Consider the following 143,209-nt stretch of genomic DNA (forward strand, 5'->3'; position numbering starts at 1 on the left):
GGCAGCTGAATTATCACCTGGGTCACCCGGTTGCTGTTGGAAATGCACAATAAGCTCCCAGCTATGAAAGAGAGAAAAAGAAAAGCCAAACAAAACCCCCAGCAGCTGCAAGCCCTCTGTGCACGCTGGGAGGCGAAAAGCGTGGCCAGAACAATGCCCTGACCCTTGTGCTGGGACTGCTCCAGCGCATATCCCCCCTTGTTTGGTGCAGGGACCCCCTCCATGAGGGCTGTTTGCAGGGGCCAGTACCATGTGAGTGCTGCACCCCTGAGAGGTGCCTGTGGCTCCCTGGCTGCCCCTCTGGGATGGATTTCCCTGCTTGGGAAACTGGCTGTGGCACTGCTCTCCTCCTCCTCCTCCTCATTCTCCTCCTCCCTGCAGCTCTGCTCTTGTTAAGCAGCTTAATGCAATTCCCCTCCAGCCCGGCTCTGCAACAGGTACCATTTCTAGTGAGGATAACTCGAGGGAGCCTGTGCTGGCTTATGAGCAGAGACTCTGAATTCCTGGTGTGGTGGAAGGTGTCCCTGCACATGGCAGAGGATTGAAACTGGGTAATTTTATGATCCCTTCTAACCCAAACCATTCTAGGAGTCTATGATTCTGCTGCTTCCCAGCGCAACAGCTTCCCTGGCAAGGTTTGTGCAGGACAGGGTTTGCTGTTTGCAGGTGAAGGCGTCCTTGTACACGTGTATTGCAATCAGTGAAATTCCATCCTGCCCAGACATGGAGGGGAGCAGAATGAGGCCATTGGTGCTGGCTCTGTTTGTGCAAATGCCTGTCTGTGATGTGTGTGGCCAGCCATGTACATAAATATATATATATGTGTGTGTGTGTGTGTGTATATCTGTGCTTTATACTGTGTGTGTGCTGAGGGCACGGAGCAGCAGCAGCTTCCCCTCTCGGGCTGTTGGATCCAGCACAGTGTCTTTTCCTCTAACATGTCAGGACTGTGCCAGGTGCTTAAAACCATATAGTGTGCACCACAAATAACAATAGTGATCTAAGAATTGGCATTCTCTAATAATAATCATTGCTGCTTCATTTCTTTTGTGCTGTGGTCATTGAGGCTGTGTGTGGACCAGGTTTTTTGGGACAACTTGGAGAAGCACAAGAGGACTCTCTACATGACAGCAACAGTCCCACAACTGCTGGAGATGAAGTTTGGTGCAAATTGGGTATTTCCCAATCATTTCCCAATCAGCTAATGAGAGACAGTGTTGCTAGTGCCCTTGCATTGCTAACACAGCTGGTCAGAGCCAGGTCTAGTGGTTCTGATGTTAGCCAAGCCTGAGTGACCAGAAGGGCTCAGCACACATAAGTACAGCTGGAATCTCGCTTTTTGAGCACAAGGATGATCTGGCAGCAATCCAGAGCACCCAGCCTTTGGATGCTGTGCACCTCTCAAACTCACTAAGGCACCCACAAAGTGCTAGGAAATTCACCCCTTGAACAAACTGGATTCAATGGGAGTTCCTTGTACACCTCCAGGGGCAAAAATGAGCACCGAAGTAGCAAAGCATGTTATTCCAGCACAGCCGAAACTGTCAGGAGTGCCCCTGCTAAGGCTGGAGAGGCAGGTTTAATGACTCTTTTGATACACAGCAGAAGCATTAATAGAAAGCAAGGAGCATTTATCAGACACCTGAAGCATTCACCTCTGTGTGGCTGATGGGAGCCAGCTGCAAATGTTTATATATGTGCCCTTCTGCTGCAAGGAAGTGCTGTGTAAGCTGCAAGTAAGTGCATTTGGGCTGCGGCTGTTGGGTTCTGGCCTGTGTCACTGCTGGGCTGTGAATAAGTGGCCAAAGGAAGCTCAGTGTAGGCCAGTTCCAGAGCCCCATCAGGCAGAAAGCAGCTCTCCTCAGGCATCACACCAGGCTGACTCCATCACTTGGGCAGCAAAGGGAAATCCCAAATCAAGGATGAATTTTCTCTGCAGCAGCTGGACTGCTTGGGTATGTTGCTGTACCCAGTTCTCACATGCCTTGCTCTTTCCTTTCTATTTTCCTGTGGGAAACAGCAGCAAAAGCCTTCATCTTGTGCTGTGTGTCACCAGGGAGCTCACAATTTCCCTGTGCAGCTGGGAACATCTCTCAGCAGTGCCAGCCATCTCACCCCCACAGCGTGGCCCCTGGGTACTTGTGTTGTGGGAGACAGAAGCTGCAGGGCCCTTGGGAACAGCTTCTCACAGATGTCATGATACCAGCCTGATCTACACTGCCAGCTGTCATGTCCCCAGGTACCTTGCCTGTCAGAGGACGTGGAGGGACAAGTGCCACAGGAGCAGCAGCACCCATGAGCGCTGGAGATGGTCACCACGTTTGTTTTCTTGCTGCTCAGCCAAGCATCGAGTTCCACAGCTGCTCCCTAGATGTGGTTTAAAATCCTGTGCACACATTATTGCCATTCACCAAAAGGTATTTTGACAGGGCTCTGTGATACACTAATTAGAAACAGTCACTTAAAATCCACATCTGAAATGCGTTGTGGAATTGAGGTTCAAGGAGTGCAGGTTTGCTACAGATACTGGATTCCTAAAGAACAATTTCCCACACCTAAATAATGATGTTTTCCATCATGTTACATCCATTAGCTATAACTTGGCAGTTGCATCCATCATAATATGGTATTTCAGAGAAATAAATGAGTGTATTTTTCTCTGTGAGAACCAAGGCAAAAATATCTCACTGCTGAAATATCGAGCAGGTTTATGCAGTTAGACCAAGTGCAGCTCTTGCTCTAATACACTGATTCAGCCATTAATATGGAGCATAGACCAGTCTGCCTTCTCCTAACCCTGTAACTTCAGAACTAACATTTTCATAGGCACTACTTATTAAGCATGCTTTTAAACTGAGCAATTAGCTTTTCAGCAATGTTATTAAACAATATCATGACTCTGCCAGAACCAGCCTTCCTGTATTTGTAGCTGTTCCCAGATAGCCGAGACACATTCTAGTCTCCTTGTCTTGGGAGGGTGTTGGCTTTCTTTTTGCCTTTAAAAAGCATTGCAATTACATTTCCCAAGGTGTTTCCCACCATGTGCCAGCAGGTCTCTGATTTTCTGTTTCCAGAACAGGGACTTGAGTAGTGCATTTCAGAAGGAAGAGTGGCACAGCTCCATACACATATGCTTTCCCTGGTTTCCCTGTGCTGTTGATGGGAAGAGCGCTGACATTCCCGTCGTACTCCGTCAGCATCACTTCTGCTTTGCGTCGGAGAGGGATGTGCTGCTCTGGTGGGATGAGCCAAGGAGGAGGAGCAGAGGAGTGTTGTGCTGTGCCCCAAGCAGCACCCCTCACGTGTGCTGCCCGGGTGTCCCTGAGGGCCTGTCCTCTCTTGTTTTTCCATCTGTAAACTGGGAATGAGTGCAGACCATCATCCATGCTGTGAAGGATTAACAAGCAGCTTGCACTGCTGGCAGCACACAGAGCGCAGGTAAAACTGCCCCTCACCAGCGTAAGGACCTTATCGAGCACCTCCCAGGTTGGTGGGATTTGAAGTGGATTTACCAGTCCCTGGAAGAAGGAAAGCCCATCTGGGCTGGATTTAAAATTGGCCCAGGCTGCAGTTTAACTGCATCCATGAGGCTGCTGATGTGAAACTGATCCTTGCCTGGGAGGAGGAACCAGCAGCTGCCAGATGCTCCCTATGTCCCTGCAGGCATTGCCTGGCCCCTCTGAGCCCCCTGGCCCTTGGAGAGGTGATGCATCATCTCCTGGGCTTGCAACTGAATTGTGGGTTAGGTGGACAACACTGAGTGGGAATGATCAATCAAATATACCACTTTTTCCATGCTCTGATCACAGCATTTGCCAGCTGGGAATCTTTTCCTAACAGTGGGGGGAAAAATGCACTGAGAATTGCAGTGGGCTGTCACTTTGCCTTGCTCTGGGGTGTAAATGGGTGTACTGGGATGGAGAACCCTGTGCTGAATGATAAACATCACAGATCAGAGAGTTTGGAAAATGTGCCAGTTAAAGATTTTTCAGTGATATAATCACAGGATATTTAAAAAGCTTGATTCTCAGCAAGCCTAATCAAAGGGAAGTTCCTGAACCTCAGCTACAAAGTGAGACCACATGCTGGAATAACATGAGCACTAATCTCGGGCTTTAATAGACTACAAGAGCAAAAAATGCTCCTGGGATGATGGCAATAGGCGCCTCACAGGGACAGTGAGCAAAAGAGAGAAACAGGCTCTGGAATCAGCACCTTTTCCTTGCACATTGGGTGCTGATACAGGAGATGGGAAACACCAATTGGATCTTCTGCTTCCAGCTGTGCTGCTCCCATTGATTTCTATAGCAATAAATTTGGCCTTTAGTCAACCACTGCAAAGTTGCAGAAAGCATATTTGATGGATTACACCTATCAAAACTTTTAGCGAGGGGAACAGTTACAATTAACAGGCTGGATCTTCTGGATCTTCTCCACAATTTTTTCCTTGACACTATCAGTAATTACCTGCACTAAACGTGCTGCTGCTGCACAGGAGCTTGTCAATCAAGAGGCAGCTGAGACCCAGAACATTATAAATTCACTGTCATAAACTCTGCTGCCAGATTGAGGGAGAAGCACTGACAGAAGGATATGGAGCATCCCTCCCTGTGCCCTTGTGGTTAAGGATGAGGAGGGAGATTACCCCGGAGCTGTGCCACACACACTGGCTGAAAATACCAGTACTTCCAGCTCTCCAGAAGAGCCATCCCACAATTACCTTATGTGAGCCTGGCAGTTCCCTCCACTGGAGAGATGCAGGGTTATTAAGCAAATATGATTAATGAATAAAAGAACCTCTGGCATGCTGGAATGAGGCTCTGAGGCCTGTCGGGCTCCAGGAGGATTCGTCGGCTTGTGCTTTGGGAACTGTGCAGATTTCTGCAGTAATATGATTAACACGCTGTGTAATGGGCTAAATCCATCCCAAGTGTCCCTCCAGTTAAGCCTCTGTGTGGGCACCTGGGATGAATTTGGCCCTTTTACAGTGGATGCACTTGACAGAGCCATATTGCTAAGCTGGAAAAAAGGAGGGTACTGAGTTACTGCTGCAGCTGGGGAGGGGGATGGCAAAAGGATGGAAGGAGGGATGGATCTGGAAGGGATCCAGACCAGCCCTTACCACCCTCCCAAAGCACAGAGATGGCTGTGGGTTGGAGCAGATGTGTGCAGAGCCCCTGTGCCTGCTCTGCCATGCCTGCCATCCCCATGGACAGCTGCCACACTAGAGCCCCTGTGTCTGCTCTGCCATGCCTGCCATCCCCATGGACAGCTGCCACACCATGGCACCTTCCAGCCAAAGCCATGGGACTTGGCCATGCACTTGTCTGCCACGTGGCGCTGCCTTTCCCAGCTCCAGAGCTGCCAGACCTCGCCAGCTGGAGGAACGGGAAGGATGGGGAGCGCTGCCTTCCTTATCTGCGGGGCCAGATTGTGAGCAGCTGTGGGCAGATAAAGAGCGATGGAGATCGGCTGGAGGAAGGCATTTGCTTCTCCTGCAAAGCAAACTCTCTCTCCCTTTTCCCAGCATACTCTGGCAGCAGCCAGGCTGCCTTCTGGGCAGGGAATCTTCTCTGCCGCGGGGTTAAAAGCAGGAGGATGGATGATGTAAGAGCAGGAACTTGAGTGACTGATTTCAGTTTATTTCAGGCTACTGCTTTATCTCGCCCTGTCGGGGCTGTTACTGCATCCTGTCACCCAGGATGGGTGTCCCTCAGCACAGTGTCCAGGCTCAGCTGTGGGGTTTGCTCTGGTATTGGAACACTCTTTCTTAGGTGTGCTCTGTCTTGCTCTCCTGTCCTATGCACCATTAATTGCAATATGATATTTCTTACCCATTCCAATGTACCTTCCATTTTGGGTGAGTTCCATGTTTTTGTGCTGTTTTAATAATTTCCAGCAAGTCCCTTTGTTTTCCAGCCTCAGATAGTTTTACTGTGGTCCCTTACAGTTCACTTCAGCCTTGTAATTCCTGAGTGGTTGCAAGGAATCAAGTCATTCAGAGGAATTGCCTAGAAAGGGATTAATCGCAACCAGACCTCGTTAAAATCCCGTTGCCACACCAATTCCCCACACTTACAGAACCTGACCACAGTGTGAAAATTGATATTTATGCTGAGGACTGTCAATGCACTGCCTGTGCACCATTCCCTGATTTACTGTCCTTCGGGGTTTGAACTCTGGGGATGCAAGTGAGATGTGCCACTCAGTTTCAAAGCCCTCAGAAATGAAATAACTGCCCACCTGGGCCCTTTGGCATCAAATGTGATCAGCACATTTAACGGCACTGGATTCTGTGGATGATCAGCCTGCAGCTCTAAGCTGTTGCCTTATTTCTTGCAGCCTGATTCTTGCACACTTGTTGAATTGGATGAAAACAGTTGCAGAACAGCCAGATTTTGTGACAGGGATTGAAAGTCTGCTGTAATGTAGGTTCATTCCTCTTGGCCTGTGGTCTCCCTCCATCTTGCTGACTAATGGGGCACAGCCTTGCTGCACTGGTGACAGATCCCAGGAGTCCAAAACCATTAGGGAGAGTTTTTCCAGAGGCAATGTGACCCTCCAGGCTCCTCTTCTCCCTGGGCAGCACATCCCATGGCTGGTTGAACAGAGCTCCTTCCCCAAGGCCTGGGATGGGTTTCAGAGTTTGTTGAAAATGATAAAAATCTCTCTTAGCTACCAGGATTATGACACAACAAAATAGAAATTTTTGTGATATTCTCTACAGTGGAAAAACTCTGCAAAAGAAGTGTCTGTTGGCTTTGAAAGTCGCCTGCTCCAATACTCTTACCAGATGGCCGGCGGCTCACAGTGAGTGGCTGGTCTGTGCTTGCAACCCTTTAGCTCCCATAGAGACGTGGCTGTTTTGTTAGAAAAGAGCAACTTCTGCCTGAGATTGTGGCTGCGGCCTCTGGGGCTTTCATGGTGGAGGAAGGGAGAGTGGGAGCCTGATACTCCACACCTGGCAGGGCACAGCCTGCCCAGCCTCACGTAGCACCAGAGGCACTGCCATGACATTTACACTCTGCAGCTCTTCCATGGGATGCTCCTGTGGCCTGGGGGGAGCATCTTGCTGAAAAGAATGCCAAAGCACACACACTGGAACAAAGGCAACAGGAACTGAGAATTCTGATGATTGTGATGTGACCAGTAATGGATCTGTTAAGGTAGTATCTGCAACTAGGGAAGGCAGGTTTATTTCTGTACCTCTCAGGAGACAGGTTGAAGCTATTATAAAGTTATCAAGCTATTATTATACACAGGTATTAAGGCTGAATGAAGAAGTCAAGTGGTATGAGGATGTATGAAAGAGAAACTTCAGGGGTGTGCAGAAGACAGAGGAAGAGATGGTGAGGCATTTATAGTGGGAAGGGGCTGCTTTGGCTGTGGGATCAAACAAAGCTAGAGAAGATAAACCGTAAGTCACCTCTGAGCTCTTGACAAGGTGTGTAAACCATTTCCTTCAGTCATCTGGCTGATTTGTGAGGACTCTTACAGGGAGGTGAGCCAAAGAGGTGGCCCTGTGCTGAAGACCTATAACTCACCAGATCACTAAATGCTGTTGTGCTCTGCAGCATGAGCAGAGACCAGCCAGGCTCCAAAACTCAAGGAAAAGCCCACCTGGGATTCCAATTGTTATTGGCCTCTGCAAAAGTTATGTCCTAGTCTGCAAAGCTTGTGATTTTGGTGAGAGCAAGTGTGCAAAACCTTCAAGGTCTGAAATCAAAGAGCCAGCTGGAGGAGGGAAGCTTGGTGAGAAAGCAGGATGCTAGGTGGAGCTGGCATGTGGAAAGGATGCCTCAAAACCCAGTGTGGGTAGTGTCTTGGATGCACTCAGAGCTTAGAAACTCTAAACACAGTGGGATACAGCAGCTGGATCTTTTTCCAGCAATCTGAGCATCCTCCACAGGGACCAGAGCCAGGGCTCAGACACACAAGTGTAACATTTGAGTCAGAAAGGACAAATGGAATGTGAAAAACCACCAGAAACTCCTAAAGTGGGTCAAATTCCTTGATGCATCTAACAATAGCTGTAGGACAGGAAGGACAGGGTCGACTTGATTGCGTGACCTCCTGTGCCTCCTAAAATTTGGGCTCAGCTGTGGGCCTGCCTCCATCCTGGTGAAATTCAAAGCAGGTGGCTGAAATCGTGGAAGTCACAGGCTCCAGCTCTGCCTCCCCCACCAGGGCCTGCCTGGCATAATATTATCTTCACGCCTGAGCGAGGAGGACTTGGCTTATTAAACTTGCAAACCTGCCTTGCGCTCGCCCTCGGGTATTCAGGGCTGACGGGTCTCTGGGGCAGGATGCTCTAATGCTACTTTTACGCCACGTCTACCACAACGAGGCTCCTTAATTGGCTTGCGGTTCCCACCAGCACTGCCAGCAAAGAGCAGGCGATGGAGAGAAATCTGCCAGCACCACAGCTCCCATTCGGTGTTGGTGCATCATTAGCTCACATGTTGTCTCTCTCCCCAAAGACAAACACGCTGCGTAGCCAAAAAGGTCTGCAGGGAGAATGAGCAGCAAAATCCAAGCGTGAGAAGTGTGGGGGGCGGCACAGACAGTTCTCATCCACAACACATCCCCCTGCTCAGTCTGGTTTCTCCTCTCCACTGAATCCTGAGTTTTCAGAAATGGAGCGAATTTGCAGAGAAATTTCCTTAGTTGTTTTTTTTCTCTCTGTTTTTAAAAGAACAGCCCCCCCTTCCCTGCTTTAATCACTTTAAAACAACCCCGGAGGAGCAAGACTTGGGTAAATAAATGTGAGAACCAGGGGAGTTCTTGAACTGTTAAAGAAATCAATATAAATCAGAGTAACCTTGCCCTGATGTCTTCCTTATCACCTCTGAAGCTCTACCTGCCTTTGTCTAACAACAATCTCATTTAATTAGATAATTAATCTAATTATCTAATTAAGTGGAATCACTAATAGCTATTCCACCTAATTAGGCCAGTGGCTGTATCTCAGCAGTGGTGGTTCTCTCTTTCTGGCTAACCCTGCACCTACTGCCATGCCTGAACCCAGGCTCTGACACAATTCACAGCTCTTTGTTTGCTTTAACCAAAACCACCTGGAGACGGTTTTACATTTTATACTCAGGCTTTCCTTGAATGAAAGCAAGGTGGCCAGTTGGAAAACAGAAAAGGAAGCTCTCAGACGATTAATTTTTTTTTAGCAATGGATGCAGGAAGCGCTTCATTGTTTTTATTCATTCTCCTGATGTAAGATTAATTTTCGCTCTGAACACAACAACCTGTTATGAATTCATCCTAGGGAAGCATATTGCTCTGAGGCTGGGCAAACAACATGAGTAGCTTTTTCCCCCCTTTATTTGGACCAGTCTAGCTAACTCATGGCTGCAGTCCTAAATACAGTTTCTTCCCTGCAGAAACGTGGGTTGTTCTCTCACTGCAGCTTTCCCAATCCGTCCTGTGTGTGACAGCACGAGAGAGCTGGCCAGAATTAAAGCAGCCTAAGGCCACTGGTTCCCCTGGCAGCGGGGTCCCTCTCATCTCTGCAGGGATGCTGTGGTTGACAGCACCACAACACAGGTTTTGGACCAGTCATGGCAGCACTGCTGTCCCGTCAGGAGCTGCAGGTGCCTTTTTTGGGGCTGCAGAGCAACCATAAGGCACTCACAGGTTTATTTTCCCTTTAATGCCTAAATTGGATTTAAGGGCATCTTTGTACATTCCAAAACAAACTGGCAGCTGTCTGCAAACCAGGCAGCCAGACTTGGCCCCAAGAAGAGATTGATGTGCTCAGGCTTCGCACCCAGAGCTCTGCTTTCTTGGGATCCCATCCTGCACACCAGCCTAAGCACAGGGAAAGCCATTCGACATCTGAGCAGTCAGGAATTTAGACTCTTCCAGTTCCAGGAATGTTAATGGCTCACACCATCATTATCTGCTGCTGGAGAGCCTTGCTGGAGCCCCTCACACCTACAGCACCACTTGGTGCAGCACTCAGGGAAGGAGGTGTTGGGCTCAGAGTCAGAGCCCGTGGGAACCCCAGCTGGAGTCTGGATGAGGCAAAATGGCCAGGTACGTTCTGTAAGAGCATTTCTGATGTAGACCCCTTCTCTTACCTGGATATGTTTCCTTCCTGTAGTACTCCCAGGATAATCTGATGCAATAGCATCCAGACCTATGATCTGGTTCTGAGGAGAGCCCTGCTCCTGCTTGCACTCTCCTGCACAACTGGGATGATGGGCAACACGTGAATCTATGGCTTTTCATTTTACTTCTCTGTGTTGGTTTGTTTGGAGTTTTTGTTCTGTATGTATATATAACTGAAGCACCATAAAATGTCTCCCTGGGGTAGTTTAATTTTTCTTTAAAAAAAAGAAAAGTTTTATATAGAGAGAGATATATTTGAACTGCTTGGGGCAAAATTGCCTTGGCATTCTCATTTTCAAATCCTCATATTGAGGTGTTTATTACAGCATCATGAAAATTCACGTTTAGCTGAAACTTGGCAAATGATTTTTGGCTTGAAGCAAGTTTTCTTTTGAAGGAGTTTACTATTAAGTGTTTAAGTTTTGGGGTTTTTTTCCTTTCTCTCTATTTTTCTTCTGAAAAAGCAACACCTTCCAGAACTGGGTTCAAGAGCAGAAGGCCAGCTCTGCAGCAAGTGTGAAAGCTGCGAGTCAAGCAGAGAGCTGCAGCCATTCATGCTTTTTTCTGACATCTGTTAAGGGAATGAGAGGAAGGGAATTCAGCTGTACTCCATGAGAAAAGAGGGTTTTCTCTTGTTGCTGTTGTTGTTTTGGGGAGTCTTGAGTAGCTGCACTCCCACCAGATGCTGGTGATCCTATGCCAGCTGCACAGGGCACAGCATCTCCAGCTGCCTGGAGCTGGTCCCTTCACATGCCCCAGAGCAAGCCAGATTTGCTGTACCTGGAAGAAAATCGAGTGTGCAGGAGGCTTGTTGCTGTTCTGTGACTTAGATGTGTGTTGAACAACAACATTCCTGGCAGGGGCTGGGATCATGTTGTTAGAGTTCCACTGGAGTAAACACAGTTATGGCTGATCTGGTTTATGCTGTGGCCTCTATATCGACGACACAGTCTAATCTTTGCTTTATACTCACAAGCTTCTTTTTTTTTTTTTTTTTTTTTGGTGTGCAGATCCATCTTTTTCAATGTGAGGACATGCAGATACATAACCTGTGCAAGCAAATGCACATCCTACAGAGCCAGGAGCAGGAGTCACCTACATGGTCCTCTATGGGGCAGCAAGACTTGCTTCATCTCTGCTGTGCAGGGAGAACTCGCTACAAGGCCAAAGGAGTGTGCAGAGCTCTTGTGGGGAGGCTCATCCACATCCCTTATTCCCATGTGCCACAGTGGGTGTGTGAGGAACAGCCCAGAAAATGGCATTTGGCACTGTGTGAAAAGCTTGTTGCTGGCCAGGGGAGCCCAGTGCTCCTGCCATCTTCTCTGCCCCCTTTCAGCCTGCAAGCTGTGAGATGGGTGAGGATGAGGATAGGCAGAGCAGACAGACAGACCTCAGGCAGTACATGAGCCTTAGTGGCCTTGTCTATGTATGGAGGTGGATACACATCTCCAGAGAGAGACAGGACCTCCTTGCTGCCTGAGCCTGTTTCTAAACCTGAACCCAAAAGGGATGTCTTAGGAGATTCTAAATGTTGTAGACAGGTTTGAGGGTTGTTTTTTATCCCACGTTCAAGCAGCAGCCAGAGGTGGGAGTACCAAAGTCTCCAGAGTGAGCCTGCTTTCTCTGGCTCTGCCTTGCAAACTCAGGAAGTTTGAGGAGGTCTGATAATCACTCTTACCTTGCTTATTTATCAGCTTAGTCTCCACCCGAGGGCGTTCCCAGTGCCCTACCTGGGCTGGCTTTGCTCACCCCACCGTGCTGGCTGGCTGCCACAGCAGTGCTCACTGTGATAGTGAAAAACAGCAGTGGTACTTTTGATCCTGTCCTTCTGGTGCTTTTTAAAAATATTTTCCTCTGCCATTGAAGTTACCAGAACAAAATGGTGTCTGTGCTGTGAAGATGCCAACTGATTGCCACCATTTGGTATCACAGATAGAATAATTTCACAGATAGAATAATTTCACTGCAATATTTAAGATATCTCCCTGGAATACCTGTGGTTGGAAAAGTGTGGATTTGGCTTTATCTGTACTTTTCAGCCCCTTCCACAACGCACAACTCACTTAGGTGATTGAATTGCAACGTTGACTTTCTCTTCCTCCTCATGTTATCCTATTTTTTTTATACTTTATTAGGTATTAGTTTTTGACACTGTGCTCCCATGTATCATTGCTATGCAGATGTTGCATAGATCTATTGACCATTTTCCACTTCCTGTGTTTCACTGATCTGTTCAGAAACTTTGTCTCTTTCCTCATTGAGGGATTCAACATTGTACAAACAGCATGGACCTGGAAGATCAAGGTGCTTTTTCCTGGTTGCCAGCATCTAACCCAAAGGGGGAGGCAGATTTGGAGACATTGCTTGTTTCTATGGGTAATAATCAATAAGACCTATTAGGGAGACAAGTACATACATCACTAAACTTTGACCTCTGCCCTCCAGAGCAGTCCCAAGATGCCTATTCATATGCTGGTGCCATCCAGATTGCGCTGTTGCAAAAGCCTCTTTGCTTGGGAAGGGATTACAGATTTAAATTGCACAGCCCTTGCTATCTGTAGAATACAGTGTGCAGGATGCTAAGCCAGAGCCTCTAGTTTTTGTTGTCTTTTTTCCTACTCAGCTGAGTTTTATATTCAATGCTGTTGCACACAGAATATTTTATACCTCTCTACCTTTCTGGCTGTTTTTTACTCCAGTCTGTCTGGCATTTTAAGGGTTTACAGACCCCGGAGATTCTTGGCACTGGCTGTTGCTTGCATATTGCTCCTCATCTTTCAGATCCTTTTTCTCCTACATTGCTCTTCGGCAGGCTGTTTCTGATAGAAAGTTTTTGGCTCACTGTTTGAAGTTCCTGATAGTCGGTATTTGATCACTTGCTAATTCAGTTCTAAAAGTTTTTTCCAAAGAAACCATGAAAGACTGTCTAAAAATAGATTAAAAAAAAAGGAAAACTTTAAAAATATCCTTATTTTGCTGAATACAGGAAGTTTTAAGTTTTCTGGGAGGAAAAAAACCACATACCAAACTTAGAAGCAAATTGGAAATCCCTGGGTATTTGAGAAATCCATTTCTAGGCACAAGAGCTGAATGAAGAATTTTCTGCTCATTGTACCTCTCCCCTTTGCTTAAGAGAACATCTACTGAAATTTTTTGACTGGGAATGAGTCAGATGAGATTATTTGGTGTGGGTGGGTGAGGTAGGAGAGATAGGATGACAGCAGTGGGGTCTGACCTCAGTGGGATCACAGGGGCAGGAGGGACTGTGTGAGCTGCTCTGCTGAGTGATTCCTTCTGTAAGTGATCAAGGTCCATCTTTACATTGAGTGCCTTTGCTCCTCCCACTGCAAAGTTGTTTCTGTTCCTTGTTCCTCTGAAGGTTAGAAAGAGATGTTTGGTTTCCAGCCCACATATCCAGCATGGATCAGTTGTGCTCTTCATTCTTGTCTAGGAGCTCTTTTGTTGCTGCAAAGAGTTGTCTCCTTTCCCAGTGTATTTTAGAGTGGTCATATCTCCTCCCAGCCTTTGTTTCCTTGGGCTGAGCAAGTTGAGTTTGTAAAGACTGCTCTCAATAAAATAGATTTTCCATCCCTCTTGCCATCCTAGAAACTCTTATCCATGCTTGAATATATATTTTTTTTCTTCATCTGGAGAATTGTCTGGAGAATTCCAATGAGATCTCTCCCGTGGACTGTTCAGTGGCATTAAATGCTTCCCTCTCTATTCATTGCTAGTTCTGACACACTCTGGTTGACTTTTCAGGAGCAAAGTCATACCAGTGGCACACAAACACCTCCTGGGTGCCACACCATGAGCTTCTTCTTGAAGTGAGAAAGTTTGATTACAAGCACCCAAACATCCAGGTCAGTAACACTGTATTTCATCCCATTTTCATTTTGCTCTTTCAAAGTTAGTCTCTTCTTCCACAGTGACATTCTGCTTCTCATTTTCAGGTTATAAACACAATTCTTCCTTTTTCTAATGGGGTCACTAAAGAAAATACCAAGTTATGGTCATCCCAAGGCAGTTTTATGAGGGCCTTTATCAACAGCCTTCTCTCCTGCTCCTCCTTGGTTAATCCCTTGCCCACTTTGCTATGCTTGTGCTTCCAGCACAGCTAAAAATATCCCATCTGACCCTGCATCCAACTCTTTACTGAAGTCTGGAAAATGGAACACTGTGTGATAACTTTTTCTTATAATTTCTTTCTCTCCCACAATTACCAGTAACATCTCTGAGTGTCTCTGTATTAGTCCAAGGTGTTTGTTAATTCAGTCTGTTATTTTCTGGAGTGTGCATAAATCTCTGTGGTGCACCAGGGCCATCCGTCAGCCAGCTCTGTGTTCACACAATCCCTAGCACAATACTTTCCCCAAAACCTTATGAACTCAGCCTGGGCCACAGATTCAAAGATGTTGTCAAGTGCTAAGTGAGACTTCCAAGAGTAGTTTCCTCTTGACTTCTCTCTGGCATTGGCATCCGAAGCCAATGGCAGTTAACGCTGTGCTTTGAAAGCAAGAGAGGGTGCAGTTTGTTGGCTACCAATGTCTCTGGGCTTTCTGGTTTGGTATTTCATTTTCTGGTGAAGACTTCCAGGCTTCTGAGCACAGGCTGCCACCTTCCAAGGATGCTCTGATGTATGACAAACATTGTGCTGCTTTGTGTGAAGTCTGACAATGGCTTTCACACAGCCTCTTTTTCTTCCACCCCTGGATAGTGTCTCCTCATCCTGGAAACCTGGGGAGGCTAAACACACTTAATCCTCTTCAGGGGAACATGGGCGAAATGAATGCTCGCTGTTGAGGTGCTCACCATTTCTACGTTCAATTGCTAATTTCCCTTTCTACCCACTTCTACTAAAAGGTGCTAATTGTGTGGTGATACACAACTTCCCTGCCCCAGAGAGCGACAGCATCACTTTTGCTCCTTGGTCTGGCTAAACTAATAGAGACATCTGTGTCCTGAGTCTGATTCCAACTCCTATGTAAGAAATTCCTTATTAAATCCACAGAAAAGTCATTTACTAGTGGTTAGACTTCGGGCTGTTGAGGGTAGCAGTCACTTCTGAGAAGTTATGCACATCTGATGCAAAATTACAAAAATGTGTATTTACCACAGTGACCAAGGGGGCTGAGAAGCTCAAATTAATATTTATATTTGGCATTGAACCCTATGCACAAATACTGACTTTGGCTGAGTGTAGTGCCCCAGTTTATTTTTAAATCCTTTTATACTGATGGTCCAGGTGTGGGGAATTTTCCCTGCGGTCTTGACAGCCCAGGTTTTGGAGGTCTCACCAGGCTGAAGAGGCTCCTGACAGGGTGCTTAGCTCAGGAGTGCATATCTGAGCATGCCTGGCCAGTTGCTCTGTGGGGGTTACAGACTCTTGGACCATCAGTTTGGACTGTTGCCTGTTTCTGGGGCTGAAACAAGAAGCAGGAGTAGCTGTGATGCTGCTGAGGTGAGGGGGATGTCGAGCTGATGCAGAGGGGTAAAAATGCTCCATCTGCCTCATCCCAACATCTCCATACCTGACATGAAGGGTGTACTGAAGCAATTTGCTCCAGAGCTCCCAGTACAGACTGTGGCAGCCAGATTTGCCCAGGAGGTTTGTGCCCTGTCTCCAGCCCCGTGAGCCTGCCCTGCCCCACTGCCACGTGTCTTGTTGTGCACTGGAAGTATCTGCAACCACTGTCTCTTTGCAAGGCTTTTGTTGTTAAAAAAACACGTGGTGAGGGAAGGGGAGAGGTGGAAAGAAGTGTGTTCACAGGATCCTCTTGAGAGTGCTCTCAAACAAGCACACATTTGGCATCAATGCGAAAGTGGCATCTTCTGAATGCAAGGGTGGAAATTCCTTTAGGTGGATTCACCACCAGCTGAACATCACTGTTGAGTTATAAATGTTTTGCTGGAATGAGTTTGGATTGAAAACTTGTGCCATAGATTCATGTGTGAGCCTAGAAATTTACTCCTTACACTTCTGGAGTTAAGAATTAGTCCTAAATAACTTGCTCAAGGTTGCCTTGTAAGGATGTGAGAGTCCAAACTCCATTAAAAATCCCTAAATGCTCAGTGGGATGTGGTGCCTGTGAATTTTCAGGGCAGCAAATACCACGGGGTGAAAGAAATACCCCAGCCAGGCATCTGTCATTTAGTTTGACTGTCTTTTCAGCCCTGACTGCTGCCAGAGGGTCCTGTCTTGGTGCATCAGTGTCTGGAACGGCCAACAGGGAAGTGCTGCCTGCAGGACACAGCATCCCAAAAGCTCCAGCTGGATCAGCCCACCAGTGGCCATGGCACTCCTGCAGGAACCCTCCATGAAGGGAGACACCAACCTGTGGCTCAAATGGTGTTTATTACACTGGGAATGCTCACCTCACAGTGGATGTCTGTGACTGAACAAAGTCATACTATGCTGTGTTGCCAAGTTTTTAACACGTGATTTTGAAAGAGTCGTTTGCTGGGGAAGGAAGGTTTCCAGTGGAAATTGATAGTGAAGGATATGGTAGCATTTTGGAAAGAAAACAACTTTTGCTATGAAAATGTAACCCTGAAACTTTTTTGAGGAGATAAATTGTTTTCTAAAAATGGGCCACAGCTCCTTGGTGTTTCCACAGTAACTTACTCTGTGCCTGTGGTGGTTGCCCGTCTGCTTCATGCAACAATGTGGAGGTAAGGGAAGTACCTGTGGCAACAAACAGGAGTTGGACCATGCCTGGATCTCCTTAGGAGTCAAAATTTCAGCACTTCCTGCCTTTCTGTACTTCTTGGGTTCTCCACTGAACTTCTCCCCAAACGTGGTGTATTCTCATCCTTGTAAGCAACATTGCTGTGAATTTCTGGCAGCGATTGCATGCCAGGTCTCTGTGCTTACCAGACCCCACCAGCACTGCTGAGCTCCTGTTCCCACACAGATTCCCAAAGCAAACGTTACTGCTATAATCTAAAAGAGCAAAAAATGTTTGGAAAACAGCAGATGCAATGGGAAAATGACACTTCCTACATGTGATAATTGTGCAACCTTAACTCTGCCCTTGGAGTATGTCTGCGTCTTGCTGTATTGTTCGGGAACTTGTGTGGCGTAGAAAAAAGTCATTGGAAGTCTGTCTGGAAATTAAAGTGGTTGGTAGAGGTGCCAGCAAGGGTTAAATTACCTGTGTGGGGATGAGGGGGCTGGGCAGGCTAAGTGGATTACATGCAGCTATTAAATACGGGAGGTGATGCTGTCAGCATGACTTGACTGTTAAAATGGGCATCGGTGGAGGGGAAAAACCCTCTGTGGCTTGTGCGTGAGTCCAGATTACTAAAGCTTTAATGCACAAACCATGGCTACGTTGTCTCCTGACACGGTAGGTGCCCATCCTGCCTTAAGCCACTTACACCGGTTTGCTTTTAAGTAACAATTTTTTTTTTCCTCCTTGTATCCAGCCGTAGGTTAACTTTGCTCAGACTGTCTCACATTCACCCTGCTCTCTACGCTCCCAAGTACTGCCCTGTCTCGGCTGTGTCTTGCCTGGGGATGAAGTTTGCTCCTCGCTGGTGGGAGGTGAAAGCTCGGCTCAGTCGCCACTGAGAAACTGGGAAAACAGTGAAAAAATGCCTGCCCCGCAAGGCGTGTGGCCGAACCAACTTTGCTCTTTCCTCCTCGCTCCTTGCCCTGCCCTTCCTCAGCTGTTCATGACCCCCAAATCCTCGTTCTGCCAGTGCTGAGGAACCGGCCCCGAGTGCGGGGGGACAGTACAGGCGGTGACAGCTCGTCCCGTCCGTGTCCCGTCCGTGTCGCCATCCCGGCGGTCCCGCAGGCCCCGGCGCGGAGCCTCGGCCAGGGCTGCTGCGTGTCGGGAGCGCCACTTTTGGGGAAATGCCACTTTGTACCATCTTGGGGAGTTTTGCAGAACCCCCGCTGGTGCTTGGTGGAGCCGATGGATCACTGAGGAATGACTGATGGGCACGTTTCTGGAAGCGGCGCTGCGGGACCTGACCCGGGCAGGGAAGGAACGAGCGGAGGTGGCGCCGAGGCGGCCGCGAGGGCAGCGGGGCCCGGCCCCGATCGGCGGGCACGGGGCAGGGCCAGGGCTGGGGCAGGAGCTGGGACTGTGCACGGGGCAGGGCCGGGGCTGGGGCAGGAGCAGGGCAGGGGCTGGAGCAGAGGCAGGAGCTGTGCACGGAGAAGGGGCTGGAGCAGAAGCTGGGGATGGGGCAGGAACAGGGGCTTGAGCAGGAGCAGGAGCAGGGGCTGTGCACGGAGCAGGGGCAGGACAAGAAGCAGAGGCTGGAGCAGGAGTAGAAGCAGGAGCTGTGCACGGAGCAGGAGCTGGAGCAGGGGCAGGAGTAGGAGCAGGGGCAGTAGAGGCAGGAGCTGGAGCAGAAGCAGGAGCAGAAGCAGGAGCAGAGGGTGGCTCCCGCTGTGCGGCCCCGCCGGCACTCGCAGCGCAGGCACCGCGCGGGCGAGCAGGGTCTGGCCGCCCTTGCCCTCCCGCACCCGCCCCGCCGGTCCCGCCCCAGCTCAGCCCCGCGGCGGGGGCTCAGCGCCGCTCCCCGGGGCCGCCGGGCAGCGAGTGCTCCGAGGGGAAAGGGAAGGAGGCTCGGGGGCCGCCCGCCGGCTGCGGGGAGCCAGAGCGCTCCCGGATCCCGGGCGGGGGGCAGGCGGCCCGCGGGGCCGGGGGGGCCGAGGCGGGGGTGGGACCCGCGGGGGGCGCTCCCGGTCCCCTCCCCGCTCGCTGCCCGGCGGGGCCGCCCCCATTGGCCGCGGCGCGGCGGCAGCTCCGCCCGCCGGAGCGGCGCGGCGCGGGGAGGGAGAGGGAGGAGGAGGAGGAGGGCGCCGGGCTGCGCTGCGCTGCTAGTCCGGAGCGGAGCCTGGCAGCGGCAGGAGCGGCGGCGCGGGGTGCGCAGCGGCCGGAGCCTGCTGGACCGAGGCAGCCCCGTGTCCCCCGCTCCTCCCTCCCCTCGCCTCTTTCTTTGTGCGCAGGGCAGGGGCGGCCCCGATCCATGGTCATGGGCGACAAGAAGAGCCCGACCAGGTGAGCGGGGGCGCGGGGGCGGGCGGGCAGAGGCGGTAAGATGGAGGGAGCGCGGCGGGGCCACCACGGCCGCTGCCCCGGATCCGGGCGCGGGGATGGCGCCGGGTAGGCCCGGCCGGCGGCGTGTGCTCGGCCCGGCGGGGGAGGCGGCGAGGGGCGCCTAAGATGGAGGGAGCGAGCGGGGAGGGGGCGGCGAGCCCGCGCCGCCCCGCCAGGTACGCGGGGGGCCGAGGGGGCTGCGGGCGGGGAGGGAGCGAGGGAGGCTCCTAAGATGGAGGGAGCGTGGAAGGGCAGCGGCAGGAGGAGGAGGAGGAGGAGGAGTGCCGGTGTCTCCCAGGCTGCCGCCGGTGCCAGGGCTGGTGCGGTGCGAGCGCAGCCATGGCGGCTCCGCTCGCTCGCACTCCCCGCTCCGCGCACTCGCCGCTCCCAGACAAAGGGAGGTTTAACAAGGTGGAGGAGGGAACGCGCCTCCCAGCCCGCAAACTCGCCCACCCACCACCCTCCCACCCTCCCTCCCGGGGCGGGCGGCCCGGCCCGGCCCGGCTCGGTTTCGGCCCGCGGGGTCGGGGCGGAGCGCGGCGCTCCCGGCACCTCTGCGGGCCCGGCCCGGGCTCGGCGGCTGCTCCGGCCCCGGGGGAGGGAGAGCGGCGGTGCGAGCAGGCGCTGGGGTTCGGGGCTCTGTAACATGGTTTCTCATGTGTGTGTTTTCTTTTTCTCCTCCTCCTCCTCTCCCTCCTCCTCCCGCCGCCTCTCTCCTCCTCCCCAAACACACACGTACACACACACACGCTTCTCCTCTCCCTCCCCCTCCTCAAGGCCGAAAAGGCAAGCCAAACCTGCAGCCGACGAAGGCTTTTGGGATTGTAGCGTGTGCACCTTCAGGAACAGCGCCGAAGCCTTCAAATGCAGCATCTGCGATGTCAGGAAAGGCACCTCCACAAGGTACGTCCGCGCCTTCCGACGCGGCTCCTGCTCCGCGCTGGGCTGCGCAGACTTGTTGATTTTTTTCGCTGTTGCCTGGATATCCGCTGGTTGTATCCCCCCCTTTCCCCCGCTGCAGTCCCTTCTGTCCCCGTTCGCAAGCGTGTGGATTTTAAAAATTCTCTTTCAAGCGTTTAATTGGAGCTGGAAGACATGTCTCGTGGATGTGGCAGCAACTTGGATCTTTTTGTTGTTGTGAGCTTTTTTGTTGCCGGTGTATAGAGAACCTTTTGGAGATCCACAGCCAGCCAGAAATGCTCTGACTGTGGTTTGGGGCAGATGGTTTCTCTGGTTTGGCTGCCAGGTTTACCTGTGTTTTCTACAGGAGTAGAAATGATTGAGGATTAGGGAGTGAAAAGGGAAAGGGCTGAAACTAAAGATGCCGTGAGAACAAGAACTCCCTCCCTGAGCTGTTGATCTCTCCGTGACTGTTGTCATCAGAAAGGAATCGGCTTTGTGCTCGGTGTGGGAATGGTGCGGATTTCTGAAAGCTTTGGCTGCCAGGTCTCTGTGCTTGCCTTGTGCTGAGGAGCTCTGGAAGTCTGTGAGATGGTGAAACTGACATACAGTGCTTAATTTCACCTCAAAAAGAAGCCCCCAAACTTGCTCTCTCTCGGTTGAGAGGTTCAGAAAGTTTGCCACGGAGGTATTAGTTGGTGCTAAAACAGGCGTGCAGTGCTCTGCTTTGCCTTTCTTTTTGTGGTTTGTTTCTGCCGTATTGATTTCTGGTGTTGTTCGTGTTGTACCTTTCAAATTTGAGTTCCCATCCCTGTGCTCTGCCAGGGAAAGAGTCGGTGAGGTTTCCATTGTGAAAGGCGTGGTGTTCTCTGAGTGCCGCTGTGTATTGAGGTGCTCTCATCAGCAGGCTGTTTGCATGACTTGGCTGTCTTGGCTTGATTGACAAAGGAGGTGAAAGTGTGTTTGGTTGTTATTGTTCTCACTGTGCTTTAGACAATGCGAAGTGCCTACGTTTTTAATGGGGGTGTGTTTTCGGGCTTTCTGAACTCTGAATTACGGTAACAGAGTGCTGTGGTGTGTTTGGTGGTGCACATCGCGTTACAAGTATCGCTGTGCTTTGTACAAATTGCACAGAGGTGTTGAACTCAAACCAGTTGTACGCAGGATTGTTAGAGCATGAGTAAGGTCGAGCTTGTGGGACAGAAGTGCTCTGTGCTGACTCTTGACTCATTCAGCCTCATTTTGTTGTGCAGCCAAACCTTCCCAGCACGCTTGATTCCTGTGGGTCTCTGTTTCCTTGGCTTCCCCCTGGGCTCAGGTGAAACATGTTGGTCCTGAAGTCGCCTGGTCTTTGGCAGTGCTGCTGCAGAGCAAAGCTGAGCAGCCCCACCGCTCTCGCAGCCTCATGTCAAGCATGTGCCCGGGTGTTGGTGGGAGGAGAGCCTGGATGATGCAGGAGCCCATATGGGATGGATCTTATATCAGACACTGTTATTTTCATTGGCCACCATGCTGCTGTTCATTTGGAGACCAGCAGCCTGCTCTCATGTGCCCTTTTTTTTTAAATGATAATTTTCAAACTGTTTGTTGAGGTGGTAGAGTGTTTTGTCTTTTAAAGAGCCATTAAGAGTGATGGCAGTTGATGATTTCAGGTTAAGAGCTGTAGCATTACTTGCAGATGTGATCCTCGGGTCTAGAACATTGTAATTCTGTTTAGCTTTTAATGGACCCTTATGAATGGCTTCTAATTTTAATTCATTTAATTCATCAGCTTTCTATTCATTTTTTGCTGCTTTTTGAATTACTTTTGTTTGTAGAATTTGAGAAAGTATTTAAAATATTCAATGGCCCATCATGTTTTCTTGCATATTTGTATAATTTATGAATAAATACAACAGAAAGCAGGAGTGATTAAGTGTCGTGTGTTGGGAAATCCTGGGAGGTCAGAGCTATTTGTGGTGTTCCTTTGAATGTTATAGTATGTGATGTGCAAGTCAGTGCTGGGGAAATTACTCAGAATTTTTTAAATAAATGACTGATGTAAAGATACATAATGAGTTATGATTGATAATCTAGTACTTGAAATATAAGGTATCTGATGAGCTTGACTTTTAAGTTGCAATTTGACAAGTTGATGACACTTCCACAGTTAAAACTGCCTTGCTTCATTGTGACTTGCTTCAGTAACACTTATGGAAATGTATCAAACTCACTTTTAAAAAATACTCAACCAAGAACTGAAAGACTTGGTGAAGCAACTGTTTTCATCAAATTATTGTGTGCAATTACAGTATGCCCAGGGATTTTTTTAAGATCTGGTATGACCTACTTCCCCCCTCCCTCCACTGTGAAGCCAGTTATTTATTGTGGAATTTACTTTGGCTGATAAATATTCTCTGATTTAAGAACTAGTGAGGCCCTGAGCTCATTCTCACCGTGTGTATATTTTTTCAGACTCGATATAATCTGTTGGCACGTGGGAGGGGTGGCTGGCAGCAGTTAGAAGTTTTATTTTCTCAGATCCAACTATCCCCTCTCCCTGGGATCTCATAAAAGGAGCCTCAAACACAGTGAGTTTTAGAGTTGACCTGCCAAGTCAAAATCATTGTAGAGGCTAAACAGTTAAATTGCATCTGAGTATTTTTCCAAGGAGCTGTTTATAAATATTTCAGGTACACTTTTAAGTAAAAATTAGGTCAAATCCATCTCTGAAGAATTGGGAGTTGTCGTGCACAGATTATATTAAACCTGTAGCACTTACTTGAATACTGGATTTGTTACAGTATGTCACTAACTCCCTTTGCTCAACTTGATTCTTGCTGTTTTATGGTTAAACTTTTATTGCTTTCTATTTAGGCAAGTATGTTGAGTTTTTCTACTGTTTTCCTTTTGTGAGGAGCATGGCAAAGACACAGGCTGTGTTCGACTCAGCTGAACTCAGTGCTCGGCTGGATGAGATGATGATTTAAGTGGCTGGTTTGGGAGTGAGCAGTAGGAGGGTGTGTGATGTGGGGTACAATGCTTTATTCTTTTCCTGAAGGAATTTTGGATTGGTGTCGTGGTGTAGGAAACTAGTGCTGGTCACCACTTCTATCCTGTGGCTCTTCTGGTGGTTTGCTCTGGTGTAGCGACACTGTCTCCTGCTCACGGGAGAAGGCCTGAGTTAAAACTTCTGCTGGGAAGTTTGCTCCACAGGCACGTGTCCTTTCCAATATCCATACCACTTCAAACACGGAAGGAAAGTTTACTTTGGATTTCCTAAGAATGTGAGGGCAGGATTTGGCCTCGAATTTCCCGTTACGGGGAGCTGTGAGTTCCTGTTTGAGGGTAGGGATGGGTCCCTGTTTCTGTTTGGTTTCCCTAATGGTGTTCTCGCTGCTCTTCTCCTTTGGTTCTCTGATAGTTCACATGTGTTGTGTTCCTGCAAACTTCTTGTAACTTCCTCACTCCTCCCAGACATGCCTGTGAAGTGTTTTCTCTGTGGAATTGTTTTCAGGCATCACTGTGAAGGAGAGTATTTGCTCCCTCCTGATTTCAGATAATACTGGTTTTTGAAACTTTCCTTTTGGTTAAATAGGTAAGCAGTAGATGTGGTGGAGTTTCTCTGATGTTAATTTTGCTCTAACTTTAGGATAAGTGCTTTCCTTATCTGAACTCCACATCCTTTTGTCATGAATGTGCCTTGAGTATGGAGAAATGCACTTAAAGGCAGTGGAAGATGTGAAAGCAACAACAGAATGTCTGACATGCAAATTAACAAAACAATGGGAGTTTTTAGTACAAAAATTAATAGTTTGTAGTGTGTGTTTGTCCACTGCAAGGTATACACTTAGTAAATATTTCTATTCTATTTGTTGCTAATACCTGCATGCCTGAAGTACATGGTTTGGAGTTTGCATGAAGTGATGTGAATATCCACTTCATTGTGGAGTGCTCAAGGAGTGATGTCAGTTGTGCCTCACCCTTTTGCCATCCTTATTCTTGAGGGGAGGCCAAGCTGAAACTGTTCGTCATAATTCTAAAATGAATATTCTCTTGTGTGGAACAGGTGTCACAGATACTGGCCTTTGTTCCCCTTCAGTTCCCCAGAAAATTCCTTCACATGTTTGCAGGATCTGAACTAGCACTTTGAAGGATGCAAAGTACTGACCATGTCACCATCGAAAAGTGTTCTCTTGTTCTTCATCCAAGCTGGGTTGACCAGAATAGGCACCAGATAGTACTGCTGTTCCTGGAATGAGGAATTAGCTTATGATCCTGGCCTTCAGGCAACTAATATACGCCCTGCTTATTTGCTGTGCATTTGCAGAACTGTTCCTCTGAAAGTTCTTGCTTTGGTGTGTGGCTGTGATGTAGGCTGGAAACACAGGGGTTTACTTGAAGGCTATTTCAAGTTATTAGACAGCTTTCACCTGCATTAAGGTGGGTTTTCTTTAGCATCACAGCTGGCCTTTAAGTGTCTTAATTTTTATTAAAATGGAATATGTAACTCGTCTGGAAAAAGCTGTTGTGGAAGGGATGTTGGTGCTTTTACTTTGGAATACTTTCTTACTATTTGGCAGTTTAGATCTATGGTTAAATGATCCCTGTTCTCCTGTTGATTGCTGCTGTTAAATGGCTGTTGGAGTGAAGTGTGGTCAGTACCAGCCTGGAGCTGTGCCTGTGTTCCACCAGGCCATCCACATCCTGAGGATGTGTCCCCTCAGGGACTGCTGTGCTGATGATGGAGGGTCCAGTGTGACTCTGCCTAGGTAGTTCTGAGTGATGGAATGCACAATACCTGTGAGCAAAATGTTTGCCCACATGCCAGGAGTTCTTGAGATCTCTGTTGTCTCATACCTTGTTTACCAGCACTGCTCAAAAGTAAGTGGCTGTTACTTTGGAAATTTGAGGAGTACTTTTGCTAAGTCTGGCAAACCCACCAGGGCAGAGGAGCTATAAGGACAGGCACAAAGAGCATTTGACAAGAGACAGTGCTAATGGTTCACAGTAAGCCCCCAGTTCTGGAGCTGTGGTTTGAAAACACACCAAGTCTGGCTCTGACTTGCAGTGCGGGACCGGAGCTGTCTCACGCACGTGGCTTGGAGTATTGATCCCTTACTGGTACAGATTCTCACTACACTTGTTTTATAAGCTGGCTTGGAGTTACTCTGTGAGGCTTCACCTGAGCACATGAAGCTGTTCAGCTTTGGATCAGCTGTTACCTGTGCAAGCACAACCCTGGTGTAAGATCTGTGTCTTCTACTTCGGCTGTTTGAAAGAAGTGAGAGTTGTGTCCTGATTTGCTCTTTGCAGTTTGGCTCTGGCATTAATGATCTCATTACCATCACCCCAGGATTTCTCTTAGATCTCAGCACCTCTGGGAAATCATTCTCAGCAGGGAAGATCCACAGTATTGATGTGCAGCACCAAGGCAATACCTCTTTGCTTCGGTTGTGAAATTTGGGTACCTGAGATGCTCTTGGTGACAACTTCAGCAGGGAGTGTGGTGGTTCCTGTGACTTGCTTTGCTTCTACCACTTTTTTTTCTGCTGAATGTCCTGTTAAGGAATAATAGCTATACCTGTTGTTTCCTGTTTTGATTAGGATAAAATGATATTTTTGTTACAATAAATACTAAAATCTTCAGTTTGGATAATATTTATGTGGCCTACCCATTTGGGTTAAATAATTCTGAGTAGTAGGGTTTAATGTCAATCTCTGATGTCTCTTGAAGACTCTAAAGATCCAATGGATAAACTGCAACGCTGAGCACTGATAATATGCAGTATGGATATTACTAATTTTTCCCTTCCTCCATCAACTGCTTTTTTGGGAGACAGGAATCTAAATCAAAGTATGTATGTGCATGTAGGAGGAGAGGGCATGCAGCTTTCTTTTATTGCTGCCAACAGACGTCCTGTCCACTGGGATACTGACCCCTTGCTCCTGACAGGTCCTTGTAGGGAGCTGGTAGGCAGAGGAATGCAGAGCAACTTTCTCTGCATGCCTTTCTTAATTGCCCTGATTGTTTCATGTTCCCATCAGCTGGGTGCAGAGGGGCTGCTGCCCTTGCACAGCTGGTGGGTGTATTTGCACCCTGGTGTGGGTTTGTCTGGTCAGTGGAATGGGATGAACTGTAAGTAAGAAAGTGTGCAGTGTTGCCTGGAGTAACAGCTGAGGGGAGGGCAGTGGTGGGTTGCAGGTGTGGTTCTCTGTGGGTGCTGTGGGACCTGGGCTGGCTGTGTTGGTGTTCCCAGCAGCGTGTGCTGCTCTGGGGCTCTGTTCAGGCTGAAATGTTCAGACCCTGGAAAAAACCCATGAGACCCAAGACAAATGAGGGATGAAAGGTGTCAGGAAACGTGCTGTGGGCTGGATGAATTGTTTTGGCTGGATGCATCTGGCTTTTGTGCTGTAGCTTGGACACCCCTGCCATAACTCCAGGCTAGTTCACTGCTGATCATGAATCAGGTGTCACTTGTGCTCCGGCAGCTGCAAGAGCTGCTTTGCGTTATCGGTAGGCTTTCTGTTCCCTACTGTGGTGCTGCTCCTTTTCTCCTGCTCTGTTGGACTTGAAAAAAACAGACAGGCCCTTCCAGGGTCCCTTGGTGAGAAATGCACAAGTTCAGGGCACTTTGGGGAGCTCTGCTGGTGTGCAGGGACATGGCAGCAGGGTGAGACAGGGCTCAGGGAGTGCTCCTGCATTAGGCAGACCATGTGCTCTGCTTGTCCTTTTTTAATGTGCATCTCTCCTTGTCTGGGGAATTCTTCTTACAGGGAAACCCACTGACCTATTTTGTGGGATTTTGGGTGGTTCTGTAGGTTAGTGGGTTCCAGTCCCACAATGTAGGTCACTCGCAAGGTGCGCTGGAGTTTCGTAACGTGCAGTTCTGACCTGAAATAACATTCACACAAACTCTCTCTGTGGCTGTGCCTTGCAGCTGTGCTTTACATCTTTTTGCACTGGGCTCCTCCTTCTCAAGGTAAAAGAAGAAATTTGGGTATTTTCAGAGGGAATGGTTTATCAGTATTTATTAATTTATTTAAAGCCTCCACGTTTCAGAGAGGTAAGGGCAAATTATCCTTTTTGCCACTTCATGTTTATAAAGGACATGGCAAGAAAAGCAGATCATGAATACTGAGTAACCCATCCAGGCTACCCTAAGCAGATGTCCAGGATTACAGGCTACAACAGAAATAATGTGGAAATGCCTCCATTACATTTATGTAAGTTCCTTTTACAGCTGACATATGCTAAATACATTGATTGTCTCTTTGTGCAGACAGATTTCCTTTACATCAACCAGAGCTCCTTTCACACTTTTTTGGTACATCTGGAGGTACGACCAGATCCTTAACATTGTCCTTCCCATAAACCAGCTATTAATTAGGGGCATGTTCTTTGTAGCAGAGTGCTAATTGGTACATCAACAAATTCACTGCCTGTTAAACATGGGAAAGGTTGTAATTCTGACTGGCTCAAATGAGAGGGGAAAGCATCACTTCTCCTTGCTGGCCTGGTGGGTTTTGTTTGATTGTTCAGTAACTCAGTGTCTTCGAAGACATGGGAATCTCAAGTCGCCTTCCTAAAAAAAAGCAAAACGAACGGGCTAAAACTGGGTGCTGTTTTGATGATATTTTATTATCGAAGTGCTGTCTGTGTTTCAGAAAGTTAAAAGTGCACCCGCAGCCAATCTTTTGTTAAGTAATACTGGAAATGCGTGAGAAAAAGTAGTTTTAGTGTTATAAAGTATGATCACGAGCCAGGAGACCTGACTTTGAGCTGTGTTTGGTCTTACTTGAGACACTGGCCTGGGGTTGTGGAGGACACTCCTATGCTACAAGGATCAAAGTACTAAAGCTTTATAATTCTGTTATTTGCTACAGAATCAGAAGTCTTGTATCAGTCAAATAGATTTTAACCTTCTGACTGATAAACATTTTAAAGCATATGTTCTGTGGCAACTTTCTGGGAGCTGCAACGTTCCATATTTAATATGCAGGGTCTGTGCTTTCTGTCAGTTGCTGTACGGAGGTGCAGACTTCCAGAGTCCGTGTTTACAGCTTACGTAGGAACATGGATTTGTTGCTGTGGATGGTGGGATCAAGTGCACCCTCAGCAGGTTTGCTGAGGGCAGGAAGCTGCGTGGTGTGGTCACACGCTGGAGAGAAGGAATGCCATCCAGAGGGACCTGCACGGGCTGGTGAGCCCATGCAACCTTTGTGAAGTTCAGCAAGACTAAGTACGAGGTCCTGCACTTGGATTGGGGCAATCCCAACCACAAGTACAGGCTGGGTGGAGAATGGGTTGGGAGCAGCTCTGGGCACAAGGACTTGGGGGTGTTGGTTGACAAGAAGCTCAGCATGACTCAGGAATGTGCTCTGACAGCCCAGAAAGCCAAATATGTGCTGTGTTTCATCCCCACAATGTGGGCAGCAGGGCGAGGGAGGGGACCCTCTGCTGTGCTCTGGGGAGACCCCACCTGCAGTGCTGCCTCCAGCTCTGGGAACCCCAACGGAGGAAGGATGTGGACCAGCTGGAGTGAGTCCAGGGGAGGTCACAAAGATAATCAGAGGGATGGAGCTTCTATCCTATAGAGACAGGCTGAAAGAGTTGGGGTTATCTAGCCTGGAGAACAAAAGGCTCCAGGGAGACCTTAGAAAACCTTTCAGTACCTAAAGTGGCTCCAAGAGAGCTGGAGAAGGACTTTGGACAGGGGTCTGGAGTGACAGGACAAGTGGGAATGGCTTCACACTGAAGAGAGGACAAGGTTACATTGGATATTAGGAACAAATTCTTCCCTGTGAGGGTGGACGGGCCCTGGCACAGGGTGCCCAGAGAAGCTGTGGCTGCCCCAGCCCTGAGAGTGTCCAAGGCCAGGTTGGATGGGGCTTGGAGCAACCTGGGACAGAGGAAGGTGTCCCTGCCCACAGCAGGGAGGTTGAACTGCGTAGTGTTTAAGATCCCTTCTAACCTAAACCATTCTGCAATTCTGTGTTCAGGAGTTCCAGAAACTTTAAGGATTTTACCAGATTGGTTGTCTTTAAATAAAATTGAAGCAAAACAAGTTAGTTTTGGATTTTGTTTAGGGCTAAACAAGGAGTAAATGTTTAGACATGTTTTCTCAAGCAGATTGTTGATAGGGATTCAGAGTTATGATGAATTGTTTGTAACATGCAGAGGTGCTAAGTGAGACAAAATATCTGCCTTGAGATAAAGCTGCCTTCTTCAGATTTATGTTTTTGAGTAGACAGACGTGAGATTGATCATAATCTAAAATATTTTTACCTGAACTAAATTATTTTTATGTGTGTGGAACTGTGTCTGGGTAATTCATGTGCAACATCACATTGTCAAACTGGGGAGGTGGACAGAGGATGCAGAACTACTGGGATTTGGTGGTTTCAGTGATGTAAACTTGATCAGAATGCTGCCCAGTAAGTCTTGTGCACAGGTTAAGCCCTGCACCCTGGTTCCAAATGTGCAGTGTTTTTTATATTATAGAGTTGTTTCTTAATGGAATAGGATTGCTTCTTTTTGAATTTTTTTTGTTACCTATGTACTAAATAAAGGATTTGTATGTTCTTTCACTTCTGCAGATGTCAGTGGGGCTTGTATGATACTAATGTGATTTCAGCCTGCATAAGAGATGCTGGAATTCACCCTTTAGCAAATCAGTTTGCTAAGTATACTCGGGTTGCCATTTTTTAATCTGTATGATTATATTCACTGTCTGTGTTTTAATTTGATCAAGAAATTTATGTCTATGGTACGTTTCATTCTTTTGTTTAATAAAAGAAAAAATCTAGTTTAGCAGAAGGGTGTAAATCTTCCTTGTCCTTCTTGGACAAAGCATCCTGATCTACTTAGGTTGTTGGAAATGTGTGTTTCTGCTGAAACATTTGACTCTCATTATATATCTTGGAGCTCTTATTCTGAAAGTGCTTTCGCTGTTTTTTTCGGAAGTGGCACTGAGCACTTTCTCTTCCTGAGATGAGATTTCAATAAGAGAGGCAATACATTGATGGATGATGGCCCTGTGATGGAGTCAATCAGCCAGTGCAGTCATTTGTCTCCTGGGGATACAGGGTAGAGCACATCATTAGCAGCAGAAGGGGAGGCTTTCCTCTGTAATGCTAATAGGGCGAGGGAGCTGGTTGGTGCCTGTTTGCTGCTCTGGCTCAGTTATTACAGGTGCCTTACAGAGAAATAAAACCATTTTCATTTGTTGTCTATGGGTGTGGATCCATTTAACAAAAATATTTAATAAGCTCTAGGAAATGTTTCAGACTCAGCACAGTATTAGCAATTTGTAAACCTGCATTGCATGAAACTGCTCATTGTAAAAATGGTGTTTTGTGGGAATTGTGTGTCTCAGTGGTTTCATACACAAGTAACTTGGCTTGTGTAGGAAAGACTGGCAGTGCCTGACAGCGTGGGGTTCAGAGGGTCTGTTGGAGGAGAAGTGCTGAAAGTGGAGCCTGTGGGTTGCAGAAGTTGCTGTGACAGTGTCTGATGGCCCTGGGTTTGTCAGAGCAAAGGGCAAGGCAGTGGCACCAGGGTGGGTGGCCTGGCCAGGGGACAGGAGGGTGCTGTGCTGGTGCAGGGCCGAGCTTGGTGTGCTGGGCATCATCCAGCGCTGCCCATGGAGGATGAGTTAACCTGCAAACAGCTGTTCCTCAGTGGCTACTTGCTGCTTTCTGGGCACTTTCCGCTCTGTGGGTGTGGCATGGCAGTGATCCCATCAGGGGCAAGTGTGGGCCTTCCTCGAGGTGGACAGGAGTGCTCCACTTTGGGGATACAGGGCTGGAAATCTCGTGTAAGCACCATCTTCTGTGTCCAGAGATGGTCAGTTCCAACATGGCACACAAGGAAACTATAAATTTTAGGACAACAGTGTTGTTCTGGGTGGCTGGTGGGTGTTTCTGTGTACCCTCCAGCACAGAGGGCAGAGCAGGGCAGGGCACTGCTTGTTGTGGGAACTTTCTTTTCCCCCTTTTTGACTTGCTGTGACTCTGCACAGTTGGGTAACTCACCTGCATAGGTTTTCCTGTCTGTAAGTAAATGCAGTATGAAGTCCACAGACAGCTTATAGGAGGTAAAGTTCATTTTTGGAAAATACTTTAGATTCTGAAATGTCTTCTCAGAAACTGCACGTGAAGTCAGACTTAACAAACAATGCCTGTCTTCCTTTCTCTGAACTGCATAGATAATTGTTTAAAAACAAGAGCAAGGACAGCAAGGAAGAAAGTGATGTTGCAACTACTGTTGTGGTGGGTAGTTTTTGTGCATTTTTTTCCTCTCGTGCAGAGTGATCCTTTGCTCCTGGAGCTCGGGAAGGAGCAGCACAGCTCTGTGGTGTGTGGGGTTATCAGAGTTGTGCAATTTTACATGCGGGTTAGCAGGGCAAGGAACATACTTCATCATGGGTGTGGGAATGCAGTGCTTTGGAAGCAATTAAAAGCCATTAATTAGAAGTACTTACTGCCGGATATGAGTCAAGTTAGTTGTAAGTTGCTTAATTTCAGAGGTCAAGAAGATCTGATGCATCCGGGACATGGTTTGTTGGTCTCGGTGGGACTGCCGGGCTGGAACAGCAGAGCCCAAACTGTGACATTTGGAGCTTCATTAAGTGACTTGTTGATGGTGTCAGTTTGGCAGCACCTCTGCAAGCTGGGACCACACATTTGCATTCAGAATTTCAGGCCTGTGAAGGGTGTGTTGAGGCTCTGGGGTTGCATCAGCTGGGAACGTACAAGTGTGTGCTGGGAATTCACAGAGCTGTGCTGAGAGTCACTGTGACTGAACCAGCACTCAAAGAAGCAATAGGGAAACTTTATGGTAAAGAAAAATTGTCCTGTCTCTATGAAGAGGATGACATATTTTTCCAATTACAAATTAACAAATTGATAGAAAAACCAGCAACAAACAGGGTGGTGGAACATCATGTCCTTAGGTCATGGACCTATTCTGTGAGTGCATGTGGGGAATCACCTTCCTGTTCAGCCTGTGCAGTTACAAAGATGTAAAATGCAAGGACAGTCTCGCTGCTTGTGCCTGGAAGAAGCATTTCTTCTGCCAACAGAAGCCCAGCATGTCCAGGAAATAATGGGAAAAGATTTGTAAAAATGTACCTGTCACAGTTCTGTGCCAGTTCTCAGGGTTTCCCTTAAAATGCAGGGCAAGTGAGGGATAATGTCTAGCAGTAGTTTCTCTAGTATCATCTTGTTATTTTTTCTCCTCTTTACTTAGTTTTTTTACGTTTTAAGCCAGACTGGCTTTCCCCCTGGTGCTTTAAATTCAAAACTCTGAAGCTGTACAGCTGTGCCACAAGCACAAGTGGTTTATTTTATTGTTTGGATTTTTTTCCCACGAAGGCACACAGTGTAAGGAGCAGCTTTCCTTAGTCACAGGTGTGAGAATATGAACCCAGTCTGTGCTAAAAAATTAGTTTAGTAACAGTTGGTCGCTGTATTTCCGAGTGTGCTGTCATTTGCAAATGTGTCTTGATTCGACAGGTAGTTGGTGCCTGGGGAGAATGTGACCTTTTGCTCTTGGCATTGATTTTTGGGTCATGCCCAGAGGCTGCAGAAGGGAGTGCAGCACTTTGCAAGGGCTGGGTCAGGCCTGAGACAGATGCAATGAGAAGAAAAGGAAGAAGTTGACATGAAACTTACCACGGTTGTCTTTTGTGATCTTGCTTTGTTCCAAGGCTACTTTTTTCAGGGATATGTTTTTAATAGATAAAAAACAATTGAGAAATTACTTGTATTATGTAAAGCCCTCAGTGAGGCTCAGGGAATAGGTTGGTCTGTGTCCACATAAGCAAAGGACTCCTTGGATCTCTCATTGCTCTCACTTGTCCTGGAGCCTCCACAGTTTGAAAGGGGCTGAAACTGACACAACTCTGGATCTGTTTGTTTGGTTTTGTTTGGGTTTTTTTTAAGAAAGCATCACAGATGGTGACCAAACATTTTCTTGTTTTTAAGCAGAATGAAACAAAATACACAAAAAGACCCAACAGATTCACTAAATTTTGCAGGGCTGTAGTTCTCAATGAGTCTCATCCATGTTCTCACTTGGTCAGAAAGATTATATTCCTTCTCCCTGGAGTTGTGTCCATGTTTTTGCTTGTGTAACCAGCAGATTATTGGTAGGTAAGGTGGGTTGATTGTCGTGGCTCACTGCTCCTCCTCCCTGTGCCTGTTCAGAGTAACATCCTTGGCAGCTTTTAAAGTAAAGTTCTGCAAAAATTGCTGGCTTGTGGCAGAAAAAGTTTTCCTACCAGTTTTGAACTACTGGGACTGTTTTGTTTTTTGAAATGCTGTTCATCACTTCACAAAACTGCCATAAGTACATCTTGAATCATGCATAGCCTGAAGAATATCCTGGGGGTAGGGAGACATAAATAATTGTTTAATTGGCCTGCACTTTTGTGTAGCTTGTATCGTATTGAGTGTATGGGAGGGACTGATTCTAAACGGTGTTTTACTGTAACAATTCTCTTGAGTCCTAAGATGAGCATTTATCCCAGTAAAATTTAATGTGGTGTTAAGCAAGACATGCAAATGTGTTTTGACTTGAGTTTACGTTTGTTAATAAAAATGTTGCCAATCTCTCAGCTTTCATATGTTTGGTAATTATACTAGCTGAGGTCTTCAAGAGTTTTACAAGGAGAACAACATTCTATTGGAATGAAAAAACTTTGTGATTAATACTTACAAATAGTTAATAACTTTTTATATGTCATTAGATGAATGAAAAGACGTGCCTTCAGTGGTTGTTAGCAGAGATGGTAAAAATCTGAGTAACATGCCAAGATTGTTTTAATTAAGAATATGTTGATAATTCTAAAAATTCATTTTTGACATCCATCTCTTAGGCTTAAAATGAATGTCAAACTTAGGCTTTTTTATACTCCAGGAAAATATGCTCTTTGCTCCAAACACGCAGCAAAAGCAAAGCTTGTGAAAATCAATTAGAATAATAGAGTACAGCCATTGCAAAATATCATTACAATAGTTAAGTAATTACCCCACTTGCATGACTTAGCAAGAGGGATAAATAATGCATGCAGGATTGTGTCGGAGCTTGCAGGGAAGGTTCGTGCTGGCAGAGTGGCTGGGAAGGGCACAGGCAGAGCACGTGTCCAGGAGGGTGTCTGCTGCCTCTGGGAGCCGGGGCATGAAACCTTTCAGTGAGTGCCTGTGATTAAATGCAGAACAGACCCAGTTTTCTGTTTTTCTTAAAATTTTGAGGCGGCCTTTGTGCATTAACGCAAGGACTGGAGTCCCATGGACAGCTGGGTCTGGTCAGCAGGAATGTTGGCTCTTTTTTTCAGCAGGCAGATGAGTTGATTTTTCATCCTTTCAGCCAGAACTGAATACTCTGAATCTGTCAGTGGCTGTCAAGAGGATTGTCCTTTGGATTAGTGAGCTCCTGGAAGCAGTTTGAATCACTGCAGTTAAAAGCACGCCGAGCAGTGGTGTAATTAATAGTTATATAATGTACCCAACAAGCTTAGGAAGCCAGACTATAACTTGGAGAGAAACAGCCCCGTGATTCCCTGCATTGCCTGAGGACCACCATGCCTTTAAAAGGTGGTAACTTTTGTCCCAGGACCATTGTGGTCAGGGCAGGTTTGTTGCTATCGTGTTGCTTTTATCATGAGATATATGCAAGCACCTTCCTGCACCTTTGCCCTGCCCTTCCTCTTCTCTCTTGTCCTCATCAGGACCTGGTCAAACCAAGAGCTCTGCTCACCATGGGCTTGTTGGAACCATTCTTTGCTTGTTGGAACTTCTGCATTTGCAGAAATCTTCAACTGCTGTGTAATTATGGATGCCACATGAAATAACTCCTCATCTCATGAGAATAATACACATTTTTGTTGTTGAATTTTTGAATAGATGTTTCAGGGAGATTATGCAATACCTTTCTGTTGCACAGTTCTAGTAAAACTGTCAGTCCTTGACCACTTGTGGTTTTAGGGGAGCTGAAATGGCTATTGAGACTTGCAGAGTGTTTTGTGTCAGGCTGGAACCTGTCAGGAAAAGCTGAGTATTTCAGCAAGGCATCAGGTGAGTCTGTGCTCCTCAGACCTCACTCTTGTTACTGAACTGGAGATGTAATGCTTTCAAATTTTTTATATTAAGTCTCTGAGTATCTTAAGCACACAGAGATGGTGATCAAAATTCTGAGGTGTTGCTCTAATTTTGGTTGAGTTTGATAAAAAATGAGTGTAATTTTATTCCTCTAGCTCACTGAATGCTTCAGTTTTTTTAAACCTTTACAATCCAACATTTGAAAAGAATTTCTCATCTTAGTTGATATATAGATGTGGTGTTTAGTGGGGGACTTGTCAGTGGTGGGTTAATGGTTGGACTTGGATCATAAATGTCTTTTTCAGCCTACTTTATTCTTTGAAAAAGGGAGAATTTTGCAGGTACAGAACTTAGTATTTCTGTTTCTAAAAAGATACCATATCAAACATATTGATTGGTGATTAATTAGAAGTAATTTCATGTATAAAAAGAGCTACTTTGTTTTAAAATGTGATATTACTGCTTAGCAAATGTAAGGCTGTCTGCCCTCCAGTTTTGTATCTGCTTTGCTTGCCTGAGTCAGTTTGTTCAATATTCACTGCCACTGACTTTGGATAATTAAGAAAAAAGTCTGCTGTTCTGAGGAGATAAATGCAGCTCCTGTTTGGAACGAGGCTGATTAGCTCTGTTGTGAAAGTGTAATTTACTGTCAGTACTTTCTGTTGGGATGGATGGTGGCTTTGCAAGACTTGATGTCCCTCTTTTCTACTCCATGATACCCAGCTGAAGTTGTTGGTGTAAATTCCCTGGGCCTCCAAGGTCTGGAGCTCGCAATGAACATCTTCAGTTTTCAGTGGAAATTAATTTAAAGCTTCTTTTATTTTCTGAATCACTTTGTCCCTTCCAGGCTGTTTCCAGTGCAAACACAAGGCTGTGGTTGTGCCCTGTGGAGGTTTGAGATTCCCAGCTGGTGCATTGTCTGGGGCAGGGAGTGGATGTTCCTGATCCCCAGCAGGGTTGGTGTCACTGCTGGATGTCACACGCTGGGACTGCCACACTGGTGGCACTGGGAACTGAAAAAACAAGGAAAAAATTCAGGAAAAGCAAAATTGTTTCAGGCCAGTGAAACTATTTGTCAAAATTTGGCTGTTGGACAAGTCGCTTGCTCTCTTTATTTTTCTCTGTGCTGCCTCTTGGGCTTTATTTCTTACTTCTGTTTGCTCTTCAGGAGTTACTTGGATTGTTTGTGACTTAAACTACCTTCTTGTTTACAGTGTGAGGGCTGTTTGTTTTTTAAACATCTTAATGGTGATCACACAGTTACGGTATTTTAGTGGGCTTTTTTCTTACCCTGGGTTTTCCAGGGGAGATCCTCTGCTGCTGTATTTGTTCTGACAAAGTACTCTGGGCTGAAGATGGTTAATAAAGATGCAGTTTGGTGATTTTTTTGATTTTGTTTTTCTTCTGCTGTTGTGTTAGCCTCTTTACCTTCTTTAGAGAATGTACTCTGGTAGTAAATTGTGTATTTTGCCAGGTTGTCTTTTGTTAATGTGCAGTTGGTCACTGTTCCTGATGGGATCTTTGGGTGCTGATGGGATGGCAATGATTGTCAGGAAGGTTTTGAATGGCGTGTGGACTCTTTGCTTTTGAAGCCAAATCTGCAGCCTTGGAAATCTTCAAGACAAGACCATGTAACCTTCCCCCCTCCACAAAGGTATTATTTATTTGGGAAATTGTATAATACTTGTTATGCAAGCAGTCTCTTTTCAGCTACTGTGCAAAGTGTATTATACAAAGAAGTGTTGTGGATTTTTTTTTCAAATTCAAGTAGAAAATGGCACGAAAATCTCACAGTTGAGATGTTTTAATGAAGGTTGTGTTGTGTTTGTAGCAGAGGTGAGTCAGAATTGCACATGGCTCCAATCAGGCATTGGAATGGGCTGCCCAGAGAGGGGGTGGATTCCCCATCCCTGGAGGTTTTTAAAGTGAGATTGGACGTGGCACTGAGTGCTATGATCTGGTAAAGGGACTGGAGTTGGACCAAGGGTTGGACTTGATGATCTCAGAGGTCTTTTCCAACCCAATCAATTCTATGATTCCCACAAGGAGATTCAATTCCCACCATGCATCCAGTTCTGAGAAAGAATGATTGAGTGGACAGACTGTGGATAAAATCAACATAGGTCTGTTAATTGAAATAGAATTTTCCTGGAATGTTGCTAGTAAACAACTTCTTAAGTGAAATCTATCCATGCCTTACTTTACAATATCTCATTTGAGGATTTGCTGCTTACCCTGAGTTCTAGGTCATTTTTCACATGTCTGTGCATGTCCTGAAGTAACTCTGTAGACATCTCTCCTTTTCCTCTGCAGGCGGGTGCATGGCCTTGTTTTTGAGTTTCCCTGAGAATCTGATTCTAAAAAAGCACGAGTTGCTACAGTGGAGCATGGCTGGGGTTGTGGGAGGACACTGAGCCCTCGCCCTCTCTGCACCTTTAACTCCACAGCATTAAAGTACAGCGTGGCTGCTTCTCAACATCAGGGGCCTCACAGGTGTCACATCCAGGTTTTAGCTGTGTGCTTTGAATATGTCTGTTTAGTTGAGGAAGGGTTGTTTCATGTCTGAGTGGAAGAGTTACTCACTTGAACAAAAGAGACTTAAAATGAAGCTGTTAATTGTCACAGCCGGTGACTTTTTCCTCTGCATTGCTGCCAACCCAGAGCACTTTAAACTCCCATCCGAGGTATGGGAAGGCCCATACCTCTTATCTGCACCTCCCTGAGTAAGGAAAGCAGTTCTTCAATTATTCTCTATAATTAGTGTGCTTCAGTGGGTAGGCAGGTGCTCGTTATTCAGCCTCTTTCACTGTTTTTTGCTTTTCCAGGAGTTTGCCCAGTTTTCTCTCCCTGGGCATCGGGATGAGCCTCACCTGCCAAGACTGTACTTGGTGGGCTGCTCCTAATAGTTGTGAAATGGGGGAGCTTTAGCTAAGTACAAACATCATTCCAGCTGGTAGAATGCCTTACCCAGGTTGAAAGAATTTGAGGGATGCTATGATTGGAGTAATGAATGAAATATTCATAATAACTTGTCCAGTTTTGTGTGATTCACTTGAAAGCAGGTGTGAAAGTCTGAGGGCCTATTGCTTGAATTCATGGGGCTGATTTAGACTTATATCTTTCTGTAGAAATCATTGGTCTTAAAACAGCAGATCATCATGACCTTAGTACTGCTGTTGCTGCTGCTTTCTGTAAAATGCTTATTGTAGATATTGCAGCATCAAAAGGTTTACTGATCACTGAGCACTTGTAGCCCGTGCAGGTTGTTTGTGCATCCATGTACAGTGTGGAGGATGTGAGCACATAGGATTAATACAGTTTAACTGCATGGAGAACTTCATGGTCTGTACAATTCTGACAAAAACTTACGCTGTGTTATGAGAATGATTTTGTCCTGTGAATGGACCAAAAGGAAATAAATGCTCTGAAGTTCTTGCTGATTAGAAATAAAATACACAAAAGAGAATTTTGTTGCTGGAACCTGTATTATAAATGTAGCAGATGATGTGCCTGTGATGCTGCTGTGGTGGTTTGGTTTGGTTTTGGAGCAGTGAAGAAATAACTGGTGCAAGGCCTGGGTGCTGATGCCTCACTGGGCACGGTGTGTGGAGGTGCTTTGGGTGCTGCTCATTAACAGGTCAGCTTCTTTAGACTTTGTCATTCAAGGTATTCAGTCATTATCAGGTATTTTATGTCACTACATGTCAGTCATTGAAAAGGTAGCCTTTGAGACATATGTCTGAATTAAAAATCCACTTTCCTGAGAAACACCTTCTGGAGACTTCTTTTATCAAGTACTTTGATGAGTCTGCTTTGGTGAAACTCATGATTTGGCCGCTGTTGGAAAGAAAGGGGGACTTGGGGCAGTACAGTGATGGAAAAGCACATTCCTTTTTTTCTGGCTAGGTGTACCTCAGGTCAGAAAGATAAACCTGAATTTAGACCATTCCCAAATGAGATAGAGCAAGACCTTTACTCTGCCAAACCCCTGCCTTGCCATGGAAATCCCTGTAGAAGAGCACTAGGGTTGGTGACAAAATGAGCAAATGATGTTCGGTATCCAGGTTTCCTGCTACAAATGTATTTAAAAGGTTCACGTTACAATTCCTTCAGCCCTGATCCCTCAGTAAGTCAGTCCATTGCCTGTGTAAGGTAAAAGAAATTCACTTGAAGTTGATGGAATTGGTGTCACTGAGGTTAAACTTCAGTGTAGGATGTATTGTCTGAAACACCACCGAAGTGCATTTGTCTGTTAAGCAGAGAAGTCAGATGCTTCCCAAACATTTGGTGACTGTACCAGCATGTCCAGGAAATGTCTGCAGCCTCCAGGGAAGGAGCAGAGAATTCTCTTCCACCTCACGCTGGTAATTTTTAAACAGTCGTGCAAGTAGCATTTAAGTTGCATTGAGCTTTGACTGTGTCACTCGTGCTTTTCCCACTTCACTTCCACTACTTTCTTTGAGCTTAATGTGATACTTGAGGGGGAGAAAAATAGGAATTCTTTTCAGATAAGCTCTGAGGTGATTTGCTACCTTTTCCTTTAGGAAAGACTTAAAGCTTCTTCCAGGTTCAGAAGGACACAGGGAGCAGCACGGAGCGGCTGTCGGCATCTAGAGCTGCTTGTTGGATTTGGATGCAGTGCCTGCCCCACACTGCCCTGGCTGCCACCAGGAGAGGAAAGAAGCTGAATAAACAGGGAAACTGTGAAATAAACAGAAACAAAACCCAACCCAGCCCCTGCCTCAGGGCTTGGGCTCCAGTCAGTAAAACAGCTGTTTCAAAACTAGACTTTCTTTTGTTAAAAGGCACATAAAAGCTTTTCTGCTTTTGTTTTTTTTGCCATAATGATAATATCCATGTGTTTTTCTGTGGTCTTTGATTGCTTTCCATTTCTTCTGAGGAAACTTAGTGGAAAAGTGAAGCAGTTGTGTTATTGTAGCATTAAGGTGGTTGCTTCAACTTTTCCTGCTTTGTCTACCCCCATGTTTTTAGCAGAAGTGACCAATTTCAGGTAGTGAAATTAAGCCTACATGTTTTTTAAAGTTGCCACTCAGATTTAAAGATAAATAGACTTTTGGGGTTCCATGTCAGGCTGCAAAGACTCTTTCAGTGGCTTCAGTACTTGCAGCCTTCCTGGCTGTTGTTCACCATGAGTGCCAGAGCTGCTCTGCAATGGTGTGACCCCTCTGGCTTTGTGGGGGCATCAAGGGGGAATAGGTGGGCCAATGGCAGGAGAAGGCTGGGCTGTCTCACATGCAGACAGACAGGGAAGTTTTGTGTTGGTTTGAATCCTGGCACTTGCTGCTGCCGTGAATGATCCCAGAGATCATGAAAAGAGATGGTGATGAGAAAGTGTTTTCTTGTTTCTCCTTTAGATGGTTGATGTGTGTGTAATTGCTTACAAAGTTTTGCTAACCCCAGAACCCTGTGCTGTTTTACTCCCCAGTTTTGGTGCAGAGTGTGGGTATGAACTCCTTAGGAAGTGGTTGCTCAACTTGGTTTTCTGCAATGCGTTCGAGTGAAAACACGGTTCTGTTTTTAGCTTGCTTTAACTTGGAAATTCTGGTGATAAGCTTTTTTAGCTGCACAAATCCAGGGTGAAATTAGAGGAGGAAGCAACGTAACATCGTAGAATCCCACTGAGTCATTTATGTAAGCAAGTAATTTCTCTAGTCTGGTAGATGTGTATCGCCAGAGCTCAACAAAACTTCCCCTGTACTTCAATGGAAATAAACCTAACCAAGAGGTGTCTTAGTAGATACACCTGAGACGGGTATTGTGATGCTGAGAGCTGATGATACACTTAAACCAAAACCAAACCCAATGTAGCTGGACTGTTAGTAGTGTTTTTCAGGACTTTATTTTTGTTACCGTGTTTGCCATTCTAAAATAATTAGTATGTATTTATTAGCACAAAAATAGGTTTGTAATATGTTGTGAAAAAGTCCCTGTGGTTAGTTATGTAGCTGGTAATTTTACCTTTCTCTGCTCAGATAATTCCCCAAATATCTCTAATCTGACATCAGATATAAAGTAGAAAGTCTTGGTGTGTCTGGGCAGTGTGTGGTGTCTGAGGAGGTTGTAGAGGATGTGCCGTGTGCTGTGCTTGAGTTTTCTGTTCTCTTTTGTTGTACAGAGGAAGTGAAAACTTCAGCTGTATTCTGTGTGTTCTTTTCTTCCATTTCCAAATATCATCTCCGCTGACTTCTGTATTTCATTCATCTGCAAACCAGTTTCACTTTCGTGACATCTCTTAGTTACGCATGATGGTAAATTTGCATTTATTTGCTATTTGCACGTTGTATGGTATTTCCTGTTGTATATTCATGCTGTGAGAATTTACAGTGGGATTTACGGGGTTGATGCATTGTCTCACACCTGAAAATGCCTCATTATATCTTTTATATAGAAAAATGCCCAAGCCTCATTTCTCTCTGCCCTGACTAATTGCTGGGTGTAAGAACAGTTTAACAACAACCCCTTAAACTGAAGAGTGTCAGCTGACTTAGTCACAACTCACTTTTGGGCCCGTATCTCTGGTTTTTCATTGTCATTGTTTAGTTTAAGAGAAGGTAGGCTTTACAAAAAGAAATTACTCAGATGCAGAATCTTGACTTGCAGATTTTGAGTCATTGCAAGACAGCAACCAAGTGAAGACGGATGTTTTGTGCGGGAAAGTGCCGTGTTGACTCTGTCCTTCGGCTGAAGGACCATGCTGGATGCTCTTGTTCTCAGCTCACAGATTTGCCTCTCGGAAATGGAGCAGTGGCAAACACCCAGACAGTCACTTCTGTACCTGTGTCCCCACCAGTGCTGGGAATTGCAGCAGCTGGAAGTTTTGGGAGCCCTTGGCCGTTGCCGAGCGCACGGCGCTGGTCCTGCTCGATCCTGAGCCTGTGCAGATGACACAGTGCATTAGGCTGACAAACCCACACGTGTTGCGGGTCAGGCAGGCTGCCAAGAGCTCAGCTCAGCCAGCGGGGAGGAAAGCATTAGAAATCCCAATAATCCGCACATCAGTCTCCGTGTGCTGCTTGGTCAGTGGAGACCGAGCGAGTGAGCTGTGGAGAGATTGTGGGTATTAAGTGGGATGGGTAATGAAAGGCTGTGCTGGCGCTGATGTGAGACTCTTTAAATGGAAAATGACTTTAAATGATGGTGCCAGGGCAGTTGGACTGATTTGCCGCTGGCACAGGTTCACAGTGTAACTGGTAGTTTTCAGTGAGACTAACCACTTCTTCAGGAGGGAACACCAGGACTGCTTGGAAGAATGAGGTGTGTGGGGGAGAGAACACTTGGCTGGATTTGCTTGCTTTCCCTCCTTGGGGCTTGTACCAGACTGATGGCAGTTCAGGAGTTGGTTGAGTGTGTTTGTGAGTGTATTCGTGTATACAATGTGAGTATATGCAAAGCTGCTAAATAATAGTCATCAGGATGAAAACAGTGATAGGACAATAAAATCACTATTTTAGGTTCAAGATTACCTTATCTGAGGACTTTTCTTGAAAAATGATAGCTTTGTCTGGACAAGTGGTTACCATTGTAATCTGCATATCAGAAGTTGGCTTGTGGAGAACTCGGAAATGTTTCTGTTGTCATAATTAATCATTTCTGGCTTTTTGTTGTGTAGGAGAGTGCTCTCTGCTAATTTGATTTACAAAGGTAGATGAGTTTCCTTGTCCTACATCATGATAGGCACATATAAATAACTCACACTGGTGCTCCAAGTGGGGACCAACAGTTTACTAAGCAGATTTCTTCTAAGGCTTTCTAGTTTCTGGGAGGAAGAGCTTTCAAACTGAGTATTGTAATATTGTTTCCTGGCAAATTTTGAAACCATCTGGGTCAGTTCCTCACGCCCAGGAGTAATAATTCTGAAAGCAAAAGTTTCTGTGCTCTCGGGCTGCGCTGTTCCCACAGAGCCTGAGCAGCAGCTCTGCAGGGCAGCCTTCCTGCCTTCCCCTCCGGCATTCCAGGGAAGTGGCGCTGTGAGCGGGATCACTGCCCGGATGGAGCCAGACACCCCGAAATGTCACTTGTACATCTGTGTTCAGTTATCACATTGTGTTCAGAGAACACAATGGGGAAAAAAGGCTCCTCTGAGCACATGGTGGCCTTTTGAAAACGCCTGTCTGCTGCCTCGTCGTCCTCCAGAGCGGCTTTTATTTCTTGGCAGGTTTAGCAAAACCAGCTGGTTTTTGGAGCAGGGAGGTTTCCCTCTAAACCATTGTCAGTGACCTTTCCACTGCAGATTGTGCTGGGACAGAGGTGTGAAGGAGGAGGTGGGGTACCACTGACTGGTACCAGTGGGACCAGCATCCTGTGCTGCTGCATCCCCTCCCCTTTGGAGCATCCCTGATGTCTCTGTCAGATTGCACAGCTCCTGCAGGCTGGGGCTTTGTCACAAAGCTGCGTTCTGCTTGTTCAAGGGCTCTTCAAATGTCACTTTCATATGAAAGGAAATCCTATCATTGATGTTCTTTTAATAAAAAGGAGGTTTGGCTTGCTGGAAAAGCTCAGTTTCTCTCATTTAAGTAAAGCCTGCAGTGTCTGGTGTAGCTGAATTAAAAATACTGCCTCACTCAATTGGCTTTTTTTTTTTTTATATGGCATCCCTAGAGATTTAGGGCCTATTGAGTCTATTCAGCATCTATTGTAGAAATGGTAATTTCTCATTTTGCTGCTATCTGGACTTACCCTTGTTAAGAAATGATGGAGAGGTCTTTTTTTTTTTTAAATGTATAGTGCTCCAGTGTCACATAAGCACAGTGGAATTTTGCTCTGATAAACCAGCCCACATGTTTTTAAGGAAACTTTCTGCAAGAGCGTTGCTCAGTAGAAATCTTCCTATGAGAGACAAAAGTGCAGTTTTTTTCTTTATGCTTACCCAATAGCACACCTAAGAAGGATGCTTTTGGAAATGTAGTTTATATTTTAGCTTTAATACAGTCTTTTGAGGAAGGGATCAACTTTAGAATTTAAATAACGTATCTTTTTTTGGTAGGGAGCTCATTTTCTCAGCATCTCTCCTTTTTTTTTTTTTGTTGCTTGTTTTCCAAGTTTGGTATCTCTTCTGCTGTGATTTTGAAGTGTGAGACTTGAGTATCCCAAAACCTGGAGGCAGATGCTCACAGATGGGACATGTCAAGCTGGATTAAGGGATGTTCTACACATGACAATTTCTGTTATTCAAGATTTCAGTGCCTGAAACAGAAATATATGTATTGGCAGCAGTGACAAGGCACTTTTATTACACCAGTCTTGTCTTCCTAGTTTTTAGCTCTAGTTAGAGTTGCTAAAACTATTCTTTTCCTCCAATTTTTGTTATTTTAATTTATAATACAATAACCACGAGCAGTTTCTTGGCTAATCTACATGTTAAATTTTTATCAGATTCATTTATACCTTCATGCTGTCAACTGCACCTCGTTACTCAACAGGAAGTTTTGAACCTCTTCGCTTTTCTCAGGATTACACATAGTTTGATAAACAGTCAAATAGGAAGAAGTATTTTAAGTAATTGTTTTTGTTATAAATCTCTATATTTTGTTATACACATCTTGGTCACTTCCAGCTTTATGAACTGTTTTCAGATTTTTGCTCGTGAGAGCAGCTTATTTTTGTCAAGCAAGTAAAATGGCCTTAGTTTTATCATCATTCTGGAGCTTGTAGGCAAGTGAATTTTGTGCTGACATCAGGGATTTTCCACAACAACTTTGTAAGTCCTTGTAAATCACTAAACATTTGGTATTTTGCAGTCAGGTATGGCTGTGGATGAAAACACCAGAAGCAGCTGCACGATGAATTTTACCCTCTTGGTGCACAACCTGCTGAGGTACCGATTGGAGTTTTCAGTGATGGATTAATCTGAAGCTCTGAGTGGGTCAGTGATGGGCCAATAGATGAGAAAAGCAGTTGCAGTAAGTTTGTAGAAATGAAGCTTGTGCAGCACTTGCAACATACAACTAAAATTATTGATGACCAAGGAAATTTCACATACCTGAGCAGAGCAATTTCGTAATCTCAAGGCCATCTTTTCAAATTTGGGCTTGAGGTGATCTTTACATTTACAGTTGCATCTCATTTGGGTTGTGGATTTTGTGTGTATTTGCAGTTTTTCTGCTGCTGTAGAATTTCTTCCCTAAAAATGCAATAAATGAATTGGAAGCAGTGCTTTTTCTGGAATGCATAGCCATGGACCTAAATACAGGACAAAGGGGCAGGGGCCCAAGCTCTGCCAGGGGAAATTTAAGTTGGAGATCAGAAAAAAACTCTTTCCAGAGAGAGTGCTCAGGCATTGGAATGGGCTGCCCAGAGAGGGGGTGGATTCCCCATACCTGGAGGTTTTTAAACTGAGCTTGGCCGTGGCACTGAGTGCCATGATCTGGTAAAGGGACTGGAGTTGGACCAAGGGTTGGACTTGATGATCTCGGAGGTCTTTTCCAACCCAATCCATTCTATGATTCTGTGATACTGCTGGTGGTAAACTTGGGTAGAGGGCAAGAAAAGGGGGGTTGTAGAGTTGTTTTTGTTCAGCTGGCATTTAGGGTGATGTTGCAATTGGGAATTCGTGCCATTTTAATCTTTTACATATTGCAAGTTTTGTTTGAAGCAGAAGAGATGTATTGTGCTCTTTTTTCTTAATTTATGGTTATTTTTTTAAGTGAACCATTAAAAAAATCTTAGTAGAAAATTATTTTTTTATGGAAAATAGTGGAGCAAGAAACCATCTGAAAAACTGTAATTCTGGCTGTGTACTTCTGTCTTGTGGAGTCACAGAATTGTGGAAATGGTTTGGTTTGGAAGGGACCTTAAAGCTTATCACATTCCAACCCCCTGCCATGGACAGGGTCACCTCCCACCAGACCAGGTTGCTCAAAGCCTCACCCAGCCTGGCCTTGGACATTCCCAGGGAAGGGAGATGGGAAGTGATCTGCTGTTGAGTTTAGGTGGGTGAGGAGAGAAGTGGGAGTGCCAGCACTGCCTGTGCTTCCAGGCAGGCTTTTCCTCTAAAAGGACAAACAGCAGCATTTCTTCCAAAACTTCAGCACGACTTTTGTTTTGCCTTCTGCAGACAAAGCAAGCGAAATTTTACAGAATTAGCAGTGAAGTGAACCCCAGGCTCTGTCCCAGTAACTGGTGCTCAGCATTGTTATTCACCATCACTTCTGTTTTCCATCCTTGGTCTTGTATCAAAGAAGCCTGAAAAACAACTTCTGTTTAACTCTTCCTTTTGCAGTTCTGTGACTTCACATTAAATAACTGCAAAAGGGGAAAGTTGTTCTGGAAGTGCAGTTTTATTGGAGACCCTGTGAGGTTGGGTTTCTGATGGTTCTCCAGGGTGTGGAGGAGCTTCTGTTTGCTGCTCTTTACTCTGCTTGGTGTCATGAACCCCATGCAGAGGCACATCAGAATAAACCTGAATAAAACACATGCACCATACAGAGTCAGAGATCTCTTTTTGAATGATTTTTATTGGTAGACAAGGACAAGGAGCAGGGCAGTGAGGTGAGCAGAGCCCGCAGGACTTGGTGGAACAGACCCAGGATTATGGTTACTCTCAGGTTCACTTCTTTTTAACCAGAAAGCCTTGTCTGTGATTTATTAATTTCTCTTGGAAAAAAAGCCCTACAAAACAAACCAGAAGAGAAGCAAAAATGCAAACAGTGGTGCTTATCCACTGGAAATATTCCAACAAATTCCCAGATAGCTCCATTCCCTGGCTCAGGGCTCCTTTGTTGCTGGCAGCCCCCCAGATCTCAAGTCCAGCTGTGCAAGAAGCACCATCTAAGATGTTCCTTTCTTAATGTGAGAGGAGTTGACTGGTCCAGATTTGTTTTCATGTTTGGATTTGTGCTGGTGCCAACAAACAGTATTTGCTGTTTCCAGTTCTGTGCTGTGTTAGAAAGGGTGTTTGGAGGAATTCTGTGAGGACTCAGCTTCGGGGTAGCAAAATTCTGGTCAAACTGCTTCCAAAAGCGTCTGACAGCCCTGAGTTTAGACTGTTTCCTATTGGGATTATATGAAATATATGAAACAAAGAACTTTAAAAGTATTGAAAGACCTATTACACTGTGGAATTGAGCAGTTTGAGCACAATTCTGGGACTCTCTTAGTACTGATTTTGTGATTATTAGCATATTTTCATTAAGAAAAATCTGAAATGTGATCTACAGAATCTGTGCAGTGGCAGCTCCTGGGAATAAAACTCTCTAATTTATACACTTTGATTTGTAAATATGCCCAAATAATTGAAAATAAGCAATGCTAAGTCTTCTGTAAGAAGTAAGAATTGAGTATTTTTCTTATAGGCATCATTCCAAGAGTTTCAGCTCTCCTCTAGAGGCACAGGCACAGTGACCAGCCACTTCACAGCAAACAGAACTGCCTCTTCTGTTCTGTAAATGGGAGTGACAGCTTGCATTTCATTTAATAACTTTCCAATTTCTAATTTGATTTTTTTTAAAAAAGGAGAAAAATTGAAGAAAAGCAAATTTTTCCAGAAAGGCAGGGAGCTGGCAGCTTTGTGAGCCTGCTAAATATTAAATACTGCATGTAATTCTGAATTATTGAAGTTTAAAACAGAAGTAACATGGAGGTTGTTCAAACTGTGAGAAATGACCTGAAGTCTTAAAACCTTCTGGTGGACAAACAACAAGTTTAAAATACTCTTCTGAAATCTGAACAGCTCAAGGTTTGTTGTCATGACTGTGAATATTTATTGGTAAAACTGAGGCTTCTTTATCTCTGTATTGCTTATTCTTGACTCTTCCAAGGAGGAGATATGAGACAGAGTGGGCTGGATGGTCAGGGAGGATGTTGAACAGTTTTTGGAGAAGGCTTTACACTCCTAAATGTACTTTATTTGATGGCAAACAGTTGCTTGCTTTGTATGAAGCTCTTAATTTCTTCCGGGTTTTTTGCCAAAATGTTCAGACTTAACACTGTCTTTCAAACATGTTGCTCTGCCCAACACCTGCACCCCACAAGTTCCTTTGATTAACTTTTATTAAATATCTGTCTTCTAAATGCAAACACAGCGTTAGCACATCAGTGTTAAAGGAAAAATCTGTTCTTTCAACAAAATACTGCCCAGTCAGTTATTTCTTGCAGTTTGTCCTTCTAGTCTTCTTTTCCTGTTTTTATTGTTGCTTTGTGGTCTTGGAACACATGGAGGATGTGAGATAAATGTGTACATCTTCCACTCTGCTTTGCAGTTGTACACCAAGGACAATTTGTCCATTCATCCATTTTCTTGGTGCTAAAAAGGACCCTGTGGTCATCACAAATGAGCTGGAAAATATGCGTGCAGGAGTGAGGGCTCACCCATCATGTTTATAGCTCAGTTTCTCCAAAGCTTTGGTTCTTCTGGATGTAAAATTCTTTTAAAGGAGATGTTAATTTTGTTTGTGCTCGTGGGTTAATTTGTAACCTTGCTTTATGCTCAGAAGGATGCTTGTTGTATTATTGTTTTGGCACCGACTGTTTTATAAACACTGTAAATACTTTTAGTCTTGTTCTCTTGCTTTTCTTTGAGCAAAGACATATCCATGTGCGACTGGGGTTATTAAAATAATCATGTACTTCACAGTGTCTGAGCCACATTTGCTCAGAGAGGTCGCCTGGTATCACCACGTGCATCAAAGCCAGAACAGCATGAAATTATCCAAATCCTCCCTACTTCACGTTGCATGAGGCTTTTGACTCTGAAATCCCACTCAATGCCACTTTCATTCTTCTGATAAGATAGTTGTGGGAGAATAAGAGCAGTTGTAATTAGATCCGCATTCCCGGGGATTGCCGGAGTCCCTCACGGTCTGTGGGTATAAGTCCCAGTCCCAGTCCCTTCCCTGCTCTGTGGTGTCTGCAGGAGCAGGTGGTTCCTTTTCCTCAAGGCAGAGGGACCTGAGAAATCCCAAACAGATACAGAAATTGGGGTCACATGAAAAATATGGTGTAACTTATCCTACTGATATCCCTCTCAAAATCCAGGTCTGAGTAACTCCCTTGTGCTGGATGTGCAGTGGTTTGTCCTGCTCTGCTCCTAAGCCCAGTTGCTGCAGGGGTTACAGGTGGAGCAGCAGAATTCCTGGGAATCAGTGCTCTGGATTTGGTCCTGAGACAGGCATTAAAGGGAAACCTTCGAGATACAGAGAAATGCAATTAGTGAAACACTGTGAGGTGCTTGCCAGAACTGCAGTTAGGGGTTTATTTTTTATTTTTTTATTTATTTAAAGAGAACTGGAATGCAGGCAGCAAATCCTTCAGGAAAGGTCTTGCATTTATTGCACTTTCCATGAGCCAGATCTCCCGGTGTCACTTCATATGGCAATCTAAGAGTACAGTATTTGCATATAGTGTGTGTGTGTATGTATTTATCTCCATATAGTATATATTTGCAGACACAATAGTTCCATGCTGGTCTGTTACTAAAGGTAGTAAAGACTTTTTGTGTGCATCACTCGTGGTAGTTGGTGGTGAAGAGACCCAGATGCCACAGCCATTCTTAGGGCAGACAAACACATTTCAGCTTTTTCATGCAGCAGGGTGTCCTTTTGCTGCAAAGGTCGTGGGTTGTGCAAAGCTGTGCTCCTGGGATGTAAACGACAGTTTAATTAATGGGAAACAATTTGTTTTTCTGTGCATAACTTAGAAAGCACACTTTAATTTTGTTTAATTGTTCATAGTTTTAGAGGAGCAGAAGACAATCCTTTTTGTGTTGTAAAAAGAAAAATGATTGTGTGCATTTGTTTGTCACATCATTGTTGGTTCTTTTCTCACTCTTTCCTCAGGCTGTTACATAAATTAAGGGAAATTGTCCAAGCCAAGTGTAACTTCAGTCATAATGCTCAGGTGGAAGGAAACATACCTATTTCAGATACTTGGTTTGAAAATTAAAGAACTGAGTCCAATACTAAGTGCTGCATCTCTTCTGATAATTTTGGAGTGTTGAGACTTGTTAGCTGTGGTTTGTGAGTAATGTTAATGATACTTTAAACCTTCTAGTAAATGCCAATAGTTGTTTCTTAACCGTGAGTGCTGGTTAGAAAACTTGGAAGAGGCTGAGTTGGGTTTGGTTTTTGTCACTTAGATGTATTCTCTGTGCGCATGAACAGTTTAATGTTACAGAAAGTAAACTGATGAGGACATTTTGGATAAAAGAATGGTTAATATTTGTTTCTGTAGCTGTTTATTCTTACAAAATTTAGAAGTGATTGCAACTTTCTGTTCGTGTTGTTCTGCTCAAGTGATAACTTACTTTAACACAATAGTGGTGTATTTGGGTTGAAGAATTCTTTTTGGAAGTGGCAAAAAAAGTCATTAAATTAAAAGGCCAGCTGGAACAAAATTAGGGTCTTACACACGTAGTGTTCAAAACCAGAAAAGGAAAGAAGGGATTTTTCTGCTCTTAGGACTCCAAATTCTGCAGTAAGAGCCAGAGCATGTTAAATTGATGTAGCCCAAGTGGGAGTGAACCTTGTCTCTGCTTTTTTCCTTCCTAGTTCAGGTTCTGAAAGGGAAGGTGTTTAGTATCCACTGCAAGGTATTATCAAATGCACTTTTATCCTTTTTTCCAGAAGGCAGTGCAAGCTTCCTGCTGCCCGAGCTGGGAAAGAGCTCACAATAGTCATGAGGAGAGCTGCTTTGACACACAGCGGGACTGGGATGTGGATGGATGTCTGTACAGGCAGCAGAGTCTGGAGGGATGATCCACAAGGCCACGTACTGATAGGACAAGGGGGAGTTGCATTTAACTGAAAGAAAAGAGATTTAAATTAGATACAAGGGAGAAATCCTTCCCTTTGAGGGTGGGCAGGCCCTGGCACAGGTGCCCAGAGAAGCTGTGGCTGCCCCATCCCTGGGAGTGTCCAAGGCCAGGTTGGAGCAACCTCTGCTGGTGGGAGGTGTCCCTGCCCATGGCAGTGGGTGGCATTAGATGGGCTTTAAGGTCCCTTCCAGCCCAGACCATTCCATGATTCTCTGATCCGTTCTAGGGATGTTAGATTAGATTAGATCAGCCTTTGAGTGTGTTTTTGGTAGGCAGGGAAACTTGGAGGTTGTTTTGGGTAGTGCAGCTGCTTCACTCCATTGTGGTTCCTATGGTTATGGTTTGCTGTGGTTAAAAATGTACTGCTTGGCTTGCTTTGCTTGGCATTTTAGCCCAGGCCTTGTAACCAGTGTGTCCTGGCTGTGGTGGCAGCATGGGCCTTGCTTGAAGGATCTTATTGCTCCTATTATTATTACTACTAGTATGCCAGTTTCTTAAATTACATAATTTTTATCCTTTTGCTAAAGCTTGCTGCTTGTGTGAGTGAAATGGTCAGATTAGGAACTGGAAAACTCTTGGGTTATTTTCATTATTTTTAAAAAAATCTGTTCTGGTAGTACAGCAAATCTTGGAACATGCTCAGGGTTGACCAAAATCAGCGTTTTTCTGCTCCCTTCCTGATGCAGAAGGGACCCCTCGAGTAGGGCTGTCCCCCTTTCCTCAGGTCTCTGCCTCCTTCCTGCTCTCTTCTCTTCCAGTTTTGGCTTTGCCCTCACCAGTGAGCCATCCTGGCACGTAAAAGGGAATATGTAAATATGGAGTTTGGAGGAGCTGTGATAGTTATGTCAGTGGCTGGCCAGAAAATGATAAAACTTAATAAATGCAGTGTGCTGTCACAGGCGCTGATAAGGAGAGGAAGAGCACAGGGTGAAGTGTCTCCACAGGAGTGCTTTGAACTGGTCCTTTTGGCATTCCAGCCTTCTCTGGGGAAATATGGTGTGACATATTTATATGTTGGGATTTTTATTTTAATTGAAGTTTCTATTTTAAAATTTGTTTCTTGGTTCAGGCAGTGCAGCACTCCTGCAACAGGAAGGGCAGCTTGGTATCTGCAAAGGTTGGGCACAAGCCTTGGAAGGAACATCACAAGCAGCACATCAGAGTCATGCAAAGTAGGAAAAACCCTCAGATTCATGAATTGGGATTTCCTGAAAATGACTCGGGTTTCTGACTTAGCTGGTTGTGTAAACAGCAAATAACTGTAAGTCTGGGCAGAAGTGGCAGCTTCAAGCAGTGAGGTTAATCGTGTATAATCATGTAGGGAGATGGTATCTGCCCTCTCTTTGAAGATTTCGTGACATTTTATCTTTTTTTGCTGTAGGTGGGTTATTTGACAGAAGCTACTGTTGTCAGCTTTTAGTGTGGCTGCATCAGTCTGAAAATCTTTACCATGTAACCAAACACTTCTTTTAACATATTTATTCTCAGTCATACAGACAGAAATTGCAGTGTACTGGATTTCAGGGGTGCTCAGTATCTTCACTGGAATAGGTAGCTGCTAGATCTGATCTACAGGTGTTTCAGCATCACAGTTATTTGAGGCTGAAGACCAAAACGTCTTGTTCGCTCAGACATGTAGATGCAGATTGTAGCATGAAATGAGTTACAGTTTCTGTATTGGGTGAAAAATCCAAGTGCCAGTGGTGTTGAGGTGGATCAGGGGCCTGATTACAACCTGTTGCATGGAGTTTATGGTGTGGTATACATGTAACTGTGGTAGTGAAATGAAATATTTGTGTTTATCTGGCTTCTTTAGTGCCATTATACAGGAAACCAGTACCAAGAGAGGCTTATTGGGTACTTGGATTTTCTTGTGACAGAACAGAAATTCTCTGGGTCTTCCATTGTCTGTATCATCTCCAAATGCAGATGTTACACGTGAGCAATTAGTGGTTTGTAATTTTTTTCCTTAACATGTGAAACCACTAAACAGCTTCTCTCTAGATGTTGCAGTAAAAGCTGGGTGTGGGTACAGAGCTCTGCAATGGAAACCCGTGGGGTTCTGTGTGCCTGTTACAGACCTGATGGTACCTGGGAACAGCTTGCACTGACAGTCTGTTGTAGTCTGATCTATGTACAAAATTTGAATCATATTTATGAGCATTTAACAGCTCTGGACAAGCCTGAGCAACTGTTGCAATTAGTATTTGGTTCATTATGGACGACTAATGGAGTTGATTACCTCTTTTTTTTTTTCCCCCCTCCCACAAGCTGCGTGAACACAGGGAGTGTAGATCTTTCTGGCATGTTGAAGGGATAGAATCAATCATGAATAGTCAGAGTATTCAGGGTATAAACTGCTTTGTGATATGCCAGGCCAGGGGGGAGAGGGTTGGAGTTGCCAATCTGAGAGGGCGTTAGAGTTTGGATGAGGAATGAGAGACAAAGGCAGCAATTCCTGCAGGATATGTGAGGACCAATAACCAAGGTATTGGTTACATGCGAGGCTGCTCTTTGAGCAAGCCGTAATTTGAAATGGAAGTTGTCTTTGAAAGGCAGTTTGCCCGTGTGTGTTTTGTCCAAGCACCGCTGGGGACTGCAGACAATGGTGCGAGGACGGAGTGTCGGGGCCTGGCACGGCCATTCCCTGTGGAAGTGTGAATGCCCACTTGTCTCCTGTGCTCCTGCCAGCTCCGCTCCCGGCCCCTGGGAAAAAGCCATCTCAGTTACCTCCTCTTGTGCTTTGTTGTTTGTGCAAGGTTTGCTGCTGCGGGGAAGCAGAAGCTCATCTGAGAAATTAAATTGAAAGAGATGAAGGAGCCTGATGTTTATCAGGAAACTTTTTTTTTTGCCACATTCTGTTCCCTCTCCTCAAGTGTAGCCGCAGTGCATGGTTGGCAGCTTCTTGAAAGCTGCTTTTTCACTATTGTACCCCCAAAATTGGCTGTGATTTCATGATACGGATGGAAGAAAGGGAGCATTATACTTAAGAATGTTAGTTGCTAAAAACTGGTGAAACAGCAGTTTGGAGCATGTCTTTGTTTTAAACTTTGTCTTGTTTGGTAACAACAGTAGTACTTCACATTAAATAAGGACATCCATTTGGTCCTTTAAGTGGAGTGTTCTTCCCTGGTTGTTGAAATAAATCTTCATACTGCTCTCAATTAGTTATCTTTACTGTGTAAAATTGACTATAGATCTCTCTTTTTATTGTCATTATAGAAAACCTCGAATAAACTCCCAGTTGGTGGCACAACAAGTTGCCCAGCAATATGCAACCCCACCACCACCTAAGAAGGAGAAGAAGGAGAAAGTGGAAAAACAAGACAAAGAAAAACCTGACAAAGAGAAGGAAATTAGTCCAAGTGTTACAAAGAAGAACACTAACAAGAAGACTAAGTAAGTTTGAAGGATGTACTGTTAATGTGGTGTGATGTCAGTGGAACTGTGCATTGGTTGATTGTGCAGCTAAACTAACACCATGCTCTCCCTCTTCTTACAGACCAAAGTCAGATATTGTGAAAGACCCTCCTAGTGAAGCGAACAGCATACAGTCTGGGAATGCTACAACAAAGACCAGTGACTCAAATCACACTTCAAGGTAACTCTAACGTGACACTTTCTGTGTCTGAGAACTGAGTTCCATAGCAAACATTTCTTCTGTTGTTATGCGAGTGCTCAAACACTCTGCTGGTGAGAACAGATTTGGCCATTAGAAATATTAACTCTGTTGTCCACTCAGTTTTCATTTCTCTGCTAAAATAATTGTATTGCCAGTTGGGCAGTACTGATTTTGGCTGTAAAATGCAGCAGGGGAAAAACATTAACCAGCAATCATATCAAATTCTTATCATAGCTTGATAGCAGTAACAAAGGTTACTTTTTTACTTCCTTATCCGTAATTCAGTCACTGTAATTGTCAAGATAATTTTCCAAGTATACAGGAACTAAATATACATGAGCAGATTTGCTGGTTTCTTGCTATCAACAAAAAGCACAAATGGCTGGTTTGATATTTGTTTAAGTTTCAAATGAGTGTATGGACAGAGGTTTATTTCTAGTCTTGCCTATACTGATCTTCCATTTTTTAAATAAAAAATGCAACATCAAAGAACAGTTTTTGCTGGTGAACTTGGAAGCTGCAAGAGGCAGAACTGAACTGGGTGTTTTGCCTGTGTGGGCTGTAAAGGAATTGCATCTCTCTTTAAAATGTGCTGTTATAAGTGTTTCATAGTGGAGCCACATGAACTGAGGCAGTGTTAGTTTGGTTCAAACAGTTGTAAAGCACATGGGAGATATGGTTGGCACAGCTGTTGGCATCACAATTGGCAAGGTGTGACTGCAGAAAACTCTTGTCTTGGAAGTTTTTAAATAATAGCATGAAAATATTTAATAAGAATGAATATCCTTTACATGGTAACCCACTGGAATGTAGTGAGGGCAGTGTGAAATTTGCTGTGCTACAAGACTGAGCTGTTTGCAGAGACTGCTGTTAACTCTTCCTCAGCCCCCAAAGATAAAAATGTTCACTCTTGATTTGATGAGAGAAATGCAACTTTATTGCAATGATTTTTTTTTCTTGTCCTGTTCTTTAAATGGTACTTATTTTGAGACTTAGGGTGCAGGAGGCTTGATGCACTTGACTAATGACATAATATTAAATTGAGAGATTACATCAAATAATTGTTTTTATTTGTTGAAGGAGTCTCTCTGTCTACTGCAGAGTCTTTTAGTCCATGTTTTGTGGCAAGCTTTTGTCATTCTTAATTAAGCCTTAATTATATCGGGTCTAACTGGGTATTTTTTAAGGGCTCCTTCCGTTCATGAACTGTCTTTTTTTAAGTGTTTAATTTAAAGAAACTCTTCTTGCACTGCCCTGGGGAGTGCTGTCAAGGGGCTTTTTAAAGGATCTGATTTTTGCAGAGTTAAGAGTTACCTGTTCAGGTTTTTGCCATGCCTGGATTGTTTAACTGGTGTTTTGGGGTTTTTTTGTAAATTGTCTTTTAGGGCTCTCTGGACTTTTAAGAAATCCTATTCAAACTTCTTGCATACCATGCCTCTTTCTGACAAAATGCCTTTGTTTATTCCATGCTTTCTTGTGCTCTTTGAGGTTGAATGTTTTGAAACACTTTTCTTATTTGGCCATAAACCTTTTCACTATAAACATGAAGCACCAGAGTGTTTAATTTTGTAAAGCAGCATGAATGGGCCAATGCATTTGCCTTCTATAAGAAGCAAAAATTGTATGCATGTGCTGAAGAGATTGTCTGGAGGTTTCCATCTGTGCTCAGTCAGCTCCTTTTAGAGGGGAAACTCTGAAATCCTCCTGGAGAAATGGTCAGCGAGCTCAGTTCTAAAATTGACATTGAGAAAGTTTGTGAGTTGGACTGTGGAGAAATCCTGCACCTCAGTCCTGCTTCCCCTTCTGTGTTACTTTGTCATGGCATCTAAAAATACATGGACAGTTCCATTTTCATTTTCCTCTTTTTTTCCCCCTAAACCCTCAGTGCTGACTTTTGAGAGCTCACATTCAGCCCGTAGGGAGGTGGAGGCAGCAGGGTCTGTTCCAGTATCTGGGCCAGCATTTTTTTTGGCTGTTTCTGAGTACAAGAGAGAAAACAAGTGACCCAGGCAAATTACAGGAAGAGCTGGGTTTCCTAGAGGAACTCAGGGCTTGGGAGGGAAATACGTGCTCGTACGACGCTTCCGGGAACGCTGCCCTGCGTGGGGCATCTGCCGGGACGGCATCGACAGCCACGGAAACCCCAAACCTGCTGAGCTCACTGCCCTTTCTTGTCACCCACAAACAAGGTGACATCATTTCAGCCAGCCCATGGTGACGTGTGGATGTGCCAGCTCCTGCAGGGCGTGTGTACCACACACGTGTGGGCGCAGGGATTGGTGAGCACAGCGCTGGTCCCTGAGCAAAGGGGAGGGTTTACTGACTGTTACCCCAAGGCAGCACTGGGGGGTTTTTGTATTTTCTATCTGTTAGGAAGGCTTTTCCTGTGGTACTTGTAAAAAATTGAAACAGCCTCCTAGGTTAGATAAGAAAATACTTAAGAAAATACTATTTTCAGTGCAGTAACTTGGTAAGGAAGTTTGCAGAAATACAATAGTTCTATTTTAGAAGCTGTACATCTGTCTTCAGTACATTTTTCTGTGCTGTCTAGTTCTGCAATACCACATGGATAGCTACTGCTGAAGGACTTTCTCCTTATTAATACCACTGCAAGCCATTGAGTATTCATGGCAGATGCAAAATGAGCTTAATTCCCTCTTTTTCTGTTTTACTGCACTAGCCTAGTGTGCTGCAAACGAGGAGGAGAAGAGGCAGGGTGGTTTAAAAGCTGGAGCTTGATCCCAAAGTAAACCAGCCTTCCCTCCATCCCTCTCAATAAGGCAGCTCTCAGCAAGCTACTTTTCACTGATGTATAAAGACTCTCCTTTTTAATTTCCCTATTGGGAATATTCTGCTGCTTAAGCCTGACCCTTAATTAGGAGCAAAAGCTGTAAATTACAGCAGTCGCTGCAGCTGACTTGGAATTTGCTGGTAGCTGGAGGAGTGTCCAGGATTTGTTGTAGCAGATCTTTGGACCAGCCTGTGAAACGTGTGTGAATGTCAGCCTCCTAGAGTTTCGACCCTTATTAGCTACATTACTAATTGAATGATAGCACAGCATGCAAATTAGTGAGATAATCCTGAGCAATAAATACCAGTGGGTTCTTTTATGGTGAATTGGGTTTTTTTTTCCTTTTTTGGTTTTCTGGCTGCAAGAAATACCCTTGTGCATTCTGGGTTTTATTTACAATAGCCTCAATTCCAGAGGGAACATTTTGAGCTATTTTATCCATAGGCTGATTGGGCATCTGATTTGTATAAGCTCAAAGCAGTTGAAAGAGAAGCCAAGTTGTCCCAGTGCCTGTGTTGTTTGCAGCTGCACAGTTCCAACATGGGAATGAAAGAGCCGTGGCCGAATGCTTTCATGTGGTTTTGTATTGCAGAGTCACAGCCTTGTCTCATAACATCAGGGCACATGATGAGATGGTGAATTTAGATAAGAGAACTCTTTCATCTGCCCCTTGGGGAGGAGATCCTTCACTCTGTCTGGCTCCTGACCGCTTGGCTCTGCCGTGGTGTCCTCCTTTCTGGCAGAGTTGGATTAGGGATAAGTCTACAACAGATGCCCTGAGCAGAGCTCTATGAGACAGGTCGTTCCTCTGGGGCTAAGCCTGCCTGGCACAGGGAGCAGGTCAAACCTTCATCATCCACTGTGCAGCACTTCCTGCTGCCTGGGTTCTCCTCCCAGCTACTGCCATCTGTGCTGGCAAGGGGAGGACAAGTCACACCGAGTTTGTTTGCAAATGCTTTTTCTTCTTATAAAGTCTTCCCTTTCTCGTTTATTTTTATCCTTTTAATAAATGTCCTCTCGTTTATTTTAGACCCAGACTGAAAAATGTGGACAGAAGTACCGCACAGCAGCTGGCAGTCACAGTGGGAAATGTCACAGTAATTATCACAGACTTTAAAGAAAAGACTCGCTCTTCATCCACGTCGTCTTCTACAGTGACCTCCAGTGCAGGATCAGAACAACAGAATCAGAGCAGCTCGGGCTCTGAGAGCACAGACAAGGGCTCGTCCCGTTCCTCCACGCCAAAGGGGGACATGTCGGCAGTCAACGACGAATCTTTCTGAAAATTGCACATGGAGTTGTGGAAACTATGAATTAGGGTCTGAAATTCAAACACTCCACCTGCCCACGCTGTTCAAATCCTGGAGAGCCTCTTCTGTGCTTGAACACACTTTCTCGGACATCGACCTCTTACTGATGCAACCAGGATAATTTCTGCTTGCCGTGGGCATCTGGCCACCAAGGAATTTCTCACCCTAACGATTACTCTTGACACTTTTATGTATTCCATTGTTTTATATGATTTTCCTAACAATCATTTATAATTGGATGTGCTCCTGAATCTACTTTTTTATAATATCTGCTGTGCACAATTTTCCATGAACATGACAACTTTTTGTTTTGGGGTAGGGGGTGGGTGGGGAGGGAAGGGGGCTTTATTTATTGCATTCACAAACTCCATCCTCTTTCAACATATCCTTGTTAAGTTCAGTTCTTCTTCCAGTTATACTGTGTACTATCAGTTTTGATATAAATTATATATAAATATATATATAAATAAATATATATAAAGGGTTATTTGAAACCAATACATGGAAACGCTGGTGCTTGAAACACTGTGAAGTGATTAAAACAAAAAAAAATCGAACAGTTCAAGATCTGGGACAGTCCCCTTCTGTGAAAGTACTGAAACTGAAATGGAACTGGTCTTAGGTGAAAAGTGTTCCTGAAGGTTTGAACCTGGATGAGACCTGTTCTCTCTATTGTTCCTTCCCAATTTCTTCCCTAAGCAATGGCTAAACCATACTGAACACACAGTTTTGATTGTTACAGCTTGGGATGTGAGATGAGAGAGGATTGCTCCAGGTAGCTTGTGTTTCCACTAGGGTCCCTCAGATGGGTGATGTGCAGGTCCCTGCCCTGCTGGAGTATAACCATTCCCAACCTGACTGCTGGTGTTAGGCCATGGATCCCTGTATTTCAGTAACGTGAGCACCACGTTGTCATGCACAGCCAGTCCCACAGGTGTTGGTGGAGTTAATTCCATCCACCTGCCTCAGAATCTGAGGTAAGGGTAGAACTGCAGTGGTGGCTGTGGGTTGAAGGCAGCAGGGAGATGTAGGGATGGGAGTGATCCCAGATTCAAGAACCAAGCTGGTGGTCATTCCAGCCATGTGCGGGTCGGTGGTTGTCAGCCTCTTCTATCTGTCCTGTCCGTGCTGTTGGGGTGGCTCTTCCCCTTGGAAGTCCATCTATATTCCAGGAGTGGTTTCTGAACAGCATCTTGTCCAGTGATGGACTTGTCATTGTCACTTCTGAGTCTCCTGCTGTGGGAGCAAAAGTAGGGAAAAGCTTTCATGCTGGCAAGTGAGCAACATGTGGCTCGTGCTCATGACCAGCATCTCCTTCGTTCTTACTCTAAAGCTATTCAGACTATAATTTCTTTTCCTGGCCTGTTAGTGTTGCTTTACAGTTTACCTTCCATGCATTATCCTGCTAAAACACTTGGCTGAAGAGGTGAAACAAACTTTTTGTAAAAAAAGCAAAACAAACCCTAAACCTCTTCAGCTTTTCATCTTTATTTAGTGGCCCCAGGGTGCTTTGCAGTAATTTCAGGTGCAGAGGCTGTGGCTTCGTTTGACATCAAATGCATAACTTTTGAGGGTGATGAAAGAGGGCCACATTTTGACAACTTTGTGCCTGCTTGTTGCATTATGAGTTATTTGCTCAGTAAAAGAAATTTCTCTTTGTGGAGGCAACTGATTTAAGATTTCTTTTAAAATCTCTGTGGTTTTGAGTAGCAGATGTGAGTTCCTTTCACACCGGTGACAGAACTATGTGTGAGTTATGGATCTGTTACAGCCCCTGCTTGAAGGCACGTGCTTGGCAGTGCCTTGGCAGCAGTGGTTTTATTCTGAATATATTAAGGTGGGCTCCCCAACTTAATTCTGCTTATATTCACAGTATAGACTGTCTTTTTTAAGCATTTTTAAAGTATTAAAGAACCAAAGGAAAACAGATGCTTCCTATGAGCATCAAGACAATTTATTATACATAGTTTTAAATACTATGAGTATCTCAATCCACGTTTTAACATTAGTGGGATATTGCAAAGACATTCCTTTTCCAGTTTTTACTATTCCTTTAAGGGTCTCAGGGAGGGTAAACTGGTCAGCCATATTTATTTATTTTACTGAAGTGTATTGGAATAATTTTTTAAGAGAGAATTTTTGAAGATGCCCCTGAACTTGTATATTTTGCACTGCTTTTTAAATGATCCATTATCAATTAGGCTTGCGTGCATCTCGGCCGTGATCCAGCCAGGAGTGTGAGCGAGTGGCAGGTCCCACTGGCCTCAGTGGGGCTAATTCTGGTGCTTCAAGTCAAACCACATGCTCACCTTCTTCACTGGATCTGGGAATTTGTGCAAAAAAGAAAAAAAAAATACAAAAAAAGCATTGTATGTACCAGGAAATTGCTTTTTTTCCAAGTGAAAATAGACCTGTAGATCAGTTGAAAAAGCTTCAATGCCATAACCAGCTACTCGTGGCAAAGTCAGTAACATCAGTCTCTTTGGCCTCCTCCTCCTTGGTAAAGTAGCTTGCTATGAATAAAGGGGAAAATTTCTTTGGAACAAGTGACCTGTAATTCTGCATTCAGTTAGGGATTGCTTGCTGAGCATTGAACCCCCCCGGCCTCATCCGTAGCTGTTGTGTTGTGGGTTTGAAGGGCAGCGTTTGCTTTTACACTTAATTTCTCCACTTGGCATCCCTGTCCACGCGCTCTCCGGCGGCATTCCCGCCGCGCCGTGTCCGTGGGCTGTCCCGCTGCTGGTGGGGAAGGTGCTTAAGAACCAAGCCAACCAAAACACTAGTGTAGGGAAGGACCAGATTCACGGTGTTCAGTGGCACAGAAAGCAGGTAAGTGAAGCACAGTGTTACGATTGCAAAGTTTGGACTCTTACACAGACACACAGACGCCGACACAGCTTGCCTGACTTGCTCAGTTGATGTAGTTCTGCAAAGGAAAGATGACAGCGTTTTACACGACCAGGCTATTTATTCGAATTGGAACTTAGCTTCAAATTGGACAGATTGAAAATTTGGCAGCAGCTTCCGTGAGTTTATTTCCACTGAGATGTTTTCACCTGCCTTACCAAGATCATTCTCAGTCTACTTTTTTAAGCTCTACCATAAACTTAAATTATTGAAAATTTATTAATTGCTCACTATATAATAACCTTTGCTTGTATGTAACCGAATGGTTTTAAGAGCCAACATTTAGAGTATGACAATGGAGCTGAACAGTTTTTAATGCGCAAGCAGTTCTGTTCTTGTGTATGACTTGTAACCTTAATTTACTGTGTAAAGATGGTTACATTATTTCCTTAGCTTTGTTTGTTGGAGACAAATATAGAATGCTTGTTTAAGTATGTCAAAACATAATCTTATCTTGTGGATTTTTATGTTAATGTATTATACGAGCTATATTTTTCATTTGCCCAGAAAGACAGCTTGTATAACGCTTCTGAAAGTTTTTCCGCTCTGTAAAGTCTTTAGAGCTGACAGTCCTGTTAGGTTTGTTTTAATCTTCATGCTAAAGTGTCAATGGTGGTTTTGTGAACTGGTCAGAAATTCACAGGTCTTAAATGTTTTTGGGAAATTTATATTGGACACTGCTCTTTGTCTAGCAAATAAAAGATGTTAATATATTCCTGTTACTGGCATGTGCACGACTGTTATTAGAAGCCACTTTATAATTTTCCTGCTTTAAATAGAAATGTCTATTTATGAATTCTGCTTGTAGTTTTTTCACAAATAAAATAGTAAAATTAATTAAATCTGAAAGCCCTCTTTTTTGGGAGATGCCAGTTTTCAGAGAAGACAGAGTCCTGTTGTTGGTGCAGCTTGTCAGTCTGTCCATCTTGTCCATGAGCCACTGCTCAAGCACCCAATTCTGCAAACACAGGTTGTGCACATGGAAAACCTCGGTCAAGCAAGTAAATCCAGTTTGCTCCCTGGGACTCACAATGTGCAGAGGGTTTGTGGTGGATGTGTCTGCAGAATTTGGGTTTCTGGTTGTTGGATATAATAATTTTCCCCTTTTTGTAGCTGCAGGAGTGGCGAGGCTTAGCACAGAGGATTTAGTGAGAGCCCTTGGGAGTTTGCTCGGCTGCCTTGTGCTAACGAACTCCCAGGAGTAAATTTAATAAATGTAATTGAGAGCCTAATTGTATTTTTGTAGTGTAAAAATACTGGTATTTTGCAAGCAGTGTTTTGGTCTGCCTAGGAAACAAGGTGATATGAATTGCTGTGCGCTTTCTAGTTCGTATTTCCCCTCCACCATCTGGGATGGGAGATGGGTGATACAAGTGTTCAAATATGAAGTTGAAATATGAAGCAATAGGTAAAATGCAAGGGGACAAAATCTTACTCTAGAACTTTTTACTCAGAAACATGAGGTCAGTTCTTAAATGAAAAGGATTTTGGATAGTTTTGTGTATGGTGGGGGAAGTGTGTGCTAAAAGTAGAGGTCACTTTAAAAAAAATCCATGTGCAAACAGACTCTTAAATGCTTTTAACCTCAGTTGGAAGTAATTCAGATGCCTTTGTGCCAAGAATAAGAAGAAACAGGAAAGGTAGTGGTTATTCTACAGACCTGAAAAGCACTTCTTTGGCATGCTGAGGGCTGTGCAGGGACACAGTCCTTGCCTTGAAGAGCATAAGGTCTCTGTCCTCAACCCGCAACCAGCCAAAACTACTGGAGCTGCTTCCCGGGCAAAGCCCAAGAGCTGCAGGGAGTGGAGGAGATGGGCTTCGTCTTCATCACCTTGATGCTTGAATGTGAAGGTGAAGGCTTGATGGAGGCAGCAGAAGATTTCCACAGCAGTGCTGTCTCCCCCCAAGTTGCCCCTTCACTGGCATTTCGGGTGACTGATGTCCTGGAAATCCCTTGCCTTGGAGCCACGTGAGCCAAGGGCCACCTCCAGTTCTGGAGCTGCAGAACTGGCCCTGCCACAGGAGAAGGAGGTTGGAGACTGCAGAGAAAAGGGCACCCAAGGCTGCTGCAAGGTATGTACTGGACTTGGGTGTTGTTTTAAAAGGTTTGTGTTGGTTTCCTGTAGAGAGTTTCAAGGCCAGGTTGGACAGGGCTTGGAGCAACCTGGTCTAGTGGAAGGTGTCCCTCCCTGCCCATGGCAGGGCACTTAAAGATGCTCTTTAAGGTCCCTTCCAACCCAAAGCATTCTGTGATTCTAAGTAACAAGGAGCTGGAGAATTCTAGTTCATTGCTCCTTAGGGTTTTGTAAACTTCTGGGACAGTCAGTTGTTTCAAGATTTGGAAGTGTTACAAAAATCAGCACACACATAACTGGGAGAAGAAAAAAACCTCTTCCTCTGTAAAATTCATGTCTCAGCTAATTTTTGAAAGTTTTTATTTAAACCTGACCATTCCCCCTTCACACAGCAGTCTGGGGGCAATTCAAACATGGAGATGTAACGCCCTTCCGTCAGGAAGGAGCTTTAGAACCCACGTCAGGGCTGTGCCTGTTCCTTCGCTGCTCGACACGCAGCCCTCATGGTGATGAGCTGTGTGTGTCTGGCAGCATTTAGGTCACAGTGGGAGTTACCAGAGGCCAAAGCAAAATTTGTCTGCAAAAGACATGAGGGATGTGATGAGCAGCCGTGCTGGACCAGCTGTATCCCATGGGAATGTGATTGCAGTTCTGAGTCAGCAAAGCACCCTGAGACAGGGTTTGTGTTTAGTGTTTGGATCCCAGCTGCAGGCAAACTCCTTCCCATCACAGGGAGGCAGCTACATCAAGAAGAAATTGCATTTGTGATTGCAGAGCTACTGCCCTTTACATGACCAAAACAAACAAACAGAAAAACCAACCCCCCAGAATCCTGGCTGGAAAAGTGAGTGCCACTTACTGCTGAAGATGGGTATGAAGAGGATGCACTGCTGTGCTCATGGGTTTGTGGATCCCTCTGGAATGCACATGTTCAGCTTCAGCCAGGTGTCTTGCCTTGCAGCAGATTGGATGGACTGCTGGAGCCCCATTTATTTGGTTGTTTGAAGGCAAACCTGAGTCTGGGGTGCTTTATAGAGAACAGAGCTCTGAAACTTGTGACTCACAAACTGAAAAGATAAAAGAACCCCAAACTGATCCTGATCCCTTGTGGAGAACCAGCAGGACTGAAAGGAAGAGGGAGAAGAGCTGCAGTTTGTAGCACCTGGATGCCCTCATCGCTTTTGTAGTTGTAACAAGGAGAGGGAAATGTCAGGACTTTCTGCCTGCCTTTCTCTTGGCGGCTTCTGAAACATTTACGTGCCTAAGTCATGCTTGTCTTTGCTCCTGCTGTCAGCAGACACAGCGAGGTTTGTTTGCTGTTTTCTCCCTTACAGTGATGGATTGCTTGATATTTGTATGGAGCCTTTTTCCAGACAGGGTTGGGGCTGATGCTGATCCTGGCTGAACCCATCTAATAGAAAGACACTGGAAACTTCAGACGTGTTTTCTCATTGTTTATTCTCGACAGAGGAAAAACTGCGTGCAGAGATCACCAATAACATCAAAGGCTGTTTCAGAAATGCCTAATCAAAGCACTTCACACCACTGCAATTATCTCACTTGCAAAGCTTCCCTATGGCAGAGTGTGGAAGCCTGTGACAGTGAAGAGCACTCTATACCTCGCTCTGGTCTTCACTTAATATGAAAGCTAGAAAATAATGTCTTCCTGCAGCCAGTACTGCACTTCTCCCAGCACTTGCCTGAAGTCCCCTGTTGCTCCTCAAATGGGGATCACTCCTTACACAGCAGTAACTGCTCTGACAGCCCTGGCTGTGCAGGAAACATGGGAGGCAGGAGCCAGTTGTGCTTCCTACATGAGGAATCAAGAAACAGATACTCCTTTGTTCTCCTCTATGTCTCTGTACAAAACAAAAAAGAGAAATTGCTCTCCACCATGACTATTTATTATTCCCAGGATCCTGAATATTTCATTACTTTCTAACATTCCTAATTTTTTCCAGCTTCTTTTTTTTTTCATCATTAGGAGTCGTCAAAGCTGTTCTGACCTCCTTGAGAGGCTGTTCCAGCACAATTCTGAAAACATTCTGAGGAGAACTTAAAACTGCACAGAGTCCCAGAGTGAGGATCCCCATTGTCCTGCATCCCTGCTTTGGCTTCCTACCCTCCCCTCCTCCTGCCAGCAGGTGAGGCAGAGGCATTCAAAACCTGTAATGCTGATATTCACTTAAATACCATGAAATTCTCAGTGTAATGCACACTTGATAACAGCACATCAAAGGCTTTTGGGACGCATTAATTGGCCACAGCTACTGGAGCTGGTTGGAGGGAGAGGTCTGAAGTGTTCAAGCTGCTCTAAGTTGGTCTCGTGTTGGAAAGGAAACAAGCTGGGGAGCTGAATCTGGGTACAAAATACCCCTGTGAGCAGGAGGAAACTGGAATGCTGCAGAAACAGCACGTGGTGGCTGGCCCAGGTAAGAAGAGTGGGGATGGATAAAGCTGATTTTTGTTCCTCTTCAAGCTGTGCTGTCTGATTCATCTTGCCCAGGAGGTTTGGTGTGGAGTTGGCAGGAGGAGTTTTCCATGTTTGTGTTTGTGTTTTAGGAGGGATTAAAACTCAGAGTAGAGAAACAGAACAACTGAGATTTTAATTCTGCCTTCACCCAGAAATTACTACCTATCGAATACATACAATCTTAAATATAGATGGTAGATTTTTACATAGGTTGTAGAGATATTCTGCGTAACAGGCTAAAGATGTGGGGATGTTTAAAAGCATGATTAGTCAGAAGTTGTCTCTAATAGGGGTTTACCCTTTTTTTGACTCCCTGGAGGAATCACCAGCATAAGCCAAGTATAAATGGGGCCAACAATCCCTCCCACCACCTTTTGGGTGGTTATTACAGTCTTCCTCTGCAAAGTGGCTTCCTCAGTAAGTAGGCTGTCATATGCTTTACTTCCCTATGGAGTTTATAAAAATAAGATGAAGAAAGGGCAAGAAAAAAGTAGCTTTTCTCTAAATTAATTTCTTTCTGATTCAAGAAAGATAAAATCAGGAGCAGTGGAAGGAACTGGTTAGGGCTCAAAGCTGATGCCACTCTCTGGGAGCGTTAATTTATTTATACATCCAGAATTTTTTTCCCAGATTTGAGGAGATGCCCATCAGCATTGCAACTGCTTTGAAGGAGTGTGGGTGGAGAAACTGTCCCATGACTGGGGGAAGCCCAGTGGATGCCTCTGCTCAGGAGCAAACAATTTGCATCTTTAAACCTTTCTCACATGCACATGTCCCTGTTCTTCATTCCCAGCCAGGAGAATCCTCTGAAATCTCAAAATCTCTCTGCTCAGTTTTTGTAAGAGGTTGAGGCTTTGGTTGAGGGTTAGGGCTGCATCCAGGCATTAACAGACCTGACAGCAGAGAGTCTGTGGAATCCCGGCAGTGCATCCCTGTGTGCCTGGGATTTGTGCTTGCTACCAGGAGACAGGGGATGGAAATGTATTTAGCTGCTCCTATTGTTCTCCTTATTCAACAGAAGTTTTGTTAGTGTGAAGTTAAGGAAGGAAAATGTGGACTGGAGTGGCGGAAACGTTCCCTGGAAAAGGAATAGGGTGATTCCTGGGGGGTTGAATTGTTGCGGCAGCGCATGGTTTGATGGGTGTGTGACAGCCTCTGACAGGGATCGAACTGGGAGTCGCTGTGGTACAATGGCACAGGGAAAATGAGTGATGGGAACCTCCCCTGAGTGCAGAGCTCCCGAATTGTGATGACACTCAGAGGGAGAGAAAGCCTGGAGGGAGGCGGGAGAGGCTGACAGGGGTTGCCAGGTTTTGGGAATTGCGTGCAGGCTGGTGGCTCTGACTCAGCTGTGCCTGCTGTCTGTGTTGGCTGCCTCCACCTTCCCACTGCTCCCAGAAGGGTCTGCCAACCCCCCTGCCATCCTCCCTGCCATCATCACCTCTGGCCTTGGCAGAAGAAACTGGGCACTTGCAGCAGCAGCAGCAGAAGAGCCTGAGTTCAGTTTCTCCATGCTGCTGTGCAGCAATCCTGGAGCAAGCCTGGGGAGATGGCCCCACTGGACACCCCTCATCAATAGCTTTGTCAGCCCTTACATTTGTTTCCTGCATCAGTTTATCTCACTGAGCAGGACCAGCTATGCTTTTGGGTCCTTAATGACTCATCTATTCTCTGCAAGTCCTATTAGAGATGCCAATCACCATTTTGCTTCTGTGCCAAGTTATAAATCCCATGGATTTATATATCCAAAGTCTCCATCAATCAAAAGATTGAGTTAAATGCAATGAGTTAGAACAACTAGGAGGAGACTCCACAGAGAGCAGTGATGAGCCAACATGAACTCTTGTCGTGCTGGTGATTCCTCTGAGCTGCATGTAGTGGGTTCACTGTGCTCTCCCTGCCAGACTGCTTAACTAGTGGAGAAGAGGGTTTTATCTGAAGAAAGGCTTCATCCCAGTGGTTCCTTTCCACCCCACAACTACACAGATCTCAAACAGCACTGAAATCCGGTGATGTTTTTCTTTTTCGTTACCTTTATCTAGCACTAACAATTCTCTCAACATATGGACTAGGGTAAAAGCTGGGGATTTTTTAAACTTCATCTCTGCATTTGGATTATTTCTAAGTTGCTGTCAAAGCTGGAGGTCATCTGTTGCCCCAGGGACTTGGGAGATGGAGGTGGTGACACACCAAAGAGGAGGGTGAGCTGGAGAGGTTGCCACTTGCTCTGGTCATCCCTGTGTTATGTGCATTTGGACCTTGAGATGCCCCTGCTGATGTTTTAGAAGTTCTGTCTTGTGATTTTGGGCAGTGCAAGTAATTCTACTTGGGAGTCTTAAAACTGTGCTGTCTGGGGAGGAGGGGGAGGCAGAGCTCAGCCTGCAACTCTGTGTGCATGGAACCTTTCTATTCTATGGATGAAAAAAAAAATAAAATAAACAGTGGTGCTCTTACCTCGGGCTATCCATTAGGAGTGTGATTTAGTGCAGGGAGGGCTATAAAGGCAGTTGATAAAACTTCTATGGAGCACAAATAAAATCTTTTGTGGGAGGAGAAAGGACCTTGGATAGCAGAGAGAGGAGGAAACAGCCCTTGCCCCCTTGTCTAATTAGGCTGTCCAGGAGGAGTTAATATAAAATAAGAGATCTGGAAAGCTCAGATTTTCACAGCCTTGGGAAGGACTTCATCCCCTTAAATTATGAGGCTAAGACCTCATTCAACAATGCTTTGAAGGAGATCAACTGGCAGCGCTATTCACGGTGGCTGAGGGCCCGGGCTTGGGCACTGCGTGATTGCGGCATCTTCTAAGGGAAGAGCTCGCTCCTATTCCCATTGAATGCTACTATTTTTATCCTCCTTAAATTCTAGAAGGTATTTCCAAGTGGGAAGCAGAGCAGAGAATAGCAGATCTTAACTCTGTTCCATGTAACAATTTCTGTAAAGAGGAGGGAGAAATGTTTGAAATAGCTTATATCTATTTTTGGTACCACTAATGTGGTAACAAAGCACCTGGAGGTGCCTGAAACCCTTGGCACCTTGAGGGTGGTGGGATACAGGGTGGGGGGGTCACTGGTGGCCCTTTTTCCTGTGGAATTCACAGGCTTCTGTCTCTCTACTTGGAGGTGCAAGTACTTGGAGATGTCTCAGAGGGGCCACAGGGGAAGGGTGATGCTGGCAGGGAGAAACTGGGGAGTCTCTGGTTGAGTGTATTCCCCTTCCAGCCCAGGAGACCCCTCCTGTCTCACTCTCCCTGGGGCCCTGCTCACCCTTACAGTGCAGTGCAGAGTGCTTTGATCCTTTCCCCGTGTGGGAGGCAGAAACACAGAGGGACTTAATTAGGTGCAGTTACCTCACCTGCTGCCTCCAGACCTGCTGGGGCAGCTGGCATAAGGTCAAAGAGGAAATCCAGGGCCCACCAGGGCTCAGGTGGAGGAGTTACAGAGGATGCCTTGGCCCTTGTGCTCTCTCCCATTAGCTGCAAAAGGTTCAAAGCCTTCCATCATCAAAGAATGGCTGGAAAGTTCAGGGCTGAGCATCACTGACCCCTGGATCGCTGCTGGAGCTGTGGGGTGAGGGCAGCAGTTTGGGCAAAGGGTGAGATGGGATGGAATCTCTCTGGAAAATGCAGCCTGGGACCGAACACTGTGCAAGGGGGCAAATAGGGACAGGGACCTGTGAGTCTCTGTTTTGGTTTGTGACCCTGGTCATGTAGTTTTGGATGCATAAGGGGGCTTTTATCTTGTGATTCCTCCCTTCTGCAGCCTTGGCTGTTACTTCTGTGCATGCCCAGGTTCTGTGAAGCTGCTAAGCCCAGCATTGGCATATACAGCTCTTGTGCTGGGCAGAAGCATCCTGCTTCGCTTGAACATGAAATATAAATCAGAGATCAAGTGAATTATTGTGCCATGCTGCTGCTCGGGCAAGAGGGAGTCTTTAAATCAATCAGGCCCCAAATAAATAAATAAACGTGCAGCAGACATGCTGGAGTGCATGTCTGATTCCTATCAGAGGCAGTAATTCAAGGCAGATGCTTGCAGTTTCTCTGCTTCCCACTCTGTTACCTGGGCTGCTGGAGTCGCAGGAGACAGAAAGCAAATTTTTTTCTAAGCTTTCATTATTGTTGCCAAAGAAACCATTTCATTTGGTGTGCAGCAAATCTGGTTCAATCCATCTGGATGTCAAGGGCTGAAGGAAAGGAAAAGGGCTTTTTTGGAGGGAAGTCTACAGAGTGCAGCCACCTCAATGTCTGTGATGCACAGTGACCCTGTGGATGGGGCTGGGAGCTGGAGGAGGGAGAGTGGGTGCTGCTCCTTGGAGAGGCTGAAAGGGTCCCACTTCAAGAGTCTGACCTATTCAAACATCCCCACAGCAGTGTGGGCACCTGGGTGAGCTGAGGCTGACAGTTCCTTATCCCTCAGAGACCCTCAAGACTTCACCCCAGGGAGTTGCAAGTGCCTGGCTGGAAGATCCTCCGGCACTTACGACTTCGCTAGTTTTCCTTTCAGCACACACTGGAGAGAAATGTTTGAAGCTTTGATCTCTCATGGCTGCCATCTCACCTCCCTCCCACAGGCACTGGGCTCAGAGCACAGCTCCAAGGGGTTCTGTATCTGCTGGGCACCATCCCACTCCCTCCCGGGCTGGCACTGGCTGAGCTGGGCAGGGCAGGGAGGGGGTGGGTGCTCTGGGTGACTGTCCCGATTGCTGCCCAGCCCTGGGGATGGCTCCAGCACCAGCAAAGAGCCTGGACAGCTGAATCTGGGCTGGGAGCCAGCTGAAAGGCACAGAAAGGAGCAGGGTGACATGAGCTGTGCTAGCCAGGGAGACAGACCCCTGTAGCCAGCTGTGGTGTCCCAGGAGAGTGGCACTGGGGATTTAGTTAAATTTACAGGACATCTTTGGTCACTTGCAGATGGTCCTGGGCCCTTCTCACCAGGCTGGAGGTGCATATTTGGATTTCTCTGGCACTTTGCTTGCAGCTGCAGTGCTTTGCCCTTGTGTGTGTCCATGGATGCTGGTGCTTTACAAAGGTAAATGAGCCCTGACACTCAGGCTGCTGGCACCACTTCATCTGTCCTGAGCAGACCTGGCAGCATCAGTACAAGGTGATGATATTTCACTAAGTCAGGTCCTCCTCTGTCTTGAGTTACTCCAGAAGTGTGTTGAAAGTGAACCTTGGACCAGTGGAAATGATGCTTTCCAGACACCTTATGATAGAAGATAAAGCAGTTGCAACACTGGGGATTCAGCCTGGATTTCTGAAGTTTGAACCTTGGGGGAAAGCTGAACTGACATGTGAGTAAGGTTTGCTTCTCCTGAAACTCCACTAAACCCCCAAAAGAACAAAGGTCAGTCAGTTAAACCCATGTAATCCCATGCCCTTCTGAGTTAACACAATCTATGACCCAACAGGGCGTGCTGATACAAACAGTCATGCTTGGATATACTGTGTTTATCCCATGGCAGGTCCACCTCTCAGCTCTGAGTGCCATTTTTGGTGTGTTCCCCCTTCCAGCAGCTCATCCCAGCCCTGGACAGCAGCGTAAATCCTTCTTTGCAAATCATTGACCCAAGAGGTCATAAAAGTTCCTTTATGGCCTGTCAAGACAAGCGAGGTTCTTTACATGCACCCTAAGTCAGCACAGTAAAACTTTTATGGTGTTTTCAATAACAAGAACTACTGCACATGAACAGCAACTAATTTTTAAAGCCTTGATATTTCAGCTGAGATGAGTTTTTTTTCTATGTAGGAAAAACACTTCAGTCAGTGCCTTCACCAGTCAGTGCCTGGAGCTGATCCCTTTTCCTGACATGGTGCTCCAACTTCTGCAAGTACTCAGTGCCCTGGAAAGGAACTTCTGCAAACTAGGTTGCTGTTCTGGTAGCATCTGTGCAAATGAAGAAGCTGAACTTCAGGCTCATATTTTTAAAAATATTTATACCTTAACCTGTGCCATGACATTGAGTTTTAAGAAAATTAAATTCTTTTTTGGTTGTAAAATTGTCTAAAGTGTTAATACATATATATTTAGTAAAACAATTAGTGTAAGGTGAACCAAAAAGCCTTCCTTGGTCTGTAACTTAATTAACACCTTCAGTTTACCCCATCTCATTCTCTCCTAATCCACAGAGACCCCACTGCAAGTTGTACCTTCTGTCTGCATTTTAAGCATTGAGCCAAAACAATGTGCCACAAAGCCCCTCTTCCAGCATGTCTCTGGCTCTGGTTTCTCAGCCCTGCCTTGGGCTGCCAAGAGGAGAAGGGGAATAATGAGGAGCTGAAAGCATTATGACAAGGTCTCTGTTACCCTCCAATGAAACTGACTCCTCTGTGTCTCCCCATGGCCCTGCCTGGTGATGCCAGCAAACCTCTCTGGTTACAGGTGACATCCTTCTCACACCTCAGGCTTGGCATCAGCCCTGTGTCCACCACTGCCCAACCCCAGGGTCCAGTCTGGGCAGAGACAATGGGATTTTTTGTAGAAGAGAATTATGTGGGTTTTGTTGTTGGTTTGGTGTGTGTGTGTTTGTGTGTTTTTTCTCCCTAAGGAAGTGACAGGTCTGAGCTGTCCTGGCTCTGCATCTGACCTGGACAGTCCTCAGACAGGGTATGAAGGACTCTGTTCCCATGCCCTTTAATTGTTTATCAGGAATGACTGGGCCCTAAATTCACACCACAGCAGTCACTGGAGCCTTAGCCACTTCATTGCTTCTCTTCACTCACATGTCCCCAGTTACAGCCTTTGCCTCTTTGGACTTCAGGCTTGCTCTAAGATATGCTGCCCCATGGCCCCAGTCTGGGGATCTGACCCCAGCTGGTGGCAGGGTCATGGGGTCCATGGTCCCAGGCAAGCAGGGTCCCTCCTGGCTGGAGATCTCAGCCCTTACTGCTGCTTCTGCAAGATGAGCAGATCAGCCCCAGGCACAAGGGTGGGAATCGATCCTGCCACAGTTGTCACTGATTTTCCAGCCCTAACAGAAGCAGAGAGCAGAGGGTGAGAGGGGTTCTGCTGTTGGGATTTGATTTGGAGCAATCTTACCACGTTTTCATAGATCACCTGTCTAGGTTTGCCTTCTTTTTTCTTTTTTAAAAGTTCTCCTTTCCAGAAACATGCAAATATGGGGAAACTGTTCCTCTCTCAGGTCTGTCCCTGACAAAGGAGGTGAGGCAGCTGAGAGGCAATGGGTGATACATTGGAGCCAAAATCAGGATCTGGGATGTTGAGATGGAGGGGATGCTCCTCGTCCTGGTCCCAGCTATGAGTGGATGTGCTTCTGAGCTCTAGGCTGGGTACAGACAGGCCTCCAGGAGAGCAATTGGAGGGCTGGAGCCAGTGGAGCCGCTCTGGTTCTGTGCAGGATTTGGCCTTTTGCCCCGTGTTGGGAACAACAGGGATGCTGGAGCAATGGCACAGCAAAGGGAATGGCACTGATGCTGGAGCAGCGACAAAGCAAAGGCTGGAAATACTCAGGGGAGCTTCAGGGAGGAACTGTTGCTGTCGATCTGTTAATTAAGATTAATGTGCTCGCTGATAAGGATGACTCTGCGCCAATTGCTATTATGAGCCAAGATCCTGCAGGGCACTGAACAGCACGTTCCTGCTTCCTCAGCAGTCAGAGGCCTCTGCCATTCAGCCTGAGGTTCAGGGCAGAAAGTGGGATGCTGAGCAGACCCCCAAATACTCAAGGGCCCTGTGGGGACACTTGCTCTGCTGATGGGATGCTTAAGAGTCTTATGCTCTCTTGGCAAAGAAACTATTTCAGCTTTTCAGAGGGTGTTAAGGCAGAGCTTTACACCTCTCCTTTTAGGCATCAGTGTCAGAATTTCTCCACCCAAAAAGTGCATGAAATGAGGTATATTGCTTAAAAATATATGTGTACATATATATTTTTTTGCCCTCTCAGTTGGGGTCTCTGAGGAATCTGGATCTGCCCTGTACAGTAGGACATGACGAATTAGGACTTGGTTTGCCTTTGCCACAGCTTTGGAGCCTCATTTCGAAACAGAGGCCACTTGCTGAGCACCACAGCACCCCAGCCCATCCAGGAAAAGACCTGTTGAATATCAACATTTCTACAGTCCCTGGAGGGACTGAAAACAGCAGCACTGCCACTAAAACTAGAACAGGTACAGGTGAGCACGTGCTCAAGACTTTGGAGCATCAAGGCTGTCAAGGAACTTCTTTTAATGTCCTTTACCCACTTCTTTGCCTTAGCAGCCTTCTCTTCACTCCTCTTGGTTTCTGTGTCTGGTACCAGCTGTGTTCACGGGTGAAATTTGTGTAGTCCCCAGCCAGCCTCATTAAAGCAAACATGTTTGTCAAAGCCTTGAAGTTCCCCTTATTTGGATAGCATAATTTTATTAGAATAAGGTAGAATTCAAAGGAGTGCCTCCTGAATCCCAGCTGAAATTCCCCCTGCTTGGTCACCTCCTGTCTTCTCCCCTTCCAGCCGTGGCTGCTCCAGCAGCTGTTTTCATTTCCCTGCTGTTCCCAGCAAAGGCCTTTGGCACCAGCCCTAATGAGTAAGTGCTAATTAACCTGTAGCACCTTCCAGGCCTGCTGGCAGTGCAGGGCACAGGGACAGTGGCTGTCCTGCCACACTGCCAGGAGATGCAGCACTGGGGAAGACAGGTGAGGACAATTGGCCCCAGCTATTTGGGGCATCATCTTGGGTCATGGGCAGTATCTGCTGCCAGGCAGAACAAAGATTTTGCTCAAATACCACCACCCTGGGGGAGGAAAAGCTATTTTCCTTGCCAGAGGAGCAAATCACCTTTCCTCAAGGGTTTTAAAACTTAGGAATGAGATCTGATTTTGGCACCTCTGTTGTCACACAGTTTGTTTCTCATTGTGTGCTTATGGTCTCAACAGCATCTCCTTCCCACCCTGCTCCTGAGCTCCATCCATTTCAAAGTTCAGCCAAAGTCTTTTTGCCCCAAGAGGCTGCAGTGACCACAAAGGTGCCCAAGTCACCTATGCAGAAGGAGAAAACCTTCTCTCTCCATCCATGACCCATCAGTAACTCCTGTGACTGTCAGCTCCTTGCCAACAGAGGAGTCTCCTAGCAATCTTGTGCCAGCTCTTTGGATGCAGCCTAATTCATTTTCTGGTCATCCAGAACAAAACCTCATGAAGGCATCTGGCAAAGTGAGCAATGGACTGGCTGTTTTGGGCTGCTGCAGCATCTGGCATGATGATTATTTCAGCAAAATCCATGTTCATGGCTGATTGAGAGATCTTTATGATGGGTCTGACTACAACATTCAGGTAAGAGGTCTGCAGCATTTTTCCTGCCTTCCCTGCTGAGCCCTGGGTACCACCTTTCCAGGATGCAGCTGAGTGCTCAGAGGAGTGACCCTGGTGCTGGTGAAGGTGTTCCTGCTCCTTTCACTTTCATCCTTGTTTTCTGGTAAAATGAATGAGAGAATGTGCTGTTGGTTGTGATGGTGGGAAAAAAAAAAGGAATAAAAGGAAAATATGGCAGAAAAAGAGAGGAGGAGCAAGAAAAAGAATGACATTTCTCTAGCCCAGGGGAACATTTCCAGATAAAAAATTTGAAAAATTTGGCAGTTTTCCACTGCCAGTAGATTCTTTAGCAATCACAGCAGTGAAAGGATTTTTGGCACATCTGCTCTCATGTCTATAGGTGACTTACAGTGATGCCCAATAACATGCTTGGCACTGGGAACTGCTTTGGTGGAAAGTTTGAGCACTGCTGTCTTATGGTGCCAAGCTCTGGCTTGGCAGGATGGGTTATGGAGCCTTATTTCTGGCATTTACTAACTGGTGAGCATTTGGCTTCGGGATCTGAGTACTGGTTTTCACCCCTGCTTCCCATGCAGAATCCACACAGGCAAAGCAGTAAGTCTTTCTGAAATAAATTAAATGCTGGTGCTCATTTAGAGAGGATTTATAGGAGGTAGTATATAGCTCAAGCTGGCAGTGCAGGAATGGGAAATGGAGCGTGAGACACGGATGGGAGCAGAACCTGGGGCTGTAGTTTGCAGGAGGGTTGCTGCAACTGGAGGGTGGCTCTGTGCCTGCACTCCACGGTGGCTGCAGAGACCTGTCTGTCTCACCCTGCAGGTCACTGTGTTTCTGTTAACGATGCTTAGCATCTCATAGGTCCCTGGGAATTGGCTGGAGTTAAGTGTTGTCAGTGACCTCAAGCTCTCAGTCTGGGGATGTTAAAATTTAAGTATAAGCCATTTCATGCGGATGGGTGAGAGCCCTTTACTGCTGTCATTGAGCTCACTGACTCCCACCGGGGATGGCTCATGCCACTGATTTTACTCCCAATCTGGAATCTTCCCAGAAGTCTCCAAATCCCAGGCTTGGAGCCAGCCCTCTGATCCAGCAGCTGCTGGAGATCTGAATTTAGACTCAGACCTAAAATTTGGGGGTGTGGTGACTGAGAAGTTTCCTTTGGGCTCATCCCAAACTGAAACCTTCAACCAAAATTTCACCAGCCCATGTTGGATGGCTGGAGAGCTTTGTGCCATCCCCTCTGCCCGAGCTCTCACATTCCCTCTGTACAGCAGCTCCAGGTCCAACTCTGCACACACAGAAACCTCTGGCGCTCTCCAAGAGAGGGTTTTCCTCTCACAGGGCTGTGCTCTGGGGTAATTTATTCTCTTGGCATCTGGTTTTACCCTGCCCAGGCTGCTCACAGGGGGTTTCAGAGAACAAGGGGCTGATTTCAGATCTTGCCATCACAACCTCACATTCAAGAATTACTACTACTATTATTTCCAAGGAAACAGGGACTCGTGCTCGTATCTTTTATGTGATTTCTCACATCCGGAGGTTCTCACGTGACTTTGCTGCCTATTTTTAGCTCCTCAAACATCTCTGCCAGGATGAAAGCTTTAAAGAAAACCCTCCCTCGAAAGGGATGAAACAGGCATTTGCTTTAATGGTAAATTTGTGACTGTGACCCCTGAATCCCTACATTTCAGCAGCCTGGAGAGAGCAGGAAGGAACCTCAGGCTGCAGTTAACTGCTTCTGTGTTTGCTGTTACACCCTCCTTCTTTAAACAGCAAAGACTTGTTGTAAAACAGAGCTGTTTCTAGAACCAGATCCACCTACAAGTCATTTAAAAGCCTCCTACCTCAATTTTTCAGGTAAAATGTTAGTCTAGCAGGAATTGAGAGGAGGGATTTTCCCCTCCATCTGCTCCTTGGCTGGTTTGTGTGAGTTAAAAAGCCACCCTGGCTGTGTTCTCTTGCACCACCCACCTCAGAGTGGGATGGGGGGAGGATGGGACCTGTCTGTCCTTCTGGGCTTGGGGTGTCTGTGGGCACCCACTTGGTCCTGCCCTGCCCAGTCTGTGCCAGCACAAGGGATGCAAAATGTGGTGGCATCTCTGCTGATGCCTCACAGAAAGCATCTGTATTTGAAAAAACAGCCATAAATAACACATGGTTGCATTCAGCTATTAGAGTGAGAGGGAAAATGGTTCACATCTCCACAAAATTTCATTTCCATTTTTGTCTCAATTTCAGCTTCATTAACACGTGCTGACCTGCTGTATCAATTATAGCTATTTCTAGTGCGGGCATTTTGGTAATTGGCATCAAAATGTCAGGACAGCCAGTTGGAGCTCTCTGGGTACAGAAACCTCAGCGATGCCTCTCGCTGATTACAAGCTTCAGTAATTAGTGATCAGCCTGGTTCCACCCCCCCTGCCACAGCTGCATAACTGCCGTGGTACCACCCCAGGAGCAGGCGATGGGCAGAGCTCCAGCTCGGGTGCTCCCTCCTGGGGAGATGATGGTCTCAGAGCACAGAGCAGGTTGGCAATGAAACCCTGCTCAATCCCCCAGATCTACACAGAGCTGTGCACCTCCAACCAGCCCCACTGAAGATGGCAGATCTATCCCAGATGACTCAGAGCTAAATTTGTTCTCCTTCCCTGAACTCTCCTTGCAGTGTGCTGCCCATGGATTTACTCTGGCTGTGCCTTCCCCCTCTTCTGCCCTTGGATTTAGGGTCAGAGCCATGGGGCTGTCTGAGCTGTTGGGTTAAGGTAACCCTCCCCCATCATTCTGGTGATGGAGAAGGAGGCATGGAGGGGTTGAGCATTCCCACAGGCAGTAGGCTGGAATTGCTGGGCTGTAGGAGGGATAAGCTGAGGACTGGAACAAGCTGCTGCCAGACGAGTAACGGGCTGCTCCAGCAGTGGGAGGTGGAGATTTTATAGGTCCTCTTGGTATTTGGTTTCCTCTTCAATGCTGCTCTCCAGGGCAGAGGCTCTGTTGTCTGCAGAAACCACTATAAACTGTGGGGAGCAAGGTTTGGACCTGCCTGTCTGCAGCTTCTCATTGACAGCGTTGCAGTTAAGGGCTGTCATTAGATGTGGTCCAGGCAGGTCACTGCTGAGTGCTGCCTCTGCCAAATTGTCTTTCTGTTTGGGTGGTTGGAATGAGGAGAGACTTCTGCCTTCATCTAAGGGGTCCTTGTGGCACCCACCTCTCCATGCCCCTGCTCTAGGGCCAGTCCCTTTCAGGGAAGGGACAGCTCCAAGCACTGCTGGGGACAGCAGATATATTTACCTTTCCATACTAAAACTACACAGCTGTGGAGACCTGGTGACCCCATGTCACACCCGGAGGTACAGAGCTAATTGAGACGTGACAGGCTGCAAAAGCAAACTGCTCCTTGGAGGCCAAGAAAACAAAGCTGATGAACAGAGGTGAAACCTGATGCTATGAGAAGCTCCTGGAAGACAATTAGGAGCAAGTGAAGGTGCATCCCAGCCATGGCCTCACTGGCTCTTCTGTTTGCAAACAGGGGATTTGGGCAAATGCCCAACAAGACCCTGGAGTTTTTGGTGCTGTGGAGGTGTGGTAGGGCTGGTTCCTGGGGTAAGCCTCTGAGGGCCCTGGAGGGCTGCAGGGACACTGGCTGATAACTGGGTACCTACATCATCAGGTCATTTGGGAGGGAAAGAAGAGTGGATGATGGGAGAGCAACCCTGAATACTCAGAGAAATGGTGAGCTCCTTGTGTCTGAGGTAAATTAAAACTGAATAGGAACTGCCTAGCTGAGATGGATCAAGGGCTGCATACAGCCTGTTTCTCCCTCCAGAAGTAAAAAAAAAAGCATAAAAATTAAGCTAACAAAAAGTTCCAAACATTTTTTAACTAAGTAAGGTTATAATTCTCTAAAACCCCCATGATTCCCAGGGTGCAGAGGGCCTCTGTTCCAAGGGCCGTCTCCCATCAGTACCAGCAGACAGTGAGCACAGCAGCAACCCAGCGTGTGCTGCTGACACGCCAGCAGCCTGTTATCAGGGTGACATCCCAAAGATAAATGAGTCCTATTATTGCCTTCATTCCCAGGCAGTCCCCTGAGGCCCCTGTGCAGCTCCAGCAGCTGTGGCAGCGCCAGCAGCGAGGTGGCCAAGGCGCTCAGGACTCTGCACAGCACACCTGCAGGGTTCTGCCTGTTCATGCAGGTGGTGTTTGCAAGGACTGTCAATCTGTTCTTGCTCCTAAAATCTGTGTCCATGCCTTGGGAGAGTGCTGAAGCTGCTGCACAGTGTCCTACCAAGAACAAGCCTGATGCAGTTTCCTGGTTTGGGAGATGGTGTCTTCTGTGGCTGAACATTCTGGAGGTGTTTTGTGTGGCACCTCCTTCTACTTAAATTTTACAGCTGGGAGGACAGAGACAGGCAGTGAAATACCACAGCATGCTGTGAGTGAACTGTACTATCAGAAACATGCTTCATGCTCTGTTTTATTTTTTCCCCTGTTATTTGCCTTAATTCCCCCACCTTGTCTTTCTGTTTGCAGGGCAGGGGAGGGCTGTGCCTCACAAGCATCTTTCTTACCCACTGGAATAGGAGAGCTGGTAAAACTGGCCCCTCTGCAAGCCACAGCAAAAGGGATGGCAGAGTCTGGGCTTGTTACCACCAGTATGAGTGGAAAATGGCTTTGGGGTTAAATCATCCTCACAATGATTATGTTGCACAAATATCTGGTTGTGCCTGGAACTAAAGTGAATTAATTTGTGCAGGAGAAATCCTTTATGGAGGTAGGTGCTGCTTTGGCTTTCTAGAAATACAGATGCTTCCTGCACAAACATGGATGCAGAGATCCTGAATTTCTGATCTCTCCCCTGCTCCAAGAGGTACCACAACAGGCTGTAGATGAGCAGCCCAGGCTCAGAGCCAGCACCCAATCCAGCTGCCAGCTGGGGGTACAGGGTTCAGCTCCCCACACCAGGGGCTGGCCCCACATCGAGGGGATGCTGAGAGCTCAGAGATGAGATCTGAGTTGTTTAATTCTATTACTCTCAAGCTCTGAATAGCTTCTTTAGACACCCTTGACCTCCTGCTGCAGAGCAGATCAAAGCAAATCTCTCTGTAGTGATATACTTTATCTGATTCAAAGGGGAAGCATCCAATGAAGCGTTTGTTTTGAAAACATTATTTTATGTTGTGCCCCATTAAATTGTTGACATGTTGCCCTCTGGCTGTTTGGCATTACTTAGACTCAAACACTATCTACAGCCTTAATCTAATTTTTCCTTTCCTCATCTTTATTCCTTCATCTTCATACTACACTGTTTAACAAATCTGTTCAAGGACGAAATTGTTTCAAGACGGAGTTTGATAAGCTGATGGAAAGGACTGCAGAGCCAGGCAGGATTTTTGTCTTGGGTCCCAGCTGCTGGAATTCAGAGCAGCCAAAAGGGACTTGGTTTGTCTAAAGTTTGCTCCTTCCCTCCATGAATTCAGGATTCTCCTGGTCACGAGCTGTGCCAGGAAGGTTTTGTGGTTTATACAATGAAGGGATAATTTACTTTTTGAATGAGTTTTGATGCCCCCTCCCTTTGAGGAGTTGCAGAAAGGGTGGTGCCAGGGTGGGCAGGCACCAAGCCCTGTGGGTGCAGTGGGACAGGCAGGGACAATTCTGTTCCCTGTCCCCCATAGGTGACATTGCTCTATGGGTGCTTGCTTGGTTTGCTCTTCTCCACAGCTTGCATTACAGTCCTGGCTGAATCTCCTGCACTTTTCAACAGATCCCCTGATTGTTCAGGGGTTTTGGTGGTGCTCTTCACCCTTCCTGAGCCCTCCCAGTCCTGTGCTTCAGTGATATTTTGTTGGGCTGCTTCTGGAGTTATTTCTTCGCAGGACTGGACCCCAGCTGCCATCTTTGGTGCAAATCCATTAGGAAATAAGCAGGGAGAAAGTGGTTCCAGTGTTTTCCAGTCACTGAACCACCAGTGTGGAGGGAAGGCCTTTTGCTCCTACCACTCCAAGCTGCTCCATGCTCCTATGTTCTGTATCAAGTCACATTTATTCTGTGCTCCTTTGTGATAAGCCACAGGATTTGGTGGGGAATTTGGGAAAAGTGAGCCCTGTTGTGCTGGAAGTGTTCTGGATGCTCTTACTCTTTGCATAACAAGTCTAGATTGGAACCAGGTGAAAAAACGTGCTCACAAAGCAGCCAGTGGAAAAAAAAGTTAGATTTTAAAAGTGTTTCATTTTGAAAAAGGGAAGAAAACCTAAACAATCAGTGCTGTTAAAATTTTCCATCACTATCTTTTCATGCAATATGAATTTTTCCCCTGTGCTTCCCAAAGCCCCAGCTTTCAGCAGCAACATGTGGCTCCTGGGAACCAGTTTTCATTAGAAGAGCATGGAAAAGCTCCACAGAAATGGATCAGAGGTTTACAAAATGGAAACAAGAATTTTCATTAAATCGTTTCCAAGTTTGTAGTCCTTTCTGGTGGAATTATAATGGATCCTTTTTGTGCTGGTTCCTGCATGAGCAGAACATGCAGCCACCAAGGCATCATCCCCAAAGAGCTACAACCAATGGCATCTGCACATGGAATTCTCCAAATGACAACCTGATGACCTTGTCAGTCCCTTTTAGTGTTTTAGAAAAGGATCCTAGCAATTTTCCTAGGAGTGAAATATATATTTATGCTTTCTGTTGCTACTAAACTGTCATGTGAATAAAAAATAACAGCCCCTGACAAGATAAGAAGACTCAAAGTCTTGAAAAATCCATCAACAATACAAAGAGCTGAATGAAACCCCAACAAACTGGATGTGTTTAGCACCAGCCCATCTCTTTTTGACATGCAAAGTAGTTGGAAATATAGATGGAATTAAAAGGATTTGCAAAGCCAGCATAACACTACAGAGACTATTTTACATTATTTTTATAATGAACTTTAGTATTTATACAACTGCAGCTAGAATACAAATAAAAGTTCATGGTTTATCTCTTTTCTGCCTCCAGTACATTGACTTTGGCTAAACAGCTATATTTATCAGAGCAATGCTGGTTATAAAAGTGAAAGAAACAAACTATAAAATGTACAGTGAAGCTGAGTATTCCTTTAGGTGAGTGGGTACATGGACAATTTGTAATTTTGGGGGTGGTTTCCAACTTTATTTCATGTGAACTATGTAATTTACAGTTCTGTCCAGATTTACAAAGGTTTTCTAAGACTCAAAAGCAATAGATAGGCATTTATCAGGATCATAAAATGGTTTGGGTTGTGTTGGAAGGACCTTGAAGACCATGTAGTTCCAACCCCCCTGCCATGGGCAGGGATCCCTCTTACTGCACCAAAGCTGCTTGAGAAACTCTTTCCTTCCTGGGAGGTGAGTTTGAACAGATTCCTGGATGACCTTTCCAATGTGAAGGAACAACATGAGGCTGAATATAACTCTGCATTTTAAAGTTCTTCATTTGATGTAAAGGGGGAAATGATACTGCGGAGACAAGAATGAAGATCAGCTTCAAAACTAACAAACAAGCAGAAAGACCCCAGAAGAAGGAGTAAAGAGCCAGATCCCAAAAGGACATGATGGTTTAGACAGGCTCCAGCTCCACAGGTTTCTCTACACAGTAGAGTACCAGAAAACTAAATGATCTGGTAAGGATCGTTCTTCATTCCTTATAATCTTCCTGATTCTGTAATGGTCCGTGGTGAATGGTTCATCACTCTGCTCTTGAAGTGCTGATTCTGATTAGGGTTGAGCAACATTTGCTCTCATCCAGCAGTTCCTCTGGAACTGTGTACCCTGAGGGTCCCCATTACAGCCTTTTCAGGAGCCTGTCCACACACAGGAGCAGAGCAGAGTCCAAGCTCTTACAGGGCTGGGCAAGCAAACAAACACATGTCTTTTTGGAAAGGAAAAACTAAGAAAAAATAATTGGGGTAGAGTGCCTGGTTGAGTTACAGTAAATCTTAAGAACCAGGAGCAGAGGGCAGTTCCTTACATCTGGGTTAAAGCTAATTGATCACTTTCCCCGAGCACACAGACCTGTCTTTATATTGAGCCCATAAAGAAAAGTTCCCTGAAAGTCACTGGAGACAAATAATCCTTCAGGAGTCACTGCTGACACGGAATTACATTTTCAGTCATTTTTCAGTTGTATGCGTCTCCATCCTGTCACATTAGTTTGCTAACACTTCCAATGCAACAATGAGACAAACAGAGCATTGTGCTGGTCCAAGCCAAACATTCATCTCTGCTTGGCACAGGTTCAACAGGCCTGTCAAAACTCCTGGCGAGCTGGCCAAAGCTCATTAAGTGGTTGGATGCATATTTAGCATGGAAAAGAGCTTTACCCAGGGCTCTGAGTAATGTGCAGACTGAGCAGGCAGGAAAAAGGAGGGATGGTAGGAAGCAAAGAGAGGGATGTATTCCTTGTGGATTGTGCGTAACACTGGAATAAAAGGATAATGTAAATGTCTGTTGAGGGAACATATTTCAAGGCAGAACAGAAGTGAATTGCAAAATCCCTGGGCCCAAGGCCAACCTTAAATGTGTCTCAGAAGAGACATCGATGTTATCGCTCCTCAATGTGCACAAACTCACAAGGCTGGTCTCCCTGGAATGGGAGCAGATCTGCTGACTTGAGCTTTCCTTCCAGCCAGAGCTTGGTGAGTTGGAGTGATTTCACCAGAGCCTTCTCTTGCACACTGACTTTGCTGAAGCCCATGGAAGGATCCGGTTTTTGGGAGTCCAGTACAAGCCCATATAAAGCATCCTGAGGTGCTGGCGTGAGGCTGGCTCAGCCCTTGGCAGTCTGACATAGCTGCTACAGCTGCTGAGGCATTCCATCAACAGGAGAGAGAGAATTAATTCCAGAGCCTGAATGTTTGTGTTGCCTTCTGGTGTGGAGCTGATGTCAAGGAAGGAATGATCAGGGTATGAATGACACTTCCCAACTCATCCATATTCCCATGCCTTTGCTTTCTGGACTGCTCAGTTTCAGTACCTCCCTGCAGCAGCCTTCTGCACCTGCAGGAATGTTGCTGATTTTCACAGGCAAATGGTCAAATATTAAAGAAATGCACCTCCAAATGTGAATACACAAGATAGAAGAAATCCTTTCTTATTTCATGTATCCATGCTTATATATCATTGTCTGCATAATGTTGAATTTCCTACATTCCTGTCTAAAACTCCCAGCACTGTTCCAGTAAGTATTCACTCCAGAACAAGGAACAATAAATGAAAAAACCTGCATGTTGCAGAAAAGAAAAAAAAAGGGTGGGAAAAACTTGCCACTTAAGAAAGATATTTTTCTGTCTGCACTGAGATGATTCAATATGAAGGCAAATAATTAAGATGCTGGAATTGAGAAATCCTTTAATACAGATGATGAAAGAAGCCATTCATGGAGTAATTAACAGAGCGCTTGAAGCAAATGTTAACAATTAACTGATTGAGTATTTAAAGGTGTGGTTCATTCTATACCTAGCACCTCTCTTTGCTTACTTACAGAGAGCAAACAATTGCTCTGTTCATTCAGCTTGTGTTCTTCCTACCCCACTTTCCCCCTCTTTTTATGCTCTAAATATAAGTTTTTGCAGGCCCTTAGAAGGAGTCCTTTAATTTACAGAGATGCCCATCCCGACCTGTGCAAGAAATTCAGGATCATCCAGGACTGTAGTGTCTGTGCCAGGATCCACTTTTGCCAAGGTGAGCATCACCTGAGATCTCTCTGGAAGGTGCTGAGAGGTTTTTGCTGCAGGGTTTTGTCATAACTGTCAATCAACTATGAATTGTTGAGCTTCAGTGTCTGTGATTTTGAAATGGAAGTTAATTATGCTTAGAAATGTACAGAACTACCAGAACTGATTTAAAGTCTGTGAAAACAGAAGGAGTTCAATCTTCCTTATCTAAGTAAAGAGTTTAATGAGCGTATCTGGGAGCTAGGTAACATCTTGGATAAATGTGATGACTTCTGGTGGATGGGTTGACTTTCTGGTTGAAACAGAAGATGAAGAGGTCGTATTTCTCTGGATGTTATCAGTCCTTCCCACGACTGGTTCATCCAGGGACAGGGTGGGTAGTCTGAGCTCGTTGCTTCAAGTCTGGCTGGGAATGGATATGTGGCTTAAGGTGAAGACAGGACTTTTTTTTTCTCCCCATGGAATCACACCAGAATGGAGATGTCCTGGATTTCACCTAGTTAGTTCAACCACCCTTCAAGGCAGAACTTCAACCTCAGAGAAGATAGTTTTCTAATCTTCCACTTGTAAAGCCCCTTTTCTGCTGAGGGATAAAATCACATCCTGCTCCAGGCTTTGGGGAGTTAACAGGCTGCAATGTTTCATTTCCACAAACCAGAGACATGACAGGTGAGGAAGACATCCAGAGCAGGATTTGCTTTATCTCTCTGGCCTTTGGGTGACTTATTTTCTCTCTATAGTGAGCATTGTTTCCTTTGCGTGTAGTTACCTGACACACTTACCTGACACCTAATCACTGGTGCCTGGGGCTGCTGTTTTGCTGGGTGTGTTCAGCAAAGAGTGCCTTGGGGGCAGTTGGGTTTGGCAAGGGTAAAAACCCCCTCTGAGCTCAGTTTTGGGAAATGTTTCCCCCACCCCACTTCTCAAGGGCTTATTATCGAAGGACTCCAGGCTCAATTAGACCATAAAAGCTACCTGACACTGTGATTTATGAGATCTTAAAAGCGAGTGGTGCTTATCGGCCACGGAGCGTTGCAAGGGCCCCGTGTCTCAGTGCCGTGCCCGCAGCATGGAGGGCGGACCGGGAATTCTGCTGTGGGGAAGGTCCGGGCACCCGCGGGGCTGGACCACACAGGGCAAGACGGTGCAGGCACTGATGGATGGCACATGGCACTGCTGCTGCCGTTGCATCCACAGGGAAGGATTCCAGACGTGCCCAGCTCGAGCACGCTGTGGTTTTGTGCTCAGGACATACTTCTCTGGAGTACTTTTCCATTTGCAGTACTTGGGAGTATCTTCAATTCTAAAGGCTCTGTGTTGTCTGGAATGACTGGGAAAGCATGGCCTCATCACAAACGTCTTAATTCTGGTGTGTTTTAATTTTCCTCCAGCTGATAGAATGGCTGAAACGTGTCCCTTTCTCAAAGCTGGCCAGAAACTGAGTCAATTAAATTATTGTGTTTGTCTTTTCTCAAATCAACATCTTTAAACCAATTTCTATTCTGAAATCACGGGTATCTCTGGTGCTCCTTTCCAGCATCTGCAGAAGCTGCAGCCCATGCTCAGTCGCAGCTGGCACAGTGGGATACACGAGTCACAGCCTGCGGGAGCTGAGTCTGAATTCCTGCCTGTCCCTGCTTCTGGCTCGCTCCTCTGGACATCCCTCTGCTCTGGCTGCATGGCCAGAGGGAGGTGACGTTATTGCTGTGACTCACTGCATTCCCTCTCTGGTTTCCCCAGCCAGGACTGGGTTTCTCAGCTCGTGGGGAGGCAGGAAGGTGTTTGAAAGATCTGGGGTTAGATGCCTTTGTGACAAGCCTGTTTTTAGCAGCTTCAGGTCCAAGGTTGCGTTTAAAATATTATAAATTAATTTTTTCCCCTCTGGTGTTCAAGCATCTTAATGTGTTATGAAAGAAATGCCTCATGACTAAATACTGTTCTTCCACAATAGGTGCCATAGCGTGGAGGTGCTGGCTCCAGCACAACATCTGTTAAGAATCTAGTGATTATAGCTAACAGGATTTTTCACCTTTAATGAGGTTTTTGTGAACAAATCTGCATAGTTTTGTTTGTGGTCCTCCAGGTGATGAGGGAAAATGTAGCTACAAGATTGATCTCCAGCGTGCCCTTACCCCAAATCACTGTTGAGAAGCTTAATTGTACAAGATGCAAAATAAAACCTCTCTTAAAGCAGCACTTGGGTTTTCAAGCAACTTAGATTTGCAGTTAAGATAACAGAATATAAAGGATACCAAAAGGTAAGGTTCCAGCTCTGTTTGCTTGGTTGTGTTGTGTATCCTGTGTATTTATTATGATGTGAATCCTAATACATGTTTTTAAAAAAAACCCTGGATTTAATATTGGGTTGCTTGTAAAAATACATTCCATGACATGGGCAACACACAACCTGGCTGGCAGGGGCACGAGGCTGGTGGCTGTGGCACTGAGCTGACTGAGCATCCCTGGCCTTGCACAGTCACCTGTGGTGGACCTGACCCCTTTCCATGCCCTGTGCAAGACAAAGCTCCAGCAGCCCATTTTTGGAAGCACCCACTGAGCTCAGACGTTCCCTCCTTCCACCAAGTACCTGTGGGCAGATGCTATTTGGCTTTGATTCCTTCTCTGGCTTTGATTTCTTCTTTTCATCCCTCCACCTGCTTACAAAAATGCATCAGAGTTTGGATGGGTTTGGTATTCCAGCCTCTTGTCTTTAGCATTTCACAGTTTTAAAGCAGTTAAAGCCATGACTTGCAACACCACAGCGTGGGATGTAAAATCCTTTTCCCAAGTAGTTTTTAATGTCTCCAAACTAGACTGTTTAATATGATAGTTCATAACCAAAATACAGAGATATTGTATGTTTTGGGTTGAGTTTGGTTTTGATGAAAAGTAAAGGGAATCCCAGGTGATGACTGAAGTTAGAGTGTCCTTGAGGAGAGAGAGAGATGTGGCCCCAGACAGATGCAAAGGAGTGCTGGCAGATAACAAAGGGAGATAAAGTAGATGATGCTGGGGGCATTCTGATTGCAGGGGCTGTAGTGGACAGATACAAAATAAAACAATGAGATATAAAACAGCACAGGAGTAAAACCTTGTCTCTGGCAATAAGATTTGTATTGGGGAAAGGAAACAGCAGTAAAGACTTTAAAGAGTTACTATGAAACTTGAGAGTTTTTTAAAATATATTACCTTGTCCCTCAAAGAGACTGACTTAATTTTATTTTTATTTTTTTAATAATGCAATAATCAATAATAGGTTAAATCTCCATTCCATTACAAATCCTTTTGCACAGTTACAACAGAGTCAAAATCTCTTGTGATACAGTAGAAAACATGATTTGAACTCAAACCTGGCTGGAGTGTGGTTTTTTCCAGGGCTAGCAAGACTGTCTGCCCAGATCTTTCCCTTTTACAGGCTGTGCCTTTGATGAAGGCCTGTTTGGAAAGCCATAGTCTGTGAGTACTACCCAGCCCCCTTATTAGATTTAGCCTACAATAAGTGCTCAGAAACTTCAGTGCCAGTAAATTGATTTTCAAAGTCTTTCCAGCCTCTGAGATGGGCTTTGCTACCAGCAGGCACACTTGGCCCATTCCTGGGTTGCCAAGGATGCCCTGCAGGAGATGGGGGTCAGACTGCTGATTTGGCACGGCCAGAAAGGGCATGGGCCACTGCAGAATTCAGCCTGAGGGGTCCTGGAAGTCCTGTGTGTGTTTTTAAAATCTCGATGGGTTTCTTCTTCATTAGCTTTTTGCCTCCTCTTCCTTCTGTCAGGGAACTGAAGCGACTTCCATGAGCTGAAGCTGCTCTGACTGCTGCCCTGGGAGTCCTGTAAAACCTGAGCAGGAGGTTTCTATGCATGCAGGATGGCTCAGAGAGCGGGAATTGTGGAGAGTTACCTCCTCCTTCAGCACGAGCTTAGTGGGACAGTGAGATGAAAAAAGTGCTTTCTGCTTTATCTCTGTGAGGCTTTCCTTGGCAATTATCCCAGGGCACCTCATGAGCAAGTCTGCTCGTGTGGAACGTGCTATCTGTTCTGGAAGTAGAAAATTCCACTCTCCCATGCTGTCTGACTTGCATCTCTCCTGAGTATTAACATTACCTCTTGAAGAAGTGTTTGTGAAGGAGAATTTAAGTGCAAAAACCGCTTACTTGGCAAAATGCATAAAAAGCCCATGGGAAGGAGGAAGCACATTTGTGAACCTTGAGCTTCTGACACACAATGATGCTAAAGCACAGATGTGAGATGTCTCTCCCACTGACATCTTAAAGTGGTCAGCACAGGCCAGGATGCAGAGGATCATGGGGCTGATGAATGCTTGCATGGGGGAAGCCTGGTTGGCAACCATGTGGCCAATAAAAAGGTGCAGGGGAAGTGCAGTGCAGGCAGGTATTCTCCAGCAAAGTCTCTGTTAACTTGGGATTTTGCTGTTCAGTCCTTGGAATGGGGATGACTCCCAGGTGTGGATGACAGGGGCCATCAAGTTGTGCCAGCCTGGGCTGAGCTGTGTCTGTCCTGTATCCAAGATGTTCTAAAACCCACGGCAGCAACTTGAAACCTCACCTGGCTCAGCTTCACAGCAGTATCTGGTGACCCTGATGTCTCATATCAGTGACATCAAATGGTGGTGATTGTCCTTCAGCAATGTGTGTACAGGGCCTTGCACAAAGTCCTGAGCATCAGCTGTATAACTGAGGATGTTGCTGCTGTTTTCCTGAGGATGTTGTTCTCTTCTGGATGCAGAGGTTGATAAGTCCCATGAACTATCAAATGTTTTATTAATCACCAGAGTAAACTACCACAGGTTGGCAGGAAGGCAGGTCACTGCTGCCCAAGTATGGGTAATTTTTCCTCCTTTCTTCTAACAAATTGTGTTTCCCTGCAACTCTGCAGAATAAAAAACCCTTGGGGAAAGGGTGTGTGTGGTTGTGTGTCCACTCCAAGCCTGGTTTCTTTGAAGTGCCTCATTTAGTGGGTCCCTGTGGTGTGTGTGCTGAAGGAGAAGCCGAATTTAGCATCTGTCTGGCTGTGACACAAGGTTTCCATGAGAAAGTGCATCCAGCAAAGCAGAGAACAGGGTGGAATTCCTGCCCTCAGTGAAGTCAATGGGAGTTTTGCCACTGACCTTGATGGATTCAGGCTTTCACTCCTGACTATGTAGTAGCTGATCCAGCCCTTTTGTCCATCAATCTCATGGAAGCCAGTGCTGCTATAAATCGCTCCTTGAAAGAGAAGAATGGACATGACTTCAAAGTCTCCCCTCACAGTCTTGTCCTGCAGAGTCTGGTCCTGGCCAGGAGCTCTTTTGTGGATGACACAGCTTGTGATAGTGCCAAGTGCTTGGTATCAACTCACAGGATTTTCATCCACCAGCAAGAGATGGGGAACCTATGGGGCAGTTTTTACTGCTTGTTTGAATGGCTGGTAAATTGAGGCACTGCTCAAAAAAACCAGGCATATTATATTTTCTATGCAGTTGTAAAGTAATAGGTCTGTCAGAGCAATAGCTCTGTGCTCTCTTGCACAGGTAGAGGATGCAGCAGGTTAAAGAATGAGCTATGGAGCATCCCACAGGCTTGCACTGAGTGAGGAGCAACTCGTGGGATTTTTCACCAACTTGTTTGTTGGTTTGGTTCAAGCCTTATTTGTAAAATGGATGCTGCATTCAGATAAGATGCTTTCTCCACTCTGAGAATTTGTCTGGTATCAACTGGCCAAAGGGGAAATGCTGCAGGGCAACTGAGAGTGCAGCTGCCCTGGAGTTATTTCAGAGCAGAAGGGGGTGCAGACCCCAAAGGACATCAGCTGCCAGGGACAACAGCAGCCCGACCTGCCAGGCAAGGGCTGGGTCTGCAAAGTACCATGCAGATAGTGATTTGCAGAGCTGAGAAAACAAAGCAAGGACCCCAGTGACAGTGAAGGCCGTTCCCACTTTGCAAAGTTTTCTCTGGCTCTCACAACATCCTCAGGGTTATGGGAGCTTTTTTTCCCCACAGTGAGCCCCCACTGACTTGTGGGCCTCTCGCTGGCAATTTGGACAGAATCTGCTTTGTTAGATGGCCTCCTGCTGCTCTTTTCTTTCCTTCTCTCCCCACCCTTTTCTCTTTTCTTTAAAAGCTTTATTGCAAAGCAATAAGTCGTTTCCCACCTCCCTGCCTCTCCCTTCTCAGATTCCTTTCCTAAGTCACCTATATATGCAATTTGAACTCAAATAATATTCACCCTACTGTCAGTTCTCAGCTAATAAAATAGATTGTTATGAAAGTCAAAAGTATAAAAAGTTGCGGGTTTGGGTTTCTTTACTGCCTACTTTTTGTGAGGGGTCTCGTGTTGCTGTGTGTGATGACTGAGAGAGAAGATGGATGCTCAGATCCAGGCCACCCCTTTCAGGACCCAGACAGTGCTTGGACAGAGTTAATTAAAATAATAATCCAACTTTCCACAGTAGCTGAAAATTTTTTAGGCTCCCCATAACCCTCTGAGGCTCGGGTACTTCCCCTGACTGAACACAGGAACATTTCCCACCTTCCCAACCAGAAGCACTGCATGTTCTCCTGCTCTCAGCAGCTCATGTCTTCAAATGCCTTCATTTTAGAAGCTGCTAATGGAATAAATTAGTCCCTTTGGCAGCCTGGGGTCCAGAGCTGCAGAGGTACTCACTCTGCTACCACTGGCACTGGATGCCTGTAGGATGGAGCAGGACTGTGCCTGGCACACAGAAGTGCCTGGTCTCAGGGAATGAGGCAGAGCTATAGTAGGGCTGTGTAATAAAAAGAAGGCAAAACCTGACAGGATTTGGGCCCACAGTGCCTGCACTCAAGGGCTGCTCTGGGCTTGGTCACAGACCTGATGTTTGTAGTCCATCCAGAGCTGTGTGAGACCCTCCTGCTCATCAGTGTGACCCTCCAGTCCCCACACTGTGGGCAGGGAAGAGCCTTGCTGTAATAAGGCTTTGTGTTAATTTCTGTGGAATAAATGGGCCACTGGAGTAAAAGAATGTGAGAGCAGTTTTGCAGAGCAAAATAGTGACATGAGGTCCAGGACAAAAGCCCTAAGAGCTTCACTTCCCTCTTCCCAGGGTAACAACTGCCATTATAAATAATTTGCTCCTTTCATTAAAGCTCCAGTAAAAAGAAAATTGGCTTCAAAATTTCAGATGTAAAGTACTAAATTGGAGGAGAGGTTAGCTGGAGGAAGGTTAGCTTTTCCAAAGGAGCCTCTTTGGGCAGCCCTTCAGATGGCATTAACTGTCATCTTCGGGGAAGAGCTCACCTAGGGCCTGTCTGATCAAAGTCCTGAATTGTGTCATTTAGGACAAGACAGTACAAACCTTCAGAACTGGGGGGAAAGCATTAAAACAGGCACTGCAGTTTCCACCCCTCTCTCTTCCCAGCTCAGAAGGGCTGTTAGCAGATCAGGGGCACTGTTACTATTCCATCCATGGTGAGATCCCATTGCAGACACAGGAATGATTCTCTGGTCCCCCTGTGTTTTGCAGGCAGTGTTTTGGTACCAACTTCGTGTGTTATTCTATAGATATTGATCTTTTTGGTGGGCTAATTCAGCATGTTTTTCATTTTTTATCCTTTTAAAGCTATTTTCTGGATCAGTCCAAGGGACACTCCTGCTGCCATGGACAGCACAGAGAACCTGCACTGCAGGAGACAAGCCCCTCCTGGGAAATCTCTGCTGGCTTCAGATAGACCTTAATTTATTTGGTAAAGGCCAAACTGTAAACAACCTAATCTCCCCCTCAGGCCTCAAAAGTCTTTCTAATTATTAGCACCAGAAGGAAGCTGAGTTAGATTCCTTCTCCACCGAGCTGGAGGGATTATAGCTACTTCCAGGCCTCTCTTTAATTTTTTTAACAGTACTATATTTGGGTCTCTTCTGGTAACCATTCCAATTCTGGATTTTTGCTGGGTGCTCTTAATTTGCTGGGTCCATGAGCACCACAGCCTTACTTTGATGTTTTGTGGAACCATGTCCTGGACCAGGGTTTTGTTGTTTTACCACTTTCATTGCAGTTCAGGGAATATAAAGGATGCAAAGAAGGTATGTGGAGAAACACTGGGGGGTTTTGTGCCCTCCTATTTCTCTTGTTCATTCCTCACAGGTAAAGAGTTCTCTTTCTTCCCAGCCTCTTTTTATGTCAGAAGCTGTAATATTCACAACTGAAATAGAAAAGAAAAAAGTAAATGTAAGGTGGTAAATCTCCAAAGTCTGGAGACCACAGAGCTTCTGAATAAGAAGGAGCTGCATGAAGGTAATTGCAGGGGGATAAAGGATGTCTGTGTCTTCATCATAGGACATGGTTATCAGACACATGCTTTCTATATTTTATGATACTTCAAGATATTCACAGTGTGATTTGTCAGTCTTCTGGAGCTGCTGTGTATAAACCAGCTGGCTCTATTTAGGGAATTCAGTTGTCTGGACCCACAGATCTGCAATTTTTTCCAATATGAAAGGCAGAAGGTGTGTTTCCCCTTGTAGACCTGCAGCTGGGTCTTTTGTTTGCTCTTGTGTCTCCAAAGCTGCCAGATACTTTTAAAATCAGCATTGGATTTGCATTCCACATGGTCAATGTGGCTTTTAAAACATGACTTGGGCAAATGAGACAGTCTTGAGCAACCACAGTGCTCAGTTAAGGACAGTCTTATCCTGCTCTGTGCAAAATATTCCTTTCTACTCCAATATTTGTACTTCCCCCTCCCTCCATTCACTCCTTCTCAGCTGCCTAAAAGACTTCCTGCTCTTTTCTATCCTTTTTCTCACTTGCACTTTGCCTCTTTCCCTTGGGTCCACTTTGGATTTCTTCTGAAATAACTTTTTTTGGAGAGGGGTTACTTTCACAGTGGGTTTCACACCAGTGCATTGCTTTGATCCCGAGGTGATTTCCTCACACACTCTCAGCCACCCACTGCTCCCATTCAGCAGCTGTGAAAAGAAACGTCTCTAGGTCCCAGCCAGCCCTGCTCACCCCTTGTGCTGCTGCTGGCAGGGCCCAAAGCCAGGTCCTCATGCCAGCCTTGGCTCTGCCCACTGCAGCCGGCAGCAATCCATGCTGCTGGCTGCAGTGCTGGGTGGGTTCCAAGCTGCTGGAGGCAAAAACATCACTGTATTTTGGAGGTCTGAGGCTCTAGTGCTCAGGGGGTGAAGGGAGCAGTCTGTGCTCTGGCAGGGAGGGCAGCTCCTGGAGCACCACCTTGGGGAAGGAGCCACCAGAGCTGTCCTTATCCCCAGGCTGGATGGTGACTTTTGATCAAGTCCTTTTCTTATGGGGAAGGAGAGAGAGAGAAAATCATTTGGACCTAAAGAAAATTCTCTGAATTTTAAATGTCCATTTTCATCTGAAAGCATCACTCCAGATCTCCTCTATTTAATGCACAAGCAGATTTCCTCTTCCCACCCCTTTCCAATACAGAGTTCAGGCTCCAAAGAGGGATGTTGACTGAAGGCCATGTGTTTCCTGGAAAGGACTAAAGAAATTGTACCATTTCCATGGCTCCTTTGGTGTATATGGGGGACATACAAGAGATGTACCGTTCATAGGTACAATTTTTGCCCCTTTTGCCTCTTCCTCTCCACTGGTGTCTGGAGATGCTGTTGGCTGAGCTTTTAAACCATTCCCAAAGTCCTGAATAACCTGGAAATGGGATGAGTGTAAGGGCAGCACCAGCATGTGAGCACATTGAAGTTTCGGAGGACAGGAGATGAAATGAGGATCCCTGGGATGTCCCTTTACCAAGGAAGACCCCCCCCCCCATTTGTTCACTTGGGTTGCTGTGACCACAGAGCAATACCCATCTGAGACAACAGAGCTGGATGTGGCTCATCTGGGTCCCCTCCTCCATGGGGGAAGGTTGAGAATGTGTGACACTTATCTCCATCCCCACAGTGACATGAGGAGTCCTTGGGCAGCAGGTCATTTGGAACATCTTTGGAGGGACTTGAAAGGCGGTGGTCTGCACTCCATTTGCATTCTGGGGTTTGAATTCTTTGCTGTTCACCTGAAGAAAGGACAGATGTGGTTTTTTCCTCCCTTAACTTTTAGTTTAGAAAGATTTTGTTCAGCTTTCCCCTAAAGCATTGGAGACTGACAGTAGCTAAAAACTGATGCTGGGCAGTGAGTTTGCTCCTGATCTATGAACATCTCTCCTGTGCCTCCCTAGTGTTCTGTAGGCAAATTTAGAAGCTCATGACACTGTTTTTCTTTTCCCCCAAACTGAGCTGTCTGGGCAGTGTTTGCCTTCTTCACCAGTGGCTGCTATGATCTGGACTGTTCCTTGACACCAGCTGAGAGGATCAGGGCTCTGTCAGCAGCCTCCATCTCTTCCCTTTCTGGGGGTCTTTTAGTATTTAATTACTTTATTTATGGTCTTTCCTAGATCAGCTGTTTACTTGATGTTGTCAGAGCTACTGGAGGTGGTGGATGCTTCTGTAAATCCCAGTCCCAGCACCCTCATGGTTAGACTCAAGGCAAGGTTGCTGCTCATTTCTACCTCTGCCTGAAGGGATCAGACTGGAGAATATGGGCACACAGATGTGAGTAAGCACAGGTAACTTACTCCTGTGCCCATCCTTGCTGGTCCCTTCAGGAGACGCTTTTGTCTGGAGTTGCTGGAAATCAAGCATTCCCCAGTATGTAACTTATTTCAGTGTTGTTCCAAAGGCTGCTGGAATGCAAGAGACTTCCAGAGTATTTTAATAAATATAAAAATGTAAAACAAGTGCAGACGTGCTGGTTCCTGCCAACTCTCCTTCCTTTCCCATTCAGGGTGTGTGTTGCATTACTTTTTTCTTAAAGCACCAGCTAAGGAAAGAGCGAGGCTGTAACAGTGTGGGAGAAAAATCGTCTCTGCCCTGCTCCTCGTTTTCCCCCAACCTCTCTGAATAGCGCGTCCCATGCCGCTCTGTCTCCCTCCAAGAAACCAACCAAGTTTTCCCACAGGAAGCCTCTTTGGGATTAGAAAGCCGAGATTTTTATATGGAGTGTGTTTGTTTCTCTGATCAGGCAGGAATATAATGGCCGAGTCAATCACTTGTCAGAGAGGGCTCATTACAGCAACCGGAGGGCAGGCTGTGCGCAGCGGGATGTGTGGCACGGGCAGCTCGCTCTCTGTGCCCCGCACCGCCCCATTCTCTCTCGCAGTGCTGATGGAGGATGGGTCCCGGGGGATGGCGGTGCCCCGGCAGAGCCTGCGGGGATGGAGGATGGGTCCCGGGGGATGGCGGTGCCCCGGCAGAGCCTGCGGGGATGGAGGATGGGTCCCGGGGGATGGCGGTGCCCCGGCAGAGCCTGCGGGGATGGAGGATGGGTCCCGGGGGATGGCGGTGCCCCGGCAGAGCCTGCGGGGATGGAGGATGGGTCCCGGGGGATGGCGGTGCCCCGGCAGAGCCTGCGGGGATGGAGGATGGGTCCCGGGGGATGGAGGATGGGTCCCAGCGGATGGCGGTGCCCTCGCAAGGCTGCGGGGATGGAGGATGGGTCCCGAGGGATGGCGGGTGCCCCGGCAGAGCCTGCGGGGATGGAGGATGCTCAACCGCGCACCCGTCGCTGTCGCTGCGGTGGCCGCGTCCCAGCGGCTGCTCCGAGGACATGTGCCACCCGGGGGGGACCACAGACAGGGCTGGGGAGCCCATCCCACACCTCTCCTGCCGCATATCTGCTCCTCCCCATTCCCGCTTCGCTTCCCGACCAGCCACGAGGCTCAGAGCTCTGCCTGGCTCCTGAAATCGCTGCGAAATGAGGGCAACGCTAATTAGTGCAATTAGTCCTTTGCTCTTTCCCTGATGGAAAATGAAGGCAGCGCTCGTCCCGCTGCAGCCAGGCGTAGCTTTGCCGGGGGCTGCCAGGGTGTGCGCGGCGGAGACGTGCTGGCACCTCCCCGTGCCTGCCGAGCTGACCTGAGGTTAATTGACAGGAGGTCTCTTAACCCATTTTGCAAAGATAAATTTGTTGCCCGTGTCCCTCCCGGCTGTGGGGTTACGGCTGTCTCGGCTTGCTGGTGTCCCGCCAGCTCTAGAAGACGATCCGTGGACTCTCTCGCCTGGAAACAGGATGAGGCAGCAGGAGTATCCCCAAGCCAGAAGCTAATCCTGCTCCACGCGACCAAAAACTTATGCTTTGTAGCCGCAGAAATTAGCTTCCCTCCACCATTCCTGAGTTAATCCTGCCCAGAGCTGGTTTAGCACAGTCTCGCCTCCCCGGTATCTACAGGCACGGAAACTCAGCCATTTTGACATTTCTGGCTGCGAATCCTGCCCTCAGCAAACACACTTGATGCTGATACAAGGTCTCTTGGCTGCTTGAGCCCGTACCCATCTGTCGCGGTGGCACCGTGCCTGTGAGCAAGATGCTCCGCTATATTTGCTGCAGCATAGGTGCCAAGCAGACCAGATGTTTTCAGCAGGAAAGTGAAATGGGAGACAGGGTCCTTTTTTAAAGCTCCTGGCTCTCCTGGCATCGCTATGGGGCAGAAGTGTGTGATGGCTCCTTGCCTGCTCCTTCTGCCCCCCAGCCCCGCGCCTCAACTCCTTGAGGGTTTTTGCTGAGCCCCCACACCTGCTGCCTGCACAGAGTCAGTCACAAGCTGCCTTCAGAAACCTGAGGTCCCCACCCTCTGTCAGCCTGCCCTTGGGGACAGCCAGCAGGAAGAGACGATGCTGGTGCTGGTACTGGTGCCAGTACAGGTGCAGGTACTGGTGTGGGGCTCTGCCAACGCTGAGGAGTTCGTGACGATCCTCACAGCTGGGTTTTGCATTTCGGCACCTCTCCACAGCTTGTGAGTCAGCACTTGCTCAGCCCTCAGACGAGTCCCAGGAGAGACAGTAAATAAGATGTTATTTTCCTCTCCGGCTGAGCGGTAATTTTCTGCCAGCCCACACGGGCAGGGAATTGCAGTGCCTAATCACAGCCCCTTATCCCCTTGGCAGTGCTGCTGAGCCCCAGGAGAGCAAGGCAACAGGGCAGGAGCAGGCAGGGCAGAGCCAGAGAGAGGGTACAAACCACAGAGCAGGGAAAGGAGGATGCTCTGTCTGCATCTGGAGTCTCCCGTAGCAGATGGGCTGCACCCAACTGTGCCTTTTGGGACAAAGCACAGTGCGGGCTTGTGCCTTACCACCTCCAGTATGGGCAGCAGCCTTCCTAAAGCCAGGGAGGAGATGAGTGGGAGTGCTGGCTCTCTGAAGAACTTGAAGTTTTCCAAGCAAGGGGAAAAAAAGCATCAGTAGCAGTTGTGTTTCAGGAAACAACTCGTTGGTATATGTTCTCACCAGTGAGAGAAAAATCAACCCTATAGGATTACAGCCTGCTTAAATCAATGAATAAAGGATGTTTGAAGTTCCTCTCTATTAACAAAACCCCTGGAGTTTTTTTCTTGATATTGTTGTCAGGGAAATGTTGAGGTTGGAGATACCCGCCCCGTATGTATGCTGCTCTCTTGTCAGATGGGAGAGCTGGAAGAAACGTGTGCGAGGGAGCTTTTTGCTAGTGCTGAGACCATGGAATGAGACAAATCCCAGGTAAGCTGGAGTGGCCACCTACAGCAATGCCACTTGGCTGAAGAGGAAATGTGATTCTTCAGGGTTACTACAAACGAAACAGAAAGATTGTGTTTAAAACACAAAGTAAAAAGTTTGATTAACTCTTATGAAAATCCGCTGGTTCTATATTTATTGTTCTGATTGACTTAAAAACTGAACTGCATCTGTGTTATTCTAATTAAGCAGCTCAGTGCTTCTGCAGTGTCGTAGTGAGCCTCTTGTCATGCAGTCGAACTCTGGAAAATAGTTTGAAGACTCCTGAGACCAAAACGTGTATTTTTATTGCTTTTGGCTGATGATGTTTGTGGAAGTTGGAGCAATGACCTGATAATTTGCCAATCACCATGAAACATGTGCTGTTAAACTTCTCTCCTGGGTGTCCCATGTGAAATCTCGGCTGCTTTAGATGCATTATGAAATACAACTGAGCTTTTTTAATTTATGGGTAGTTGTGATAGACCTGGGAAGCTGATGCTGCTGGCTTTCAAAGAGATGAATCTGTCTTTTTTCAGTGCAGAAAATTGAACTTCTTGCTCTTTGTATTAGCTAGTGCCTATGAGGACTAAGCCAATTTGCTGAGCCAACTCCAGAGCTTGCAGCATTTGTTTGTTTTAAAGTAGTGCTGGCCAGAAAACAAAGATCCTGTAATACTACTGTGATGAGGCCTTGGGTTTCCTTACCTTTAATTATGAAACCTTGGAAGATTTTTTTTCTGGAATTAAAAACTGTTGAGAGACAGAAATTCATCTACTGTGGACAACAAATGTCTACAGAAGAGCTACCGCCTGCTACTGCTGCTGGAGATCCTCATCAGAAATCCTGTTCATGAGAGCTGATGTGTTTCCCCCAAAATAAGCTGGTTTCAGTAGATCAGTGCACTTTTTTCTCCCCTTTTAAATCCAGAATGCAGGAGGAATTAGAGAGGTTTCTGACCTGTCTGAAGTAGAGAAAGACAAGCCCTTGTTGATGCCTGTTCCTGGTGCAGGAAGGCTGGGGCAAGGTTAAAGGCGAGTAAAAGACTCTTGGCAAAATTATTTTAAGACTCATGGTGTATTTAATGAGATTAAAGTTCCCTGCTTGCTCTCTCTTGCTGTCTTCCTGTCCTATTTAATTTCCACTTGAACTCCGCTCCCAAGTCCCTGGAGTCACTGGGGACAGCTGTGGGAGCCCTGACAGGCTGAGAGGCGGCTGTGCCCCTGCAGCACCCACAGAGTGTCTGCAGGCAGGTCACCCAGTGTCACCCTCCTTCTCCCTGTGGGACCCTGTGATGCCCCAGGGACACAGAGCATCCCAGGAGCAGGGCAGGGCTTCAGCCACAGCCCCAGGATGAGGCATGGAAGTACTTCATCACTTCAGTACTTGTACTCTTGCCTGTGGCTAGTTTTGTCAGGAGTCAGTACTCTGGGGCAGAGGGAATAATTTGCGATTATTTCTTCTCCCCACCACTTGGTCTCCAGTCCCTCTCCACCTCGTTCCTCCACTGAGATGCTGTGATGGAGCTGCTGATCCGTTTCTGGGACCTTTTCCATGTCTTCCAGCATGTCTGGGAGAAGGTCTCTGACAGCAGAGACACTGTCCATGTTTCCACCCTGCATGACTGTGGATGTCCAGGGAGGTGGTTGGGGAGAATTTACCCTGCAGGGCCATGCCAGGGCTGGGGAGCATCTGTCACCCCAGATCCTGTGACAGTAGACCTAGAGCAGAGGATAAAGAAGCAGTGTCCTCATTGGAGGGGATTTGCTTCATGGGGCAAATGAAAGAGAGGGGAATGAATGAGATACCAGTTGAACCCTCATCCCTTTTGCCAAGGTGCTTCTGGGCTCTTCCCACCTCCCTTCTGCCAAGGTTTGCTCTTGGATGAGACTTTCCAATCTGCTTTTCCCCACTTCCCTCCCAGCTTTCCAAAGCAGGGGAGATCTTGCTCTAGTCCCCTGCCCAGCTGCCTGACCTCTCTCCAGCAGACCCATCATTGCAGCACTCAGGCAGCACCCACCTGGGGGTCCCCCACCCGCCAGACCTGCAGGATCACCCTGGCTGGTCGGTCCCTAAACCTTAAGGAAACTGGGCCCTGCACAGCACCCAGCACTGTGGGGCCATGGCTCAAGACTGAGCCTCTGGAATGTTCAATCAGCAGGAGTGGTTGAAAAAACCCTAATTCAGCCCTGCAGAGCCTGCCAGGTATCATGCCCTGCCCTGGCTGCTCCTCCGGCAGTGCAGGGACCGTGGGGTCCCTTCTGGCAGATAGGCTGTGCCATTGTTTGCTCCAGACCTGAGGGCACCTGGGAATCCCAGACCTGCCCCATGAGCAGTCACTCTGGTAGTGATGCTTTTCCTTCATCCCAGTTGCCTCTGGTGTCCGTAAAGGAGAAGCCACCATTGAAGGGTATTTTTAACATCACCTTAGTAAGATGTAAAGGCTCAAAGTCTGTTGGCAGACAGAGAGCTATTCTTCTCATTCTGATGAAGAAACTATTTCCTTGTACATCTGGTTCATATTTTTCTTTAGGTTTCTGCCAGAAACAATTCTGAAAACAAAACGCAGAGCCCAGTGGAGTGAATGTATACATTCCTGAAAGATTCCTTCACCACTCCTCTCAGACCCAAACCTACCAGTCCTCTTTACAAACCTTCCTTTTTTTTCTTTTCCATTTTTCATTTCTTTTTAATTAGTTTTCTTTTCAAAATGTGAAAACATATGGCCTGATTAGCTCTGGAACACTGCTGCCTGCATCGTATAAAATGATCTACATTTAGAAAATAATTACAGCGAATAGGAGGAGAAAATACTTCATCACAGATTTTTTTTAATTTTTTTTTTCTCTTCTAATTGTTTAAGCCTATTATCTCTCCAGTCAGATTTGTCTGGAAAGCCTTATTAATGACTGTGTGACACGAGCCTCATGCTGGGGCCTTGTGGCTCAGAGATGTTGTGTTTTTCTTCAAAATCCAGGTTTCAGACTAGAAAAGGGGAAACAGCAGCCAGTGGTGTTTGAGGCCATGCTGGGCTGCACACATCCTGCTTTGGTCCACTGCCACAAGCATATGTGGGCAAAGGGCCAGGGTGGCTTTGCTGGGTGGGTAGGACAGAGAAAAAAATAGTAAAAAAGGGGGGGGAAAGGGGATAGTGATATCCCAGATGCAGCCTACTTCAGCCTCAGTAAGTGGAAGGGGGGGCATGGGGAGGTCACGGGTGGGTGCACCCGAAGGCTGCCTGTGCCACCTGTGAGATGGATGGCACCCACAGTGTTGTCATAGCACCACACTCCTGCTCCTGTATCTGCTGCTGAGGAAGCACAGCAGCTGAAAGCCATCGCCTTTACCTAATTGGGAGCAGAGGCAATGCGTTAAGAGAGAAATGTGTGGCCCCAAATTATTTATGTTCCTGGTGGGAGTAGTGCAGTTGCTGTGTGACAGTCAGCCCTACTCCTTCTCCAACGTTTCCAAGTGATGCCTGAGCTGGAAGACCACGTGTTTAGCAGGTGATGCTATGGAAATGTTTGCAAACAGTTTATTGAGAGAGGTTTGTAGGACTGCCTTTACCTCTTGCACAAGTATCTCCAGGTTTTTAATTTCTGGTTTGGTGAGGTGGAGGTTCCAGGTAAGGACAGAGGAGGTGAGTGGTGGTGGCTGGGAGACACCCTACAAACCACTCAGTACATCTTGACTTGCCCTTTAAGATGCTATAGATGTTTATTGAAATGCTGTGTAAATGCAGGGAGTCCTGTTTGTAGTAGAAATGGGGGGACTCCTCTGCTCGGCCATTGCACAAGATGCTGTGCAGAGTGGTGAGAGAAGGGATGTGATTCCTGGCAGGGTTATGAACCAGAGCCTGCTCCTTTCCCTGCAGGGAGTTGCTTGCTTTCACTCCAGTAATTGCTGCGTGCTTGGAAACGCTCCTGCTAAAAGACCAAAATGACTGATTACAAAAATTGGAAAGGATTAAAATCTCTAAAACAATGCAAAGGGAAGAAAATGGATGAACTAGCAAGGGAATGGGCTTATCTCTTCTTGAGCAAACAAACAAGTGAAAGCTAATTTTCTCAGCCAGCAAATGAATGATTAATGAACCAACTCACTATTAACCCTTCATCATGAGCTCACCTCCTTGGGTGACTGCTCTGCAAAGCTATCGCTCTGTTTCACACTGGAATAAAGACACACTTTGATGGTCATAAATCTGTTGTGCAGGTTGTATTTCAAAGGGTTTTGACATAGCAGGTATATCTAGGGAAGGAAGAGAACATGGCTTAAAGATGTTCCAGATGTACAGTGTTTTGGATGTGGTGGTGTTTCAAGAGCCACTCATTTGTGTGTCTTTCCCAGCATGGCAATAAACGAAATCCCTTGACATGGACACAACATATTTTAAAATATGAACTTGTCTTTTTATCGCAATTTGTTAAATGATTAATTTGCCTCATATTAACTTAAAATGAGCTCATTAAAAGATTTCTTTTTTTCTTTGAAAGCACTGCTCATTATATTATCATTTTAAGTAATTAAATCAGAATAAATGGCTCTGTGAAGCTATTTTAATGTAACATCTAATTATATCTGACCTAGACACTGAACTATAATCATTAACTACATGAACTGTGTAATGTTCTGCAGGCTCTTTAATAATTTATACAGGCTGAATTCAGCTGTGTGGAGTTGTAAGCTGAGGCAGTTTGATGCCATGCACCTGTAGTGGTGTGGGACAGCTGATGAGCATTTGCTTCTCGTGCCTTTTTCATCATTGCCTTGGCTCTGGGAAGCTTTCTCTGTGGAGCTGTGCTGGGCACAGGCTTGGTTTGACCTGGCTGGGGTTGCCTCTCCTTTATTGTGCGTACAGGGGTTGAGCACGTTGTCTTGGGTACATGAGTGGTTTGATGTTTCCTCAGTAGGCTGCTCGTGTCCAGGTAATGTATTTATACAATATATTTAAACTGTGTTAGACTGTGACTTAGACATTTTTATGTGAGTGGCCAGTCTCAGTTACAAGAAGTTTTGGCTTTGCTGTGTTAGACTGTACATTTGCTATGTCTTCTATGGAGACTTGATCTCTGTTTCCATTTCAAACAATTTTTTTCTGATGTACTTGCAGACGTCTTCCAGACTCATATTCCTTGAAAGGCTCACTCAGGTTAGATTTAATCCTGAAATAAGTTGGTTTATGGAAGGAAAAACTGGCCTGTGGGAGTTTTAACTTTTCCCCAACTCAAAAAAAAAAAAAAAAAAAAAGAGGGGCTGAATGCTGCCGTTGCAATAGCTGGTCCATCCATCTTCCCTGCAACACCATGGGCTGAGTGCCTTGTGGTGGGAGAACAGATGTACCATGTTGTAGCACATCCAAAAATTGCTGGTGCCACCTATTGGTGGAAAACTGCAGATAAAAACTTGATTAATGTGCATTATTATGCCCTCTGCTTATCTGTCTCCAGCTGACAGGTGGGTCGAACCAGTTCTACTGTTAGTTTTAATATCAGTTGCCGTTGGCAAACATTGTTCACATTCCTCGTGTATCTCGGGTGTGATTTGCAAACAAGAGGGTTTGCTGTGGGCAGGCAGCTCCTGGTGGACACTTGTAGCCCCAGGGATGTGCAGAGGGCAGGTAGGCAGACCTGCTCCCAGTGAGCAGTGGGGGGCACACTGAAAAGCCAGGCTTGTGTAAATGTGACAATAACCCCACTGGGCTCAGGATAAATGCTGGGTATTCCCATAGTGCTGCCCACACCTGTGGCTGGGCTGAGGAGGGAGATGTGGTGTATTCCTTCTGGGTGGTGATACAATGCTGCTTTGGGGGCCTCACACTGTGCACAGAAATGGATAATTCCACCAGCCAAAGGAGATATGGACACACATGCAAAGGCTGTGCTGTGTAGTCTCTGCTCCATGGATTTGTCCAGCCTTGCAAAGGAGGTGAGGGAAAGCTCAACCCCTGCCTAGTGCCCTGCTTCTTCCTGCCTTGTTGCAGGAGACCTTCAGCCAAGCCCTGATAGCCACAAAAAGCCCTGCTGGCCTCCTGCCTGGTACGCTTAACCAGTTTTATAGCTGTCATATAGAACAGCCCTATATTAGCATCAGGTTTAATACTCCCAGGAAACATCCAGCCACAGCACTGACATCATGGACTAAAGGCTCCAAAGGTTCACTTGCTTAAGTGGCTATTTGTAACAGAGTCTTTTAATAAAATCTCATTAAAGAGAGCTCCTGCCTGAGCCTGGTTCTTGAGATTGCTGGAACGGAGCACCCAGGCCAGGCTTGGGCTGCTGCAAGAGGCAGGGGAGACTAAACAGAGCCCTGCAAGGACCTCGTGAGGGCTGGAGGGAAGTGCCTGCTGCTTGTCTGTGCTGCTCCTGTCCAGACCCAGATGGGTAAAAGAGGCTCACAAGCTGCAGAGCAAGGGAAGAGCAGTGTGGAGGGAAAGGGAGAGAGAAACTCTTGGCTTTTGCATGAGGACCACTCCAGCCAGGAAGGACTGCTGGGAAACAAGAACTCAGACTTGTCTCCACTTCTTCCTCCTCACTACAAGCTCAGAAATGCTGATTATTTCAGCCCCTAAACAAGGGGCTGTGGATGCAGGTTGCTCCTGAGTCAAGACACTGTGAGGTTGGTGCTCTGAATCTCCCAGGACTTTCCTTACATTTCCTGTCGCAGTTTGGCTGAACCTTTTCCACTGTGTGCTTCAAGAATAATCTGAATTCCAGGGAAGAGTTTTCTAAACACTTGTCTCCTCTATAATTTTTCTGTCATGTCAGAGAGAGGAGCTGCTTGAAAGACTTCAGGAAAGAAATTATTCTCTACTTCAGTCATAGGGGTTTTTGTTGTTTTCTTTTTTTTTTCTTTTTAAATACCTAAAAAATTACTCTTTGATGTGAAAATTATATGCACTTAGAGATATGCTAATATGAAAATGATTGGAGAAATGTTGAACATGGAGAACAGCTCATTTCCAGACACTTTCCTTCCCCACCTGCATTTCTGACACCTTCAGTCCCATCTTTCTGTACACAGGTCTCTCCTAAAACCACATTATTTACATTGTAAAAGCTGTTCCTTTTTAAAATGGGTTCAAAAGCAGATACTTTGTGTTTTCTTTGTGGGAATTTTTTAAAATTCTTTTCCAAGTGAAGGGTTTTACACCCATTCTGTGGTTTTGTCAAAAAGATGGTGGTGAGTTTCCCAGTCAGGAGATGCTTAAAGAGCAGCAGTGTTTTCCCAGACTGAGCCTGAACTGTGCACCAATCCCAAACCCATCACCAGTTGCGGCAGAGCTAAAGCTTCTCAGCAGATCCTGCTGATCCTTAGTGCCAGGAGTGGCTCCCAGCCTCCCTGCTTTAGGCATGGATTGGAAACTTGCTGCTGACTGAATGAAAGCTGCCTATGGTGACCACTGATTTTAAGAGGATGTTCTGGTGTCTGTTCACTTTCAGAGATGTCTTGCCTGTACTTCTTTACACATGGGAAATGAGATAAGCCAGGAAAAAAAGGGATGGTTGTATAGTAGCAGCAGGATTGTATCTTTGTGGGTTTTTTCCCTTGCTTTCTTCAAAAACAGAATTTAGAATCAACAAAGACAAAGCTGGTAGTATCACAGCTAAGGACGATTTTGCTTATAGTGGATGCCTTGCTGTGTGCCTGGTGTGCTGCTAGAGATAGGAAAAGCTCTTAGAGAGCCTGGAAAACAGGAGATGTGTCCTGTCTGTGAAGTGGGATGATGGCTACCAAGGGTTAAGGTTTATGTAATGTTCTGCTCCTCTAGTGTCCTGAGTGTCAGGGGTTAGTTCCTGCTGCTGCAGTCCTGGTGGCATTGCTGTGTCAGGGCAGCAGCTCCTCATGCAGTGGGGTGATGTTCAGTGCTACTAACACAGAAATTAGAGTAACTGCAGGTTTTTACAGAGACCAACACAATGATAAATGTAAAACTTCCAGTGAGCAGCTTCTGCCTGTGCTCACAGCCTGAAACGGGCAGGGAAGGCATCCTTTCACTGATTAGCTCTAATTCCCCTGCTGGTGAATAGCCTGACTTACTTTATTAGTGGTTTTCCAGGTGGAATTCTTAGTAGATAATATGCCTTTGAGCTGTTAGCACAAGGCAGAGGCTGCTGTTGCAGTCTTACCTCATGTTGTCATCCTTCAATGTACTTTCCTGGCTTACCCTGTGGCGAGCCCTCCTGCACCCACATATCTTTCCCAAATGCCCTTCCGGTGTGTAGGTGGTGATCAGCAACCTCCAGCATATCCCAGTCTCTTGGAAACCCTTGTCCCTGTGTTGTCTTTCCCCCACTGTTGGAATCTGGGAGAAGGGGGGAAACTCTCTTTTTGTGTCTTCCTTTTCCTGTTTGCTTCTTCAAATGACCATCTGTGGAACGGCAGGTAGTCATTCCGGGAGGGGAACCCTCTCTTAAAATAAAATCCTGATATATTGGGTTTCCAGCTCTTTTACAGGGCTGCTCCAAATTCATTGGTTGCATTAATTAAAACAACAATTTATACCCAAATTCCACCAAAAGCTGCAAATCAGTGTCGTATCTGTTGCCTTTCCTTGTGTATTATTTGGCACCATATTTTTTTCTAACTGAGAGAGGCATTAAAAGTATCTATGAAATGTCAAGCATACATTACAAGAGGTATAGTACATTTGGCATCTGGAGAAGTCTGGCCATAAGAGTGCACATGCACCCATCACATCTGCTCCAAGGAAAACTGCTGTTGAACGTTGTAGGGTTGGTGATCAATGCTTAGTCTTACATTACACACTCATCCAAGTCCAGCAAAAGCTGAAATCTGGTATTTTGGGGCACTCTTCATGCCTGGTTTCCTTTGGCAACTTGCTGCATGCTCATTTGGTTTCTGGCAGGAGCACAGTGGGCTCTCTGTTTGCACAGACCCTGGTCCTGTGGCATGGTTCAGATCCCCAGCCTGCAGCTTGGGCTTTGGTTTGCATTACTGTTAAACAGATCATTTAATGTAAGACTTGCATCTGGATTTGAGGGTTTGGGTATACACAAAAAAAAATCTGCTTTCAGTCCTAAAACCAAAACCCTCAAAGGCACATGGGCAACTTTTTAACCTTGCCTATGGGCAGAGGCAGAGAAGTTAAATGAAATTTCCCTGCTAGCAAGGCCAGCTTTAGGTGGACTGGGCTTTGAGGGGTAAATAACATCCCAATTATTTATATATATATATATATACATAATGTATTTATATATACATATATAAGGCACTGGAAATACAAGCCCCATCTATGTATGAAGCCCCATCTATGTATGAAGCCCCATCTATGTATGAAGCCCCATCTATGTATGAAGCCCCATCTGTGATAAATCAGTTGTAACAAGCTCTGACTATCCCACAAATGTGCCAAACTATGAAGCATCTTGCATAGTGTTGCACAACTACTTTTGGAAGTTTAGTGTTAGCTGTCATGTGTCAGCAGCATTGATCCCAGGATGCTCAGGTTTCACCTGGGAATGGAGATATTCTGGCTCTAGGGAGGCTGTTAGAGGAAAGATATTTTAAATGTTGAAGATGTGTGTGTTGTGAGTGTATTTAGAACTGTAGGTACTTGGAACCTGGTACTTCTGCAGCAATGAATCAAAATAAATAAATGCAAATGACCAGGAGAACAAAAGGAACATTAAACAGATAAAACCCCTTTGCTGGGAAACAGCAAAGTTTCAGAGTCCATAAATAAAACCTCCTAATCTAATAAATGTTCTGGAGATAACTGGAAAAAATACTGAAATGGTCACTTGGTTGTAAGGGAGCATATTTCACTTCTGCCTAGGAAAAGGACTTGAAGCCTCTGCAGTTGAGTTGATTCATAGCCCTCTGTAATGTCCCGGTTATCCCCAATCGCAGCAGGTTTCCTGCAGCAAGTACTCCAGTATGTCAATGTCTAGTTAATATTTTAAGGAGAATAGAGAACAACCAGATCGTGGTTTGCTGATGGGGGTTTTTCCTTTTTTTCCCCCCTTTTTCTTGTTTTTAGGAAATGGGCTAGTGATAAGAGTAAAAGCTGGACAGAAACAACTGCCTGATGTGCTCATCAACAAGAAGATGCAACTTCCTCTGAACTCCCCAGGAAGAGAAGAAGCAGGAGGTGAGTCATGGGGCAGTGCATGGATGGTCTGAATGTGTGCCAGGATGTAGCAAACAATACAAGCGCCTGTGGGATTCCAGCTAAAATGCTGGGCCAAAGTAGTGTAAAACTGACAGTGTTTTTGCTGCTTGGTAAAGTTCTGATGTGTGCAGAAAACTTGGAAACTGGTTTGCACATCCCTTATATTGTTGGAGTTTCTTCTCATCTTTCTACTTGTAGCCAACATAACCTACTCCAGAAAAGCCCCTGAGATCCCTTGAGGTGTGCTGGGACACACAATAACAGCCTGATTCCACTCAAGTCGTGCTGAAAGGGTCATGTGTACTCTACTCCCTTTTCATCTCCCCCTTGCTCAGCACACTTTCTGCTCACAAGCCACTGTGTACGATGCTGGTGTCACCCTGGACATGGTGCACGTCTCCATCAGTGAGAAACACAGATGCTGCTCGTGGGCTTTTTCATCCCATATCTGCCAGAAGCCCCATGGGCTGGTTGCTGGTGATGAGGAAAGATGTGTTGGGTATTTTGTTTTGTTTGGATTCTTTTTATGCTGAGCTGAAGGAGTCTAAATTTGGTGTATGGTCTGTGCTTTTTCATGAGGAAATCCTATCAGTGTTCTGTATCTATTTTGGCCCTTGTGTTTATCCAGAGAAGGATGGTTCCTGGTGCCTCTTTAGGATGTGTTTAGGCTGTATGAACAGCAGCACACATAGAGCCTTCACCCAGTGCCAGATTTGCCATCACTGTGCTGTAAGGGCTGTGCTTCCTGCTGCTGCTTCTGCTTCCTTCTGGGCACAACTCAGAACAACTCACCTGAGAATGTGGTTGTCTGAGTGATTAGAAAGATAAAAATCAGCAGAAGGGGGTGCATGGCAGGAGCAAGGACACATTCTGTACATACAGGTGTATTCCTGCCCCTTTCAAAGGGGGACAGAGCCCTTTGGGGACAGAGGGAGGTGGTGGACGAGGAACTTGGTTGACAGAGCTCGCCAAGTGGCTGGGACTGTGCTGGTCTGGGCTCTGCTGCTTCTCTGTGCCTACTGCTGAGTTTCAAAGCTGTCTGTGTGTAACACTCACGCTGTGCTCTCAAGTTACCATGTCTGAACTGAAGATACTCCTTAGAAGTCTATATTAAGCAACATTAAAAGCTGAAACAGGCTGCTCAGGCATGTGCTTTGATAGATTTTCTGACTGTGTAGTGTAACGTGCAGCAGGGGAAGGAGTCTCAGCCTTGGCTGATTTTGCTGCTTCGCTCTGAGCGTGTGTTTTGCTGTGAGTGACAGGGATGGTGTGACTGAGACAAGCTTGTGCAGACTCCAACCTGAAGCCACTCTATGTGAACACAAAGACTTCCATTAACCCCTCTGGATCATCTGTATCAACAGCAGATCCATGGCTTATGCCATCCCTGGCAGATCTAAATGGAGAACTTAGACAAAGGGTATGGTTGGATGAAAAATTGCAATTACAGATCCTTCTATTTATCATAGTCAGATAATACTGATTATCTTATTTGTAGGTATTTTGAATTTATTTCAGTAGAAGTGATGCAAGCTCTAATAATTCTGCTTTTCTCCAAGAGCATGACTGTGCATACCTGTGGAAATGCAGTTTAAAAGTATTTTAGAATGCTAATGGTGACTTAGGTGGATTTTAAAAAATATTTGTTGGAGGAAAGCCTTCTTTTTCCCTTAAAAAACTCAAGCACACACACAAAATGATGTGATTTCAGAGCAGCAATACTTTCCCAGGGCTGTTTGTCACAGTCAAAGCTTGTTTAAGCACTGGGTGTGGGGGAGGAGTCTGGGAGCTGGGCACCTGGAAAAGGCATCGGTGCACAGACCAGCTAAGTGAGAAATTGTGAGGTGTTGGTTTTGGCAGGGCCTTCCTGTGCTCTGGGGGGCTTTTCAGAGCCTGTATTTCCATTTTATTTTGGGAGGCCTGTCACTGGGTGAATACCTTTTGCCCAGGGATAGCAGTGTTTGTGCAGCCTGTTGTCAGGGCTACAGAGAGTTGCAGATGTGTGTGTGAGAAATGCTCAATAAACAACAGGAGATTTTAGCTGGAGGATTTCAGGAGCATCACATCCTCTTATGGCACACTTGTCACCTTCATTGATGCAGTGGTCAGTGATTGCTGGCTGGAGCAGGGATCATTTCTGGTAAAGGGGTGACCAACCAGCTTCATGTGCACTCACATGGGAAGGTCATGGTGTCACAGCTCCCTGCCTGTTTTTTGTGACACAGCCACCCTTCCATGTGTGCGATATGGGGTACCTGACCTGATTTATCCTCTGCCTCTTGCCAAAGGGCCCTTTCCCTCTTCACACACCATCCTGCATCCCAAGTTTAGCTCTTTGCTTTCTCAGCCTTTTAGTGTCCAAGCGGTAACATCTGGTCAAGCACCGAAAGGGGAATAGCACTTGTAGGGGATCATCGGGAAAAAGATGAAATTCTGGGTCCACCAAGTAGGAGCCTGCAGTTAATTCCTTGTTTTCAAATGGTGTTTGCTGAGGAGGTGGTAATCAGTGGGTCTTTACCAATTAATTAAAAGGCTTTATAAAGCCAGTGATGTGGAGAATACGCAGCCCGGGAGAGCAGCGTGTAGGAGATACTGTTACTGTTCGTGTGGTTTTCATCTGGTCTGAAAGCCGGTCTTGGTGGGAGGAAAAGGGAAGAAAGGTCTATTCCTGGGAAACAGCTTGGGCCCTTTTCCCAGTTGATTTGGGAGCAGGGAAGGGAGTTTTGAAATGTGGAAAGTGGGTAAGACACTATGTCACTGGTTAACTGGGACAAACTCAGCCTGTAATGAAGAAAACTGCAGTCATGCTGTCTCTACCAGTACTGTGGCAAGCAAGGTTGTGTCTTCTTCAAATATTAATGTAAGACCTCCAAATGATGCTTCAGAAATGTACACTGATGGTCTTCGTGTTTCTTTAAAATCAGTGGGAGCTTTGCCACTAAGTTGTATAAGAAAAAGATGATACTCCAAGATCTCTGATATAAAAACTTTTCATTAGTAGTACTACAAAATTTTAAAAACCCCAAGCAACTAAAACTGTAACCATTGCAAGCATCAAACTTGTTTCTGAGGAGGTTTCTTTGGTGATGCTCTTTCTTCTGCATGTAAGAAGCACAGACTAATTCGGAGCCTGCTTTCCATAGTGCTTTCTGCCATCTCTGCAGTCTCTCTCCAAGGAGACTTGACCTCTTGGATTAAGGGTCTTCCAGGTGTAATTCTAGTTCTTTAAACCTCCAGCATCCCTGCTAACCTTTTATCGTTGGACTTGATGATCTTAAAGGTCTTTTCCAACATAAATGATTTTTTGATTCTACCTGGTAAATTAACTAGTCTGGAGGTTTCACTGAGAAGCAAGCCCACATGCAAAAAGACCTTTGTAAGAGGAAAATTTATTTCCCAGGGTAGGATCATATTATGTACCTTTGATCTTTAAACCATGTTTGGTACCTAGGTGAATATAACAGCACTATAATTAGTGTGTACTGGCCAAGGAGGATTGTTTGACACTAAGCTCTTGCATTAAGACTGCAGGAAGTGTGCCTGGACTCTCAGCATGGATGTGATCAGATCCATATGAGGACAGGGATATCAAATTCCCCAGCTCTCCGCAAAAATGTTGTGATTAATCACGCTGAGAGTTGCAATTAGACCAAATAAAAGCAGCATGTTAAAGAAGCTAAGAAGGAGGTGATGTGAATGTTATTAACGAGCAGGAGGTTTTGGCTTTGTGGAGATTGCTTGAAATGTGTCAAACAAATAGAACTGAGATAAATGTAACATCAGCTGACTGCATATTACCCTCGAGGATTTTAAATGAGTGTTGGGGAGGGGAAGAAAGATCATAATTACCCAGAGGAAAAGGACTAGATCTATGGAGTGGAATAGTTATTCATGTTAATTGTGTCATCATTGCACAGATGCCAAAGGTGATGCCTTGTGAGGTTTTGCATGCATATACTGTACCAGGGTTGATGGGGTGGAGATGGGCATTTACATACTCCTTAAATGAGATGGGTCCATCAACCCCTTCCAAATGTGCATGTCTAGTAGAGGAGAAGTGTACAGGGATGTGGAAGATGAGAGGAAGGGAATCTCAGCCATCAGTACAACACTGTATTCACAAAATATTTCCCAAACTTAGCTTGTCCAGTATCCATCTACCCTTCTGAAACTTTTCCATCATCATTGTGATACATCACTGATGAAGATCTAGTGTGGCTTAATTAAGCTATCATATAACATCTTCTCTGAGACTTACTTAAACTTTGACAGCAACGCTTAATCTGGCTTTCTCTATCTCTTCTTCCTTTGGTTATAATCCTTGTATTGAGTGGGGTTTATGTTGGTTCTTTCCAGCATGTTTTATGGCTATACAGCTTTCCTTATCTGTTTTTGTGCTGTGTGCTTGCAGAGATTTATGGGCTGAAGTATTAGATGCAGAGCAGGAAAGGAAGAAACTAAGCTAAAGCCATTAAAATCCTGGAATCCAAGCATTGAAGGCATTAAGTCTCTTTTAAAAAAGAGAGGAAAACCTGAACTAAAACATGTATGTGAAATCCCTGTGCTCTGGCCTGTGAAAAATAGCAGATTGGGACTGTTGTCCATGTCCCATGGGTCAAGATGGAGAAATAAGAGGACTGACAATAGCGGTCTATGCAAGTGGGAGTTGAAATAAGGTGGTCTTTAGGGTCCTTTCCAAACCAAACCATTCTGTGATTCTATGACTTTCTCTAGGCCCAGATTCATCCCCTTGTAATGGATTCATAAGGCTGAAGTTCTGCCTTGGACAGAAGGCTTTGGCTTTACCTGTCCAGAGGAACAAACCCACTCTGGGCTCTGAGGATGAGCTGTGCTGCTGCCCTGCCCTGACTGCCTCAGTTGTTCAGTGCTGGCCCTCAGGAGACTCCTTGCCTACTTTTACATCCCCTTTGCCTCAGCCATGTGGCTTCTCCTGCTTCCTCAGCCTCAAGGTCAAGTCTGCTCTTCTTGATCTAATGGTTTTTTGTCATATTTATTAGGTGTTATCATCCTTTGAAGCTGTTCTCTTTCCTACCTGAGTCTACTTCATTCATCTGCAGAATTATTGGTTGTATTTGGTTATTATCTGAGTCCGAATAGTGTAGTTAATAATTTGGGGGGTTTTTAACAGGGCTTTAACAGTAAGCTCAGATATTGCAGAACACTGAGGGAAGCAAGGGCTGAGTACAGCAGCTCATGACCCTTTCCCAGCCAGACCCAGCTGGTAAAAGTCTTAACTACAGAGAGCAAGTTGTGTGCACTGTTATCCTGCCATAAAAACAAAGGACTCTTCCTTCTAAGAGATAAAGCCTGGGTTTCATGGTTTTAAGCAAACCAACAATTTTCAGTCTCTTTATCCCAGTTGTTCAAAACTCTTGCAATTCCTCAGTGTTCAGCATTTCTTTGCAGTGATTGTAACCTGTGCTGCTGGTCTGAGCCATTGCTGCTCGTGGTGTCCCCTGACACAGTCCACAATGCTCTCTGCTGATTATCTTGGTGATGGGACTGACTATCCAACTTGACAAATCTCTCCACATGTGCTTACCAGTGCCTCTTCCTTATGCTTGGGTGCAGCCACTTACCTGCTTAAGTATCTCTCAAATGCCCATTTTAAGTAAAACAATGTTAATACAGAGCAGATGCCTAAGTGCATCATGGAGAAAACTGGTTGTGATTGTGGACCTGTCATCGCTCTGCTGGCAGGCACGTTTTTGCGTGCTCATATGGTGACCACCTGTAGCTGGTGGTAACATGCTGAGGGCTCTCACTTCCAAAATCCAACTTTTGTCTTTGTTCTCCACCTTGTGAGGTTTCTCCCCATGTTTCTGGAGCCCCACATGTATGTGAAGGCCATACAGACCCATCTTCCCACATTTCTTTGAAGGCCAGTGTAAACCTAAGCAACTACGTTCTGCCTAAGAAATGTGTTATGACAAGGTTTTGCTGACTGTGTCTGCAGCAGCACTTTCTGGCTGACTCTCATCTAAACAGAGCTGATCTCCAGCCCATTGGCTGACCCATTTCTCAGCTCCCCCAGCCTGAAGAAGCTATAATTTCTTGTGTGGTCCTTAGCTTTATACCCCTTCCTTCAAGTTCATCCTCTGAAATGGTCCTTCCTTGCCTGTGCATCTCTGAGGATCACTGGTATATGCGGAATTTCACCCAGTGTCAAGGAACAGACCCGAAGGAAGGCAGGAAGCTACACAGTACCCAATGGGAGTAGCTTTTCAAAATATACAGATGGGAATCCAGGCCCAGGAGCAAATGAGAGATGTTGAGACCTGCCTTTTACAAAATGAGTAGGCTTTCATTTGTTCTTGTGACTGGTGCAAGTCAAGGGAAAGGCCTTGAGTTTTTAATCAGTGTATTGGTTTGCTGCACTGCCCTGTGCAACCCCATAAGGAAAGTGGAGGTCTTTGCTTCATACTGATGGCTTTACTGTCTCAGCAATGATTACATTCTTGCCTGAAGAAAGCAAAGGAAGTAGGTTTTATAGGGAAACACCTCTTCCCACTCAAATTCAGGGCAGGGCGATGTGTGTGTGAATTTGGATGCAACAAACATATCTCAGGGTTGTAAGAGACTACTCTGATGAAGCTTCCACGTCAGTGATAGTTTTGTCCTGCATGAACATCTGTGATGCAATTAAGTGTAGTGTGTCTTGCTTGGAAACACCAGAGTGCCCCAACATTTCAGGGTTGTGCGAATGTCAAGAAACGTGGGTAGATGCTGAGATTTTTAGACCTTCCTGTAGAGTCAGAAGTCTAAGAAAAGCCAAGCTTTTGTGGTGGAAGCAGAAGTCTGAGGCTGTCCCAGCTCCATGTCCAGCAGGACCTGAGGGTACTTTAAAGTAGACTAAGAAAGGCAGCTAAATAACACAAACCTGTTGTTGGGATTCCAGTACCCAGTGATCTGCACCTCTATGGGGAAAATGCTAATTGCCCACAAAAATCAAGAGAAATTTAAACCCCACCTGTAAGATGCATAACTTCATTATTCTAAATTCATAGGTGATTTGGCTGTCACAGCCAACCAGTTTGAGTGTGGGATATATTCAGAGTCATCTTTACCCATAGGAACACTGGTGCTCTCATTCTGGGCAGAATCTCATGACATGCTCTCCTCTGCAGTCTTTTGATGCAGTACCTGGTTTGTACCAGTGACCCCTTAGTCATCTCCACAATGAATGCACCTCCTTTCTGAATGCTAGGAACTGTCAAATGAGATTTCAATGCAGTGAAATAAAAAAATGCAACTGGAAAATAAACCAGAAGGACTTTCTACCTAGGAAGGAGGTCTGCTGGGGCTCTCTGTTGCTGGGTCACCTCCCCAGCTCTGAGCTGCTGTGCTTCATTAGCATCACTCTCCAGCTCTCTCCTCTGTGCTAATTTGCAGCCCTGTTGGCTCCGTCTTTACACATATGATCTCATGTGGCCAGAGATCCCACAGCAGGCTGGCTTTTCCTCTGCCCCATCATATGGGATAAATTTAAGACAGCTCAAGTGGACTTTGTTTATTTATTCTGCTTCTTGGCCATTAGAGACTGCCAGTGCTGTGGTGTGAATCACAGTAAAATAAATAAATGTACTAATTGCTGCTGCTTTATATTGGAAATCATTCTTACTTAGGAAAACATCTCAAAAGGTGTAGAAAGCAGACTCATAAGGGCCAGACCAGGCACATCAGCTATCTTAATGAACCATTAACACAGCCTGTAAAAAAAACCCACACCGAAGCCAGATGAAGTTTTCATGTTGGCCTTTGAGCTTTGGGTAAAGTTCATGATGCTCATCTTATTACAAGCACAGGAGTGTTGGTGAAATAGCATGTACAGAAATGAAGGAACAGCAAAATGAGGCAGAGGTAAAACAAGTTTATGCTGTGAAGGAATTCACACCCACTAGAGTTGTGTGCATGGCTGTAACCATGTTCTGCTGCAGTCTGTGAGTCAAAAAAATGACACAAAAAGAAATGATGGGAGGGCAATGCTAATCACTATCTTTCCTTTCATATAAATGTGTTAATGGTTTAGTAAGTGTTTCCAAAAATGTCTGTGTGGGATTAAAATAGAAACCATGGCCAAGTTTAAAATGAGCTCTTGGATGGGGGAGCAGACAGTAGAGTGTATATCCTGGTGGGTACTGTCCTCTCCCAGGCATTGGGGAATGTGTGAACGCACATCCAGGACAGTAGGATGGAGATGGTGGAGTGTTTGTGTTGGGAGCTTTCTGTTGGCTGTTTGGAGAGCTTGGTCATCCTAGTAAGTGGGAACAGTGCTCCACATAAGCAAAAAGTACCATGCACAGAACCATGTGAGGGTTGCCATGGAAATTGGGAGTTGTTACTGAGAGAGCAGGAAAAACATGAATGATCTAGAAAACCATGGATTGTTGCAGCTTCCTCTCCTCTGCTGTGTAAAACCCCACCCCAGATTGTTTAATTCTTTTCTGGGAAGATGTTTGTTCCTGCTGCAGCTGCACAGAACAGAGGGTATGCAGTTGTACATGTGTTTATGTGGTGCACCCACACTTTTCATTGCACATCTTGGCTCTAACCCACTGACTGGGCCAGAGGAGTTAGGAACTATAACCAGGACATGGAAATTAGCTGTGAAGCCTCTGATATGAGTCAGAGCAGAGTGTGACAAACCTCAGGTAGAAAAGGTCCAAAATTATTCATGAGTACTCCATCTAGAAGGCTTTTCCAGACCTGTTCCCAGGAATCAAGAGTGAACCAGGTGGTAGGATCAGAAAGCTGGGGATGTTCTCCATAAGCCACCAGTGGTTGGTAGAGGATGTCCTCAATGGAAAGGCTGGGAGGGAGGGGGTCCACCATGCCAGAGCATCTGGGGAACCACTCCTGTTCTCACCATCTGTAGAGTTTGGGGACCCACATCCATGGAAAGCAGGAAAGACTGAGGAACTGGCTCCAGGACAGATCAGATGGAAGCCATGCTTAAATGGGTGTAATGATGTATGGAAGCAAAATGTTATTTTGGAACGATATGTTTAAATATGTATAGCAGTAACAAAGGCAGGAGGTCTGCATTGGAAATGCCAGCACTCTTGCTGCTTCCAAGGTTTTATTTTAAAGTCAGAATACTAGAAATGCTGTTCAGCATGTTTTTGATGAGCTGAAAGGCCTTCTGGAAGTGCTAGGGCCATGTTTATTAAGAAACTGCATGATAGGTCCTGGTGAGGGCTGTTTGGAAGCTGCTGAGAGCTACAGGGGTTACATCTTCAGTATCTCAGTGGACAAACTCTGTGCAAAGCTGCCCAAAAGACAGGGCCTGTGGCTTGCACCCAAGCCTGTGGGATGAGCAGACTTCTTGTCCCAGGGCAATAATGGCAGAAAAATTCCTGGGAGCCGAGACCAGATCTTTAGTTTTCCCTCTGCCCCATCTCTGTCAGTGCCCCTTGAACTGGAGCGTGTCCTTGTTCTGGTCTATTCCAGGGGCTCCGTTGCCTTCCCTGACTCTGCAGGGCAGTGTCCTGACCCCACTCAGCCTTTGTGCTACTGCTGACAGCAGGTGACCTCTTGTATTAGCACAGAGGTTTTACTGGGCAGGACACAGCTGTGGGGATGGATCCAGTGCTCCCACTGTGCTGGTGAGATATTTTTGTTATCGGTGTGATTAACTTTCTACTGTTGGCTTCCACCTGTGGGCTTATAAACTCAAGCTGTCCATTTGCTACAGGTCTCAAAGCATCATCTTACAAGGAGCGAAAGAATTTTCATTTATAATCCATGAGACCTATTCAGCAATGGGCTGTCCTCCCCCTCCCTCCTGCCAATAGACCTCTAAGTGAACAAACAAATGTCTGGAAATACAGGCAATTTAGCTCGGAAGAGATATCATCAGTGAGGTTCAGAGGTTAATGGGCATGGAGGACTTATAACAAACCAGGCCTATAAAAATAAAAGGGGGGGGGGGGGAAGGAAGAGGAGAAAAGAGAAAAAAGAGTGGGTAGTAATCTAGTTGACATCTATTGTTCTTTGTATAACAGCTTATCTGTATTCTATCTGGTTGAGGGTATTACAAAGAGAATTTAAAAACACATGTGTGTGAGCACACACACACATCTATATATCTATATGTGCACATATAAACTGAAATATAACGAGAGAAAAAGCCCCTGTAAGTTTGAACCAACAACAGCAATCCATATATCTTTATTTGCTGCCAACATCCAAGTGCTGAACTCTCAAGGAGCCTGGATTTCTGCCATCATCTGTCCGTGTCTGATCTCTTTGGTAAATACGACGGCTGCCAAGAATGAGGCAAACGAAAAGCGCTCGCAGATTAGAAAGAAACACATGGCAGCCACTGACCTGCTGAAATCATAAAATACATCATGAAGTAAGAAAAGAGGGGAAACAAATCATTCTCTCAGGGGCTGCCCATCTGCTCGCATAAAGCCGCAATCATTATTGCAAATAAATACATTCAGACTGGAGAAGTCTGGGAATAATTTGGGGGAGGTGGGTACCTTTTCTGTGTGTGTCTTTGGAACCCTCTGGAAAATTTCCTACATAAACAAAGTGAGATCATCGACCAGAAATAGATATCTATCAATTGTGCCCTTTTCAATTATGTAGGGAGCAAATCTTTGTTTTATAGGTATAATTAGGAAAAAAATTATTCCAGGACAGGATGGGGCATAGTGCTGGAAATAGACCCCTGTGGAAATTGCAGGTCTGTATTTTACTAGTGAAGGATGGATCAGTATTTATCCTCTGAAAAACTCAGCAATGTGAATAGTGGTTGTGTTTTTGCTATGAAAAGTAAGGAATATACATCTTGCTTTTCCTTTTTATTCCCCTGGTGTTCTATAGGGATTTATCCAGGTATTAGATTGAATGCATACTTGGATTGGTTTTGGGTTGGGGTTTTTTGTTTGCTTTTAAAACTTAACAGATTAAATTTGACTCTGTGGAGCCTGCTAAGGGGCCTGGTGTAGTACGTGTATCTTCATAAAACCCAGGATTCAGAGGTGAATAAGGTCTGGTTCAAACGTGCGGGAGGAGAAGGCTGAAAACAGGAGCTACTTCAAGAAGTTATTTATCTTCTTTTCTTCCCCCTTGCTCTTTTCCACCAAACTATGCAGAAAACCTTTACTTTGAGGGTTACCCTGCGTTTGATGGTACTCCATTTTTGCCCAAGACAACGTGTAGCTGTAAGGCATTTTGTAACTTGGGAATATTTTCCTTAATATGGAAAAGGGAAAGTTTTGTGCAGCATGTCCAGGATGGACTGAGCCTGCTGATGAGTCTGTGAGTTCCCCCATGTTCCCATCACAGGAGTGTTCTGGGTGAGAAGAAAAATATTCGAGAGTGGGATTTCTGATGGAGACCTGTGAGGGGAATGAGGGGAACAGGAGTTGCTGCTGCATCCATGGTGTCTGGGGGAAATCAAATAAATGGATTTTGTGGTTAATTAGCTATATGTGTGTTTCTGAAACGCGTGGTCACACAAAGAAAGGTTTCAAAACCACCAGAATGAGGAGAAAAAGGTGGGTTAATGGGTTTATTCCTTCCCATGTGGGTAAGCAGCTGAGCACTTGGTGCCATATGTCTGAGCTCCCCTGGAACTGCCACACAGACATGTGCACAAACCACTGAGAAGTGTTTGGTGGCAGGGGGATGGCAGAAACACTCCCTGTACAGTTACTCTGTCCCAGTTAGTTTGGTCACCTGGCTGTGCTCCTGTGCAGGTTGTGCATCACATCTTTATTTGTGCTGTCAGAGGAGGTCTGTGGAATTCTGGGGCAGGTGCAGCCCTGCATGGTGTGCAGCCACCTTTGAGCTGCAAATCGAGACTGCTCGTGTCACATCTGGTCAATGTGCTGGTTTTAGTAAGGGATCATGTGCTCAGAGCTGTTTAGGCTAGGAAAAAAACCAAACCACCCTGAACAGGCATTTCCATGGTGCTCTACAGACCCCACGTGCAGCACCAAACCTGTGTACTTTAACCTCTGCTCCATGTGCCATTTTGCTGACACCAAAACTCCTGAGCCAATTTTATCATTGAGTGATGCTAAAACCTCAGATTTTAAGAGGTTAAGCATTCAGCAGATCTCTCAAAAGCCCCTTTGAAACCTGGGGCAGGACAAGATGGGACCAATCAGCTGCCCCTGAGCATCCTGCCAGCTCTACCCCAGTCCACCCACTTCCCCTTGGACAGGGGATGTGAAACAGCAGGAACGTGCTTTATGCCTTAGGGACCAAAACCCCCCAGAAATTCATAAACTTCCCAGTCTCATTTCAGGGTTTCAAGTGTTAAAAGAACAGCAGTTATACCAAGAGACACTTTACTAGAAGATGACTTAGCAGAGTCAGGAAGAAAATGAGGAAAAAGTCCCCAGCTCTGAGTACAGGCTGGCTCCGCGACCTCTATTTTCTGGGAAAGCCAGTGGGGTAGTTGAATCTTGTTACAATGTGTTAATGTATAGGTTCCTCCCCAACATCTGAAATTGAAGCCTTCACGCCTGGTGCCAAGCAACTCTTTAGAGGGGTTTTCCATCCCTGTCGGCTGCTGTTCTTGTTACGCTGTTGTGCTTTTAAAACCACATGAAGGACCCAGGCTTTCTGCCTTCTCTCTATTTATTTTTAGTATTACTCAGTTTTCCACTCTTCTGCTTTATCCCCAGATTCCTCTGGGAGTATTTTCCATGGGCAAATCCCAACGCAGGCCACAGCATCCCCCACTGCAGGAGATAACCCGCTGCACAGGGTACCTGGCCATTCTTACTGCTGGATTATAAAACCAGAAGGTGTTTTAGTGTAAACTCCTGAGCATTTATTAGCCTGTATTATTTCCCTTGGATTTATGTTTATCTTTACACACTTTGCAGTCATTTTCTGATTTTGTAATTCTCTTAGCTACTCCTAATGTTCAAGCTAACATGATGAATGACACCTTTGCTTAACCCTTTTCCTGCTATTGGCAATGATAGTTGGTGCTCTCCTTCTCCTCTCCTGTCCTGCAAGACTGGAATTTCTGGCTTGTGTTTTTAGTAGATGGCTCTTTACCAGTATTTATTGGTTTGTGGTATGGCAGAAATTAAATTTTTCTCCTTGACTTACTTCGTGCCAAAGTTTTTATCCTTAGTGACAATAGGAATCTAGATATATAACATGAGCTGCAATATGTCATCTTCAGAAAATAATGATCCAGCCTATTTATCATATTTTTAGTTTCCTCTTTATGGATCCCAGGGGGTGCTCTGTTTTGTTTTCCTTTGCTTTTTTGTCTTCTTTCCAAGAACAGCGATGAAATGACTTATCTTTCTCGTTCCCTCGAGATACTGGGTTTGCATGCTTGCTGTGCTACAAAAGTTAAAGCTCCTCGTTCCCTCAGGGAATGTTGTCTCCCAGTTGCTCAAGCCTTCATGGGGCTGTGTGCCAAACTCTGTTGCATAGCACGCTCCAGCTCATGTAAAGCCAAGGATGATGGTTAGAATGTTGGGGTTTTGCTCTAGCCCTGCTTAGTCTTGTCCCTGAGGATGTTTCCCCAGGAGCTCACACCTCTGGGTGCTGACTCCCACCTTACCCTTCCCTGCTGATAAAAAATCCAGCTGGTCTGGGGACCTCATCTGGCTTACAAATAACTGTGCCATGGCAAGGAACAAGGGTTTGATTCTAGGAAGCCCCACAGCTGTTTTCCCTCTCCTGTCTCCCCAGACATCATCCCAGTGCAAAAGTAGGAGTGGTGGAGGAGTGAGTGTGTGTGTAGGGGCTGTGGCTGCGGGCGGCTCCCCTGACACAGCCAGGGGCATGGCTCCAGGATTTGCTGCAGAAGGGTTTGCTCCGGGGCCACATCCTGCTCCCTCACCCGTGTTTCACACCTTACCGCCCCATCCATTAATGTCAAAGCCCGCAAGCTGGGTTGTTAATCATATCACTGAAACGAGCTGAATTTTTTAAAAAGAGAGGTAAATTTCCTTTTTTTTGGTGCATAGTAACATCCCAAATGGGCTTTGCCCAGGAGAAGACGCTGGTGTGATGGCACGTCTGTGCTGCATCTGAGCAGCTCTGGCAGCATCCTTAGAGGTCACAAAGGGGACTTGGCTCTGCAGGGGTCTGTGTTGCAGTCCTTGTTTTCCTTCTTGATGGCAAAGATATTTAAGGCTGCTAGTCTGAATTTTCAGGTCGTGCTAGGTAGCAATTTAACCATGGTTGTTGTAAATGGAGTTAAGTACCTGAGGTCAAGCTTCTTACTACAAATTAAGCAAATTCTACTGATATAGGGGTCCCAGGTTTGCTAGGGAGGTGCCCCCCTGGCCCACAGCACTGTGGGTGTTGTGTTGAGGTGAGGTTGCCAAGTTCTGATCAAAGGCAGTAATGGGATCATAGAATCATTAAGGTTGGAAAAGACCTGTAAGATCAAGTCCAACCATTAATCCAACAGTATTTTGTCTGAGTTTCTAAACAAGGTGTGAGTCAGTGTGGGCTGAGATGCACTGAGACTGCTGCAAAGATTGCTCGAAAACCCAAACAGATACTGTGTCTGTTCTCTCTCCCACCTCTCATAGCTCATTCGGATGGTTTAAGGAAAGCTGATCCCATGCCAGATCACATGCTGATGAACCATGTTGGGCTGTTTTGAAAATCATTGCATTATAAAGCATAACATTGGCAAAGGTTTTCTTCTTTAATAGTGCATCCTGGGGAAATGATACGTCTCACTTCAGCTGAAAGCAAAACCTTGCTTCGAGCTCCCAGCTATTTAAGCACGTTCCCTTTCCCATATGGCCATGATGGGAAATGGAAGCAGGCCAGAAACCTGGTTCTATGTTGTCCTCCTGTCCTGGTGTTGGGTGTGAGTCAGACCCTTGCTTCCTTCTGTGTTAAAGCAGGTGACCTTGCTTGGCTGAAGGGTTTAGGGCTGCTGGGTTGATACATGCCCATACACAAACCCACTGCGCTTTCTGCAAACAGAATATTTTCTGCTTAAAATAAAAATTAAATAAATATATATATATATTAGATGATAAACCTCAGGATAAACAGGTAGGTCTCTCTGGACCTCTTTAGTCTTCCAGCCATGTAGGAAAAGCCATAGCATGGTTTTCAGAAACATCTGAAGACAGAGTAACAAAAATATCATGTCAGAGTCAAATCGGGGAGCTCTCCACTGATGTCTGAGCAAAGTGATGGCCATCTCTGCCAACCAGCAGGGACAAACTCAAGCCACTGTGGGGTGGGAGCCTTCAGCAGCAGAGTAGGAGGACTTGAATTAAGGGAGAGAAAAGCCCTGATTTTTGCTGTGCCAAAGCCAGGAGAGAATGTTCCCTGCACCCTAATATTCCTTAATAACCTCATTAAGTGTAGAGGCACTTGATAGACAAAGCACCCTTCATTCTTTAGGAGAATTTCAAGATTTGAGAGCAAATCAAGGATTAGCAGGCCTTTCAAAGGCTTAAAGAAGTGTTTTGTGTCACTGGGATTAAATTACAATTTTATCAGGCTATAGAAGTGGGCTCTGCTTCTGCTTCCTAGTGTGTGACAGGCTGGGCTGTTGTCCTCATTCCAACACCAAGCTCAGGAGATCTTGATCCCATGCTGGTTGGGGATGAGCTAGATAAAACCTTCAGAGCTGGGACAGAGAGCATTTAACCATCCTCTGATTCCATCCCAGCCCAAACACAGTATTCAGCTGCTGCATCCCACACATGGGGCAGTGCCCAGTTTGGGGGGTATCCAAAACAAAGGACTTTTGTGCCAAAGAGCATCAGAAACTTGGAAAACACCACCTGTGTGTTTGCACTGCAGCAAATCCCTAGGAATCTCCTAAAGAAAAGGCCATCAATCCGTGCCAAATAGTTAATTATAGGAATGAAGGAGTCTGCAACCCTGCTAACCCAATTTTATTTCCTCTGACTATTACCCACTGTTGGTTGTCCAGGTTGGAAGTGATGACATTAATAAAAGGAGTACCAGAGTAATTAAAAAAGATTTCAAGGCACTGACCCGATCTCTTCAGGGGACAGGAGCACAGGTAGTAATTGCCTCAGTTCCTGTGCTAGCTGGGATGAATGAGGAGAGGTTTAGGAAAGCCCAGCTTACCAACAGGTGGCTTAGGGGATGGTGCTATCGTCAAAATTTTGGGTTTTTTGATCATGGCGCGAACTCCGTGTTGCCCAGTCTCATCAAAGCAGATGGGCTTCATTTATCTAGGGAGGGCAAAAGAACTGTAGCCCATAAGTTGGCAGGGTTAGTTAGGAGGGCTTTAAACTAGGTTTGAAGGGGGAAGGGACGGCAACTGGGCTCTCCAGAGACAGGCCTAAGAGCATAGAGCCTGAGTTGAGAATGAAATCAATGGCCCAGCTGAAGTGCATGTACACCAATGCACGCAGTATGGGAAACAAACAAGAGGAGCTGGAAGCCATAGTGCAGCAGGAAAACTATGACATAGTTGCTGTCACAGAAACGTGGTGGGATGAATCACATGACTGGAGTGCTGCTATGGGGGGCTACAAGCTCTTCAGAAAAGACAGGCAGGGAAGGAGAGGTGGAGGGGTGGCTTTATATGTTAGAGAGTCTCTTGACTCTGTTGAAGTTGAGGTCAGCAGTGACAAGGTTGAGTGCCTGTGGGCCAGAATCAGGGGCAAGGCCAACAAGGCTGACACCCTTGTGGGTGTCTGTTACAGACCACCCAACCAGGATGATGAAGGGGATGAATTATTCTACAAGCAGCTGGCAGATGTCTCAAAATCTCCAGCCCTTGTTCTTGTGGGTGACTTTAACCTGCCAGATATCTGCTGGGAGCTTCATACTGCAGAGAAGAGGCAGTCAAGGAGGTTCCTGGAGTGTATAGAGGACAATTTCCTTCATCAACTGGTAAATGAGCCTACCAGGGGAAAGGCCCTGCTAGACCTACTATTTACAAACAGAGAGGGGCTGGTAGATGATGTAGTGGTTGGAGGCCGCCTGGGGCATAGTGACCATGAAATAATAGAATTTTCAGTCCTCAGGGATGTAAGGAGAGTCACCATTAAAACCTCTACCTTGGACTTTCGGAGAGCAGATTTTGGCCTATTCAAAGAACTGATTCAGAGCATACCCTGGGAAACAACCCTTAAAGGTAAGGGGGTCCAGGAGGGATGGACATGTTTTAAGAGGGAGATTTTGAATGCACAGCAACAGGCTGTCCCAGTGTGCCGAAAGGCCAGCCGGAGGGGAAGACGGCCAGCTTGGTTAAATAGGGAGATTCTGCAAGAAATCAGGGATAAAAAGAAAGTTTACAGACTATGGAAAAAAGGGCTGGCTACTTATGAAGAATTTACAGATAGAGCTAGGTCATGCAGGAAAAAAATTAGGGAAAGAAAAGTGGAATTTGAAGTAAATTTGGCTATTTCAGTTAGGGATAACAAAAAGTCCTTTTATAAATACATTAATAACAAAAAGAGGGGCAAGGAAAACCTCCATTCTCTGTTGGACTTGGAGGGAAATATAGTTAAGGAAGATGAGGAGAAGGCTGAGGTACTTAACACCTACTTTGCCTCAGTTTTCACCAGTAAGACAGGTGGCCCTCAAGACAACTGGCCTCTGGAGCTGGTAGACAGGGAGAGGGAGCTGAATACCCCTCCTGTATTCCAGGAGGAAATAGTGACCGACTTACTGAGCCAGCTGGATCCTAACAAGTCTATGGGACCAGATGGGATCCATCCCAGGGTGATGAAGGAGCTGGCAGAAGAGCTTGCCAAACCGCTCTCCATCATCTTCCAACAGTCCTGGCTCTCTGGGGAGGTCCCAGATGATTGGAGGTTGGCGAATGTCACCCCAATCCACAAAAAGGGCTGCAAGCAGGACCCTGGCAACTACAGGCCTGTCAGCCTGACCTCTGTGCCTGGCAGGGTTATGGAGCAGTTCATCCTGAGTGCAATCACACAGCACCTTCAGGGTGGACAAGGGATTAGACCCAGCCAGCATGGGTTTAGGAGGGGCAGGTCCTGTCTGACCAACCTGATCTCTTTCTACGATCAGGTGACCCACCTGGTGGATGAGGGGAAGGCTGTGGATGTGGTCTATCTGGACTTCAGCAAGGCCTTTGATACTGTCTCCCATAATATACTCCTGAAAAAGCTGGTAGCCCATGGCTTAGACAAGTGTAGCCTCTCCTGGATTAAGAGCTGGCTGGAGGGTCGGGCCCAGAGAGTGCTGGTGAACGGAGCTGCATCCAGCTGGCGGCCAGTCACCAGTGGTGTTCCCCAGGGGTCTGTGTTGGGTCCAGTCCTGTTTAACATCTTTATTGATGACTTAGATGAGGGGATTGAGTCCATCATCAGCAAATTTGCTGATGACACCAAGTTGGGAGGGAGTGTCGACCTGCTGGAAGGCAGGAGGGCTCTGCAGAGGGATCTGGATAGACTTGAGAGATGGGCTGATTCCAATGGGATGAAGTTCAACAAGGCCAAGTGCCGGGTCCTGCACTTTGGCCACAACAACCCCCTGCAGCGCTACAGGCTGGGCACAGAGTGGCTGGAGAGCAGCCAGGCAGAAAAGGACCTTGGAGTACTAATTGACAGGAAGCTCAACATGAGTCAACAGTGTGCCCAGGTGGCCAAGAAGGCCAATGGGATCCTGTCCTGTATCAAAAATAGCGTGGCCAGCAGGACCAGGGAAGTGATCCTTCCCCTGTACTCTGCATTGGTGAGGCCACACCTTGAGTACTGTGTTCAGTTCTGGGCCCCTCAGTTCAGAAAGGATATTGAGATGCTGGAGCGGGTCCAGAGAAGAGCAACAAGGCTGGTGAAGGGACTGGAGCACAAGTCCTATGGGGAGAGGCTGAGGGAGCTGGGGTTGTTTAGCCTGGAGAAGAGGAGGCTCAGAGGTGACCTCATCACTGTCTATAACTACCTGAAGGGAAGTTATAGCCAGGTGGGGGCTGGTCTCTTCTCCCAGGCACTCAGCAATAGAACAAGGGGGCATGGGCTTAAGCTCTGCCAGGGGAAATTTAAGTTGGATATCAGAAAAAAATTTTTTACAGAGAGAGTAATCAGGCATTGGAATGGGCTGCCCGGAGAGGTGGTGGATTCACCATCCCTGGAGATCTTTAAATGCAGATTGGACGTGGCGCTGGGTGCCATGATCTAGTAAATGAGCTAGAGTTGGACCAAGGGTTGGACTCGATGATCTTGGAGGTCTTTTCCAACCCAATCGATTCTATGATTCTATGATTCTATGATTCTATTTGGCAGAGCATGTCCTGTTTGCTTTGGTGAGAGCAGCCCAGAGACACCAGCTCACTCGAGGAGCAACTCTTAGGGGAATTAAATCACTCTGAAAAGCAAATTAGGCTCATTTTGGCCAGTACTTTGCCTGTAGAGCAGCTGTGGGCACAGAGAAATCCTGATGGGACAACACTATAGCATAAGCAATAGCAAATACAACAGAAGTCAGGTCAGCTCCTTTGGCTGTGGATGAAATTCCCTGTCTATGGACAGGGCATAGCTGTAATCATGCCAATTGTTTGTTTATTTTAAGGTGTGCAGTTTAACATAATCTATGTAATTCAGTTTTGCCATAGTGAAAAGCAGGATGGAGGTGCACCTGGGGATGTGTTGGTAGAGCTGTGCCTGCTGTGAGGGAGGGGGAAACGTTGTCTGACCTGTGTCTGTGTGTGTGTATGTATTTACACATACATATATTCAAAGAAGAAGGTTCTGGCCACCTTTCGTGCCCTTTGACCTAGAGCTGTGCTATTTCAAGCAAATTGGAGCACAAGACCAATAGAACAAACTGCAATTTGCTTTAGCAAATGTTTACAGAGGCAGAAACCAGGCTGAGCTTCTTGATGCAAGAGAATATAACCCCACATACCGAGGGGAGAGGAAGGACCTGCCTTATAGGTGTACTGAGCCCCCACCACAGGGAGAAGACCACAGGGCAGAGGTTGCCTCTGGCCCTTTGGGCTCTGTGGGGTTTGCAGTGGTATAAAAGACCCTTTTTGAAAAATCACAGCTCGATCACATTAGGGCTTTGGACAGGTGTTAAAATCCTTAACACAGACCATCTTGTGCATCTGTGTAGCCAGTCTGGGTTTGCCTGCATGGACCACCTGTCTCTTTAGCTCTAACTTTATTCTTTGCTTACGTTTTCCTAAATGCCTTGGGCAAACAAATGTAGTTCTCTTAATGAAAAATGCATATATTTTGGTTAAATGGATCTTGCTGTCACTGCGTCGCTGCCTTCCCCTCAGTCAGGGCTTGCTAACAGCCTGGGCTCCACACATGTGCCGAATCTATCATCTGTCACGAGTGTGCACCCAGGCATGTAAGGACCCGAGCACTAACTCTATTTCCTAGCAACCAGAGGAAACCATCACACACCACTATTTTTCCTCTGTCAGCAGGATTGCTCCAATTTATGTAACCTACAAAATGTGTGTTATCACCACAATAAACCATATATTCTGAGGTGTTATTTACAGCCAGATAATCACAGCCCTGCAGCCCTGGTGCCTGGTATGTCCTTGCTGGGGACCTCGGTTGTTTGGAAACCTCATAGAAAATGTCTGTCAGTGCTTCTTTGATAATGGCACTAACAACTTAATTATTGAGGAAGATATCAAATGGTGTGTGGAATGCTGTAGTACTAAAAAAAAGCTAAAACCAAGGGGTGCTGAAGGGTCTTCATTTATAGGCTATGAAGAAGTAGAATAACCTGTGAATAACCACGTAGAATGTGTTCAAAGGGGCTGCTGGTAATGCGTAGCTCTCCAAAATAAGAAAGGTGGAAATATAGAGGGGTAAATCATAGGGTATGTCTGATGGAAGCAAGGTTTGTTGGTGGCAGCCCAGCTGTGGGGTACCTGTGTTGTGATGAGACTGAAGGAACAGGGTATCACTCCAGGGCAGGAGCATCTCTACATGGGCTGCCCAAGGCCTCTGCAAGAAACCAGGGTAGTTAATTCTTGCAGATAGTGGTCTCCTGGGGAATCTGTCCTCATGGTGCCCTGGGTCCCAGTGCCCTCTCCTGCTGGGTGGCCCCTCTGCCTTACTTGAAGTCTGTGGAAGTCTGAATTAGGAGCAGGATGCCACCTGCCAGCTCAGGTTGCTGATCCAATTAACTTTTCTAGAAGAAAAAGGGCTTCTGGCTCTTTGGCGCATTTGCAAATCACAAGAAGCAAATGATTCAATCAACAGATGAATATCAAGCAACCTTAGTGAGCGGCTTCTGTATCATGAGCCTGTTTAACAGCAGATTGAGCTGCAGATTAGTGAGACATTAGAGCACAGTGTGATGCATCACAGCGTAAATGGGAAGGCTGAAATCAGCATGAGTTTCCTGGAGAGCTGCTTTATTTTCCTGTAATGCCAAGCCCATAATAGTCCAAAGGTTATTAAATAACTCTTCTTGCAATAGATAATAATACAGACTATGGAAGAAAATTAAGGAATACAAAAGGAGGTAGAGCTGTGATAAAGGAAACACCATTTACAGAGAGTTCAATAGAATGGGAAAGCTGTGCAGCAGGAGAGTGCTCAGAAATCCATAGGTGCTCATTATGTGAGTGCTGCAATGGTCTAATCCAGAGCCAGGGTGTCCCACGGGACCCCTGCTTGGATTAAACACCCCCCGACACTCTACTCTTTCTTCCTGGTGTGAGGAGATGTACCTCGCACAGCTGGATCCACCTGCAGCCTCCACAGCAACTGTGATTGTGATGATGTAGCAGGAGTGAGTATCACATCAGTTTTAGGTCTGAGACTCACAGGAGAGCTGGCAGTGCCAGCCTGACCCTCCACCACCCGTGTGCCATCTGCATCCATGGCCAGTGCCTTTGGATTTTGACAGTGATGCAGAAGCAGCTCACGCTGTGAGCGTGATGGATGTATCACCTTCGGGAGGCATAAAGGCATCCATTGCATCAGCTAAACAAGAGTGTGGCAGGCTGTGGAGTTTTTGTTTGCTCATTTGTTAGCTATTCAGCTCGAAATAGCGGAGCCTATTTACACATGTAGCTTATTATTTGAAAGTAGGCAGCACGATGCATAATGCGGCCTCCCAGTTAGAGCAGAGCATCGTGATAATGACAAACAAGCCTGGGAATGTAAGGTAATACTTATTTTTCTTGGCTGAAGCTGCTACCTATTGAGGTAGTGGCTTTGCCAGCTGAAAGAGTAGCAAAGTATAGAAACAGAAGGGGTGTTGACACACGCCCCTGGCACACTGCTGGGGTTTGAGAGGACTGGTTACCTGACTGGCACTGGTGCTGCTGGTTGACACTGTGCTTGATGTGACCACTCTATAAGGGAGGTGTGCACCAAAGCCTGCTCCAAATTCCAACAGCCAGTGATGGCAGTGGAAGCTCTGGCAGGTCTCTGAAGTCAGAATTTCACTTTTAGTGGTGATGGGCAGCTCTCTCCCTCCACTCATGACTGCAGGAGGTGGCCCTTTCCCTAGTGCTGGTGTCTGTGTGTGAGGAGCATCATGGTGACCTGAGCAGGGGAAGTGAGCAGCTTAAGAATAAAGACCTAAGAACAAAAAAACTCCCACAGGGTTATTTTTAGCTTGCAGCAGCTCCTGGTGTGATTCACCACGTGGCCTGCATATGGCTGAATCAGCCTGGCTGAGGATGTGATGCAGGGAGAGGGATGGATGGGGGGGACAATGAGTCTGCTGAAGTTTCTCTGGCCCCTTCAAGAAGCCCTGGTCCACTGAAGCCTTTTAGCTGGAGCTGAGATAGACCAAGATCTTGGCAGCAAGGCTGTATAAGAAATTCCCCTGGTTGGAATAAGACAGAGAGTGTGATTGAAACCGGTCCAGGCACCTGCACATCTGTGTCCGGAGCGTGCAGCAGAGCAATCGGGTGAGAGTTAACCCTGTGTCCATGCAGTGCCTGGCACTGAAGAGTGGAGAGTCATCATCTGAGCAGATACAAAGATGGCAACTTCGTAGACTGGGCAGGAACCAGATGGGAAACATTAGCTGGATGGGGTGGTTTGGCTGGGTAGAATGGCTGTGTGGCTGTAGGAGGAGAAGGGAAGAGAGCAGCTCTTGGGGTCCTGCCAAGCCAAGCATGCTTCCCTGTGGATCCCTCTGCTTGTAGCATGGGTGACAGTGGTCAGGAATGGGTGCAAAGAAATATCAGGAAGGGTGCTGGGACCCTGATGTCAGAGGGAGTGGCTGTGACAAAAAGTACCTCTTTGTCCTTACGCAAACCTTGTTCTTTGGCCTAAAAATACACTCCAAGTCAGGTCTTCACTAAAACTGAGTTGTTGGGCAGCGGTGTTAGGTTAAATATCAGGAAAAGGTTCTTCCCCCAGAGCGTGGCTGGGCACTGAACAGCCTCCCCAGGGCAGTGGGCACAGCCCCAAGGCTGCCAGAGCTCCAGGAGTGTTTGGACAATGCTCTCAGGGAGAGGGTGGTATTGTTGGACTGGCCATTGCAGGGCCAGGAGTTGGACTCAATGATCCTTGTGGGTTGCTTCCAACTCAGGATATTCTGTGATTCTATTATTCTAACCTCTTTCCTTTAAACACCCTCCAGGACATTATGTGATGTTTCTCCATCTCCTCTTACCCCTCAGACCCCACGGCTAAATTAAGAAACTGCTTTGGCAAAACAGATTTTCTAAGTGCTCTGGGGTGGCTCAGTGGTTTTTGGAGGCTTTCCCTGCTTCTCCCTTACAAAGTCCAGGTGCCAAGGCTGGCCCAAGTGCCTGATGAAAGCCGAGGAGCTGCTCTGTGCCTGCAGCATTTTTTGCTTCGTGCTGTTTCCCACTCAGCGATTTTAGTGTGTAACAGCATTACCGGGGCTTTGGCTTTGTTGAAACAGTTGCAACAAATTAAACTTTCTCTGGGGCCATAAGAGCATGTGTGTGCTTGGAGCAAGCGTGGGATCTGCCACCCTCTCGGGCTGCTTTCCAGCCCCTTGGAGCTCACAGTTGTTGGACTGATTCCCTGAAGGATTCATTTACCTCTGCTTACAGCTCAGCTGCTCATTTCCCTCAGGCTTTTGTCGTTGAGGCTGGGTTGCTTTTAGCTGCTGAGGGCAGGGGAGAGCAGGGGGAAATCCCTCTCCCATCTATTTTTGCTTGCACCTCTTTGTTTCAGTGGCATGCCCTTTCTGCTGGCTACCACATGAGCAGGGCAGACCCGACCCTCAGTGAGTGATTTACACACAGTGATTCCAAGGATAATCATGTTATAAATGCAGCTGATCAGGCTGGCTTTTGCAGAGAGCCCAGAAATGACATGGAGCAGCTCTGGAGCATGCTGCAACACCACCTGCGCCAGCCTGAGCTCTGCTTTGGGATGAGACTTTGCTAAAACCAAGCAGGCTGCTCCTTATAGAAGACACGACTTTATGCTTTAATTGCACCCCCTTCCCCTCCCACAAGCACAGAATAATCCACATTCCCCCAAGGACTTTTACAAGCGCTTCAAGGGAGGGAAGAATCAGACAGGCAAAGTTTGTTGCAAGCATCACATATATTTTACAGTGTTTCCATCTTGCACCAATACCCATCTGTGTATTTCTGTGTAAGCATCTTCAATTCAAAGTTCTGATATGCTAAAATATGTCCTAGACAGTTTTGATGAGACACAACGCTCCTAGATATGCATGTTAATGATAGGCTGACTCCCAAATTCCTGCTGTATGTGTAAGCTGGAGAAAAGTCACCCCCAAGTGCTGTTGGTATGGGGCACTAAGCTGCTCTTCCCATCTGGGCAAGACACACAAATGTATAAAACATTCTATCACATTTTTTCTCCAATATGACATTTTCAAAGAAAGCCTGAATTCATTATCTTTTATTCAGGATTCTATTTTACCAAGTCCAGGTGATCAATGTACATGAGAGGGGTTACATTTAAAAAAAAGGTCTCTGAAGTCCTGATGTGCCATGTATAGGTGGCTGGGATTTGCTCACCCCCACTACCCAGGCTGCTTCATGCTCCTGCCCCTTCCCTCTCAGGCAAGAGCAGGTGGGGATTAGGAAGTAAGGACTAAGTCAGCTTCTTCAGTGATTCTTCCTTGGGAAAAGCTTTGCCCAATATCCCAAATGATCCAACAATATAAGTAATAGAATTCAGATTCAAGCCACTTCTCATAGACCAGAGTCTGGATCTCTGAGGATATTTAGGAGTCTGAGTGCTCTGCATTGGATCGGGGTCCAGGCTTCTGACCCAAATCACTTTAATTAAGAAAACCCAGACTACAACAGCAACTAGTTCTTAGAAGTAAAATTAATTTATGTGCAATATCTGGTCTCTACACTACCTGCAACCCTCACACTGCTCCTATGCATGTTATCAATGCTTCACAGGTGCCATGCAGACTTTCTGGCTCTGAGCATCTGTCGGAAGCTGTTTGTCATTAGTTGCATGTTCTTGATGCTGTCTGTCCTCTGTTAAGCCTAAAGGATTTCAGTGGGGGTCCAATGTGACCCCTGCTCTGAGCTGTGTCAGGGAGATGTGGAGTGTGGTGCAGGATGAGGTGGGGTGCTCAGTTTGAGAGGGGCTGGAGCTGATGCTGTGCTGAGAGCTTGGGGCAACCTGTGTGCATCCAAGGTGCTCTACAGGTGCCTCTCAGGATCAACCAGCTTCCACCATTTTCCTAGTTATGGGTATTTTCCTTTGTTTTGCCTGCCCAGCACTAATTTCAGAAATGGGTTGTTTATAAACAACAGCCTTTGTATCCTGCTTAGCTCAGAAGGTGTAGTTTGAGAGCCCTTGTGGTGCTCTCAGCTGGCTATGAGCATTCTTTTACACCCTGCCCCAGAGGAGAGGGGGCTGGAGCTGGCAGCTGGGACAGAGGTGGACATGTATTGAGGCTCACAAGCAGAGCTCCATCCCAGGCAGTAGCTCTGTGTAGCTGTTTGGTTTACATTGGTGTGCGCTGGACCCTCAAGAACAGGGGCAAACTGCAGCCTGCTCCAGGTGTACTCTGGGATTTCACTGAGCAGATCTGCTCAAAGCTTTGAACAGCAAAGCACGTCTGCATGTTTGTGTGCAAGACATGAGCTGAAATCCTTGGATGATTCACAGGCTTGTCCTCAGGATCTGTAACTTCTCTAGCAGAGACACGATGATTCCCAGTGGTTCTTCCCAAACCCAACTTGTTAGTCCTGCTCCAGTATCTATCTGGCTTTGTTCTGTTGCTGTTGTTGTTATTAATTAGTAGCCTATGAAACCCTGGGAGGCAAATAAATAGTTTGGTGGAGTTGGGCTCAGAAACCTTTATTTCCATGGTAACTACTTCCACTGCTTTGGGAAGCGCATCTTCCAGACAGCGGATCTGTCGACCTTGCTGTGCCAGAAGGGATGACAGGGTAGGTGAAGATAACGCCTTGACAGGAATGGTGTCAGTGCCCTGCGATGTCCTCAGGGTATTTGGAGGTAATGTCCCCGTCTGCCCCTGCCGGCACATGGTCCTGTGTGGTACTGCAGCCCCGCTCGGCAGGAACATGAAGCCGTGCTGGGAGGAGGTGCCGGCTGGCACCGGACGCCTCCCTGCGAGCGCCTCCGGCTGCTCCGCATCAGAGCAGGCAGCTGGGAATTCTCTGCCGCAGAAGGCTTTTGCTAGCACTTTAAGCAGAAATGATGCAGCGCGGGCGGTCGTGCCCTGCAGCGGAGGGTGTCGACACACGCAGCGCTCCGGCCCCTTCCTCCGGCTCTTCCTGCGGGTTGGGGAGGGATTGTTGCAGCTCGGTCCCGTCCTCTCCTCCTGAAGCCTCTTAGCTGGGAGCCTTCATAATAGTGTTTTATGCCCTTCCCTCTGAAGGCTCACCAAGGTGTTTTAGTTTACATGAGCTTCATACACAATTTGCTGGCAAATGAAGTGTGGCCACCTCTCGAGTGGACCTGAAAGTCTCCGAGCTGGGAGTGAGAAATAATAAAGCTGGTGAGTGAGAGTGCAAATGAAGCTGGATGTGGAAGGGAATGGAGACACAGAGCAAGAGCATCTTTTTGCTAAGGGCAGCACTGATCCTCTGGCTGCAGTGCTACACGTCAGGCTACAGTCCCACTACAGAGAGGGGGGAAAAAGGGAGTTTGCTTTTTCCACCACCACCATATCTTCCTTGTTTGCTTATCCATTCCATTCCCGTCCCTGCCTCAAGGGTAATTACCTGGTGGTTGGGAGGACATTACTCTGCATCCAGACCTTCTCTCACCCCAGCCACAAGCCAGAGGACCCCACCAAGATAAGGCTCCTCAGCACAGTGTGTTTTTGAAGAGGTATCTGAACGCTTGTGGTGCAGCCCCCACTTCTGTGCCTGACCTTTTCCAGTCTCAGCTGGCTTCACACTGACTTAAAAAACAAAGTTAGAATGGAAAAGCTCAAGTTTAAAGGCCTTAAAGTACATCAGGGCAGTATTTGGGCTGTAATTAGACAAAGTGCTGCCTTTCCTCTACCCTATGGGACCCATCCTACAGGGTCCCTAATACTTACGACCTCTACATGAGAAAGCTGAACACATACAAGATCCTTTAAGTTTGGAGGTCCTTGATAAATGTAAGAAAAATAGGATTACCTCGATAAAATCAAAACAGAGGGTTTTTTTCAGCTAAAAGGAGAACAAAAAATTAGTCTTATATCAAATCAAATGTTTCATTTGACCTGAAACTAGGTTGTTCCTTACTTTCAATCTTAATTTACCTTTCCATTAAAGGCTTTTTAAATTCAACTTCATCATAAATCACAATTTAATTTAGAAATAAGCAATTTAATTTTTAAAGAGTCTCTCAGAAATTTCAGATCTGGTTATCAGAAACCTTGTCACAAAGGAGGATTTTCTGCTCTCAAGAGGACAGACTGCTGTGCTCATCCATTAACTTCCTCTCTAACAGAGCCCATGGGTTTTTCACTTCTTGCTGTGTTTGTGGTTGTGCCCAAAGTAATAATACTAAGAGCAAAGAGGTTTGGCATTGGATCTGAGTGTGATCCTGTTACCAGGGGCTGTACAAGTTCAAGGCTTTCATCTCTGCTTCTTAGGGACCACTGGGGACCTGCAGTGGACCTGAGCCCAGGTGTAGTGAACATAACAGTGGCTGCATGATGCCTCTAATAATGTGTAGATGGAAATTTTCTGTTTTTAATAACAAGAAAGGTGGGAGTCACAGGGCTGAGACAGAGACTGGTGATTTGACAAATTGCACCCAATCTTTTGAAACAAGTGACTACATAAAAGTACCCCAGGCTAAAGTGTTCAGTGCCAGGTGGGATGGGGCTTTAAACCTGGTCTAGTGGAAGATGTCCCTGCCCATGGCAGGGAGTTGATCTTTAAGGTCTCTTCCAAGTCAAACCAGTCAATGATTCTATAAAAAACTTCACAAAAAAACCAACTTGGGCTACAGTCTGAATTTAAGCTGGGTTTGGTATCTGTTGCTACCCCAGTCCTTTGTAGCAGGAGCGCCCTAAACTTTTATGTTCTGGTGATCTGTTTTTGTAAAAAAGATAGTGTTGATTATGAAAGTGATGAAGAGGCTCATCAAGTGCTTCTGTGCAGGTACCTGTGCAATGTCACCTTTGCAGCAACTGAGAATTTTTTGCCTACTTGCTAAGGGAGCAATTTCTCCTCCTGGGTTGCTTTGCTCAGGGTCTCCAGCTCTATCACAGGAAGCCTTAAATAAATTACTTTAAATAGCTAAGATTTACATCAGCAGGGTTGAGATAGGGATGTTGTCTTCCCTTGTGCCCTGCAAGTCATGTCTCTGCTTGTGTTTCAAGGCATCAGTCTGCAGGGAACATTGTCGCTGCCTGTGGTGCTCTGCTAAGCCACTGCAGGCGAGGGACAGTCACCAAAAGACACAGGATGTACTTTGACACTCCATTTGATCTGCACGTGAGGCTTTCTGCTTTTGTGGGGGAAATCTGTCTATTATAATTTCCTGCCAGTGGGTAAACGGTGCTTGTCAAATCTCGTTAGGAAGGAGCCCATTCCTGGGAGTTGGGTTTGCTGTAGCTGTGCATCTGTCTCCCCAAAGGAAGCCTGCAGCCCTCGCTGAGCATTGTCACTTGTACTTCCATTTCCAGGTCATACCCAACAAATTGCTCCTCATTCATAAAAGGTGAATACAATGATCCCACAGGCAGTAAGCCTGTATGTAGGATGGTGTTATTTCACTACACTCCTATTACTCTCAGTCAAGGTCAGGGCTGCAGCTGTTTTATAGCTCAGCAGAGGCTGCAGAAGATCAAGGCTCTTCAGAAGGGACAGCAAGGACTTTGCATTTTTACCTGTCTCTTTTCCACCTGTTCTTAAAACTGCCTGCTGGGAATCGAGAAAGCAGGAGCCTTGCTTAACCTCAGCAATGGGGAACTGAGGGGTCATTGTGGAAAATAGCTGAAGATACTAATTACTAAAGTACCCTGTTAAATAAGTTATTTGTAGCTAATAGAGTTGGTGAGAGCCTGGAAAAGAGCCATCTGAATGTTTTGTGAAAGTTACCAACACAGAAGCTGGTGTTTTCAAACATAATCCATCCGATCCTTCCCATTCCCTCTGCTTCCTGCCAGCAGGAAGCATTCACACCTTTTGTAGAAGAGAGTTTCCCTTTGGCCACTTCAATGTGACAGATGGTGTCTTAAACTGTCCAGAGAAGGTGATTTTAGATTAAATCAGAGCCATCTCCTGCTCTCCATAGCACGGTCAGAATTCCTACAACAGCCATAATAACAACCCACTCTGATGATACATTCCCTGACACTACTCCATCAGGTTAGGTCAAGATAACATCTTTTTGCCAGCCCAGTATCATCTTTCCAAGTTTGCTCCATTGGTTGTTATAATTAAGACTTACTTTATTCAGTGTCAAATTGCTGCACGATGAAGCAAAGGAGAAACGCTTCACTCTAGAAAACACGACAGTGTATTTAATTGGTATTGAGTTGCAGCCACCACTAATGGATTTTAAAAATACAATAATCAAAAGGAAATCAGCATAAACTGACACAGAGATAAAATGTTTTGACCTACCTGGTGACCTGTCCTGATGCTTTTTGTGCTGTTGTGACTGTTTGTGTCAGGCCATAATACAGAAACCAACTTCATAGTTCTCAGGAAAAATAACCACAAAGCAATAATAATAATGCTTTTGGGAAGAAATTTAGTAGCTTTTCTGATTTCAGTTGTTATAAGATATTTTACTTCTGTTGGCACCAGAAGCTCAGTCAGACCAGCAGAAGTTGTCCCACATTTCTTTTCTCGTACTTCACATAAGATCCTCTCCCTGTCACACTTGACATTGTGTTTCCTTGATTGATTGTGTAATCCCCGTTATCTGTGGTGGAGCCTGGCAGTTTGAGCTGCTTCACTGCTGAGGGGAGTGTCCCCTTTGAAGCTATGGGAAGAGGTGCTTGCTGCTGGGAACACAACCTGGTGCAAGGCAAGACCAAGAGGCCACTTCTTCTGACCTGTTTTCTACCATCCATTAACTTGCCACTTGCCAAGTGGGGTTTGTTCTAGTGCTAAAAGCAGAAATGAGTAAGAAAATCCTTTTGCTGTTTGTGTGCTGGTGTGTCCTGGAATTCCTCGCTTCTGATCCTGGAATTATTATCCCAGGCCTAATGTTCTTAACTTCTTATTTTGCTAACCAGACAGGGAAAACAAAGGATACTTTAATGCTGGTTTTAGTCCTTTGCTTCATCTTACCCTGCCAGCACAAATCCATGTGCATGGGGTGCAAAGCTAAAACATTGTCAATTTGATTTACTTTATCAGAGTACCCACTGAGTCAGGACAGAATTCTCAGCAAAGGAAGGAGATGGCAGTGCCCTGGGCCGTATGGATCTTGGCACTCATGAGCTTCCTCTGCCATAGAAGAAATGGCCACACTGATTAAGTTGCCTTTTGTTTCTGTGCTGCAGTCAAAGCACGAGGATTGTTATCACCTTTGCTTGCCCAGCTCATCAGAGCGTGTTGACTCATGGAAAAGTCCTGGAAATCAGGTACTACAAAGCAAAACCCTTTTCCCCTCCAACATGTCTTTGTTGGGAACTGACCCAGCTAAAATTTGGTAGGGGAGTAAAGGATGCAACCCCATTGTGTGGAAACCAGCTCTGCCATGTAGCCAAACACGAACTCCTTCAGACTGCTTAGCCTCCTCCAGGCTCTTACTGCAATTCTCTTTGATGGGTTAACCATCATCCAACAGGGCTTTGTGAACCCTACCAGTTTTCCTCCAAAGCCATAAACCTATTGTTGTTCTGATGGGGATGAACGTGGTAAACAAATCACTCTGTCACATAAGCCACATCCTTTCAACGGGCTGTCGTTTTCCTGTGGTAGCCTTTGCTGCAGTTCAGCTCATGCTTGAATACTTTGCTGAATATGATGGACTTAAACATGTGCTAAGTGCTTTGCTGAACTGGGTCTTTCTCCTGATTTATGCCAGGGTAGATTAAAATAGAATCAACCCCTTAAGTGGTCTGTGCCGTGTGTTGTCAGCACGCCGAGACACTGCGTCTGCGCTTGTGTTTTAATTAAAGGTTCCACCTATTTACATGGAGTCAATCAATCTCGGCACAAAAACCTCTTTGCAGTTGATTAGCACTGTAGTGCAGACAAATGACATTAAGCACAAATGGCTTTCTGGAGAAGTAATTCATCTGTGTGAAAATGAAGAATACAATTATTTTAACCGATGCCGTCGAGTGATCAATCATGCCCAGCTCGGTGCCGGGCACGCTGCATTGCCCCCTGTGCATGCAGGGCTGTGCTGGCTCTCTTGGCTCTGGGCCATGATGCCAGTGTTTACAGTGGTGTGGTGGGTATCCAAAAGAATCCAACTACCTCCCCAAAACCACCACCCACCTCTACCTGGGCATCTGGAGCTCTGCTTGAGGCCCTGCAATAGTGCTAATTGCATCAGACAGAGAGCAGAAATGAGCAGAACGTGCTTTACTGATAGATTTTTAGTGGGCTCAAGGCTAATGGGTGTTTTAATGCGAAAATGCAGCATCTCAGCCTGTTGAAACAGCAATAAGGGAGTCTATGGGCCATCATTAATATACTCCTGGTGATTAAGATCATTCTTCCCTCAGACCCACGTCTCTCAACATACTGAAGGCATTTATTAGTGGTCCATTATATGCCCACTTCTAGCTTACTGCTTAATTTGAACACTAATTAACATCATCATGCCTTCTAAAGCACAAATGGCACTTGGTAGGATTTCATTATCTCGGGGCTCTGCAAGTCAGGAGACCCCAACTCCACCTGAAAACCACCTCTGTGGGCTCACGGGGCTGGTGACAGGAGGGTTCCACCTCCAGGTCCTGTCTCCTGGGTCTCACAGTTAGGGGGCAAGCTGGTGGCAGGCAAACCCATGAGTTCATTTCCCAAAGTGCTGTGGCAGTAGCCAGCAGGATTGCTTAGATGTCTGAACACTTGCTTAATTATCTGGCTGAAGGGGGGCCCAGAGCTTGGGTTTGCTGCAGCGAACTCTGCTCGCTCTCACTGGCTTGCCTGGAGCAGAGGGAAGGCAGAGCCAACTGGAAAGGTTTACTGATTCCAGCTTGCCTGTGTATTTCACTGCCTTCTTGAGAAGGATAGAGTTCAATCAGCCTTTGAAAGTCAGTGAGGGGTTATTCCCCAGCCCTAAATGCCTTAAAATAAACCACCTCTGCTGTAGTTCAAGTCCTATCTCCTTCCCAGCAGTAGGGAAAATGAACATCATCCCTTTCTGAAGCAGCATTTATGGATTTGGGGACTTTTATCATTTCTTCCTGAGGCTTTTCTTCTTTGTAAACTGAATTATGCTCATTCCTTCTGCACAACCCCATGGGGCAAGAACTGTGCTTTATCTCCTTGTACTCCTCCATCTCAGCTCCTCCCCGACTGGGCACTGTAAGGTCTCTAGTGGTGTCTTCCTTAGCAATAACTCCTACCGAGATATTGTCTGATTTTTTCCCACCAAAACAAGGCATTTCTGCCTCATGTTATAATCCCCAGGTCGTCTTTTGCAGGGCTGCTGCCTAAGCACTCATTTTGCATCTTACATTTTTACAGCTAATTATTCTTCATTGAGTGCTGTAGGTTCTCATGCTGCTGGACTGCTGCCTGCTTTCTTTATGCTGCTTTTCCACTTCTCCTACCAAACTCTTCCCAGTGATATCTGAGCCTCTCTATAGTCTAATACCTTTGTTATCAGTCTTTTGAAACACACTAGACAAGACACCCATTTTGACAGCATTCCCAATAGTTTGAATACAAGTAAAAGCATTAGGGAAAACCTGTCCGTTGGGAGGGAATAGTCTGCTCCCTCCTGCTGCCAGCCTTTGCAGGAGTTAGTTTTCCTTCTCAGAAATGCATTTGTCGCCACCTCCTTGGCATTGCTCTAACTGAGGGGTGGGAGGGGGCCGTGTGAGTGGGGATGCCTTCCCATTGCAGTGGAGATAGTGGTTTTGCAGAGAGCTAAAATGACAGCACCACAGGGACAGAGCCAGCCCTCACACCATTAATACTTAAAGGGAATCTGAGTCAAAACCAGCTTAGTGAGGAAGCGGGTAGGCAAAGGTTGGGGATGTTGTTTTCCCCTTTGGGATTGCTCTTCTTTGGCCTTTTGGTTCAAACTGAGTGTAGTATTAGTTTAATATCTGATCTATCCCCTGTCAGGAGGCTGTCAGTGCTTTTGTAAGGGATTTGACACTGTATATATTTCTTTTACTGCCAGCTTGTTGTGAACCTGCCCTGTCATGATCTGGGGTTTAGCCTTCACAACTGATGTGCAGACTTGTGTGGGGAAGGAGTAGCAAAATTAAGTCCAATTTCTCAGCAAAGATAAGCAACAACCCGAGCAGGGAAGCGAGTTCCATCTCAGCAGCAGGCACGGCGCTTCCTCTGGAACAGCGAAGACAGACAAGGTGTTGGTATGAATAAAAACTGGGTGCCAGGGAGAGGCTGTCAGTGACATTACTACCTGTCACACGTGTGTAAAGTCATCAAACAGTGGGTGGGCGGCCGTGACAGCCCTGGGAAAGACATCTCCATTAGCGCTCAGCGCCGTGCTTGTGCGAGGTTGCAGCATGTTAAGGGCAGGCAGGCTGTTCCACTTAAGGTGGAAAATGATATATTCGGCGATGGGAGTAATTTGATTTGGCTGAGGTTCGCAGTATTTTGGAATCTGATGTGAGTCTTCCTACTATTGGATACTGCCCCAGATTCCCAGTGCTGCAGCATATTGCATCTCCCTTTCAGGCTGCACGGAGTAAATGAGCTTCTGAGCCCAATGGTGCGGGTTCTGTACCCAGATGGGCAACTTTTCTTCTCCTCTGTGATAAAATGGATTTCAAGTTTGCAAGAAAATAGAGCAAGCAGGATATTCCTCCACAATCTGACTTATAAAATCAGTCAGTGGTTGCACCCAGCAGCCTTTTTCCTGTCCCCAAAGTCTTCTGCCCATCTCAGACTAAAGCTACTTCCTAGAAGCAGCCTTTGCCAATGCTGGTTTTGTACTGGATGGGTTTTCAGTAATGGTGGTTTTTCTGTCCAGAGTGTTATTGAAGTACAAC

General features: G+C 46.0%; 1 protein-coding gene across 1 annotated transcript; it reads left to right on the plus strand.

Moving 5' to 3' along the window:
- Positions 1-18,925: 18,925 nt before the first annotated feature.
- RYBP (RING1 and YY1 binding protein) lies at positions 18,926-62,400 on the plus strand. Its single transcript, XM_071550229.1, has 5 exons — positions 18,926-19,142; positions 19,959-20,084; positions 54,157-54,333; positions 54,437-54,535; positions 58,378-62,400. Exons 1-5 carry the CDS (start codon positions 19,111-19,113, stop codon positions 58,628-58,630), a joined length of 687 nt encoding a protein of 228 aa, XP_071406330.1. The 5' UTR covers positions 18,926-19,110; the 3' UTR covers positions 58,631-62,400.
- Positions 62,401-143,209: the final 80,809 nt, after the last annotated feature.

The sequence above is a fragment of the Pithys albifrons genome, chromosome 3 (assembly GCF_047495875.1).
Source record: "Pithys albifrons albifrons isolate INPA30051 chromosome 3, PitAlb_v1, whole genome shotgun sequence".
Classification (NCBI taxonomy): Eukaryota; Metazoa; Chordata; class Aves; order Passeriformes; family Thamnophilidae; genus Pithys; species Pithys albifrons.

Coding starts and splice junctions, on each gene's coding strand:
- RYBP (XM_071550229.1), top strand. CDS start 19,111: ATGGTCATGGGCGACAAGAAGAGCCCGACCAG. Junction 19,143..19,958: donor GACAAGAAGAGCCCGACCAG/GTGAGCGGGGGC, acceptor CCCCTCCTCAAG/GCCGAAAAGGCAAGCCAAAC. Junction 54,334..54,436: donor AACACTAACAAGAAGACTAA/GTAAGTTTGAAG, acceptor CTCTTCTTACAG/ACCAAAGTCAGATATTGTGA.